The sequence below is a fragment of the Bombina bombina genome, chromosome 7 (assembly GCF_027579735.1).
Source record: "Bombina bombina isolate aBomBom1 chromosome 7, aBomBom1.pri, whole genome shotgun sequence".
Classification (NCBI taxonomy): domain Eukaryota; kingdom Metazoa; phylum Chordata; class Amphibia; order Anura; family Bombinatoridae; genus Bombina; species Bombina bombina.
The window spans coordinates 500880650-501002608 of NC_069505.1; the positions used below are offsets into that span (position 1 = coordinate 500880650).

The following is a 121959-nucleotide window of genomic DNA, read 5'->3' on the forward strand; positions in this document are numbered from 1 at the left end:
CTGTGGCCTACACTCTTGACCTTCCTCCTGCAATGCGCATCTCCAATGTTTTTCATGTCTCCCTCTTGAAACCATTGGTTTGTAATCGGTTTACCACTGTGTTGCCTCGTCCCCGTCCTATCTTTGTTGACAACCATGAGGAGTATGAGGTCAGCAGCATTATTGACTCTCGTATGTCCAGGGGCCGCGTACAGTATTTGGTTCACTGGAGGGGCTACAGTCCAGAGGAGTGTTCATGGGTACCCTCCTCTGATGTTCATGCTCCCGCTCTCCTCCGTGCCTTCCATGCCCGTTTTCCCAATAAGCCTTTTGTCCTCCCGCGTGGGAGGGGTCGTTGAGGGGAGGGGACTGTCAGGTTTTTTTCCCTCTTTTGCTTGCCATGTGCTGCTTGCAGCAATTTTACTCACCTCTCTTGCTGACTCTGATGCATACTGTGTGATGCTGCTCATTTCCTGCACTTCCTTTTATGGCCAGACTGGTGTTCATCATCAGTGTGAGACAGGATGCAGTCTCAGAATTGTGATGTCATTATTATTTAAAGGGCCTCTGTTCAGTATGCTTTGCCCTTGCGTTGTCTCACATGACATGTTTGTGAGAGCTCCTGTGTATTACCTGGCTGTCTGACGTCCCTCCTGGTTCCTGATTCCTGGCTTGTTCCTGAATCTGCTGTTCTTCTTGTTCCGGATTCAGGCTCGTCTGACTACTCGATTTGGCTCCTGACTCGGTTCGTCTGACTATTCGCTTTGGCTCCTGACTCGGCTCGTCTGACTATTCGCTTTGGCTCCTGACTCGGCTCGTCTGACTACCAGCTCTGGTTTTGATTCCTGGCTTTTTTTGCTTTGTGGACTTTTTATAAATTTTTTGCTATTAATAAAGGTGTGATTATTTTTGCACTTCTCATCTCAGTCTGATTCCTGGCACTCTGACACAGTAAAACATATGTTGACAATTATTCTGCATACTAAAATCGCGGATATAGAAGGAACTTTTCGATATATGTATTAAGCCACTTGTTTTCTACAAATATTACAAACAGAATTAGAACTATTTACAAGACTATTTACAAGATTATTATCAGAGATCACTACTCTGCCATTTTTTAGATCAGCTCTCATAAATAAGGGGCAGTCTTTTCAAACTACCAGTATATGACATTTTTCAAAAGTATCACCGGTGAAACAACTCTAATTGTTTAAGAAGTGGCAAAATTACTAGTTTCCTAAAGAGGCCCGTGCAATCTGTTGGAAATGCAAGTTTGAAAACCACATCCATAAGTGTTACTTGCACAAATCAATTCGTGAAGAGGTACAGATTGGATTGATATGAATATCTCAAAATTTGGCGGCTCCCGCAAGCCTAAAACACTCAAGCCATGAAGCAGTGTCTGCAGCTTCATAAATGGGGCCCAATATATTCTCCCATGTAGCCTTTTCGTATAACTCCTCCTTTAGCTGAAGAAAACATCAACCTATACAAAACCCAAATGGCAAATATAGCTTCTTTATTTAACAATAGCTAAAAAAGCAACAAGGGAGTACACGCTAACTTTCATATACTTCAACCAGGGTGCCAGCATAAAACAGTGTAGCAGGAATATGAGGCAGGCACTCACTGTATTTTTAAAATTCACACACATTATTATTATTATTATCATCAGTGCAGAGTGATATTTTGAGGATACCACCCCTTCCTTAGATGTCCCAATCTGCTCGGGACTGGAAAAGGTTTGGATTTCATAATAGTTTGGATTTTGGAATATTAGCATCTTCAATTTAAAAAGGGTCTGGAACCAAGTTTAAATAACAATATTGTATGTCATCCTCCCTCCAATCTATTATGAATGCTTCTGCTAGTCTCATACACCTATCACCGATCTACATCAGCTGCTCCGATCTGCAAGTCTCTACACTGGATCCCCGTACACTGCAGAATACAATTTAAAGTATTAACCCTAACTTACAAAGCACTCAACAATCTAACTCCCAACTATATTTCCTCTCTTATCATAAAATATTCTCCATCCCGTCCTCTTCGATCAACCTCTGACCTACGTCTCTCCACTCCTGTTATCTCTACGCCCCACTCCCGTCTCCAAGACTTTGCACGTGCTGCCCCTGTCTTCTGGAACTCTCTACCCCGCTCCATACGACTGTCTCCAACCTTGTATAGCTTCAGACGCTCCTTGAAAACCCACCTATTCAGAGAGGCTTACTATCTCTCCTCCATCCCGCATCCGAACCAAGCTAATACATGTACATGAACTGCCTGACTCACTGCTGCAACTACAACTGATGTAACAAGCTACCCCAACCTTATGTCTCTGCACCCTAAACCTGTAGACTGTGAGCTCTCCGGAGCAGGGCCCTCTTCCTCCTGTACTAGATTTGTTTTGTTTTGTTATGTTTTGTATTTTATCACAAATCCTTGTCATTGTATCCCCCTATAACTGTACCCAGCACTATGGAATTTGGCAGCGCTATGCAAATAAATGATAATAATAATATGGGCAATATTTACAAGTCATAATACAGCTTCTACATGCAACCTGAAGGCACTTTTATATCATATTTAATACTTTTGTACATGTAGTATCATCAGAAACATAGTACAGTACTGTAATGAGAAAGGTAATATTGTTTTAAACAAATATATACCATTATTTGCATTTTAGAACATTGTTATTGTTATATTCTTATGTAATATATACTGCTAATGTGTTTTGCTTTTCTCCGTTTTTGATCAGCTGATGGTTGGTGTCACTATGGTGTAGGATATTTATTGAGGTAAGCCAAGCCAATGTTTTTATGTCTGAAGAAGAGGTTCGCCCTAAAATGTCATGATTAAAACGTTAATTGGTTAACTACCGAAGAGTGCCTGTCTGTACTTTACAGTTCCCACTTGCATTTTATCTTGTGAGCATGAGTGCTGAATCCTCCTTTAATAATATATATAATTATATATATATAAAATAAATGTGTGCGTGTGTTTTTTTTTATACATATTTTATACATTTTATTTTATACATGTATCTTAATAAAGATAACTATGGATGGTCATTAAAACTTTGCTAAAAAATTCTAATGGTGGTCTAAGACTTTTGCACAGTACTATATATATAGGGGGGTAGTTATCAACGTGTCTATTTTACCTGTCTTCGCCGGCCCAATACGCCCGCCTAAGCTCACCTCACATCGCCGCCGCAGACCTGCAAAAATTCGCCTAAGTTATCAAAAAAGCTGTCAAAAAGCCGCGCACCAAGTACGGGGCGATGAGCAGCGGACTGTGAGACTTATCACTCATCCGATCTCTCTGCTCTTCGGCTTTTTTACAGCTTTCTTGCTAGCCTGTCACTAAGCACTCACACTAAACAACACTGTTCTACCCCCTATACCGGCGCCCCCGGAGCCACCCCGCAACTAAATAAAGTTACTAACCCCTAAACCGCCACTCCTAGACCCCGCCGCAACTCTTATAAATGTATTAACCCATAAACCGCCGCTCCTAGACCCCGCCGCAACTCTTATAAATGTATTAACCCCTAAACCGCCACTCCTAGACCCTGCCGCAACTCTTATAAATGTATTAACCCCTAAACCGCCGCTCCTAGACCCCGCCACAACTCTTATAAATGTATTAACCCCCAAACCGCCGCTCCCGGACACCGCTGCCACCTACATTATACCTAGTAACCCCTATCCTGCCCCCCCATACCGTCGCCCTCTATAATAAAGTTATTAACCCCTATCCTGCTGATCCCGCACCTCGCCGCAACTAAATAAATAGTTTAACCCCTAAACCGCCGCTCCCTGACCCCGCCGCAACCTATAATAAATTTATTAACCCCTATCCTGCCCCCCACTACACCGCCGCCACTGTAATAAAATTATTAACCCCTAAACCTAAGTCTAACAGTAACCCTAACACCCCCCTAACTTAAATATTAATTAAATAAATCTAAATAATATTTCTATTATGAACTAAATTAATCCTATTTAAAACTAAATACTTACCTTTAAAATAAACCCTAATATATCTACAATATAAATAATAATTATATTGTAGCTATCTTAGGATTTATTTTTATTTTACAGGCAAATTTCAATTTATTTTAACTAGGTACAATAGCTATTAAATAGTTATTAACTATTTAATAGCTTACCTAGCTAAAATAAAGAGAAATTAACCTGTAAAATAAAAACTAACCTAAGTTACAATTACACCTAACACTACACTATACTTTAATAAATTATTCCTATTTAAAACTAAATACTTACCTGTAAAATAAACCCTAAGTTAACTACAATATAATTAATAATTACATTGTAGCTATCTTAGGATTTATATTTATTTTACAGGTAACTTTGTATTTATTTTAGCTAGTTAGAATAGTTATTAAATAGTTATTAACTATTTAATAACTACCTAGCTAAAAGAAATACAAAATTACCTGTAAAATAAATCCTAACCTAAGTTACAATTAAACCTAACACTACACTATCATTAAATTAATTAAATAAATTAACTACAAATAACTACAATTAAATACAATTACATAAACTAACTAAAGTACAAAAAATAAAAAAAGCTAAGTTACAAAAAAAAAAAAAAAAAGTTACAAACATGTTAAAAATATTACAACAATTTTAAGCTACTTACACCTAATCTAAGCCCCCTAATAAAATAACAAACCCCCCCAAAATAAAAAATGCCCTACCCTATTCTAAATTAAAAATGTTCAAAGCTCTTTTACCTTACCAGCCCTTAAAAGGGCCTTTTGTGGGGCATGCCCCAAAGAATTCAGCTCTTTTGCCTGTAAAAGAAAAATACAACCCCCCCAACATTAAAACCCACCACCCACATACCCCTAATCTAACCCAAACCCCCCTTAAAATAACTAACACTAATCCCCTGAAGATCATCCTACCTTTAGTCGTCTTCACTCAGCCGAGCAGCGATGGAACCGAAGAGGAGACCCGGAGCGGCAGACGTTATCCTCCAAGCGGCGCTGAAGAAATCTTCCATCCGATGAAGTGATCCTCCAAGCGGCGCTGAAGAAGTCTTCGATCCGGGCGATGTCATCTTCCAAGAGGCGCTGAAGAAGTCTTCTATCCGGGCGATGTCATCTTCCAAGCGGGGTCTTCAATCTTCATCCCGCCGACGCGGAACATCCTTCTTTATCGACGGACTACCGACGAATGAACACTCCTTTAAGGGACGTCATCCAAGATGGCGTCCCTTCAATTAAGATTGGCTGATAGGATTCTATCAGCCAATCGGAATTAAGGTAGGAAAAATCTGATTGGCTGTCAGCCAATCAGATTCAAGTTCAATCCGATTGGCTGATCCAATCAGCCAATCAGATTGAGCTTGCATTCTATTGTCTGATAGGATTGGATCAGCCAATGGGATTGAACTTGAATCTGATTGGCTGATCCAATCAGCCAATCAGATTTTTCCTACCTTAATTCCGATTGGCTGATAGAATCCTATCAGCCAATCGGAATTGAAGGGACGCCATCTTGGATGACGTCCCTTAAAGGAGCCTTCATTCGTCGGTAGTCCGTCGGGTAAAGAAGGATGTTCCGCGTCAGTGGGATGAAGATTGAAGACCCCGCTTGGAAGATGACATCGCCCGGATAGAAGACTTCTTCAGCGCCTCTTGGAAGATGACATCGCCCGGATGGAAGACTTCTTCAGCGCCGACTGGAGGATCACTTCATCGGATGGAAGATTTCTTCAGCGCCCCTTGGAGGATAACTTTTGCCGCTCCGGGTCTCCTCTTCGGTTCCATTGCTGCTCGGCTGAGTGAAGACAACTCAAGGTAGGATGATCTTCAGGGGATTAGTGTTAGGTTATTTTAAGGGTGGTTTGGGTTAGATTAGGGGTATGTGGGTGGTGGGTTTTAATGTTGGGGGGGTTGTATTTTTCTTTTACAGGCAAAAGAGCTGAATTCTTTGGGGCATGCCCCACAAAAGGCCCTTTTAAGGGCTGGTAAGGTAAAAGACCTTTGAACTTTTTTAATTTAGAATAGGGTAGGGCATTTTTTTATTTTGGGGGGGGGTTTGTTATTTTATTAGGGGGCTTAGATTAGGTGTAATTAGCTTAAAATTGTTGTAATTTTTTTTAAATGTTTGTAACCTATTTTTTTTATTTTTTGTAACTTAGCTTTTTTTTTTTGTACTTTAGTTAGTTTATGTAATTGTATTTAATTGTAGTTATTTGTAGTTAATTTATTTAATTAATTTAATGATAGTGTAGTGTTAGGTTTAACTTAGGTTAGGATTTATTTTACAGGCAATTTTGTATTTCTTTTAGCTAGGTAGTTATTAAATAGTTAATAACTATTTAATAACTATTCTAACTAGCTAAAATAAATACAAAGTTACCTGTAAAATAAATATAATTCCTAAAATAGCTACAATGTAATTATTAATTACATTGTAGCTATCTTAGGGTTTATTTTACAGGTAAGTATTTAGTTTTAAATAGGAATAATTTATTAAAGTATAGTGTAGTGTTAGGTGTAATTGTAACTTAGGTTAGTTTTTATTTTACAGGTAAATTTCTCTTTATTTTAGCTAGGTAAGCTATTAAATAGTTAATAACTATTTAATAGCTATTGTACCTAGTTAAAATAAATTGAAAGATGCCTGTAAAATAAAAATAAATCCTAAGATAGCTACAATATAATTATTATTTATATTGTAGCTATATTAGGGTTTATTCTAAAGGTAAGTATTTAGTTTTAAATAGGATTAATTTAGTTCATAATAGAAATATTATTTAGATTTATTTAATTAATATTTAAGTTAGGAGGGTGTTAGGGTTAGTGTTAGACTTAGGTTTAGGGGTTAATAATTTTATTACAGTGGCGGCGGTGTAGTGGGGGGCAGGATAGGGGTTAATAAATTTATTATAGGTGGCGACGGTGTGGGGGGGGCAGATTAGGGGTTATTAAGTTTAATATAGGTTGCGGCAGGGTCCGGGAGCGGCGGTTTAGGGGTTAAACTATTTATTTAGTTGCGGCGAGGTGCGGGATCGGCAGGATAGGGGTTAATAACTTTATTATAGAGGGCGGCGGTATAGGGGGGGCAGGATAGGGGTTACTAGGTATAATGTAGGTGGCGGTGGGCTCCGGGAGCGGCGGTTTAGGGGTTAATATGTATAGAGTAGCTTGCGGTGGGCTCCGGGAGCGGCGGTTTAGGAGTTAATATGTATAGTGTAGCTTGCGGTGGGCTCCGGGAGCGGCGGTTTAGGGGTTAATATGTATAGAGTAGCTTGCGGTGGGCTCCCGGAGTGGCGGTTTAGGGGGTAAACACTTTATTTAGTTGCGGCGGTGTAGGGGGGACAGATTAGTGGTGTTTAGACTTGGGGTACATGTTAGGGTGTTAGGTGCAGACATCTCCCATAGGAATCAATGGGATGTCTGGCAGCAGCGAACTTGTACTTTCGCTATGGTCAGACTCCCATTGATTACTATGGGATCCGCCGCCTCCAGGGTGGCGGTTTGAAAACCAGGTACGCTGGGCCGGAAAAGTGCCGAGTGTACCTGCTAGTTTGTTGATAACTAGCAAAAGTAGTCAGATTGTGCCGTACTTGTGTGCGGAACATCTGGAGTGACGTAAGAATCGATCTGTGTCGGACTGAGTCCGGCGGATCGAAGTTTACGTCACAAAATTCTACTTTTGCCGGTGTCTAGCCTTTGATAACTAAGGCGAATCTGCCTCGGCACAAATACGCTGCGGAATTCCAGCGTATTTGAGGTTGACGGCTTGATAACTAGGCCCCATATTCTTTGTAATGTCTATCTATAGGCTTTCCACCAATGCCTGGACTAAACTCCGAGTCGCTAAATACAAATGCAGCTGTCTGTGAATATTAGTTAGTTTTGCATTGGCGCGGGATGTATAGCCACACCTTTACTATGCATTTGTTTTTGGAGAAAATACATTCTTTATTTTGCTTTTAGCCCATTGTCTAGTAAGTTAAGAAAAAAGGCCTTAATGCCAGACTGAATCAAAACTCATTTCTAAAATCTACAAAGTGTGCAAAGACCTTGTTATTTGTATGATACTCACGGTGAGTAGTCAGATTTTTTTCCTTTGTCTCTCTCGCTTTCACTCTGTCTCTCTCAGAATTTCTCTCTTCATCTTTCTCTATCATACCCTCTCTGTCAATCTCTCAGACCGTCTCTCTGCTGCACACATTCATTCTCTCAAAATATTGTTCAGATTTATTTCTATCTCTTTGTCTCTCCTGCTAATTTTCACACTCCCTCCCTTTTTCACACTCTATGGGGCCGATTTATTAACGTCCGAATGCATCTTTATGCATGTTTCTTAAGACCGCTGCTTCTTAACTCGTCCTCTGCCTCTGAGGCGGCGGACATAGTCCGCCCGATCGTATACGAGCTAACGGCCGATTGGCCATGACTCTGCAGGGGGTGGCATTGCACAAGCAGTTCACCAGAACTGCTTGTGAAATGATTAATGCTGACAGTGTAGGCTACAGCAAATCATGTTTGTCCGCAGAATAATAAATCGGCCCCTATAACTCTCTTTCTGACTTTTCCCCTCTCTCTCTTTCTCTCTCTCTATATATATATTTCTCCAGCATTTGATATGATGTATGAAGTGTCCTCTACTGTAGTATAGTATATTTACATTCCGGCTAGTATTGATTGTGTGCCAAGTATTACTGGCACACAATCAAAAATGTTCTTTTACTTAACTCAGTTGAAACTACAATTTTATAAAAACTAATCCCAGTTTACTTCTAGAATTAACTTTCTCTCTTTCACTTGCTTATAATTAATGAACTGTGCACATACAAAGCTTTTCACTTTAAAACACAAACAAACAAAAAACAACAAAGGAAGTAAACTTATGTATATATACACACACAGACATCTGTTTTGTAAGTAGATACTTTTATTGTATTAAATCTGTTCTCTCTCTTATTTCATTATATATCTAGAGACTGTGTCAGCTTCCTGGATACAACAATATCCATCACAAATGGCAAACTGCCCTCAGCTGTATACAGGAAACCAACAGATAGATGCAGCTACCTCCACAGCTCCAGCTCCCACCCCAATCAAATTAAAAAAAATCCATAATCTATAGTCAGGCCACCAGATATCACAGAATTTGCTCAGACACCAAGGACTGTGACAAACACCTCATCACACTGTCCCAATCATTCAGAGAAAATGGTTACAAAACAAGGGTTATAAACAAACAAATTAGCTCTGCCCTTAATAACCCACGTGAATATAACCCTGCTGTAGAAGGAATACGAAAAATCATAAAAGATTTACAGCCACTACTCTTAGAGGATCCCACACATGAAAAAAATCTTTACAAAACCCCCTATCCTGGCACTCAGACACCCACCCAACCTAAAACAGAAACTGGTCCACAGAAAGCTACCCCTTTATAAAAAGAACACCCAGAATGGAACCAAGCGCTGCAACAAAGCTCTCTGCAAACACATCTGTGTCAACACATTTGTGAAAGCAGCACAGCTAATCACAAGAGCAAATCCTATAACATTAAAGTGGCATATTCATGTATATCTGCAAATGTGGCATACATGATACATTGCACTGCATGTTATATTGGAGAAACTAGCCAAAAACTGCACCTTCGGATGAACTTACACAGACACTCAATCAAAAACCACTGTGAAACAAAATACTGTACCCCTGTTGGTAACCTTTTCACCCAACCTGATCACTCCATCCAAAACCTAAAAATCAAGATTCTCAGAGGCAACTTCAAAAACGCCATGTAAAGAAAAACCTTTTAAATGAAAATGATAATGCACTTCAACTTGCTAAATTCTGGACTAAATGTGGACTCTGGTTTCTTAACCCATTATCAAATCTTTTTGTAATGTACTTTCATATACTGTAGTCAATTACATTGAATATTCCACACTCTCTAAGCAAAGATACACAGGTAAGCCTATGTCAACACTTTTGTCATTTTCATTATTCCCCTTTCTTTCCTTTCTACTGTTTTGACTATCTGCTATTTCCCTGTATACCTAATTTCCCATCTTTATTCATATTGATTCTATGTTGATATATAACTTTATGTCAGTATATGCTTTGTGTAAAACCATATATTTCCCCTGCCTGTTATCTTTTACTGACACTATCTGCCTGTCTCCTAAACCCACATCATCATGATTTTTATGACACCCCCTCCTCCCCCTGCATTCAGACCTATGTAACACTTTGTCTTTTTAGCCTGTGTTTTAAGATATAATCTGTAAATTCCATTAAATTGGTCAGTATTGCTTCAGACTTGAAAAAGAAAGACACTCTTACGAAAGCTTGTCATCTTATAAATGTATAGTTAGTCCAATAAAAAAGTATCATTGATCAATGCAATACTCTTGTTATTTATTTATATATATATATATATATATATATATATATATATATATATATATATATAAATATATAAATATATAATAACAATTAGCCAGTGGCCCAGCACTCCAAACAAGGTGGTGTGTAGTAGACCTGGGTGCAATCCTCAAAATGTAGATATGTAGATCTGTGTCAAGAAGGGCACTCTCAGGATTTGTAGATTCAAATAAAAAGACTTTATTCATACATCAACAAAGAATAGTCGACGTTTCGGCCCCTATCTGAGCCTTCATCAGGACATATTAAATCTTTGAATGGCTGTATAGTCTAACTCCCAGATTAGAAAACAAGTGTGTATCATGCTTGTTTTCTAATCTGGTATATATATATATATATATATATATATATATTCGTTCCTGAGAGTCTCCTTTCTCTTTTCTCTCTCTCCTTTCTCTTTTTTCTATCTCACTCTCCCCACACCCGGGGTGCTCTTCAATGGTTTATACAGGTTAGACTGAGTAAGCACTCACATGGGTTTTAGTGTATCACCAAATGTTTTATTGCAATACAGTTTTGTTTTAGGTTACCCTCATCTTCAGACAATAAAAATTACAAGCACAGCATCCATCCTTTCACATCATTTTTAGAGCCCCATCTCATGGGTCCTCCACTTTGCCAATGGCACTCTGGAATTGCTCGCCACCACTTGACCGCCACAGTGCAGGTTCATCTATCACCATAGCAACTGGACTTACGCAGTGGCTGAATTGTACAACAAAATATCTATTAACTAGTTGAAAACAGCCCAAATATAACTATGATTCAAAGCACAGATACCCTACAAAAATAATCTTATAGAAAACCCTATACACACCACATCTTACAGAATGAAGTGCTAGGCATCACCGTATATCCACCTTGACTTTCACTGCAGTAACAAGTTTGCTCTATCCCCTACCCATGATGGGGGATAAGTAAAGTTCCTCACCACCTCCTATTTTGATATGCCTCTTTCTATTGCTGATTGAATGGCTGCCCCATGATTTGCCATCCAATTTTTTTTTTCTTCTTGTTTTTCTATACTATATTTTTTCTTGCTTTCCCTCATCCATGTAAGGGGAGCATAGTCAGTCACCAATCTGAATTTCCTTACTAAGAGATAATATTTTAGATGGTCAACCACCCATTTTATTTCCAGACACTTCTCCGTCACTATTGCATATCTCCTTTCATGAGGATCAAGTTTCCTACTCAAATACAAGACAGGGTCCTCTTCCCCCTTTCTCTCTTGAGAAAGGACCGCTCCAAGATCTGAAGCATCAGTCTGTAAAGTAAACTCTTTGGAAGAGTCAGGGGTTATCTGAACTGGCTTCTCTAATTGCAAACATCAAATAAAGCAAAAGAAAACAGTTTTTACCATCTTTGTCAATTACTTTCTGTAACATAGCTTTTAAGGTTGTATTAAATCGTTTAACTAAACCATCCGTATACATAAAAATGAATTATTTAGCAATGGATTTTGTGGAGGTCGTTTGCATGGGTATTGCCTCTCGGTAATGGGTAGCATAGTCAAGTATTACCAAAATGTACTGATGCCCCCTAGCTAGACTGACCATATTGACGCTTTAAAAAGGGACACATATAAAAAATACATATGTCAGGGTTCTTATAATGGAATATTATTCAAAACATTTCTTTAAACAGCCCTGAAATATGTATTTTTCATATGTGTCCCTTTTTAAAGCGGCAATATGGTCAGCCTACCCCTAGCTGACTTTACAAGTGGCCTCACAATATCCATTGCAATACATTCAAATGTAACCTCTATAATACGTAAAGGTACTAAAGGCACTGCAGTAAGCAGTAAATGGAGCAGTAAGTTGACATTCAGGGCATGAAGAACAGTAATTTGTAAGTGCTGCAAAAATACCAGACCAGTAAAACCTTCTGAGGATTCTCTTTTCCACCTCTTAGAGGTCCCCAAGAATATGGCTATGGGAAAGTTTTAACACAGTGTCCCGATAAAATTGCGGTACCAATAATTACTTTGTAACCTTTGCTATAAAAAATGAGAGACCAGCGATCCTCTGAAAGTAAGCACTCCTTTATTAAGAAAAGTGAAAAAACACCAGTAGTTAAAACTTCCCCAAAAAAGCAGGAATGTCAGACAAGGCACCTTTAGGGGTCAATAATTTTATTTATGTGGCGGCGATATCGGGAGCGGCAGATTAGGGGTTAATAACATGACATAGGTGGCGGCGATGTCGGGAGTGGCAGATTAGGGCTGTTTAGACTCAGGGTTTATGTTAGGGTGTTAGGTTTAAACGTTAGTTTTTTTCCCCCATAGACATCAATGGGGCTGTGCTACAGAGCTTTTCTTTCCGCGATCGCAGGTGTTAGATTTTTTCTTACCTACTCTCCACATTGATGTCTATGGGGAAAGCGTGCACGAGCACGTCAAAACAGTGCTTGTTTTTTGTGCAGTATGGAGCTTAAAATTACCATATCGCACGCACAAGCCGGGTTTTTCAAAAGTTGTAATGGCTGCGCTATAGGGAGTTAAATAACGCAACTTTTGTTTAACGTTCGTTAATTTCCCTATAGTGCGCATAACTCGTAATCTAGCTGTATGTGTTTAATCTTAATAGTTTCAAACCAACTATTTATCCTAAAGAGTTGCGATTTATCTTACCTTATATTTTACTATATGTGACATATTGTTTCACAAACGATCACTTATATAATTGTAAAAATATTGGATACAAAGTTTACATAGGATTTGGCTATTAATGCAAAGGGCGATCAGTCCCCGCAATAAGTATCTGATTTTTATACAGACTAATTTAGTCATCTACTTTTTTTTCCTTATTTCATTGTAGATCCTATCTGCTATTATTGATGCTAGATGTTTTCCAAGAAATGCCGTTTGGCTAACTTTTTATTTTTATTTTTATTATTTTCGTATTTTCATATATTTACATGGTTTTGACACTACGCCACTTGACAAAATGATTTAATGTCACAAACTAAGTCACACTAAATTGCTTGGGACACTTTACCATTTGTTATTTATCATATTTGCAGAAAGAATATTCACATATCAAGTTTTATGGGTCATGTGAATATTCTTTCTGCAAATATGATTTAGAACTGTAAATAAGGCTTGATATAATGAAGTTGATACAAGAGATACCCTATGTGTATATATTGTATTGTGTATCAGTGTATTATCAATCAGTGCTTGTTACAATACAAGTTAATATAATGAGACTATGCCATTACTACTTACTGCTATATTCCTATAATCTCCCATATCTACAACCTTGTGTGTGTGTGTGTGTATATATATATATATATATACACACATATATATGTATATATCAGTATTTAGCTATGAGGTAATGCAAGATGTTTGCATATGCAGTTTTTTGTTTTTTTGATTGTTTTGTTTTTCTGGTATTTGGTGGTATGGTCATTAGGCCTTTTTTATGTGTCACCATGGTGATTGTGATTTTTGGCGCAATTTTGATGTTTATGATGGGTGGGGCTAGTGCTATATATTGCACATTTTGTTAACTTGTACTTTTATCTGGTCTGAGGAAGGGGTCTGTGAACCCCGAAACGTTACCATAATAAAGATATAAAGGTTTTTTAAACCAAATCCAGCGAGTGCAGTCCCTTATTGGATATAGACTATATATATATATATATATATATATATATATATATATATATATATATATATATATATATATATATATATATGTGTGTGTGTGTGTGTGTGTGTGTGTTATGTCAGAAATATTTTGCAAACATATTTACATGTCCCTAAATTCCTTTTTTATTCTAAACATTGTTGTCTTTCATATCTCTGTGTTTATTTATACCACTATATGTATATAGTGTAAATATATTAATATTCTGAGCAAGAATAATTGTGATTATAACATGTAATCAGGGTATCATATTTATGTATTTAAAATCAATGAATATTTTAAGAGCTGGGCCAGTTTTCTCTCTGCACCTATGTAATCTCTACTGATTGAAGTCTAGTTTTAAACACCACACCTACACAGGTGTTATAAAATGGGCTGGCATATTACATGACATTTCTTAATGAAAATGAAATTCAAGAGAAGGAATAAGAACACTGAAAATAGCATGACAGTAAAGAGGTAATTTTAATTTCTGCTGTATCAGATTCATGAAAGTTTAGTGTTAGGTAGACTATCCCTTTGAGCTATCAGTTTAAGATCATATTGAATCAAACATCATTAGATGTTTTAAATCATTGTCTAAAATATTACACTGTGTGTCCTAATGTCATCATCAATGTTTAACTTTAAAACTAATTTCACATATACATACTATCAAAGTATAATACACATTGTAACAAATGGCACTTACAAGTTCTGATGAGTGATCAATGACACAAGTATCGAGCAATTTGATTTGTTTGGAAGTTAGCTATATTATGTCATGTATTTATTTCATTTTTATCCCGATATCTACTAGTGCACCAAATCTGAAGCAATAATATTGTCCCCTTGCTTTGTAATGAGTGACAAAGATGTAACATAACCCATGATCCATAAGTACTTTTATTATGTAATATGCTTCATTCTCTTGTAGCATCAAACATAACCTTTCTGTGTTTTCAGACTCCCTTTGATTTCTATTGCATTCGCAGCCTCAAGGGTGGCGGTTTGAATGATAGATACACTGCGGCAGAATAAACACAAGCGTACCTGTTGAATGTTTAATAAATTGGGAAGAGGTTAAAATAGTCGAATGTGAATTCGAAACATCTAGAATGACGCAAGCATCAATCTGTGTCGGATTGATCTCGCGGGAGCGTATATTACATTGAACATTGCAAAATTTGACGATGTTGACAATTTGTTAACTACGGCGGATCAGATTTGCGTCAAATGTGATGCGGAATTCAAGCATATCAGTTGACGCTTTGATAAATTGGCACCATATAGTTCTTAAACTATATATTTTGCGGGTTAAGCTGTGTTTTGGGGTGTCATCCATTAGAAGTGCACAGAAAAATAAATGTTTTGGACTAATCATTTATCATGAAAAAAATGTCCACAATTAGGTCTTGGGGTCATTCAGTTTGGCCGAAGTCTCACAATATTATTTGTTAATGAAATTTTTTTCAGACCAGGTGAACAGCAGTTTATACGTAAAGGGACAGTCTACTCCAGAATTATTATTGTTTAAAAAGATAGAGAATTCCATCATTACCCATTACCCAGTTTTGCATAAGAAACACTATGGCCTAGATTTAGAGTTGGGCGGTAGCCGTGAAAACCAGCGTTAGAGGCTCCTAACGTTGGTTTTGGGCTACCGCCGGTATTTGGAGTCAGTCAGGAAAGGGTCTAACGCTCACTTTCCAGCCGCGACTTTTCCATACCGCAGATCCCCATACGTCAATTGCGTATCCTATCTTTTCAATGGGATCTTTCTAACTCCGGTATTTAGAGTCGTGGCTGAAGTGAGCGTTAGAAATCTAACGACAAAACTCCAGCCGCAGAAAAAGTCAGTAGTTAAGAGCTTTCTGGGCTAACGCCGGTTTATAAAGCTCTTAACTACTGTGCTCTAAAGTAAACTAACACCCAAAAACTACCTATGTACCCCTAAACCGAGGTCCCCCCCACATCGCCGCCACTCGATTAAATTTTTTTAACCCCTAATCTGCCGACCGCCACCTACGTTATACTTATGTACCCCTAATCTGCTGCCCCTAACACCGCCGACCCCTATATTATATTTATTAACCCCTAACCTGCCCCCCACAACGTCGCCGCCAGCTACCTACAATAATTAACCCCTAATCTGCCGACCGCAAAGCGCCACCACCTACATTATAGCTATGTACCCCTAATCTGCTGCCCCTAACACCGCCGAAACCTATATTATATTTATTAACCCCTAATCTGCCCCCCCTCAACATCGCCTCCACCTGCCTACACTTATTAACCCCTAATCTGCCGAGCGGATCTCACCGCTACTATAATAAAGTTATTAACCCCTAATCCGCCTCACTCCCGCCTCAATAACCCTATAATAAATAGTATTAACCCCTAATCTGCCCTCCCTAACATCGCCGACACCTAACTTCAATTATTAACCCCTAATCTGCCGACCGAATCTCGCCGCTATTCTAATAAATGGATTAACCCCTAAAGCTAAGTCTAACCCTAACACTAACACCCCCCTAAATTAAATATAATTTAAATCTAACGAAATAAATTAACTCTTATTAAATAAATTATTCCTATTTAAAGCTAAATACTTACCTGTAAAATAAACCCTAATATAGCTACAATATAAATTATAATTATATTATAGCTATTTTAGGATTTATATTTATTTTACAGGCAACTTTGTATTTATTTTAACCAGGTACTATAGCTATTAAATAGTTAAGAACTATTTAATAGCTAAAATAGTTAAAATAATTACAAAATTACCTGTAAAATAAATCCTAACCTAAGTTACAATTAAACCTAACACTACACTATCAATAAATAAATTAAATAAACTACCTACAATTATCTACAATTAAACCTAACACTACACTATCAATAAATAAATTAAATAAACTACCTACAATTATCTACAATTAAACCTAACACTACACTATCAATAAATAAATTAAATACAATTCCTACAAATAAATACAATTAAATAAACTAACTAAAGTACAAAAAATAAAAAAGAACTAAGTTACAAAAAATAAAAAAATATTTACAAACATTAGAAAAAAATTACAACAATTTTAAACTAATTACACCTACTCTAAGCCCCCTAATAAAATAACAAAGACCCCCAAAATAAAAAAAATGCCCTACCCTATTCTAAATTACAAAAGTTCAAAGCTCTTTTACCTTACCAGCCCTGAACAGGGCCCTTTGCGGGGCATGCCCCAAAGAATTCAGCTCTTTTGCCTGTAAAAAAAACATACAATACCCCCCCCAACATTACAACCCACCACCCACATACCCCTAATCTAACCCAAACCCCCCTTAAATAAACCTAACACTAAGCCCCTGAAGATCTTCCTACCTTATCTTCACCATACCAGGTTCACCGATCGATCCAGAAGAGCTCCTCCGATGTCTTGATCCAAGCCCAAGCGGGGGGCTGAAGATGTCCATGATCCCGCTGAAGTCTTCATCCAAGCGGGAGCTGAAGAGGTCCATGATCCGGCTGAAGTCTTCTATCAACGGCATCTTCAATGTTCTTTCTTCCGGATCCATGTTCATCCCGCCGACGCGGAATATCCATCTTCACCGACGACTTCCCGACGAATGACGGTTCCTTTAAGGGACGTCATCCAAGATGGCGTCCCTCGAATTCCGATTGGCTGATAGGATTCTATCAGCCAATCGGAATTAAGGTAGGAAAATTCTGATTGGCTGATGGAATCAGCCAATCAGAATCAAGTTCAATCCGATTGGCTGATCCGATCAGCCAATCAGATTGAGCTTGCATTCTATTGGCTGATCGGAACAGCCAATAGAATGCGAGCTCAATCTGATTGGCTGATTGAATCAGCCAATCGGATTTAACTTGATTCTGATTGGCTGATTCCATCAGCCAATCAGAATTTTCCTACCTTAATTCCGATTGGCTGATAGAATCCTATCAGCCAATCGGAATTCGAGGGACGCCATCTTGGATGACGTCCCTTAAAGGAACCGTCATTCGTCGGGAAGTCGTCGGTGAAGATGGATGTTCCGCGTCGGCGGGATGAACATGGATCCGGAAGAAAGAAGATTGAAGATGCCGTTGATAGAAGACTTCAGCTGGATCATGGACCTCTTCAGCTCCCGCTTGGATGAAGACTTCAGCGGGATCATGGACATCTTCAGCCCCCCGCTTGGGCTTGGATCAAGACATCGGAGGAGCTCTTCTGGATCGATCGGTGAACCTGGTATGGTGAAGATAAGGTAGGAAGATCTTCAGGGGCTTAGTGTTAGGTTTATTTAAGGGGGGTTTGGGTTAGATTAGGGGTATGTGGGTGGTGGGTTGTAATGTTGGGGGGGGGTATTGTATGTGTTTTTTTTACAGGCAAAAGAGCTGAATTCTTTGGGCCATGCCCCGCAAAGGGCCCTGTTCAGGGCTGGTAAGGTAAAAGAGCTTTGAACTTTTGTAATTTAGAATAGGGTAGGGCATTTTTTTTTTATTTTGGGGGTCTTTGTTATTTTATTAGGGGGCTTAGAGTAGGTGTAATTAGTTTAAAATTGTTGTAATTTTTTTCTAATGTTTGTAAATATTTTTTTATTTTTTGTAACTTAGTTCTTTTTTATTTTTTGTACTTTAGTTAGTTTATTTAATTGTATTTATTTGTAGGAATTGTATTTAATTTATTTATTGATAGTGTAGTGTTAGGTTTAATTGTAGATAATTGTAGGTAGTTTATTTAATTTATTTATTGATAGTGTAGTGTTAGGTTTAATTTTTACTTAGGTTAGGATTTATTTTACAGGTAATTTTGTAATTATTTTAACTATTTTAGATATTAAATAGTTCTTAACTATTTAATAGCTATTGTACCTGGTTAAAATAAATACAAAGTTGCCTGTAAAATAAATATAAATCCTAAAATAGCTATAATATAATTATAATTTATATTGTAGCTATATTAGGGTTTATTTTACAGGTAAGTATTTAGCTTTAAATAGGAATAAGTTATTTAATAATAGTTAATTTATTTCGTTAGATAAAAATTATATTTAACTTAGGGGGGTGTTAGGGTTAGGGTTAGAATTAGCTTTAGGGGTTAATACATTTATTAGAATAGCGGTGAGCTCCAGTCGGCAGATTAGGGGTTAATGTTTGAAGTTAAGTGTCGGCTATGTTAGGGAGGGCAGATTAGGGGTTAATACTATTTATTATAGGGTTATTGAGGCGGGAGTGAGGCGGATTAGGGGTTAATAACTTTATTATAATAGCGGCGCGGTCCGGTCGACAGATTAGGGGTTAATAAGTGTAGGCAGGTGGAGGCGACGTTGTGGGGGGCAGATTAGGGGTTAATTAATATAATATATTGGTCGGCGGTGTTAGGGGCAGCAGATTAGGGGTACATAGTGATAATGTAAGTAGCGGCGGTTTACGGAGCGGCAGATTAGGGGTTAAAAAAATATGCAGGTGTCAGCGATAGCGGGGGCGGCAGAATAGGGGTTAATAAGTGTAAGGTTAGGGGTGTTTAGACTCGGGGTACATGTTAGGGTGTTAGGTGCAGACGTAGGAAGTGTTTCCCCATAGAAAACAATGGGGCTGCGTTAGGAGCTGAACGCGGCTTTTTTGCAGGTGTTAGGTTTTTTTTCAGCTCAAACAGCCCCATTGTTTTCTATGGGGATATCGTGCACGAGCACGTTTTTGAAGCTGGCCGCTTCCGTAAGCACCGCTGGTATCTAGAGTTGCAGTGGCGTTAAATTATGCTCTACGCTCCCTTTTTGGAGCCTAACGCACTGAAAACCCAGCCATTCTGTGAACTCTAAATACCAGCGGTATTTAAAAGGTGCGTGGGAAAAAAAGCACGCGTAGCGAACGCACCCCTTTGGCCGCAGAACTCTAAATCTAGGCGTTGGTCATTAATACACTTATTACCTCTGTGATTAACTTGTATCTAAGCCTCTGCTGACTGCCCCCTTATCTCAGTGCTTTTAACAGACTTGCATTTTAGTCAGTCAGTGCTGACTCTGTGTCACGGCACGGCTGGACACTTACCCGCTCCAGGCTTCCGAAGGCATCCTAGTGGTGGTGCAATAAAGGTCTCTGCCTCCCAGGCCTCCTATCACCGGCCTGTGACCATCTTCTCCTCTCCTTCTCACCACCAAGTTTTGCAGCGAACGTGCTGTCATGGTAAAATGGCGGCCGCCACACAAACTCGGTGTCTGAGCATTGGAAGGGAAGAGGGGTCCGGGTCCGATGGAGGAGAGCAGGCCAGAGACTCTGAGAAAAACCGAGATGGCGCAGAGTCCCTGACTTTCTCTTATTGACCCTGCTTGCTCCACCTACTGGGGGCAGGTGACCGATCACGTGACTTAGTTTCCCTATAAATTCTCAGCAGGCCCCCCAGTCAGTGCTTGGTTATTTTCCTTGCTTCCTGGTCCTTACCTTGTATTTTGTCTGTGCTAACTCTAATTCCGTTATACAGATATCCTGGTTCCTGACTGATTGTCCTTTTCTTCACCTGCCTGCTGCCTGCCCTGACTTCGGATTGTTTTTGACTTTGTCTCTGTCATTCTATTATTAAAGGCCTATTATTAAAGGATCCTGTTTCCACTCCCAGGATTTCCTGATGGTTGTGATTGTAAGGAAGTGCTGTTCTGCTGCAACTGGGTTCCAATTCAACACAAAAACCTACGGTGGGTTGTTACACTCCGCAGAAGTGAGCACAATGTTATTTATATGACACACATGAACTAGCACTGTCTAAATTTAGTATGCTACAAATGTGGAGATTGCACGATGTGCGATAGCATGATCACAGGATCTATGTTCCATCATCCTTATACTGACAAACGATATAAGATTCATCACGAGTGAGTATGTGACTTATACATTGTTCCCTGGTATACGTTGGTAAGACCTCTACAACATTCAGAGAGAGGATGGCCAACCATTGGTGTGACATAAGAGTATCTATTAAAAATCACTCCTTGGATCATCTAGTTGCCAGGCACTTTTTACAGGCAGGGCACACTGCTGCCAGTCTAAGGACCATGATGATCGATTATGTACCTCCACTGAACAGAGGAGGGGACAGACACAAAAAATGACTACAGACTGAGACACAATGGATATATCGTTTAGACACCTTGGCCCCTAAAGGATTGAACACACTGCTGGACTTTAGTGTCTTTATGTAAGACAAATGCCTCTATGACTGGACGGTCTAAGTCTTATTTTTCTACAGGATCTGGCACTGCACTGGTGTCTGTCTGATTAAAATTCACCAGCGTTATCTACCATATTCCATAAAGCAGGAAGCTGGTGATATGATTAATTGTTTAGTAACTATGTTTTTGGAGTGTTTTTTATATGTACAGATGGGGTTGTTCTATGTATTAGAATAGCCTAATTGTATACCGTTATCGTCTAGGGCCAATGAGATTAAGTCACAGAGCGACACTATTTACAAGTGACGTAGGATAAACGCAGTGCGCAATGATAGGCTATGCTAATTAGCCATGTTAGCTTTTGTTGATTTGAGGGCGTGTATGGTGTATGAGCAGATGTAATAGCATTGGCACAGCCGACCAGAAGTGTTAGGCACGTTTGATTTAAATAGAAGCGGAGAATGTGTTACATACATACCAGTCTTTACATTGTGGTGTCCCATTGACAAAGGTACCTGATCGGTACCGATACGTTTGGGGATGATATATTTTTAATACTTATTTTTAATACTTATTTTACTTATATTAATCTGGTGAGTGCAGCATCTATTCTTGGATAGATGGAAACACTGTATATATATATATATATATATATATATATATATATATTTATATATAAACACTCTTACACTAGGCTGTTAGAAGCTTCAGGCATTGCAATAGAAACTATGTATTGTTGAACTTGTGATATTTTTTATGATTAGCACATGAGATCAAATTCTGGGAGCCAGACCAAAAATATTCCCTCACTTAACTATTGATGTTCTTGAAGTTTTCATTCAGTATGTTGTGCTAGTCACTTCCAGAGATGCCATTAAAATACAGTAAAAAAAATAAATATATATATATATATATAAAATTCACCTTTCTCAATAAATAATGAAATACACGTAAAAATGTTTTTATAATAAAGTTGATCTAGATTTGGAAACAACTTTAACATTTATATAATAAGGTTTCTTCAGTGGTTGATTCTTAAACAATATATTTTGCCGGCTAAGCTGTGTTTTGGGGTGCTATCCATTTAAAAATAAAAATAAATATTTTGGACTAATAATTTATCATGAAATTTTTTTTTTACAATTAGTTCTTGGGGTCAAAGTTTCAAAAAATATTTCCTAATGAAAATTTGTTAACCTCTAATTTCTTATGGGGAAGGTTTTCAGACCAGGGGAACAGCAGTTTGGAAAGTTCTGTTTCTAGAGCCTTGATTCCCTTATTCCTGTAATTTGTGTTCAGTTCTGACTTCCTATATGTATTCAAAGAATTTAAAGGGACATTGTAGACTAGATATTTCTTTGCATAAATATATTTAGTAGATGATCCATTTATATAGCCCATCTGGGAGTGTTTTTGTAACAATGTATAGTGTTGCTTATTTTTTAATAACATTGTGCTGATTTTCAGACTCCTAACCAAGCCCCATAGTGTCAGATGAATACACACATCTACAGATTCCTGCTGCCTCCTGTTTATGTTATTTGTCTTTTCATATGCAGGTAAAGGGGGAGGGGATGTCTGCTCTTCTTTTTTCCCCAGCCCCTTTAACTGAGTGTACCAGCCTAACCTTATCAACAATGCTAAATTTGGAGCTTCTAAGTTTTTAAAAGGTTTTATTCTGAATTTTCAGATCAGTATCTGTGCATATACTTCTTTATAGTAGTGTCTATTACATGCAGTTATATGAAAATTGCTGTACACTGTCCCATTAATTATAAATGATCCCTGTGAGCTAGCCTGTAGCTTTAATTTCTCTGAGCAGAAGTGTAATTTGAGTTGTATTGAAAGCTTTCTCTTATTATGAACTTTAATTAACATGTTGTCTCATTTGCAACTGACTGCAAAAATTAGAGTGAACTATTTGCTTGGAACAAGCAAGTTGGCTTTAATCCATTACATTTCAGTATTAAAACACAACTTTACTCAAGGATCTGTAAGTGTATGAACTGGCTGCTGTCTTACAATCATGGATACTTCATGGCTATGGACGCTGTTTTTGGCAGTATTACTCTCCTATATATACTCATTATGGAAAAGAACCTACAAGAAAAGCAATCTCCCCCCAGGTCCAACCCCTCTCCCCATCATTGGAAACTTACTGCATGTAAAGAGGGGGGAACTTGTAAAGTCTTTGATGAAAGTAAGTTTAATAACTTTTTTTTTCCTTCTAATCACAGGGTATAAGATGACATGATGAGATATGAATACAACATTTTGAGTGGGGAAATTATATTTTTCGGTAACTTTTATTATTGTTATATTGCATTAACAGTTTAAGCAATGTAGATGGATCCCATCAAAAGATATAGAAGTGTACCCAATTTATATATATATATATATATATATATATATATATATAGACATGTTTATTAAGACCAGGCGCGGAACTATCAGTGATGCAGCAGTCGCGGTCGTGACCGGGCCCCGGGAGGCCCCAGCATCAACACTTATTTTTTTTAAACTTTTTTTTTTTTTAAACTTTTTTTTTTTTTTAAACTTTTTTTTATTATTTTTTATTTTTACATTTCTTGTCAGCTCACCCGACCCCCCCCCCGCAGCCCCCCTCCTTCATCTCCTGTCTACTGCTGCTCCTTCAGCCTGGCTCCTGACACTTTTAAATCAGAGCATTGCCGCGGGTTACCATGGCAATGCTCTGATTCATTTCCTGCGTAGCGGGAAAGAAGGAGAGACATGCATTATGCAGTGCAGTGCTGCAGGCAGCTGAGAACACCAAGCAGTCACCACATTGCCCAGCGTTGCTGGTAAGTACTGTGAGAGTGAGTGACACTGTACTACAGTCTACATATGGCATGAGTTCTCGGGATGGAGCCCGTCAGTCCTCATCAGTGGAGCAGCCAGCAGAATCCCCTAGACCCCTACAGAATCCCCTACAGACCCCGGAAACAACAAAAAGTTAGTACTGCATCTTCTTCATCTCTCTCTGCACATTTTTATCCCTCAAACACAATAAATGTGTGTATAACAACACATGCACAGAGCAATACTCAATATTTTATATGCACACTTATATATTGTGCGCGATGTACCAACAACGCGTTCACACAGTGATATGTGCACAATGCCTGCAATCAGCTATACAACATAATGCCTGCACACACTAATAATACAGTCACAATGCCTGCAATCATCATACAACATAATGCATGCAATCAGCTATACAATATATATAATGCCTGCACACACTAATACACAATGGATTATATGAGTCATGCATTGGGTTGCATGATACAAGTCACTGACAGCTCTCTGACCACAAAAACTATTTAAAATGCTGATATGAAACATATTTAGATTATATATGCTTAATGTGCATGTGCACAGTCAACATCTCACTGAAAAAAAATGCTCCTACACAAATTTGAAATGCACTAAAGTGCTTCTATTTTATCTGGAACATCCTTGTAATATGGATGAATAAAGTATAGAACTTTTAGTCATTTAAAGAGTGGAGTGATATGGGCTAAATTTTGAATGGGACTTTAATGTTTGCAGTTATTTATAATAATGTCTACACAACTTGACACTGTGTCATGTCATGTCGGCTCTCATCTGGCTGGGAGAAAATCTGCTTGGCACGGGTTATATGGGGTAAGCTGGGGGTGACATATAATAAAAACAAATGGGGAGAATAAGACACTGTGTGAGCAGGTGACTGGGGTAGTGACAGCAGTATACTGTATATGCCCCTATATACAGTATATATCGGAGTGGACTAGTACATTTTCTCCACAACTAGTAAGATATATATATATATATATATATATACGTGTATATATTATATATAAATTAGTGCCCAAGCACTAAAAATAAAGTGTACAAACTACATCATGTACTTGCAACTCATGTGTAGTAGATATATATATGTATTTGTGTGTGTGTGTATTTATTCTAAAAAATGTAAAAAAAAAAAATTTACACTATGACCAAAAAAATATTATAACTAAAAAAAGCCTAAAACCTGGGAGGGCAGCAGAATTTTGAGTGCCTAGGGCAGCACAAAACCTAAATATGCCACTGAGGATTCTCACCACTACAGCCCCTATCCCCACACCACAGCCCCTATCCCCTCACTAAAGCCCCTATCCCCTCACTAAAGCCCCTATCCCCTCACTACAGCCCTTATCCCCTCACTACAGCCCCTATCCCCACAGTACAGCCCCCTCACTACAGCCCCTATCCCATCACTACAGCCCCTATTTTCCTACAGCCCCTATACCCCACTACAGTCCCTACCCCCCCCTCTACAGCTATCACTATCAGGCTATCCGTGCAGGTGTGTTTGTCCTTTTCTCATTTTAAGTGTAAGTTGACATGATTAACAGAATTTTTTTACAGTGTTACATGTTGCAAAAAAAAAAAAAGATTTGATTCTTGCACCGGGGCCCTGCGGTTTCTAGTTACGCCTCTGATTAAGACCATAGGTCAATAATATTTTATAACTCAAGATTCATTGTGTTCTCTAGTTTAAATATTGTTCTGATCTAAAACATATGACGAAATCCCTATCCAACATAGTAGAAATGACTAAAAAATAAGACCTTTGTAATCTGGTAGACAAGGCATTACATATCTGCATTGATGTGAGCCAAATAGGTATACTATAGCAATTTTATATAGGGGCATAGCTCCGAATGGAGCTTGATGCCCTGTGTTTCTGGCGAGCCTGCAGGCTCGCCAGAAACAGCAGTTATTACCAGCGGTCACAAAGACCACTGCTCCATAACCTGTGCTCCTGCTCTGAGCAGGCGGACAGACATCGCCAGAAATCAACCCGATCGAGTACGATCGGGTTGATTGACACCTCCCTGCTGGCGGCCCATTGGCCGCGAGTCTGCAGGGGGCAGCGTTGCACCAGCAGCTCTTGTGAGCTGCTGGTGCAATGCTGAATACGGAGAGCGTTTTGCTCTCCGTATTCAGCGAGGTCTGGCGGACCTGATCCGCACTGTCGGATCAGGTCCGCCAGACTTTGATAACTAGAGGCCATTGTCTTCTATCTATCTGACTATCTATCTATATATTTCTGTCTGTCCGTCCACCTGTCCGTCCTGTCTACTGAGGTAACAGTATAGTCAGGTGATCACTGTGGTAACAGTATAGTCAGTTGATCACTGAGGTAACATTATAGTCAGGTGATCACTGTGGTAACAGTATAGTCAGGTGATAACTGAGGTAACAGTATAGTCAGGCGATCACCGTGGTAACAGTGTAGTCAGGCGATCACCGTGGTAACAGTATAGTCAGGCGATCACCGTGGTAACAGTATAGTCAGGCGATCACCGTGGTAACAGTATAGTCAGGCAATCACTGTGGTAACAGTATAGTCAGGCAATCACTGTGGTAACAGTATAGTCAGGCGATCACTGTGGTAACAGTAAAGTCAGGCAATCACTGTGGTAACAGTATAGTCAGGCAATCACTGTGGTAACAGTATAGTCAGACAATCACTGTGGTAACAGTATAGTCAGGCAATCACTGTGGTAACAGTATAGTCAGGTGATCACTGACATAACATTATAGTCAGGTGATCACTGACATAACAGTATAGTCAGGCGATCACTGTGGTAACAGTATAGTCAGTCGATCACTGTGGTAACAGTATAGTCAGGCGATCACTGAGGTAACAGTATAGTCAGGCAATCACTGTGGTAACAGTATAGTCAGGCGATCACTGAGGTAACAGTATAGTCAGGCGATCACTGAGGTAACAGTATAGTCAGGTGATCACTGAGGTAACAGTAAACACCTTGCAAGAAAAAAGTGCTTCTATTTCTGTACTGCACAATGGGACCTCTCTAATCTACATTATAGCAACTCAAAAGCCTGTATGGCTCCCTATTTTACATGTGGCTACCTATGGTGACCATTTTGTAAGGTGATTACAGTAATAGAAGTGGTTACTGGGCCATTTTCAATATTATTTACTAAATTTGTTTACAGTTTTTGCTTAAGGGTCAAATCGCCATGAATTCATTCCCACCTTACCCAATAAAGACACAGACACATATTTGGAGGTATAAGACCGTGAAGCAAGGTCGCGTTTATTAAACAAAACCAGGCAAACTCTAAACTTATTAACTTGAGAAGCTTAAGGCTTATCTACGGGTGGCGGCATCTGAGGCTAAACTATATTCTAAGCCTAACCATAATTTAGTATATATATATATACAACCAGCGTAGTGAGGTCACCGGCCCGGATTGGTTGTTGCAATGCTCCTGCCGAGCATTGCCCTTCAGAGGCTGGCATCATCCACAAGGGGTTTCTAGGTCAGCAGGCCCGCGGGAGAGGCGTTACAAGCTGCGACTTGCAACATCATGCCCCTCCCATTAGCTCGACCACACCCTCGCGGAAACCATAAAAATTATTCGGCCGGGACCCCGCCACGCCAGCCGATGATTTCTACTCTTATGCTAGCAAATTGCTCCATACCCATAAAGGTCATCATTTAGACGTAAGACGCACAACAAACGCCCATTATGTGAAGCCAAAAATTACCACTTTGGACTTAAGATCAGCTAGCCTGAGTAGGCATGCCCCTGCCAAAGTCCTAACAAAACCACCCTAATGGCAGCTGTTCCCTCAGTGCTGCCCCCCTTTCCTGCAACAAAATATCAAACATGTTAACAACAAGGGAGGGATGGGCGGGGAAAAAACCTTTCTCCAGCAGTTGCAGACAAGAAAGAGGAAGTGTTCCAGCATCCATGCACTTTTATAACAGGTAAGAGTCCCCACCCCACATATTGCAACAATTGTTGCAAACTCACACACTGCACAGCTTCACATTCCAGTCAGGCAGCATAACCCTTAAGACGTTACATGCACAAATATGCCTTCCACTACCATAAGGGTCAAATCGCCATGACTTCATTCCCACCTTACCCAATAAAGACACAGACACATATTTGGAGGTATAAGACCGTGAAGCAAGGTCGCGTTTATTAAACAAAACCAGGCAAACTCTAAACTTATTAACTTGAGAAGCTTAAGGCTTATCTACGGGTGGCGGCATCTGAGGCTAAACTATATTCTAAGCCTAACCATAATTTAGTATATATATATACAACCAGCATAGTGAGGTCACCGGCCCAGATTGGTTGTTGCAATGCTCCTGCCGAGCATTGCCCTTCAGAGGCTGGCATCATCCACAAGGGGTTTCTAGGTCAGCAGGCTCGCGGGGAGAGGCGTTACAAGCTGCGACTTGCAACATCATGCCCCTCCCATTAGCTCGACCACACCCTCGCGGAAACCATAAAAATTATTCGGCCGGGACCCCTCCACAAGAGATACCACACCTGCCTCCCATAATGGAGCTCTTGCCGCCACACCTAGGGATAGCTAACTGACATGCCGCCTCAACGCGCCAGCTAGATTAGTCAAAAATAGCTCTAAGCCTTCCTCAGTTAAATGAACCCCGTCCGGCCTGTACAGCCGCTTGCAGTCCCCCAGGATGCTATCGTACCTGATTACAAAACCACCTTCCTCCGCGATCAACCTCCCCACATCTCTGTTCAGCTTCTTCCGAATACGGTAGGCTGAACGGTGCACTCTCACATGCCGCCACTGCAAGCGTGCAATCACATTTGACCAAGCCACTCGCACTCCCGGGAAACGCACTTTCAACCAACGTACATCTGATTGAATGATGTTCACCAACTCCAGCACAGGCAAACTCCCCACATCATTTCCTCCCAGATGCAGCACTATCAATGAAGGCCGCCCCCAACGAAGGAAGGCCTCCTCTAGGCGACCCGGCAAATCACTCCACAACATTCCCCTTTTTCCCAGCCATCTAATTGAAACCGCATCTGGACGAAATCCCAGCTGCTGGCCACCCGGGCGCTTCAAAGCGTGAATGGCTGCCCAGTGAACGTTCGAGTGGCCGACTATCCACGCTCTACATGGAGGGGCTCTTACACCTAAAATCAACAAAAATCCACATTACTAAGTCCCCGTCCACTTGTTCATAACCCCCCTTTCCCAACTATCTACACCTTACTCTGAAGGGGTCTAATGTATGACCTATACCGTTTGGAACTCCACCTTCCCAATTTCTTAATTTCTCGCTCCGACGCCCCAGCCGCAGCTGCGCTGGTGGCCGCTCCAATGCGAAAGGAGTGGGGAGCAATGAGCCCAGGGTCCAAGCCGACCCTCTTAGCCGCTTCCTCCAACACCCTCCGAAACTGGAATCTGGACAAGTTAGACCCATCCACATGACTAAAAAACTGCCCTGAACTCCCAGGCCTTTTAACCGAAAACTCAGAAGCGAGCCGGACGGGGCAACACTCCACAGAGTCCTGCTGCTGTATGGATAACCATACACCTTTCCTTTCTTGATCCGTCTTAGATCTGGGGATAAATAACAATAGCGCTTGCATGTCAAACCTGACATGCTGCGCTTGGATACCACAACCTACCGCCGACCTGGTTGGACTAACTATCTCACCTACTCTCAAAGCCCCAAAGAAAGCAACCGAAAACGCCGCCCTAAACAAAGCAACCTCATACTCGTCTGCGCACACTTCGGGCAGCGCTGCCAATAACGCCCCCAGCCGCTGAATTGTAATGGGCTCTCGCCGATCTGCTGACTTAGCCTCTATCCTACCCCAACCTTTCATTACCTGCCTAACCAGGAAAGCATTCGTCCCATCCTGGATACCCCTCCATTTAGCAAAAAAGGATAAAGCAGCTAGCCTTCCTTGCATGGATCCTTTCCTACAGCCACCTTCCTTCAAACACACCATCCACTCAAGCAACAAAGCTGGCGATCCGGATTCCACCGGGACGCCCTTACCCTTGAGGAAGACTTCCCATTCTGCCCAGTACTTGCCGTAGGCCTTCCAGGTAGCAGGTGCCAGCGACGCCTGAACCATTGAAGTCAGCACGTCCCCCCTTCCGCCACCTGCCAAAGAAAGGAAGGACAAGGAGTACCAACCTTTGCTGCCCTTGGTGCCAACTTTCTGAATGCCTCCCATTGGCCTCGCGACAACGCGTCTGCCAATACGTTATCGACCCCAGGCACATGCCGCGCCGTAAAGTCAATGTTGTGCTGCAAGCACCGCAGCACCACCCAACGAAGGTAACGCACCACAATAGGGGAAGAGGCTGAAAGATTGTTGATAGAGCAAACATGACGCTCAGATTATCGCACCAGAATATTACATTCTGGTTTGCTAATTGCCGCCCCCATAATTCAATGGCTACGACAATAGGGAACAACTCCAGGAGTGTAAGGTTCCTGGTCCATCCCCTCTCAATCCAGGCCCCAGGCCACTCCCCGGCACTCCAGGCGCCGTTGAAGTAAGCCCCATAACCCTTTGCTACTGCCGCATCCGTGAACAGATGCAGAGCCTGGCTAGATGTCCTTACTTGCCTCCATAACAAGACCCCATTGAAATCCTCCAGGAACAACTCCCAGATTCTCAAGTCCTCCTTCATATCTGGAGACACCGCACACGACTTGCGGCTCCCACTATCCCCTTTTAGAGGGCCCTCCAACCTCCTGTTGAATACTCTGCCCATCGGGATAACTTTGCACGCGAAATTGAGCAAACCCAGTAAAGACTGCAACTCTTTTATCGAGAGCCGGTCAGCCGCCGCGGCCGAAGAAACCGCGGCCAGCATTCGAACCACCTTATCCTTTGGCAACCTGCACTGCCTTTCTAAAGTATCGATCTCGATACCCAGAAACGTCAGGCAAGTGCATGGCCCCTGGGTCTTGTCCTCCGCCAATGGGACCCCAAAATACGCAAATAGGGCTCTCATCACCGACATGAGCCGCGCGCACTCAGGCGACCCAGCCCTGCCGATTAGCAGAAAATCGTCCAAGTAATGGGCTACAAGCCCACCCCGCGCTTCTGAAAACACAGCCCAGTGCAAGAATGTGCTGAACATCTCGAAAAAGGCGCATGAGACCGAGCAACCCATTGGGAGACAATGATCCACATAGTAAGCACCTTCGAACCAGCACCCCATCAACCGAAAGGATGCTGGATGAATAGGCAACAAGCGGAAGGCCGACTCGATATCGAGCTTTGTAAAGAGTGCCCCGACACCAGCCTGTTGCACCAAAACCATTGCTTGGTCAAACGACTGATAAAAAACTGAGCTAACCTCCGGGTTGATTGCGTCATTGACCGAATTACCTTTCGGGTATGATAAATGCTGAATCAACCGGAATTTCCCCGCTTCCTTCTTTGGCACAACCCCCAGTGGGGAAACCACCAAACCCTCAATGGGTGGCTCCCGAAAGGGGCCCACCATGCGACCTAAGCTCAGTTCTTTGCCCAGTTTATCCCTCACTACGTCAGGGTAGTCATACGCTGACTTGAGGTTCCGCTTCTGATGCGCCCCAATCACCGGACCTACCACTGGAATGAGGAAACCCTTGCGCAGCCCGGCCAGGAGGAGCTCCCCCGCCCTCCTGTCCAGGTATGCCCTGAGCCATGGCTCAAGGGCGGCCACCCTCAACGGCATTGGTGCCTTTCGCCCCAGCAGCCCCTCTTCCGGCTCCGCGGCCCCCCATCTCTTTTCGTCTAGCACATTCGGTCCCTGGGTGACCAGCTCCGCAGTATATGCAGGAGTGTCGAAAGGAGCAGTTCGCTCCTCGGTAACACTTCCCGTCGTTAAACTTCCAACACTCCCGCCCTTTTCTCTTGACTCCTCCCATCTGCTTACTCCCCTCGGCCCTTGCACCTGAAGGGGGGGAGGGGGAGCGCTCCGAACCCAAACGCTGCCATAAATGCACATCCGTGGTGCCAAAGGTCAGCAAAGGGTTCCCCACCATCTTACGCCTATAATCCGCGTCATAAGACCGCCACACCCCCTCCTTATACGTCTTATGGACGAACTCAATAGTTTCCATATATTTTAACACGTCAACCCGCAGCTCAGGCTTCGCCTCCACCAGGCAGGAAGCCAAAACCCTAAAGCATGTGCCCCACTCGTCCATTGTCTCCGGTCTCTTGACCTTTTTTGGACCTGAGCCGTCCTCGCTCTGCTCCTTGGCCTTATGGGCCTCCAGCGACAAATCGAAAATGTGTACATATTTTCCATCTCTAATTTTTTTGATCGTCTTAGCTTTAAGGTGAGAATGCAATGAGTGCACATTGCAGGGGTAAGCATCCCCTTGCAGCGCCACTTTCCTGTCTGCCACCGCCAAGCTCACAGCCCCTGACCCTACCTGCTGACCAACACCCACTGAGTCCCCCATCTGCACTCCCCCACCCGGAGCTAGCCTCGATTCCTGCCTCTGTTGCCCAGCTACCAACCTACGAAGATACTTCAATACCCGTTTTTGAGGTTTAGACACTGGCCCTAAGGAGTCGTCGCTCTCAGAGCCAGTGTCACTAGATGACCCACCCACACCCTCCCCCAGCACCCCACACAATGCAATCTCACCTGCTCCTGCCGCCGCCGGGGGAAGAGCCTCCTGGCTTGGTCCGGTCCTCTGAGTCACCTCTCGCCTAGCCTCCTGGCAAACTGCCACCACAGCATCCCCGCTCACCTGAGGAAACAAAACAGAATCGGGAGCACCAGGGATCAAGGAACGGGCACCACCCCCTCCCACTACAGAACTACCTGGCTGACCACCCACCGGGACCCCAACTCCCAACTGCCCCGTTCCACCAGCCCCTGCGTTTCTAACCACTGCCCCATGTCCACCCACCCTCCCTCTACCCACAACTCCAACATGACCAGGATCCAACCCCCCAGCACTGACCGGCACTGTATGCTGCTGCCCCCCCACCCCAGAGGAACCCGCGTGCGCCCCTTGAGCCAAAATTGAGGCCAACCTAAAAATTTCCCCCATCACATCCTGTTGTCCTCTCCCTAGAGGCTCATGCCCAACTTGCAGCCCGCCAACCACCTGATTACTGCCCCCAGTAGGGCCAAACTCTGGTCCACCACTTTCACTCAAACCCGGCACTGCCATAGCTGCCCGGCCCTCCCCGCCCCAGTGCCCCGCACCAACAGGTCACCTAGTACCAAAAACTCCAAGGCCCACAGAAGTCCCAGCCTGCGGCTCGGATCCACCATTGCCAGCACCCATATGCCTACCATGCGCCCCCACAAGTGTCTCCAACTGCCAAGAGCCTGTCCCCCCATGACCGCTCACCGCCGCAGCCTGTCCGGTGCTGCCCCTCCCGGATCCCCGGGCTCCCGACTCACCTCTCGCGCCTCCATCCATCGCCTGCACTCCGCCGCGCCCGAAACCGGAAATGACGTCACACGCGAGACGCCCGGAAGTGGCGTCACCGGCGCGACTACCGGAAGTGACGTCACTCGCGCCTACCACCGACCGAAGGCCTCCACCGAGGGAAGAAGCACCGCCCGCCGCTCCAGCCTGGACCACGCCGCCGACCGCCGGAGCACCCGCCGGAACACCCGCCGGACCATCGTAGATGATGCCGGACTTCTCCACACCCGCCGCAACGCCCGAAACCGCTCCCGCCGAAAGGGCCTGGATTAAGGCCACGACCGCCGCCCGTGCCGCCTCCGGGACAGATAAGTTCGGTAAGTACCCGTCCCAAGGAGGGGCCGCAAACCCACCGGAACCACCACTGACAGAGGGGGCACCATGCAGGTCGCGATCCCCGCCGCCTAAAGCCACCGAGGTAGGGGAGAGACCCACTAGGCCACCAGGCGCGACCACGTGGTGTAGGCCCGAAGGCCCCCCGCTCAAAGTTAGGCCCTCCTGCTCACCCCGCATATCAAGGCCCTCACTTTCCCGGGCCACTAGCGTCCCTGCAAGCCCAAAAACTGGCCCGCCTAATTGCCCACGGCCCTGCGCCACGCGCCCCCGATCCGGGCCTACCCGCCCGATAACGCTAGAGGCCCCAAACTAGGCCCCCCGCCAGAATCCCGGGAAGGGGTGAGGCCTACCCCTTGAGAAGGGCTTGGGCCTACTACCTCACTACCTAAACTGCCACCTCTCCCCCTCACAGATACTCGCCGTGCCACTGGCGAAGACTCCCTCATCCGCTTTGGAGGAACCGACTGACGCCTAGGCCGCACCATCTTGCAAGCAAAAAACAGAAAAAACCTTTCTCCAGCAGTTGCAGACAAGAAAGAGGAAGTGTTCCAGCATCCATGCACTTTTATAACAGGTAAGAGTCCCCACCCCACATATTGCAACAATTGTTGCAAACTCACACACTGCACAGCTTCACATTCCAGTCAGGCAGCATAACCCTTAAGACGTTACATGCACAAATATGCCTTCCACTACCAATCTCACATGCCATGAATTATAAAGATAATAATAGTATACTGTATTGGGAATCTGCTGGGCCTGCTGAAAATAACAATAAATATTTGTGTGAAATTTGACTTCAATAGGGTTTAAATGTAGGTAGCAAAAAAGCTAAAATTTGGCTCAGCACTGGGGAAAAAAAGTCTTTCCTATGGAGAAGCTTTTCAGACCAGGTGAACAACGGTTTAGACTTAAAGGGACAATCAACACATTCCCAAGTTTTTCATAACCAGCACATTTATATTAATATACTTTTTACCTCTGTAATTACCTTGTATCTAAGCCTCTGCAGACGGCCCCCTTATCTCAGTTCTTTTGACAGACTTGCATTTTAGCCAATCAGTGCTGTTTCCGGCATAATTCAATGGGAGTTAGCACAATTTTGCCTATATGACACACATGAACTAGCGTTGTCTAACGGTAAAAAAAAAAACCTGTCAAAATGCACTGAGGCTGCCTTCAAGGACTTAGAAATTAGCATATGAGCCTACCTAGGTTTTGCTTTCAACAAAGAATATCAAGAGAACAAAGCAAATTTGATGATAAAAGTAAATTGGAAAGTTGTTTAAAATTGCATTCCATATCATGAACGTTTAATTTTCACTAGACCTTCCCTTTAAAGAACTTTTGAGTGCTATGTTCTATGAGATCTGTTTATTTAAAGATTGGAAATTTTGATAGTGAAATTGGTGGGTTTAGTAACACACAAGCCAAAAGCTGATTCAGTAGGTCCTCAAATACTGACTGAAACTCCAGAGTATTTCTGTTACATTATACAGCTGGGTAAACACTTGTTGCTATATATTGATATCAAACATTTGTGGCTTGAGAATTAATGCAGTTACAAAATAGTGAAAACTAAAAAACTTTAAACATAAGCTTTAGCACTGACCTTACAAACATTAATAAGGTAAATATTGAAACAGTAAAGCATGGAACAGCCATGTTGCTATCAATAGCTCTAGGGCATCTATCATACTTGAGTCATACAAAAGTTAATCAGCTGAAGCACTGTGGCAGTTTCAAAGTACAAACACACACGTATTACATTCTTTGGAAGTTGCTAGAACATGAAAGTAGAAGTATTCTACAACCCTTGTTTTTATGAAAGATATTTCTAGTTGCAACTTCTAAAAGCAGTGGAACAAATGTATTTAGCTGTGGTACAACTGCATCAAAGAAGGATCACAAAAAATTATAAGTTAAAGGGACAGTCTACACCAGAATGGTTGTTGTTTTAAAAGATAGCTAATCCCTTTATTACCCATTCCCCAGTTTTGCATAACCAACACAGTTATATTAATATACTTTTAACCTCTGTGATTACCTTGTATCTAAGCCTCTGCAAACTGCCCCTTTATTTCAGTTCTTTTGAAAGACTTGCAGTTTAGCCAATCAGTGCCTGCTCCCAGATAACTTCACGTGCACGAGCACAGTGTTATCTATATGAAACACAGGAACTAACACCCTCTAGTGGTGAAAAACTGTTAAAATGCATTCTGAAAAGAGGTGGCCTTCAAGGTCTAATAAATTAGCATATGAACCTTCTAGGTTAAGCTTTCAACTAAGAATACCAAGAGAACAAAGCAAAATTGGTGATAAAAGTAAATTGGAAAATTGTTTAAAATGACATGCTCTATCTGAATCATGAAAGTTTATTTTGGCCTAAACTGTCCCTTTAACCTTAACTGACACATCAACAAAATTAAATCAGAAAAGGTATTTCAGCACTCAGACTTAGAATTGCACGTTACCCAAGGACCACTGCCCTGGTCCTAAAAACATATATGAAAAATAGCAGGCGGGTAACAGCAAATACAATATAAATTTATTGTGTGAGACAAAAAGAAGGTAACGTTTCGGGACCTTATCCCTTAATCATACCATGCCTACTACAAACAATTGAGTGATTTATATACAGGTGTACCACAAGGTGGCGCTAAAGAACATTTAACCCATTACTTACATAGCTATGCTACAATTTAACCATTTCATTAACAACATCATTAGTTAACATTATTAGTTAATCACTCTAGACATGTACATCAGCAGGAAGAATGTATAATAGTGCTTATCCACCAAACTTTATCCATGATAAACCTCATACCCATAATTAGTTTATCTACAGAAATATAAATTCATTATAAAAATATTTTATAAAAATACAGAAAGATCCCAGTCCTTGTTTAATCCTTTTGGTTCAAGGCATTCAAGTTCATATATCCAGTAGGACTCTCTTTTCTTAAGCAGACTCACCCTGTCCCCACCTCTACGAGGAATATTGATGCTATCAATGATTTGAAATTTTAATTGACTGATAGAATGGCCTGCCTTTAAAAAGTGGGCAGCTAAAGGGGCTTTAGTATTGCCAGTGCGAATATTACTCTTGTGCTCGATAATTCTATCTTTAGCAGACCTGGTTGACTCTCCTATATAAACCCAACCACACGGACACTTGATCATATATATTATAAAGGTGGTTAAACAGGTAAAAAAAACTTTTTATGTCATATTTCTTCCCAGTGTGGGGGTGATAGAACACAGCTCCTTTGGTCATATTGCTACAGCAAGAGCACCCCAAACAGGGGTAGCAACCTTTATTCTTAGTGGTAATATAGCCTAGCCCAGATTTAATGCCTGAACCTATATCAGCTCTCACCAACTTACTCTGAATATTAGTACCCCTTTTAAAGGCCAACATAGGGGGTCTTTAAAATTCAACCACAGATGGATTGCACTCAGATAGAATGCTCCAATGTTTTTTTAATAATACGCTGTATTTCTTTGCTTTGGGCATTGTATTCTGATACAAAAATCAATCTGTTTTCTCATTCTTTTCCTTATCTTTGAATTTTAATAAATTTGACCTAGGGATCGATTTCTTTAGCAATTAAACTTATAGGGTACCCCCTCTCTATAAATTTATCTCCCATTTCTGTCAGTCTCTTAACTAATATCCTCTCATCTGATATAATTTTCCGCACTCGTAGCATTTGGCTATGAGGAAGAGATCTGAGAAGGGATGGAGGGTGAGCACTTTCAAACCGCAACAGACTGTTCCGATCTGTTTTTTTCTGAAATAAATCAGTTTTGAAACCATTGCCCATTTTAATTAACCTCACATCCAGGAAGTCTATCTGTTCTTCACTCCAGGTTAGTTTAAACTTGATATAATTTGTAGATAAATTTAAATCTTGAACAAAGGTTTCCAAGGTTCCAACGTCGCCCAACCAAACGCCTCTTTATAGAGAGAGGGTACTCTATAAGTTTAATTGCCAAAGAAATCGAAACAGTGAAATCAATCCCTAGGTCAAATTTATTGAAATTCAAAGATAAGGAAAAGAATGAGAAAACAGACAGATTGATTTTTGTATCAGAATACAATGCCCAAAGCAAAGAAATACAGCGTATTATTAAAAAAACATTGGAGCATTCTATCTGAGTGCAATCCATCTGTGGTTGAATTTTAAAGACCCCCTATGTCGGCCTTTAAAAGGGGTACTAATATTCAGAGTAAGTTGGTGAGAGCTGATATAGGTTCAGGCATTAAATCTGGGCTAGGCTATATTACCACTAAGAATAAAGGTTGCTACCCCTGTTTGGGGTGCTCTTGCTGTAGCAATATGACCAAAGGAGCTGTGTTCTATCATCCCCACACTGGGAAGAAATATGACATAAAAAGTTTTTTTACCTGTTTAACCACCTTTATAATATATATGATCAAGTGTCCGTGTGGTTGGGTTTATATAGGAGAGTCGACCAGGTCTGCTAAAGATAGAATTATCGAGCACAAGAGTAATATTCGCACTGGCAATACTAAAGCCCCTTTAGCTGCCCACTTTTTAAAGGCAGGCCATTCTATCAGTCAATTAAAATTTCAAATCATTGATAGCATCAATATTCCTCGTAGAGGTGGGGACAGGGTGAGTCTGCTTAAGCAAAGAGAGTCCTACTGGATATATGAACTTGAATGCCTTGAACCAAAAGGATTAAACAAGGACTGGGATCTTTCTGTATTTTTATAAAATATTTTTATAATGAATTTATATTTCTGTAGATAAACTAATTATGGGTATGAGGTTTATCATGGATAAAGTTTGGTGGATTAAGCACTATTATAAATTCTTCTTGCTGATGTACATGTCTAGAGTGATTAACTAATAATGTTAACTAATGATGTTGTTAATGAAATGGTTAAATTGTAGCATAGCATATGTAAGTAATGGGTTAAATGATCTTTAGCGCCACCTTGTGGTACACCTGTATATAAATCACTCAATTGTTTGTAGTAGGCATGGTATGATTAAGGGATAAGGTCCCGAAACGTTACCTTCTTTTTGTCTCACACAATAAATTTATATTGTATTTGTTGTTATCCGCCTGCTATTTTTCACATCAACAAAATTAACCTTAACTATGACCAACCCCACTGCAACTAACCCTAGCCACATAATCAGGATGCAGTGACTTACAAACCACATCATCCCCCATAGCTATTGATACTCAATGTGCCCCACCCTAACATCACTTCTGCTACCGTATAAATAATGCCTATATAACCCCCCTATCGGTAATTTCCTATTAATACACCCAGAATGCAGGCAATAACCAAACCTACTCTACTGGACATCATGATATATTTAATTGAGAGGAACATGATCTATTATAGATCTATTATTTCCTTGTTGATTTCATTAAGAGGGGTGAAATTGCTCATCTGAAATTTGGGGTTTCCATCTTTTGCATCAGTGAGTCACAAGCCAATCTAATTTGCTGATGATAACCATACAAATGGCAATCACCTACAAAATGAAGGCACAAGTAAAGTGTTTTAACAGGGTTAGGAGCCCTATAACCCTCCACAAAACACACAGGGGCATGAAACCTCATTTTTTTTTAAAGAGGTGAACCCCCTCCTCATAATTATAGAAATCACCTACCTTATGTATTTAAAGTTTGGGAGAAGTGGCTCCAAATGAGCCCCTATGCCTTAAACACAGTATACACACACATATAAAATACCTTAAATGAGGGGATCATTTTTTTTACTTATGATGGTTCTCATGCCAAGGTACAAGATGATTGCCATGGGAATGTAATTAACATTTCTACTTCATTTATTTTAGAATTGTCAAGGATACCAGACAGCTAAGGCTACCACCCACCCCCTACAACCTCACCCCTGTTGTTTCTCAGTGGTTGTGGGCTCCTCAGAGCAACCACAATATCTGGAAGTTTTTGTTTGCTTGTATTGTGAAGTGCTGCCGCTCCACCAGGATCACCACGAAACCGCCACCCCTATGTACTGGGATTATATGGGACTGTGGCTCCTATGGAGGTGCCGGGCTGTCTGGAGGGGCGGGAATGGCGGGAAAATAGTGGGATTGTCCAGGGTCTTATCAAGATTAGCTGTGTGTATAAAAGGAGTGTGTGTTTTCAATAAAATCAGTTCTTGTTTCACCTGAATGCTAGTCTGTCTAGTTATTTGGGTGAGCTCCAGCTAAAATAACTTTCCTGAGCTACATAGCAGCCTGTTCCAGGCAGAGGAAGGACCCTCTGGCAGAGCTACCTAGTTTGGGTAGCTGGAGTCTGCCACAGGGTGGGACCCTGAGTACTGGTGCTGTCGGCATCAGGGGTGGCTACAGACTGTGGTCACTTGCCAGCTACATAGCTGCAGTCGGCAGGGAGGAAGCAGGACCTGTTTGGCGGAGCTACCCAGTCGGAGTAGCCGGGGTATCCGTCACAAGAATGTTGTATATAAAAAGTACTGTAGCAACCTTATATAATTACTAAAGTGCAGTAACTACTTCTTAATGGGAAACAGGAGATGCTCCTCTTTTAAGTGATGATTCAAACACTTGAATATATATCAGGTAACCACTACAGAAACAGTGGTTACTTGATAAAATAATATTTGTGGAATGGGGTAACCCCTCTATTGGCACCTAGAATATATAGAGGGACATAAGACCCCTTATTTAAAACCAACAATAGTTCTCCCTCAAATGAGTGGTCCTCCTTTAGCACTAATGGGAACAATAGCACAGCTTCTTAGTGTAATAATAATATTAGAGATACCTGGCTAAGAGTTTAGTCATCTTTATGTTTTATTTATTGCCTAGTCTTAAATATTCAATCAACCTTAAATGTTTCTGATTTATTTATACAGCTGTGGAAAACGTATGGCTCTGTGTATACTCTTTACTTTGGGTCAAAACCTGTAGTTATACTTTGTGGCCACCAAACCGTGAAAGAAGCTCTTGTTGATCAAGCTGACGACTTCAGTGGACGGGGAAAGATGCCTACTGTGGACAGAATTCTTCAAGGTTATGGTAAGCTCTTTTTTATTTATCCCCAACACAATTGTTACATTTTTTAGAGTACAGATTTACTCACTGCTTCTCTAATAGTTATTTTCTTGTAATCTGAAATGGTTTTGTGTTTTTTTGTATGAAAAATAATATATTTTTTAAATTTACTAATCTATTAATTTATTTTAAAAGAAAAAAAATATGTACCCCTTTAAAGAAATGTGTGGCGTGACAATTGTGTGTGAAAGATGTAAGAGTTTGGTACCAGCCCATTTATATATATACATATAAATATATATATATATATATATATATATATATATATATATATATATATATATATATATATATAGAGAGAGAGACCTTTGGTCTACATAAAGATGAAATATTACTACATAACCTATGTGTTTCAAAATAAATAATCTTCTATGCATCCAGGAGTTATAATGGCTAATGGAGAGCGCTGGAAACAGCTACGTCGCTTTACTATTACAACCTTAAGGAATTTCGGTATGGGGAAGCGGAGCATTGAAGAAAGAATACAGGAGGAGGCCCAGAGTCTGGTAGAGGCTATTCGAAAATGTGAACGTAAGAATCTTATTTTTATTTTTTTTGCACCTATGTGAAATTGACATGCTTTTCAGAAGATCAAAACGCAGAGTAAACTAACTGATAGCTTGGGGGCTATCTGGTGATCCAGAAGTGGTTCCAAGCAACTGCCTTGTCATACATACAGAGACTATAAAGAAGGTTTTCTGTTAAGTATTAAAATTGTAATTCTCTGGAACGGTACCTGATTCATAGGGAATCCACTAAAGCCGCTGAGTGCATTAGTCATAAAAATGTGAAACTTTATTCGAAAATCATTAAAAATATTTACTGAAAAAGTTTGGAGCATAGATACAAACTGTTTGACATTATCTGATGCGTTTCACGCCAAGAGGAAGCGCCAATATTGTGTGAAACGCATCAGTTAACATCACACTCCTTTTGTACGCATGCTAAAAAAAAATGTCCTTTGTGCAAATACATATATACACATATCAATACATAGGATCACACAAAAAGTCCTGTGAGAAGCGCTCACCGTCAGCCCAGTACAGAATAGGGAAACTGACACAATGGAGCGCGGGCGGGGACACACCCCTTTGCTGCTGTGATGCGATAGGCTGCAACTTCGGGCGGAACTGCCAGGCACGCCCACAAACAAATGTAGAATTTTCACACATAGAATAAAAAAGCGCTCTCATCGCAGGAACCACAGATCACCCTCTGAAGGGGTAGAAAAGGATAATGGACTCCCGGCAAGTTAGGTAAAAAATCCTCAAAACTTTATTAGGTAAAAATGGATGCCTGAACATGCATCCAAACATAAGAGCCAGCAGAAACAACATTCAGGTGTAGACCTGATCTCCACGCTAATAAAGTTTTGAGGATTTTTTACCTAACTTGCCGGGAGTCCATTATCATTTTTTACCCCTTCAGAGGGTGATCTGTGGTTCCTGCGATGAGAGCGCTTTTCATCTATGTGTGAAAATTCATATCAATACATATGTACACATATATAGACATATATATATATACAAACATACATATCCATATTTAGACATGTATATGTATATATCTTAATGTTAAAGCCCTTTGCATGCTTTTTTTTTTTTCTAACACCTGAGATCTCTTTTCTTTGAGTCCTTATAACTTTTTTGTACATATACATATTTAGACATGTATATGAATGTATCTGTATGTATGTATTTTTTTTCTAACACCTGAGACCTCATGTCTGTGAGCCCTTATAACTTTTTATGCAGTAGTGTTTTTTTTTTAATAATTTTTATTAGAAGGTGTTATTATGAGTGTAATTGTATTTTTTACGTGTTTTGTGACACTTTTTGGTTTTTGCGAAACAGTTAATCAGAGCTTTGAAGTAATCATTATAGAGTTAATCGCAATTGCACTCACGCATTCTCATTTACTTTAAAAATACGATTGCAATTTAACTTTATTCCTCTCCTTGGGGTCAATTTACTAATGTGCGAGCGGGCATGATACAATGTAGCGTATCATGTCTGCTGCACATCGATAAATGCAGGTAGCATACGCTGTCAACATTTATCATTGCACCAGCAGTTCTTGTGAGCTGCTGGTGCAATACCGCCCCCTGCAGATTCGCGGCTAATCGGCCGCTAGCAGGGGGTGTCAATCCGCCCGATCGTATTCCAATTGGTTGATTTCTGTCCGCCGCTTCATAGCAGGTGGACAGGTTATTATGGAGCAGCGGTCTTTAGACCACTGCTTCATAACTTCCGTTTCTAGCAAGTCTGGAAACACGGGGCACCAAGTTCCGTACGGAGCTTGATAAATGACCCCTTTGTATGCAAATCGTAAATAATTAAAGATAAGTATTAAAAAAGGATGAGAACAAATAAAATAATACTCTTTAACATACAGTATATACCTTTGCAAACATATCCAGTTATTCAAGATGTTAATAATAAAAGGATTACAGTATTTATACAGTGAAATAAATACAGACCCCAGTAAAAATTATTTGAGAATCCTTAAAGGGACAATGCACACTAGATTTTTATTTGCATAAATGTTATGTAGATGATCCATTTGTATAGCCCATCTAGGAGTGTTTTGTAACAATGTATAGTTTTTGTTTATATTTTAATAATGATACTGATTTTTAGACTCCTAACCAAGCCCCAAAGTATCAGATGCATACATGCGTTTACATTAACAGTAGCAAGCAGGAGTCTGTAATCTTTCTTTTCATTTGTAAGGAAGGGGCGAGGGTCTGCTCTTACTGCTTTTCCAGCCCCTTTCACTGGGTGTCCCAGACTAACCTCATCAACAGTGCTAAACTGGGAGCTTCTAAGTAAATTTTTAAAAGGTTTTATACTGGATTATTAGATCAGTATCTGTGCATATTCTTTTACATGCAGTTATATGAACATTGGTGTACACTGTCCCTTTAAAGGGACACTTAACCAATTTTTTTTTTTTTCATGAATCAGATAGAGCATGCAGTTTTAGGCACCTTTCTAATTTACTCCTATTATCAAATTGTCTTTGTTCTCTTGCTATCTTTATTTGAAAATGCAGGAATGTAAGGTAAGTAGCCGGCCCATTTTAGGTTCAGCTTTTGAATTTACTCCTATTTGTCTTCGTTCTCTTGCTATCTTTATTTAAAAAGCAGGAATGTGATGCATAGGAGTCGGCCCATTTTTGGTTGAGAACCTGGATTATGCTTGCTTATTGGTGGGTAAATGTCAGCCTCCAATAAGCAAGCGCTATCCATGGTGCTGAACCTAAAATGGTCTGGCTGCTAAGATTTACATTCCTGATTTTAAAATAAAGATAGCAACAGAACGAAGAAAAATTGATAATAGGAGTACATTAGAAAGTTGCTTAACCCTTTGAGTGCTAAGCACTTTCCCACCTGGGTGCTAATATTTTCTAAGGTTTTTTTAATTTATTTAATTTTTGAAAAAACTTTTTTTTAACTTTTTTTATTGTTTTTACAGACCCCCAAGACTTACACTGTTGGAAAGGCGATTCCCTTTCCAACAGTGGGTCTTAGGGGTCTGTAGCTGCTTAGATGCCTGAGATATAGGCTTCTAAGCAGCATGCCCCCTCCTCCTATACTTAACATTGTTAAGTATAAATAAAGTTGCACTGTGACGTCATCACGTTATTGCGCGTGACGTCACCGTGCATCACGTGAAGCCCCGGCGATGCCTGTCACTCTACAGGCAACGATCGCCGGGGTAGGAGCTGTTAGGAGCCCCCAGATCTCCCTCAAGGTGGGAGAGTGCTCATGACGGCTCTGAGCCGTCATTACTAGCACCAGAGTGAGAAACTCTGTGACGGCTCAGAGCCATCATTAGCACTCAAAGGGTTAAAATGTCATGCTCTATCTGAATCATGAAAGAAACAAATTGGGTTCAGTGTCAAACACAGTTAAGTCAACAATCAAGTGATGTGATTAAATAATATGCATGAATAGGCTTACCATAATTTTTAGAGGTGAAACTGGGACCATCTGGTGCAGTGCCAGTGGGGGTGTGGTCAGGAGCGTGGTCAAGGGTGTGTGGTCAGGAGCGTGGTCAATGGGGCGTGGCAATTACCGGTCCTGTTAAAGTAGTAGCTTTTATGTGTGTAATGTTTCGTGGATACTCTACCCTTCCTCAGTCAAACAAGTGAATCACACAGTTTAAATAGAACATAACACCACCCCCTAGTGAAAAAGGCACCAGTACGTTGTCATGGCAAATAAATCATTAATCTAAATCTCAGATTCTAAATAATGCCAAACATCAAGCATAATTATCACTTTCATAATTATCAATTTCACAATTTAATATCTGCAGTGTAATATGTGTTTTATTTCTCTAATTAAGGAACAGAGCCAAATACTGATAAGGCATAAATACTACATTGAATAAAAGTAAAAAAGAAACACGTACCTGCTAAAGCTGTTTAAGTGGCTACGCTATACCATAATGCAGGAAGATTATAGCCAAAATGCTATCCTGCATGAAGTAAAGCAAGATTCAGGCCAAAAATCCTGCCTGTCTGTACTTCCTAGTCATACCCATATGATTCCCCTAAAGGTGTATTACCGGCAATGTCACCAGGGGTCGGGGGGTGTTAAAAATAAACCAAGTATTACTACAAAATTAAAAAAACCCTATGCTGCTCACTCAGCCTGTAGGACTAAATGTAAACTTTGAAGGACACGAACGCAGGGCTGTATGTAACAAAGTACCAGCATCCAGCTATGCTGGAGAGCCAGAGTCCAGTTATTTTGAATAATGTGTCTGGGTTTCAGGTGGTCTGAAACCCGGACACATGATTTGAAACCTGGAGGTAGCAACCCTACTGGGACAGAATGAACAACTGGGTGGGACACTGGGACAGCGCCTCCAAACCGGGACAATCCCAGTAAAAGTGGGACTTCTGGTAAGCCTATGCATGAATCAAATAAAAGTGGCTACATTCTGTATGGTAAACACATTAAGCAAATGCCTGTGTATAATAGAGAATAAAGATTATACAATAAGAAGACTACATGCTTATACTAACATACGTCTCTAGTAATAACAATCTCTCCTGCCTCTCCAGTTCCTATGTTATTCAAAGCAGCTTATTCAAAGGCTTTAGAGACGTGAACTCTCCTGAGCTTACGTCACTGGTTTTCAACAAAGAATACCAAGAGAACAAAGAAAATGTCATAACAGAAGTAAATTAGAAAATTGTTTCAAATTACATAATCTATCTGAATAATGAAATTAAAAAAAAATTAGTTTCATGTCCTTTTAAGCTAGAGAGGCTGGGAAATGTTTAAATCATTTTTGCCCAATTACACCCTTGTTACACAAATGACTCATTGGGCCGAATGCCCTAAAGCTCATTATACCATTGTAATGTTGAAAAGCTATCCGCTTAGCAATAAGTGTCTAGTGTTCTTAAACAGATATGGAACCCAATATATTTTCTTTCATGATTTAGATAGACAATGCAATTGTAAACAAGTTTCCAATTTACTTTTAATATCAAATTGTCTTTGTTTTCATGTTATTCTTTGTTGAAGAGATATCTAGACAGGTAGCATGCACATCTATAGTACTACATAACAGGACATAGTGCTGCCATCTAGTGTTCTTTTTTTTTAAATATTTATTTATTCAGGCCATTAGTGTGGAGAAAAAAGAACAGAACAAATTCAACATATGTGAACATTTCAAATACCACGCAGGGCAAAGTCATGGTGCACAGAATAAGAACAAAAGATAAAAAAAATATTAGATACCCTAATACAAAACTGTGACCATTTATATCGCTTCAAAACATATTTATAAAAATACAATAGATCTAATTGTCCACACGTCAAGCCAATTATATCATCGCTATATACAAAGAACAGAACAAGAAATAGAATAAAAAAGAAAAAGCAGCGGGAAGAGAGAGAAAAAAAAAAAAAAAAAAAAAGGAAAAAGGCCCCTCTACCTAGTTTACTCTAAACCTATTCCCCCCCCCCACGGCTCTCACCAAATCCGAATTTAGCGTTCAAAACCTTAATGAATAAGATAAGATTATTTTATTATATATCTCTATAACTCCTGATCCATTCTGCTGGAAAAACACCTGATAACACTAGATCACAATAACTATCTGAACTTAAAAAGGGGTATAAAATAGATTTTTGAGCTTCTGGCGAATATGTCTTAATTATAGGAAACCATCTAACTAGGAATTTCTTGACTTCTCTTTCACTTGCTTCTTTCAACTGAAAAGATTCGAAAATTATCTGCGTCTGTACCTCTTTAATAAATACTGAAAAACTCGGCATTTTTTTAGCTTTCCAGTTCTTTAAGATAAGTTGTCTAACAAGAAGAATAATCTTTTCCTCTGTGCGTATACCTCAGGACAACTGTGATCAAGAAAATATATACTGTCAGCATCTAACTGTAAGTTAGTTTCATATAAATTATTAAACCAAAAAACAACCTTTTTCCAGAACTGATCAATTTTTGGACAGGATACGAACATATGTGAAATGTCTGCATTTACATAAATACACCGCGGACAAAAGAAATTTTGCCTACGAAAAATTTTAGATAATTTCAGTGGTGTGAAGTAGTAATTATTAATTAACTTGATATGACTTTCTTTCCAACTCATTGGAATTCTAGCCTTGTTAACAATTTTACAACTATCTTTTATTTTACCTTGATCCAGCTCTGTTGTTGCTAATCCCCATTTTAAATTCAAATTTTCCAGGAGAGAATCACTTTGTTTGGCCAGCATAATACTATATAGTAGTGAGATTGAGGGTGCCTTGACTTTAGATATAATAATGCAAGATTTTAACACAGACCATGCGATCATCCCACTGCCATTCCACTTCTTGGTTTTTATAAAATGATGAATTTGAAGATACGCATATAAGCTAGTCATAGATAAGTCAAATTCCCTCTTTAAATTATCGAACGTTATTAATTGCCTCTCTTCTTTAAGCAATTGATAGACTGCAACAAGCCCTTTAGAAGCCCAACTTTTAAATACCTTCTGATTAGTACCCGGGGAGAACTCTGGGTTACCCAGTATTGGTAAATACTCTGAAAAAGAATAAACTACTCCGGTTAATGTACACAACCCCTGCCACGCAAGAATTATGTTCCTGAATGAGATTAACGTCTTAATATTACTAGGAATATTTTGAATTTGAATATGCAATAATGCTTTAAGAGACCAAGGGGAAACCATAATGCTTTCAATTTCCGATGACGAAAACCAATTTGTTTCAGCCAACCAATCAAGGGCAATTTTACCCAGTGCAGCTAAATTATAAAATTTTATATTAGGTAGTGCTAAACCGGCGCATTCGCGTGTTTGCATTAATTTTTCAATTGCAATTCGCGATTTTTTCTTACCATGCCAGATAAAATGAGAGAAATTTGAATATATTTTCTGTAAATCAGATTTCGTCAATATTAGAGGGAGATTCTGAAAAGGGAAGAGAATACGCGGGAAGATAATTGTCTTGATAAGGCTAACCTTGGCAGATATTGATAAGGGGAATACTTCCCACGCCTTCAAATCTAATTGGATTTTCTGTAATACAGGACAAAAATTCAGTTCATACCATTTTCTTGGGTTTTTATGTAAAAAAATCCCTAAGTATCTTAATACTTCAACTTCCTTGAATACAGTATTAGTTACCCTACTACTAGTTTTATAGATCCACATTATTTCGCTTTTACTATAATTCACTTTATACCCAGAAAATGAACCGAAAAACTCCAAAGAATCTAGTACTGTCGGAATAGATTTATGTGTATTATATAGACACAATAACAGATCATCCGCGTACAGAAATGTCTTAATAGAGTTTTTACCAATAGTAATCCCTTCTAAAACTTCCCTTAGCCATATGGCGAGGGGTTCCAAGGCCAGGTTAAAGAGCAAGGGAGATAATGGGCAACCTTGCCTTGTACCCTTCTGAAGCCTAATTCCAGGGGTTAAGTTATCATTAATCAAAATAAAAGAGATAGGAGATTGATATAAGTTACGGACAAACTGTACAAATTGGTTCTTAAACCCAAACTTTTCAAGAGTATGAAATAAGTACACCCATTCTATGGAGTCAAATGCTTTGACCGCGTCCAATGTCAGTAATGCAATATCCTGTTTAAAGTATTTATTAATTTCCTTATTTAAATTCCAAATATAATCTATTAATGTAGTTACTTTCCTCATATTTTTCGCAGAATTTCTTGAAACCATGAAACCAGTCTGATCCTGATGAATAACTTTATCCAGACATGCCATGAGTCTCACTGCCAAAATAGATGTCAATATTTTGTAATCTACGTTAAGTACCGATATTGGTCTGTATGAGGCCGGGTCTTCTAGGTCTTTATCTTTTTTGGGAATTAAAGAAATATACGCTGCTGAAAAGTAACTTGAAATTGGACAGTTATGCATAAAATAGTTATTATATAACTTTTCTAGAACCGGTTTTACTTCTTCTACCAGTATTTTATAGTATTCCGCAGGAAGAAAATCTGGACCAGCTGCTTTATTCAACTTGACTTTATAGATTGCCTCCTCTATCTCCTTTAGTGAGATGGGAGCATTCAACTTATCAAGCAGTTCATCTGCCACTTGCGGGAGTTTTATTTGGGACCAGAATTTCTCTTGATTCTGATTATGATTACTGGTAGATGAATATATATTCTGATAATATGTAAAAAAAAATCTTTCTAATATCAGATAAATCAGTATATCTCTTATCCTGATCTTTAATTACCAAAATGTAATTCTTTTTTTTCCGATATCGTACTATATTTGCAAGATGTTTTGCGGAGCATCCATAGTACCCTTTGTAACGTAGGTTTAGTTTAGTCTCTTCCTGTAACGATTTTTGTTTAAAGAATATCTCCCTTTCCGACCTAGCCCGGGAATACCTTTCCCAATGTGTACTAGAGGGGTCCCTTATGTACTCCTTATAACTATTTTTAACTTGATTAGCTAATTGCACTTCTCTTTTACACTCCTTCCTTTTCATTTTACACATATAAGCCTTTATTTCGCCCCTCAAAAAAGCCTTAGAAGCTTCCCAAAAAATTTCAATGTTCTGAAGATACGAGATATTATTTGTGCAGTAGTCTTTCCACTTCTGTTTTAACCACAGAGTAAATTTTATATTTTTATACATATATCGCGGAAAGACAAAGTTAAGATTACCCCTTGATAGCTTTATATCTGAATGAAATGACAGTGAGACAATCGCATGGTCCGAGACAATAATCTCACCAATATCAGCCTCCATTTTATGCAAAGATAGAGATTCAGTAACTAAAATAAAATCAATCCTAGAAAATGTCTTAAATGTTTTAGATTCACATGTGAATATACGCTTGTCGGGGTTATAAAGTCTCCATATATCATTTAGTTTTAACTGGTGACAGAATTTTCCCATATACTTAGCTTGTTTATTGCACATTGCCAAATTTTTTTTTGAGAGTCTGTCAATCACTGGGCAAAGTGAGAGATTAAAGTCTCCTCCTATTATCATTTTATCTGCTGCAAATGGCAGGAGTTTAGCCTTCAATTTTTCCCAAAATAATTTTGAAAAAGTATTTGGGGCATAGATGTTACATAAAACCAGTTTAATACCATTAATTAATATTTGAACAATCATAAATCTTGCCTCTAAATCTAATTCACTCTGAATTATTTGATATGTTAAATTTTTGCTTAACAATAAAGCTACTCCTGATTTCCTTACAATGCATGGAGTTGCAATCACTTCCCCAACCCATCTAGCACGTAACTTAGGGATCTCTGAACTTCTTAAATGAGTTTCTTGTAGAAATACAATATTTGGGTTCTGCGATCCTAGTTTTTTTATTATAAGTTTCCGTTTAACGGGGTTAATAATGCCACCCACATTCCATGAAAGAATCTTTAAATTCCCAATAAAGTTAGTCATTTAAACCAAATAAAATTTTAATCGTATCCTTAGACTATATATATATAAAAAGGAGGTAATTCGTTCCTCGTCTAGACCCTAAGTCCAAAAAAATCACACATTGCATGCCTAAATTCAGGTCTGGCTTATAGATAAAAACCGGGGAGAAGAGCAGGTAGGGGCAAGAAAAAGAGCAGAGAAAGAAAGAAAGAGAGAGAAGAAAAAAAAAAAAAAAGAGAACAGGGGTAGATACTAAAAATATATATCCACAATAACGAGAGCACTCCCATTTCATTATAGCTCCATCTAGAATAACAGGATATTTCCTCACTAGTTTTACTTATCCCTCTTTAGAATTAATATATTCTTTAACTTTATCAGCTTCAGAGAAAACTTTCTTGACACCATTATCATCTACTATGATCTTAGCAGGATAAATCAGTCGTGCATTCATTCCTTTTTTAATCATTACTGTACACAGGGGAGCCATAACTTTTCTTTTTTGTACTGTCTCATAGGAGAAATCTTGAAATAGTAATATCTTCCTATCATGGATACTGAACGATTCAAATTTTCTGTATAATCTCAACATTTCAACTTTATCTTGAAACCTCAACAGTTTAAATATACATACCCTGTCTTTACTTATACCATTCTCAGCATATCTCTTAGCTCCTAATCTATGGGCTCTCTCTATAGATAAGGGTAAAGAATGGGTGGGAAACCCTAAAGCTTGGGGTAAGATTAAAGAAGTGAACTCAATCAAGTTATTATATTCTGCTGTTTCAGGGATTCCTAAAATTCTGATATTATTGCGTCTCGAGCGATCTTCTTGCTCTTCTAGGCGCAATTCAATACTTTGAATCTTAGACTGTTGTTTAGCTAACATAGATTCCTGTTTATTTATTAGATCTTCCATATCAGAAATCCTACTCTCCGCCTCTGCCATTCTAGTGGCGAATTGTTTCACCTCTGTATTGAGGGTATTGAGTTCAGTTGAAATAGTGTTTAACTCCTTTTTAATCATTTCAAATTGAGGTGAAAAGAGGTTACTGAGTTGAAGTACCAGGGATTGGTTATCAGTGCTAATGACTGGGGTTTCAGAAGAGCTAGAGCTCATGTCTAATACCTTGCTCTTTTTATCTTTGGATTTAACAGGCATTTTGGTATAGGGTTGGTTAACCTGCGTGAAGTATTTTTCCATAAGCAAAAAAGTGGAAAATAGTGCTGCCAAAAAAAAAAAAATAGCAACAATAGTGAGCAAGTGAACTGTGATAAAATATTTCTAAATGTGCTTCTGAGTGTAAAACAAAATTGTTTTGTGTTTTTTCTTTTTTTTGTTTCTTTCTTCCTTTTTCCCTTTCTTTTCTTTTTTATCTTTTTCTTTCTTTTTATCTCTTTCTCTTTTTTCTCTTTTCTTTTTTTTTTTTTTTTATATTTGCTTAATTGAGATGTGTATATAGGTTACAGGGACACTTAATTAAGTGACCATATGTGTATTTACAAATAGTGCAATTAGTGATTATTTTAAATCCTGGAACGAGAGGGGAACCTATCCAGAGCTTCCCCTTCACTAAGAGGAGAGAGAAAAAAGCAACCAACTAAAAAAGTGGGAGAAACAACCCTATACAATTATTGCAAATAAAGAGACAAGTGTGCAGCTACCATTACCCAATATATGTCAGTCACTGTACTTATGCAAACAAATATGGTACAATAAACACAAATCCTGATAACCAGTCTTTCTTTTTCTTCCTTTTCCTTCCCCCCCTTCCCTCCCCTTTCCTCTATCCTTTCCCTTTTCTCCCCTTCTTTCTCTTTTTCCTTTCTTTTTCTTTTCCTTTACTACTTCAGTGATATGATATAGATCAGATGGCAGAAAAACAAAACACAGTCCACAGAATGATCCCCGTAAACTGCCAATATTAATTACAGTCTTAATATCTTCCATGAATATGCTCTTAATATTGTTTAGAGTCCCAGTATTTCTTCTAGGATAGAAAAAAAAAGCAAAAAAGCAAAGGAACTTATTAACCAAATATAGCTGAGTTATACTCCCTTCTTCTAGTTATGAGCACAGATGCAAATACTTGCAGGGAACCCCCTTTATCCTTTTATTCTTTTCTTTATGCTCTTATATATAATATATAAGGGAAGGTCCTTTTAAAAGTCCCCTTGTACTCCTTTTTGTTTCTTGGGGCTCAGGTTACAGTCAGCTATGTCCCCGGTGAAATAGTAACAAAAGAAGAAAAAAAAAAAAAAAAAAAAAGGCTTCTAAGCAGCATGCCCCCTCCTCCTATACTTAACATTGTTAAGTATAAATAAAGTTGCACTGTGACGTCATCACGTTATTGCGCGTGACGTCACCGTGCATCACGTGAAGCCCCGGCGATGCCTGTCACTCTACAGGCAACGATCGCCGGGGTAGGAGCTGTTAGGAGCCCCCAGATCTCCCTCAAGGTGGGAGAGTGCTCATGACGGCTCTGAGCCGTCATTACTAGCACCAGAGTGAGAAACTCTGTGACGGCTCAGAGCCATCAGGGTTAAAATGTCATGCTCTATCTGAATCATGAAAGAAACAAATTGGGTTCAGTGTCAAACACAGTTAAGTCAACAATCAAGTGATGTGATTAAATAATATGCATGAATCAAATAAAAGTGGCTACATTCTGTATGGTAAACACATTAAGCAAATGCCTGTGTATAATAGAGAATAAAGATTATACAATAAGAAGACTACATGCTTATACTAACATACGTCTCTAGTAATAACAATCTCTCCTGCCTCTCCAGTTCCTATGTTATTCAAAGCAGCTTATTCAAAGGCTTTAGAGACGTGAACTCTCCTGAGCTTACGTCACTGGTTTTCAACAAAGAATACCAAGAGAACAAAGAAAATGTCATAACAGAAGTAAATTAGAAAATTGTTTCAAATTACATAATCTATCTGAATAATGAAATTAAAAAAAATTAGTTTCATGTCCTTTTAAGCTAGAGAGGCTGGGAAATGTTTAAATCATTTTTGCCCAATTACACCCTTGTTACACAAATGACTCATTGGGCCGAATGCCCTAAAGCTCATTATACCATTGTAATGTTGAAAAGCTATCCGCTTAGCAATAAGTGTCTAGTGTTCTTAAACAGATATGGAACCCAATATATTTTCTTTCATGATTTAGATAGACAATGCAATTGTAAACAAGTTCCAATTTACTTTTAATATCAAATTGTCTTTGTTTTCATGTTATTCTTTGTTGAAGAAATATCTAGACAGGTAGCATGCACATCTATAGTACTACATAACAGGACATAGTGCTGCCATCTAGTGTTCTTGTTAATGTATAACACTGTTGAAAAACTGCTGCCTTATATAGTGCTGCAGACGCGAGCACACTCCTGAAGTTACTTTCCTGCTTTTCAAGAAAGGACAACAAGAAAAGAAAGACAATTTGAAAATAGAAGTAAATTGGAAAGTTGTTTAAAATTGCATGTTCTATCTGAGTCATGAAAGTTTAAAGGGACAGTCTAAACCAGAATTGTTATTGTTTTAAAAGCTAGATAATCCCTTTATTACTCATTCCCCAGTTTTTCATAACCAACACAGTTATAATAATACACTTTTAACCTCTATGATGATCTTGTATCTAAGCCTCTGCAAACTGCCCCTTTATTTCAGTTCTTTTGACAGACTTGCAGTTTAGCCAATCAGTGCCTGCTCCCAGATAACGTCACGTGCACAAGCACAGTGTTATCTATATGAAATACGGGAACTAACACCCTCTAGTGGTGAAAAACTGTTAAAATGCATTCTGAAAAGAGGTGGCCTTCAAGGTCTAAGAAATTAGCATATGAACCTCCTAGGTTAAGCTTTCAACTAAGAATACCAAGAGAACAAAGCAAAATTGGTGATAAAAGTACATTGGAAAATTAAAATTACATGCTCTATCTGAATCATGAAAGTTTATTTTGGCCTAGACTGTCCCTTTAAGTGTTCAAAATCTTGTGTGAAGCTAATTTTGTAAAGAGATGTGTTAGATCTTTTTGTAATGATCTATACCACAGTCTTGGCGTGATTTATAAGGGTTCTTATAATTCCTTATTATTTTGACTATCATGTATAGCAATTACGCAATACATGACAGTATGCTACAAAATACAGCACTCTTGTGAAAGTTTGCGATATGGAAATGTATTTTGTGATATAAATATATAGGTTAACAATATCTGAATTTGTATTTTGTCATCTGTTAATATGTGTTTGTAATTCTATCTAAAAATGATGGGCTGGATTACAAGTGGAGCGCTAAATTATCGCGCAACCGCAAACTGGGCGCGTGATAAATAACCAGACATTACAAGTGGCTCAGAAAATTAACCAGAGATCAGATCTCTGGTTAATTTTCTAAAAGTGCCCCAAATGCCCTCAAAATAGAGGGCATTATAGTTAAAAGCTATTTTTTTTTTAAAAAAAAAAAAACAACTGCACTAGGCAGTTTTGGGGCTTTAAAGTTGATGGGAGTGGGGTGTTAGAAAAAAAACGCACTGAAAATTGATTATTTTTTTTAAATATAAATTAAAAATTGCTGCAATTGCTGTGCTACTTACCCCTTTGGTCTCAGAATGAGGCTCCCATTGGAGTTTATGGAAGCTCGCTCTCGTGAGCGCAATGCTTACCAACAGTGCGAATGCGAGCTTGCGTTCGCATTGCTGACAACTTGTAACACGTGCGCTGGTATTACTTACACATGTGCTGGTATTACTTGGTGGAGCAATATTTAGCGCTACACTTGTAATCTGGCCCAATGTTTATTGTGTATTGATTTTACACAAAACAAAATATAATGCAATAAGTGTATATATCGTTAGCAAATGTTTATTATGCAGAACTTTATTTTACATTATTGAAAATCATTATTACTTTATTAGGACATCATCATTTCTCATTGCTTTTGCAAACAAAAAAGACGTTTAATGGACATTATTTTTATTACAATAAGAAAACTATGCAGGGATATTTGATTGACCTTCATTAAATTGGCTGCACACTCTAGTGACCTATTTACAGGGAGTGCAGAATTATTAGGCAAATGAGTATTTTGACCACATCATCCTCTTTATGCATGTTGTCTTACTCCAAGCTGTATAGGCTCGAAAGCCTACTACCAATTAAGCATATTAGGTGATGTGCATCTCTGTAATGAGAAGGGGTGTGGTCTAATGACATCAACACCCTATATCAGGTGTGCATAATTATTAGGCAACTTCCTTTCCTTTGGCAAAATGGGTCAAAAGAAGGACTTGACAGGCTCAGAAAAGTCAAAAATAGTGAGATATCTTACAGAGGGATGCAGCACTCTTAAAATTGCAAAGCTTCTGAAGCGTGATCATCGAACAATCAAGCGTTTCATTCAAAATAGTCAACAGGGTCGCAAGAAGCGTGTGGAAAAACCAAGGCGCAAAATAACTGCCCATGAACTGAGAAAAGTCAAGCATGCAGCTGCCAAGATGCCACTTGCCACCAGTTTGGCCATATTTCAGAGCTGCAACATCACTGGAGTGCCCAAAAGCACAAGGTGTGCAATACTCAGAGACATGGCCAAGGTAAGAAAGGCTGAAAGACGACCACCACTGAACAAGACACACAAGCTGAAACGTCAAGACTGGGCCAAGAAATATCTCAAGACTGATTTTTCTAAGGTTTTATGGACTGATGAAATGAGAGTGAGTCTTGATGGGCCAGATGGATGGGCCCGTGGCTGGATTGGTAAAGGGCAGAGAGCTCCAGTCCGACTCAGACGCCAGCAAAGTGGAGGTAGAGTACTGGTTTGGGCTGGTATCATCAAAGATGAGCTTGTGGGGCCTTTTCGGGTTGAAGATGGAGTCAAGCTCAACTCCCAGTCCTACTGCCAGTTTCTCGAAGACACCTTCTTCAAGCAGTGGTACAGGAAGAAGTCTGCATCCTTCAAGAAAAACATGATTTTCATGCAGGACATTGCTCCATCACACGCGTCCAAGTACTCCACAGCGTGGCTGGCAAGAAAGGGTATAAAAGAAGAAAATATAATGACATGGCCTCCTTGTTCACCTGATCTGAACCCCATTGAGAACCTGTGGTCCATCATCAAATGTGAGATTTACAAGGAGGGAAAACAGTACACCTCTCTGAACAGTGTCTGGGAGGCTGTGTTTGCTGCTGCACGCAATGTTGATGGTGAACAGATCAAAACACTGACAGAATCCATGGATGGCAGGCTTTTGAGTGTCCTTGCAAAGAAAGGTGGCTATATTGGTCACTGATTTGTTTTTGTTTTGTTTTTGAATGTCAGAAATGTATATTTGTGAATGTTGAGATGTTATATTGGTTTCACTGGTAAAAATAAATAATTGAAATGGGTATATATTTGTTTTTTGTTAAGTTGCCTAATAATTATGCACAGTAATAGTCACCTGCACACACAGATATCCCCCTAAAATAGCTAAAACTAAAAACAAACTAAAAACTACTTCCAAAAATATTCAGCTTTGATATTAATGAGTTTTTTGGGTTCATTGAGAACATGGTTGTTGTTCGATAATAAAATTAATCCTCAAAAATACAACTTGCCTAATAATTCTGCACTCCCTGTATAACTGTACCTTATTGGCCACAGCAGAGACGGTAACCTAAATTACAACATGGCAGCTCAGATTGTTTCATAGACACTAAAACTTTGCACTTATTTTGTCAATATTTAAAAAGCTAATGAAACTTTATAAAATAAATCTACATTTTATTCTCAGACTAATCTTTTCTCTGAATGCATCATTCTATCTAGCATTTATTTAGTGTTTAATGTCCCTTTAACACATTCTTGTTATGCCACTCTTTCATTGACGAGATTAGCATTTTTAAGAAATATACAGAACGTCATTGACTTTGGAATTTGCATATAGTTTATTTGACATATAGCAAAACATAGGGCTCCATTTATCATTGGGCTGGTGGACGAGGTTCTCTATCATAACCCTCATCTGCCCAGCATTATGGCGAGCGTGAAGCAGTACGCTAACTGCATTTAACATTGTGGCCAATTGCACGCAAGAGGGAGCTGTCAACCATTCCGATCTGATCTGGATGATTGAGCGAGCCTGAAACGCAGAGGCTCCTAATCTGTTATCGCATCTTGATAAGTGGACCCCATAATCTGTTTTTAGATTTCAGAAACACAAATTATCTTGTAAGCAAACATCCTTTGAAAAATATGCCCCCTTCAGACTGCTGATATTTGCATATATTTGCAACGTTTTCAGGCAGGGGTATCAAGCTCAATGTATCTGGGGGGCCACTGGCCAAGTGTTCTCCCATAGAGGCCGCTTGAACTGAGTAAGTGCTCCATAACTGGATATACTAAGAACTGGACGTGACATCTACCCAAGAAGTAGTGCATGCTGGGAGTTGTAGCCCACAATAGACATACACAATTCTATATTTATCTTTTGAGTGCCTATATAGAACTTTAACTAGTTACACCTCTTATAATCCTAAAAAAAAATATGACAGCCCAAATTAATAGTTTATCAATTAAAAAAGGAAGGGCCAGATTAAACTATCTTGAGAGCTGCATATGGCCCTGGGGCCGGTTCTTTGAGACCACTGTTCTAAGGTATTGAGCCCTATACTTTCTTATAGAAGCCACATTACGTATAATTGGTACGGTGAAGAAAAGCCAATTTTATGGAACATTTCCCTTGCTATAAATATCGTGATAATTGCAAGAATAAAATTGGCTATATCTTGCAGGCAATAACGAAGATTTGAATATCGGGCCTTTAATGAGATGTTGTAATACTGTTTTGCATGATGACCACTTATAAACTTAAAGGGATAGTAAACCCACATTTCTTTCATGTAATTAGCAAGAGTCCATGAGCTAGTGACGTATGGGATATACATTCCTACCAGGAGGGGCAAAGTTTCCCAAACCTCAAAATGCCTATAAATACACCCCTCACCACACCCACAAATCAGTTTTACAAACTTTGCCTCCTATGGAGGTGGTGAAGTAAGTTTGTGCTAGATTCTACGTTGATATGCGCTCCGCAGCAGGTTGGAGCCCGGTTTTCCTCTCAGCGTGCAGTGAATGTCAGAGGGATGTGAGGAGATTATTGCCTATTTGAATTCAATGATCTCCTTCTACGGGGTCTATTTCATAGGTTCTCTGTTATCGGTCGTAGAGATTCATCTCTTACCTCCCTTTTCAGATCGACGATATACTCTTATTTATATACCATTAACTCTGCTGATTTTCGTTTCAGTACTGGTTTGGCTTTCTACAACATGTAGATGAGTGTCCTGGGGTAAGTAAGTCTTATTTTCTGTGACACTCTAAGCTATGGTTGGGCACTTTTTTATAAAGTTCTAAATATATGTATTCAAACATTTATTTGCCTTGACTCAGGATGTTCAACATTCCTTATTTCAGACAGTCAGTTTCATATTTGGGATAATGCATATGAATAAATCAATTTTTTTCTTACCTTAAAATTTGACTTTTTCCCTGTGGGCTGTTAGGCTCGCGGGGGCTGAAAATGCTTCATTTTATTGCGTCATTCTTGGCGCGGACTTTTTTGGCGCAAAAAAAAATTTTTTTCTGTTTCCGGCGTCATACGTGTCGCCGGAAGTTGCGTCATTTTTGACGTTCTTTTGCGCCAAAAGTGTTGGCGTACCGGATGTGGCGTCATTTTTGGCGCCAAAAGCATTTAGGCGCCAAATAATGTGGGCGTCATTTTTGGCGCTAAAAAAAATATGGGCGTCACTATTGTCTCCACATTATTTAAGTCTCTTGAAACTGAGTCAGAAGATACTTCTGGAAAATCGCTGCCTGGTGCTGGAGCTACCAAAGCTAAGTGTATCTGCTGTAAACTTATGGTATCTGTTCCTCCAGCTGTTGTTTGTACTGTTTGTCATGACAAACTTGTTAATGCAGATAATATTTCCTTTAGTACTGTTACATTACCTGTTGCTGTTCCGTCAACATCTAATACTCAGAGTGTTCCTGATAACATAAGAGATTTTGTTTCTAAATCCATTAAGAAGGCTATGTCTGTTATTCCTTCTTCTAGTAAACGTAAAAAATCTTTTAAAACTTCTCATTTTTCAGATGAATTTTTAAATGAACATCATCATTCTGATTCTGATAATGGTTCTTCTGGTTCAGAGGATTCTGTCTCAGAGGTTGATGCTGATAAATCTTCATATTTATTTAAAATGGAATTTATTCGTTCTTTGCTTAAAGAAGTCCTAATTGCATTAGAAATTGAGGATTCTGGTCCTCTTGATACTAAATCTAAACGTTTAGATAAGGTTTTTAAATCTCCTGTAGTTATTCCAGAAGTTTTTCCTGTCCCTAGTGCTATTTCTGAAGTAATTTCCAGGGAATGGAATAATTTGGGTAATTCATTTACTCCTTCTAAACGTTTTAAGCAATTATATCCTGTGCCATCTGACTGATTAGAGTTTTGGGACAAAATCCCTAAGGTTGATGGGGCTGTCTCTACTCTTGCTAAGCGTACTACTATTCCTACGGCAGATGGTACTTCCTTTAAGGATCCTTTAGATAGGAAAATTGAATCCTTTCTAAGAAAAGCTTACTTGTGTTCAGGTAATCTTCTTAGACCTGCTATATCTTTAGCGGATGTTGCTGCAGCTTCAACTTTTTGGTTTGAAGCTTTAGCGCAACAAGTAACAGATCACAATTCTCCTAGCATTATTCTTCTTCTTCAACATGCTAATAATTTTATTTGTGATGCCATCTTTGATATCATTAGAGTTGATGTCAGGTATATGTCTCTAGCTATTTTAGCTAGAAGAGCTTTATGGCTTAAAACTTGGAATGCTGATATGTCTTCTAAGTCTACTCTGCTTTCCCTTTCTTTCCAGGGTAATAAATTGTTTGGTTCTCAGTTGGATTCTATTATCTCAACTGTTACTGGAGGGAAAGGAACTTTTTTACCACATGATAAAAAATCTAAAGGTAAATTTAGGTCTAATAACCATTTTCGTTCCTTTCGTCACAACAAGGAACAAAAACCTGATCCTTCATCCTCAGGAGCGGTATCAGTTTGGAAACCATCTCCAGTCTGGAATAAATCCAAGCCTTTTAGAAAATCAAAGCCAGCTCCTAAGTCCACATGAAGGTGCGGCCCTCATTCCAGCTCAGCTGGTAGGGGGCAGATTACGTTTTTTCAAAGAAATTTGGATCAATTCCGTTCACAATCTTTGGATTCAGAGCATTATTTCAGAAGGGTACAGAATTGGCTTCAAGATAAGGCCTCCTGCAAAGAGATTTTTTATTTCCTGTGTCCCAGTAAACCCAGCGAAGGCTCAAGCATTTCTGAAATGTGTTTCAGATCTAGAGTTGGCTTGAGTAATTATGCCAGTTCCAGTTCTGGAACAGGGACTGGGGTTTTATTCAAATCTCTTCATTGTACCAAAGAAGGAGAATTCCTTCAGACCAGTTCTGGATCTAAAAATATTGAATCGTTATGTAAGGATACCAACATTCAAAATGGTAACTGTAAGGACTATCCTGCCTTTTGTTCAGCAAGGGCATTATATGTCTACAATAGATTTACAGGATGCATATCTGCATATTCCGATTCATCCAGATCACTATCAGTTTCTGAGATTCTCTTTCCTAGACAAGCATTACCAGTTTGTGGCTCTGCCGTTTGGCCTAGCTACAGCTCCAAGAATTTTTACGAAGGTTCTCGGTGCCCTTCTGTCTGTAATCAGAGAACAGGGTATTGTGGTATTTCCTTATTTGGACGATATCTTGGTACTTGCTCAGTCTTCACATTTAGCAGAACCTCATACGAATCGACTTGTGTTGTTTCTTCAACATCATGGTTGGAGGATCAATTTACCAAAAAGTTCATTGATTCCTCAGACACAGGTAACCTTTTTACGTTTCCAGATAGATTCAGTGTCCATGACTCTATCTTTGACAAACAAGAGACGTCTAAAATTGATATCAGCTTGTCAAAACCTTCAGTCACAATCATTCCCTTCGGTAGCCTTATGCATGGAAATTCTAGGTCTTATGACTGCTGCATCAGACGCGATCCCCTTTGTTCGTTTTCACATGCGGCCTCTTCAGCTCTGTATGCTGAACCAGTGGTGCAGGGATTACACAAAGATATCTCAATTAATATCTTTAAAACCGATTGTACGACACACTCTGACATGGTGGACAGATCACCATCGTTTAGTTCAGGGGGCTTCTTTTGTTCTTCCGACCTGGACTGTAATTTCAACAGATGCAAGTCTTACAGGTTGGGGAGCTGTGTGGGGGTCTCTGACAGCACAAGGGGTTTGGGAATCTCAGGAGGTGAGATTACCGATCAATATTTTGGAACTCCGTGCAATTTTCAGAGCTCTTCAGTCTTGGCCTCTTCTAAAAAGAGAATCGTTCATTTGTTTTCAGACAGACAATGTCACAACTGTGGCATACATCAATCATCAAGGAGGGACTCACAGTCCTCTGGCTATGAAAGAAGTATCTCGAATTCTGGTATGGGCGGAATCCAGCTCCTGTCTAGTTTCTGCGGTTCATATCCCAGGTATAGACAATTGGGAAGCGGATTATCTCAGTCGCCAAACGTTACATCCGGGCGAATGGTCTCTTCACCCAGAGGTATTTCTTCAGATTGTTCAAATGTGGGGTCTTCCAGAAATAGATCTGATGGCTTCTCATCTAAACAAGAAACTTCCCAGGTATCTGTCCAGATCCAGGGATCCTCAAGCGGAAGCAGTGGATGCGTTGTCACTTCCTTGGAAGTATCATCCTGCCTATATCTTTCCGCCTCTAGTTCTTCTTCCAAGAGTAATCTCCAAGATTCTGAAGGAATGCTCGTTTGTTCTGCTGGTGGCTCCAGCATGGCCTCACAGGTTTTGGTATGCGGATCTTGTCCAGATGGCCTCTTGCCAACCGTGGACTCTTCCGTTAAGACCAGACCTTCTGTCACAAGGCCCTTTTTTCCATCAGGATCTCAAATCCTTAAATTTAAAGGTATGGAGATTGAACGCTTGATTCTTAGTCAAAGAGGTTTCTCTGACTCTATGATTAATACTATGTTACAGGCTCGTAAATCCGTATCTAGGGAGATATATTATAGAGTCTGGAAGACTTATATTTCTTGGTGTCTTTCTCATCATTTTTCCTGGCATTCTTTTAGAATTCCGAGAATTTTACAGTTTCTTCAGGATGGTTTGGATAAAGGTTTGTCTGCAAGTTCCTTGAAAGGACAAATCTCTGCTCTTTCTGTTCTTTTTCACAGAAAGATTGCTAATCTTCCTTATATTCATTGTTTTGTACAAGCTTTGGTTCGTATAAAACCTGTCATTAAGTCAATTTATCCTCCTTGGAGTTTGAATTTGGTTCTGGGGGCTCTTCAAGCTCCTCCGTTTGAACCTATGCATTCTTTGGACATTAAATTACTTTCTTGGAAAGTTTTGTTCCTTTTGGCCATCTCTTTTGTCAGAAGAGTTTCTGAATTATCTGCTCTTTCTTGTGAGTCTCCTTTTCTGATTTTTCATCAGGATAAGGCGGTGTTGCGAACTTCTTTTAAATTTTTACCTAAGGTTGTGAATTCTAACAACATTAGTAGAGAAATTGTGGTTCCTTCATTATGTCCTAATCCTAAGAATTCTAAGGAGAAATCATTGCATTCTTTGGATGTAGTTAGAGCTTTGAAATATTATGTTGAAGCTACTAAGAATTTCCGAAAGACTTCTAGTCTATTTGTTATCTTTTCCGGTTCTAGGAAAGGTCAGAAGGCTTCTGCCATTTCTTTGGCATCTTGGTTGAAATCTTTAATTCATCATGCTTATGTCGAGTCGGGTAAAACTCCGCCTCAAAGGATTACAGCTCATTCTACTAGGTCAGTTTCTACTTCCTGGGCGTTTAGGAATGAAGCTTCGGTTGATCAGATTTGCAAAGCAGCAACTTGGTCTTCTTTGCATACTTTTACTAAATTCTACCATTTTGATGTGTTTTCTTCTTCTGAAGCAGTTTTTGGTAGAAAAGTACTTCAGGCAGCTGTTTCAGTTTGATTCTTCTGCTTATAATTTCAGTTTTTTTCATTATAAGTTTTAAACTTTGTTTTGGGTGTGGATTATTTTCAGCGGAATTGGCTGTCTTTATTTTATCCCTCCCTCTCTAGTGACTCTTGCGTGGAAGATCCACATCTTGGGTAGTCATTATCCCATACGTCACTAGCTCATGGACTCTTGCTAATTACATGAAAGAAAACATAATTTATGTAAGAACTTACCTGATAAATTCATTTCTTTCATATTAGCAAGAGTCCATGAGGCCCACCCTTTTTTTGTGGTGGTTATGATTTTTTTGTATAAAGCACAATTATTCCAATTCCTTATATTTATGCTTCGCACTTTTTTCTTATCACCCCACTTCTTGGCTATTCGTTAAACTGATTTGTGGGTGTGGTGAGGGGTGTATTGATAGGCATTTTGAGGTTTGGGAAACTTTGCCCCTCCTGGTAGGAATGTATATCCCATACGTCACTAGCTCATGGACTCTTGCTAATATGACAGAAATGAATTTATCAGGTAAGTTCTTACATAAATTATGTTTTTCTTTTCTTTCATGATTCAGGTAGAGCATGCAATTTTAAGCAACTTTCTAATTTACTCCTATTATCCATTTTTCTTCATTCTCATGCTATCTTTATTTGAAAAAGAAGGCATTTAAGCTAAGGAGCCATTTTTAGTTCAGTGCGCTGGACAGCATTTATCCACCAATCAGCAAGAACAACCCAGGTTGTGAACCAAAAACGGGCCGGTTTCTAAACTTACATTCTTGCTTTTCAAATAAAGATTGCAAGAGAATGACGAAAAATTGATAATAGGAGTAAATTAGAAAGTTGCTTAAAATTGCCTGCTCTATCTGAATCATGAAAGATAAAATTTGGGTTCAGTGTCCCTTTAAAGGTTACTGTGTGTCCTTTTTTGATATATTAGAAACTCTATTCCTGCATGTAGAATGATTACGGGTTATCACATCGGTCATGTATTCCTGGACACTTATAAGTTACACATGCTGAAGGGAGGAATATGTATAGTGCCTATGAATAGTGCTGTCCAGAAAAACAAAAAATACATGTTCCTCCCTGCACACCCTGCAGCATGTGTAACTTGTAAGGGTCCAGGAAAAATGGCTGAGGTGGCAACACTAAGAATGATGCAAAAATAAAGTCAACCACGTACCCTGTTTAATCAATGATAAATAAATCTCATTGTGTTCCTTCATACTGTTAGACGGTTCCAACAACAAATGAAGCTGTTAATTAGTCATTTAAAGCCTTATATTCCACCAAAAAAAAAAAAAAAAAAATCTTTATCAACAATTATAATATATTTGGGGACACTAAAATCAAAACTAAACTTTTACAATTCAGATAGGGAATGCAATTTTAAACATCTTTCACATTTACTTACATCATCTAATTAAAGTGATTGTAAACTTTAACTATTCAAAGGCCATATATGTCATCTTTGACATTAAAAAGTATATGTGCACCTTTTTTTGTTTTTAATCCATCTGTAAAAAGGGTTAAAGTAGTTCATATAGTAATGCTTATGCCAGCCCACTTGGATGAACACTTTTTTTTTTTTATGTCAATTCCAGTGAACATCCAATCAACACGTGTGTCATATGACAATCTTAAAGTCCAGCCCCTTTAAAACCCTTAGCCTATGTTGAGAGTGAGTGGGACTGCTCTATACAGCCCAGCCAAAACAGGAAATGAAGGGGGTGTAGGAATATCAATTAGGATTATAAACCTTTTATTATAAAATATATAAACACTTTAAAAAAATTAAGTGGTTTTATTTGCAAACTAATATATTTTTCATTGCAACATTCTTATAGTCTGAAATTTACCATCACTTTAAGCACAGTCTTTCTGATGCATCAACTCCTATTTAGCATGTTCAAGAATTCACAGTGTATACGCATATTTGTCTGTGATTGGCTGATGACTGTCACATGATACATACGCCAAACAAATAAAAGAAAACTATAACATATATCAGAAAGAATCTGCCTTGTTTGCATTGCTTAATTTATATTTATGCAAATAGACTCTGTTTAATGGTTCTTTAACAGTCATTTCAGGATAAAGGAGAGACACAGTGAGTATTTTATTTATTCTCTCTACTCTAGAGCGGCCATTTAATCCAACAAACCTTTTGGTTCAAGCTGTGTCCAATGTGATCTGCTCTGTGGTGTTTGGAAAACGGTTTGAGTATGAAGATGTTGAGTTTCTAAAACTTCTGAACCTGCTTAATGAGTCCTTTATACATTTCAGCTCTACGTGGGGACAGGTAAAAGACTTTATTTTCTCCAGGGGTTTTTGCTGTCTTGGGGCTCATACCACCTCAACAGTTGTAAAAAAGCATGTATTAGTCTTAGTTAAAGGGACAGTAAACACCAAAAATTTTATTGTTTAAAAAGATAGATAATCCCTTTATTTACCATTCCCCAGTTTTGCATAACCAACAATGTTATATTAATACACCTTTTACCTCTTTGAATACCTTGTATCTAAGCTTCTGCAGACAGCCTCCTTATCTCAGGTCTTTTGACAGACTTGCATTTCAGGCAATTAGTGCTGACTCTTAAATAACTCCACTGGGGTGAGCACAATGTTATCTATAGGGCACACATGAACAAACAGTACTTGTTATAAGCTATTCGCAGCCAGACTTTGAGATAAGAGGTGGGTTGCAGAGTTTTAGAAATCAGCTTATAAGCCTACTTAGGTTTAGCCTTTAACAAAAAATACTAAGAGAAAAAAAAAGTAAATTGGAAAGTTGTTTAGCCCCTTAGTGACCAGAGCACTTTTCCATTTTCTGTCCGTTTGGGACCAAGGCTATTTTTACATTTTTGCGGTGTTTGTGTTTAGCTGAAATTTTCCTCTTACTCATTTACTGTACCCACACATATTATATACCGTTTTTCTCGCCATTAAATGGACTTTCTAAAAATACCATTATTTTCATCATATCTTATCATTTGTGGTAATGAAAGAGAAAAATCAAAGTACTTCTGCGCAGCTACAAACAATTAGTATACAAGTTGAATCCAATATAATAGAGGAATCAGTTATTGTCAGTTGAGATGAGTCTTTGTGGACAAAATATATATATGAATGGTATATATTTTGAATTAATATGCAGTAAATCCCAGGCAAAAAGAAGTGTATAGTTGTCTTCTTACCGGAAAGGTACCTCAATCATATGAGGTAATGTGTAGTCATATGATATAGGTGGTGGTCTGTGGTCCGCCGCTGTCTGTGTTTGTTCTTTCCGTGCAGCCTTGTGTATGGTAGTCCTGGTTAAGGAGCTTCCTGAGTCTGGTGCTTCGATAGATCTTGGCGATATGGTAGAAGTCTTGTCCCGGGGTCTTTCCCAGTTGTCTCACAGGTAGAGGTGGAGGAAAGAAAACAAAGCAGACATAGCGTAATCCAGTAAAAGTAAAGCAATTTATTTACATTAAAATCATAAGAATTGCACTCACATGTGATAACCTCAATCTTATATGAGGTAAGTATAGGCACATAAACCGTAAGGGTGTTGAATGAGTAGTAAATGCTGTCACCACTGAAGATAAAATAATGAGGTGATAATGTCTCTAATGTGGCTATAAAAACAGATTTCAAAACCTATATAAAACCCCTTGGAAGAACACTCTAAACCGTCTGCAGCAGGTCAGAGTATGGTTTCCAGCGGGGAAAAAAGTCTGCCGTGTGAATAGCAAAGAACAGTGTTCTAATCACTATGATTGGTCCTGGAGTCAGGAGCTGTAGGAGACGCCGGTACACACTGTAAGTACAAGTGGGGAAACAGTACTGCCACACCTGGAGAGCCTTACGCGTTTCGAAGTGTCAGGTACTTCTTCGTCAGAGGCAATGTGGAGTACTGTGTAGCCGGCTGCTATTTACAAGCGGTCCAGGTAGGCGTGTACCCCCACGTGTCTGTGTGACGTCATACGTTGTGCGTCTACGCTAGCCAATGGTGAGTAGTGTATCTCCGTTGTTAGGGGCAACTAGTAAGCTAAAACGTTACTTGTCAGCACCGGTCATTGATAGATATATGGAATCTTATGCCAAAAAACAGCTGTGGGAAGTAGTCCCAGTTCCGGGATAAATGCTACGAATATTTACATAGATATATCAAAATCGGCATTGGATTTACCCCTGGGAAAAATCTCTACATCAGTAAACAATAAACGATACTAGTTATATCGGAGTGTGAAGTGACAAAAAAGATCTGTTGGGTAAGTTATCATCGTGGGTTCAACAAAAAGAAATAAAAATAATAATAATAATAAAGACAGATGCCAAAATGTTGTGTCTCTCTGCTCTACTGTTAACGATTACTTTAATGCAGTGAATTATTGAGTTAGTGAGAGGAGCAATCTAAAAAAGGGGCACCAGAGGTACTTTAAAAAATACATAAGAGAATCCGAGGCGCCCACTAGACAATGAAAATGATATGTGCAACTGCCTAGAATGGGGCAAATAGACTGTTTGGCGGAAGGGAGCCAGCGTCATGTTATTTGAAACTTGTAGGAGTTAGGACAGGGAGTGGTAAATAACTGTTATATACCCTAATGCGCTAGGAAGTTTACTAATATTCCCTATTTGGACTAATGCTAGGAATATATACATAAGTGATGTACATAGATCATATACACCGTTATCACAGAACGGTTACATAAAGGATATTTACATAAAGGAGGGGGAGTGGGGAAAATTATACATTGACCGTATTAACCCATTCTTATTGGGACCAAAGTAGATTTAAGTGTTGTCGTTATATTCAATTGTATATGTCGGAAAGCCCCTGTTTGTGGATGCTAGCAGGTGGCCTGACAGGGTAATATCCTATGTGTCATGTATGATACTTCCTGAAGTGGTGGTTCTGGGTGTTTGTGCAGAAAGTATCTATCATTACTATGTAGCATATAAATCCTGTACAATGACTAGTAAGGGAATATATAAATCATGTTGTTATCTCCCTTGATTTATCCCTTTATTTTAAAAATATTTAACTGTGATATTTGAATAAGGAAGGAGAACTAATTTTCGAAAAAGCCTTTTATAATCATAAAAAGGCTACCAAATCAATATCTTCATTCAGGCCCATGGGTGCCATTGTTCCCATGAAATGGATCCAGTAAGACTCACGTTGTCTGAGTCTCTGGAACCTGTCCCCTCCTCTTGGTGGGATTATTACATTTTCCAAAATTGTGCCTTTTAGAAGTTTGGGATCCTGATGATGGGCCCATTTAAAGTGTCTAGAGAGACTATGATCTTTGTATCCATCTTCAATGTTATTTAAATGTTCGAGCAGTCTGGTTTTGTATGCCCTCTTAGTGCGCCCTATGTATTGCAAACCACAGGGACATTCCAACAGATATACAACATAAGTGGTTTTACAGTTGGTAAGTTTGTTCACAGTGCAATATTTGTCCGTAAAGGTTTTGGATTGTATCGTTTTTGTTGGTTTTTTGGAATCATACGCATGTTCGCAGGCTTTACAATTAAGCCTGTTACATTTGAAAAAGCCTTTGCTTTTGTCCCTTAACCAATTTTCTCTTGTGTTATTTTTGATTTGGCTTGGTGCCAATAATTGCTTGAAGTTTTGGTTTTTTCTAAAGATGATTTTGGGGGTCACCCCTATTGCATTTTTCAAAAGGGGGTCCTGTTGTAGGATAGGCCAATATTTCTTGAGAATCTTTTTAATCTCTGGTGCTGCTTCATTGTAGGTGGTAATCATCGCAGTTTTAGAGGTGTTCTGTGTAGTTTTTTCTTTTTCTTTCCCCTTGAGGAGTGTATTTCTGTCTAAATTTTTGACCTTTTTTTGTGAGTTCTCGACTAGATGTCTTGGGTATTTTTTCTGTAGGAATTTTTGTTTTAGAATATTTGCTTCTTTGTTATAATCGCTGATTTTGGTACAGTTTCTCCTAACCCGTTGGAACTGTCCATACGGTATATTATTAATCCATGGTCTGTAATGGGCACTATCAGCTCTTAAATACCCATTACAGTCGGTGCTTTTTGTAAAAAGTTTGGTCATGATAGTTTCCCCTTCATTGAAGAGTGTTAGATCCAGAAATTCAATATTTGTGGAGGATATTGTTGAAGTGAATTGGAGGTTGAAGGAGTTATTGTTGATGTAGTGAATAAACTCTTGACAAAGATTATCATTGCCATTCCAAATCACTATAATATCGTCTATGTAACGTCCCCACCAAATTATGTTTTTACTGTAGGGGTTGTTGGTATGGATATACATGGATTCCCATTCCCCCATGTACAGATTTGCGTAACTGGGGGCCATAATGGTCCCCATAGCCGTCCCACTGATTTGGAGGAAGTAGTTTCCGTCAAACAAAAAATAATTTTTCTCCAACAAACAAAAAGTAGTTCTGGTACAGAACTACCCTCATACATCAGAGACTCAACAGACCTGATCACCAAAGTCAGTCAATTAGATTGGAAAGACACCTATAAATGGATGGCACTAGACGTGTCCTCTCTATATACATGTATCCCACATGAATTGGGAATACAAACTCTATCTAAAGTAATCAAAAAGACACAACTTTCAGAAAATCATCAAACGTTTCTCCTGGACTGTATCAGGTTCGTTTTGGAGAAAAATTATTTTTTGTTTGACGGAAACTACTTCCTCCAAATCAGTGGGACGGCTATGGGGACCATTATGGCCCCCAGTTACGCAAATCTGTACATGGGGGAATGGGAATCCATGTATATCCATACCAACAACCCCTACAGTAAAAACATAATTTGGTGGGGACGTTACATAGACGATATTATAGTGATTTGGAATGGCAATGATAATCTTTGTCAAGAGTTTATTCACTACATCAACAATAACTCCTTCAACCTCCAATTCACTTCAACAATATCCTCCACAAATATTGAATTTCTGGATCTAACACTCTTCAATGAAGGGGAAACTATCATGACCAAACTTTTTACAAAAAGCACCGACTGTAATGGGTATTTAAGAGCTGATAGTGCCCATTACAGACCATGGATTAATAATATACCGTATGGACAGTTCCAACGGGTTAGGAGAAACTGTACCAAAATCAGCGATTATAACAAAGAAGCAAATATTCTAAAACAAAAATTCCTACAGAAAAAATACCCAAGACATCTAGTCGAGAACTCACAAAAAAAGGTCAAAAATTTAGACAGAAATACACTCCTCAAGGGGAAAGAAAAAGAAAAAACTACACAGAACACCTCTAAAACTGCGATGATTACCACCTACAATGAAGCAGCACCAGAGATTAAAAAGATTCTCAAGAAATATTGGCCTATCCTACAACAGGACCCCCTTTTGAAAAATGCAATAGGGGTGACCCCCAAAATCATCTTTAGAAAAAACCAAAACTTCAAGCAATTATTGGCACCAAGCCAAATCAAAAATAACACAAGAGAAAATTGGTTAAGGGACAAAAGCAAAGGCTTTTTCAAATGTAACAGGCTTAATTGTAAAGCCTGCGAACATGCGTATGATTCCAAAAAACCAACAAAAACGATACAATCCAAAACCTTTACGGACAAATATTGCACTGTGAACAAACTTACCAACTGTAAAACCACTTATGTTGTATATCTGTTGGAATGTCCCTGTGGTTTGCAATACATAGGGCGCACTAAGAGGGCATACAAAACCAGACTGCTCGAACATTTAAATAACATTGAAGATGGATACAAAGATCATAGTCTCTCTAGACACTTTAAATGGGCCCATCATCAGGATCCCAAACTTCTAAAAGGCACAATTTTGGAAAATGTAATAATCCCACCAAGAGGAGGGGACAGGTTCCAGAGACTCAGACAACGTGAGTCTTACTGGATCCATTTCATGGGAACAATGGCACCCATGGGCCTGAATGAAGATATTGATTTGGTAGCCTTTTTATGATTATAAAAGGCTTTTTCGAAAATTAGTTCTCCTTCCTTATTCAAATATCACAGTTAAATATTTTTAAAATAAAGGGATAAATCAAGGGAGATAACAACATGATTTATATATTCCCTTACTAGTCATTGTACAGGATTTATATGCTACATAGTAATGATAGATACTTTCTGCACAAACACCCAGAACCACCACTTCAGGAAGTATCATACATGACACATAGGATATTACCCTGTCAGGCCACCTGCTAGCATCCACAAACAGGGGCTTTCCGACATATACAATTGAATATAACGACAACACTTAAATCTACTTTGGTCCCAATAAGAATGGGTTAATACGGTCAATGTATAATTTTCCCCACTCCCCCTCCTTTATGTAAATATCCTTTATGTAACCGTTCTGTGATAACGGTGTATATGATCTATGTACATCACTTATGTATATATTCCTAGCATTAGTCCAAATAGGGAATATTAGTAAACTTCCTAGCGCATTAGGGTATATAACAGTTATTTACCACTCCCTGTCCTAACTCCTACAAGTTTCAAATAACATGACGCTGGCTCCCTTCCGCCAAACAGTCTATTTGCCCCATTCTAGGCAGTTGCACATATCATTTTCATTGTCTAGTGGGCGCCTCGGATTCTCTTATGTATTTTTTAAAGTACCTCTGGTGCCCCTTTTTTAGATTGCTCCTCTCACTAACTCAATAATTCACTGCATTAAAGTAATCGTTAACAGTAGAGCAGAGAGACACAACATTTTGGCATCTGTCTTTATTATTATTATTATTTTTATTTCTTTTTGTTGAACCCACGATGATAACTTACCCAACAGATCTTTTTTGTCACTTCACACTCCGATATAACTAGTATCGTTTATTGTTTACTGATGTAGAGATTTTTCCCAGGGGTAAATCCAATGCCGATTTTGATATATCTATGTAAATATTCGTAGCATTTATCCCGGAACTGGGACTACTTCCCACAGCTGTTTTTTGGCATAAGATTCCATATATCTATCAATGACCGGTGCTGACAAGTAACGTTTTAGCTTACTAGTTGCCCCTAACAACGGAGATACACTACTCACCATTGGCTAGCGTAGACGCACAACGTATGACGTCACACAGACACGTGGGGGTACACGCCTACCTGGACCGCTTGTAAATAGCAGCCGGCTACACAGTACTCCACATTGCCTCTGACGAAGAAGTACCTGACACTTCGAAACGCGTAAGGCTCTCCAGGTGTGGCAGTACTGTTTCCCCACTTGTACTTACAGTGTGTACCGGCGTCTCCTACAGCTCCTGACTCCAGGACCAATCATAGTGATTAGAACACTGTTCTTTGCTATTCACACGGCAGACTTTTTTCCCCGCTGGAAACCATACTCTGACCTGCTGCAGACGGTTTAGAGTGTTCTTCCAAGGGGTTTTATATAGGTTTTGAAATCTGTTTTTATAGCCACATTAGAGACATTATCACCTCATTATTTTATCTTCAGTGGTGACAGCATTTACTACTCATTCAACACCCTTACGGTTTATGTGCCTATACTTACCTCATATAAGATTGAGGTTATCACATGTGAGTGCAATTCTTATGATTTTAATGTAAATAAATTGCTTTACTTTTACTGGATTACGCTATGTCTGCTTTGTTTTCTTTCCTCCACCTCTACCTGTGAGACAACTGGGAAAGACCCCGGGACAAGACTTCTACCATATCGCCAAGATCTATCGAAGCACCAGACTCAGGAAGCTCCTTAACCAGGACTACCATACACAAGGCTGCACGGAAAGAACAAACACAGACAGCGGCGGACCACAGACCACCACCTATATCATATGACTACACATTACCTCATATGATTGAGGTACCTTCCGGTAAGAAGACAACTATACACTTCTTTTTGCCTGGGATTTACTGCATATTAATTCAAAATATATACCATTCATATATATATTTTGTCCACAAAGACTCATCTCAACTGACAATAACTGATTCCTCTATTATATTGGATTCAACTTGTATACTAATTGTTTGTAGCTGCGCAGAAGTACTTTGATTTTTCTCTTTCATTACCATTCATTACAGTGTCAGGGGTACACTTATTATCTTCACTTCTTGCTGCACTCCCATACACATTATCATTTTATTTGTGGCAATTACCAACACCACTACCAATACTGGTAATTGACTACACTTATTGCACCGTAGGTGCTGGGTTACCTATACCAGTGTTCCTTCTAGAGCGCTGGTGATTTTTTTCTTGCTCTACATATCTTATCATTTACTATAAAAAAATTATAAAATATGAGGAAAAAAGGAAAAAAAAACACACTTTTTCTAACTTTGAACCCCAAAATCTGTTACATATCTACAACCACCAAAAAACACCCATGCTAAATAGTTTCTAAATTTTGTCCTGAGTTTAGAAATACCCAATGTTTACACGTTCTTTGCTTTTTTTTGTAAGTTATAGGGCCATAAATACAGGGAGTGCAGAATTATTAGACAAGTTGTATTTTTGAGGATTCATTTTATTATTGAACAACAACCATGTTCTCAATGAACCCAAAAAACTCATTAATATCAAAGCTGAATATTTTTGGAAGTAGTTTTTAGTTTGTTTTTAGTTTTAGCTATTTTAGGGTGATACCTGTGTGTGCAGGTGACTATTACTGTGCATAATTATTAGGCAACTTAACAAAAAACAAATATATACCCATTTCAATTATTTATTTTTGCCAGTGAAACCAATATAATAACATCTCAATATTCACAAATATACATTTCTGACATTCAAAAACAAAACAAAAACAAATCAGTGACCAATATAGCCACCTTTCTTTGCAAGGACACTCAAAAGCCTGCCATCCATGGATTCTGTCAGTGTTTTGATCTGTTCACCATCAACATTGCGTGCCGCAGCAACCACAGCCTCCCAGACACTGTTCAGAGAGGTGTACTGTTTTCCCTCCTTGTAAATCTCACATTTGATGATGGACCACAGGTTCTCAATGGGGTTCAGATCAGGTGAACAAAGAGGCCATGTAATTAGATTTTCTTCTTTTATACCCTTTCTTGCCAGCCACGCTGTGGAGTACTTGGACGCGTGTGATAGAGCATTGTCCTGCATGAAAATCATGTTTTTCTTGAAGGATGCAGACTTCTTCCTGTACCACTGCTTGAAGAAGGTGTCTTCCAGAAACTGGCAGTAGGACTGGGAGTTGAGCTTGACTCCATCCTCAACCCGAAAAGGCCCCACAAGCTCATCTTTGATGATACCAGCCCAAACCAGTACTCCACCTCCACCTTGCTGGCGTCTGAGTCGGACTGGAGCTCTCTGCCCTTTACCAATCCAGCCACGGGCCCATCCATCTGGCCCATCAAGACTCACTCTCATTTCATCAGTCCATAAAACCTTAGAAAAATCAGTCTTGAGATATTTCTTGGCCCAGTCTTGACGTTTCAGCTTGTGTGTCTTGTTCAGTGGTGGTCGTCTTTCAGCCTATCTTACCTTGGCCATGTCTCTGAGTATTGCACACCTTGTGCTTTTGGGCACTCCAGTGATGTTGCAGCTCTGAAATATGGCCAAACTGGTGGCAAGTGGCATCTTGGCAGCTGCACGCTTGACTTTTCTCAGTTCATGGGCAGTTATTTTGCGCCTTGGTTTTTCCACACGCTTCTTGCGACCCTGTTGACTATTTTGAATGAAACACTTGATTGTTCGATGATCACGCTTCACAAGCTTTGCAATTTTAAGAGTGCTACATCCCTCTGCAAGATATCTCACTATTTTTGACTTTTCTGAGCCTGTCAAGTCCTTCTTTTGACCCATTTTGCCAAAGGAAAGGAAGTTGCCTAATAATTATGCACACCTGATATAGGGTGTTGATGTCATTAGACCACACCCCTTCTCATTACAGAGATGCACATCACCTAATATGCTTAATTGGTAGTAGGCTTTCGAGCCTATACAGTTTGGAGTAAGACAACATGCATAAAGAGGATGATGTGGTCAAAATACTCATTTGCCTAATAATTCTGCACTCCCTGTACAAGTAGCACTTTGCTATTTTCAAACCTTTTTTTAAAAAATTAACGCTAGTTACATTCGAACACTAATATCTTTCAGGAATCCCTGAATATCCATTGACATGTATATATTTTTTTTTAGAAGACATCCCAAAGTATTGATCTAGGCCCATTTTGGTATATTTCATGCCACCATTTCACCGCCAAATGCAATCAAATACAAAAAATCGTTCACTTTTTCACAAATTTTTTCACAAACTTTCAGTTTCTCACTGAAATTATTTACAAACTGCTTGTGCAATTATGGCATAAATGGTTGTAAATGCTTCTCTGGGGTCCCCTTTGTTCAGAAATAGCAGACATATATGGCTTTGGCATTGCTTTTTGGTAATTAGAAGGCCGCTAAATGCCACTGCGCACCACACGTGTATTATGCCCAGCAGTGAAGGGGTTAATTAGGGAGCATGTAAGGAGCTTTTTGGGGTAATTTTAGCTTTAGTGTAGTCTAGTAGACAAACCCAAGTATTGATCTAGGCCCATTTTGGTATATTGCATGCCACCATTTCACCGCCAAATGCGATAAAATTTAAAAAAAACGTTACATTTTTCACAATTTTAGGTTTCTCACTGAAATCATTTACAAACAGCTTGTGCAATTATGGCACAAATGGTTGTAAATGCTTCTCTGGGATCCCCTTTGTTCAGAAATAGCAGACATATATGACTTTGGCGTTGCTTTTTGGTAATTAGAATGCTGCTAAATGGTGCTGCGCATCACACGTGTATTATGGCTAGCAGTGAAGGGGTTAATTAGGTAGCTTGTAGGGAGCTTGCAGGGTTAATTTTAGCTTTAGTGTAGAGATCAGCCTCCCACCTGAAACATCAGACCCCCTGATCCCTCCCAAACATCTCTCTTCCCTCCCCTACCCCACAAATGTCCCCGCCATCTTAAGTACTGACTTAATGTGCGCCATCTTGGGTACTGGCAGCTGTCTGCCAGTACCCAGTTTAGTGAAAAATATGCATTTTTAAAAAAAAAGTTTATTTCATATTTTTTTTACACTTTTCTTTTAACTTTTTTTCCGTAGTGTAGCGGTTCCCACCTGCTCCCGCCCCGTGCACGCGCCCGCCCAACATCCCCGTGCACGCGCGCCCTCCGTGCATGCCCCCGTCGGATCCACTCCCGATCCCGCCCCCCTCCACCTTACACAGCTCACCAATGGCCGCCCACCCGCCTCCCAAGTCGGCTCCCACCCACCAACGATACCGGCCATCGATGTCCGGTGCAGAGAGGGCCACAGAGTGGCTCTCTCTGCATCGGATGGCCAGAAAGTGTTATTGCAGGATGCCTCGATATCGAGGCATCACTGCAATAACCGGAAAGCAGCTGGAAGCGAGCAGGATCGCTTCCAGCTGCTTTCCAGACTGAGGACGTGCAGGGTACGTCCTTGGTCGTTAACTGACATCCTTTAGAGGACGTACCCTGCACGTCCTCGGTCGTTAAGGGGTTAAAATTACATGCCCAATCGGAATCATTAAATTTTAATTTGGACTTTACTGTCCCTTTAAATTGAATTACAAGACCGTTGGCAGCCTAATGGATATCTATGAATCTAGCGCATTGCATACCTCACAGATTTTCTCTTCACCTATAGCCGGAATCAGGAGTTAAGAAGCAGCAGTCATAAGATCGCTGCTCCTTAACTCGTCCGCCACCTTTGAGGTGGCGGACAGCAATCATCCCGATCTGACACGTTCGGAATGATTGAAACCCCCTAAAAGCGTCCGATTGGCAGCGAATGTGCGGGGGGCGTCATTTGCACAAGCATTTTACAAGAAATGCGCAATAATAAATGCCGGAAACCTTTGTATACATAGAACCATTAGAAAGATAATACAGTACAGTAATCAGAAAGGGAATAGATGTTATTTTAAATAAATATAGACTAGCATTTGCATTTTAGACCACAAAAAGCTAATTAATGAAACAGGCAGAGAAGATTGGAACTTACTGGCAGGGAAAAAAAAGTGTTAATAATTTTACTTTAAATAAAATTAATGAAAAAGTCAGGATTTCGGAATAACTTACACTCTCGTTGCTCATATCGAATCTTCATAAATGGAGCTCTATATGTATGTATGTATTTATATCCTTCAAAGTTGCAAGAAAAATGATGCTCCACTGATTTTGACCAATAATATTTGTTTATTTATTCTGCTGGGGCTTAAATCAGTTTTAATGTTTATAGGCTACCATAGGTTTTTGTTTCAACATTCACTAATCTAAGAGACAGTCTCATTAAAACTACTATAGGCCCAAGCAGATTAAATAAACATAATCAAACCGAAAGGAAAAAATGATATAAAGAATACCAAAATTCCAAAAGTATGCACTTGTAGCACTCTGGGCCCAGAACTCAAGGGCAGGTGGTCCCACCAGGGTTTTAAAATATAACTTTTATTATTGAAATTAAAAAACCAAATTGTTGGTTAAAATACACACACAATTAAAATACACTCCAGTACCAAATTCTAGTGGTATTACGTTTATTAGATCACAAAATATTGAGATTAGGCCTATATATGTTCACAGTTATGAGTGATCTAAAAAGTTACAAATAATGTCCGCTAAATACTGTTGCAATATGAATGGAACAAACAGTAATTAGGAGTGTGAGTTGGGTACATATGATCAAAGGTTGAGTGAATGTTGCCCCCTCTATTTAATAATGATTCAAGTTCCTAAATAGGAGTGTATCAGTATACCAGATAGAGATATGTCATTCATATCAGGTATCTAATCAATATTAGTAAAGAACTTGAGATATATCAATTACTGTATATAGTGGACTTGCAGTTCAGCGTTGATTTCCAGGCTTACTTAATCGGCCAGTGTGATTTTGTATTATATTCAAACTAATAATAAACTATCAGTTATAACTTTAAACAAATACTGCCATATAAATCACAACTGCAATATCTGTTAGATTCAATTATATATCAGGCTGATGTCTATATTAGTTTTATATTATTGGTTTATAGTATCACCTTAAATACATTATGCTGACTCTTACATGAACCGGACTGTGTTTAATTATAATTTTCCGTGTTAAATATGGGGACAAGGAAAATAGCCCTCAGTATCTAAGTAATTAGGATTATGTCTGGTAATCGTCTACTACTCCCTCTTCTCAAATGTTCTATTCTCGGTATCACTGGATCTGTCACGCCCCAGGCTGCATTTGTGTTAATATTGTAACTTTGGTAAACTGCGGTAGCTTCCCACAGCTAATAATAGATCACACGAGATGCAAAGTACTTGTTCAGCCCAGCTATTTGTGTTGGGTGTCAGAGTCAGTAATCCTCTATGGACAATCACGGTGAACTTGAGTCCTGTTTATCAGGCATCCACTATGTTTGAGAGGCTATATATGTATACGATATGACTAAGTCTGGCACAACCCAGGCTGTATAAATTATGTATTGTACGTTAAAGAGCCGTTTAGTGGATCAATCTTGACAATAATTACCCGGTCCGCAAGTATAAGTCCACAGTCATTCATTCATCACTGAATTTGTTCAGGCACACACCAATGCATATCTTATCACAGAGTTCAGTTTATAAGTATGTCTAAGTCTGGCACAACCCAGGCTGTGTGTTTTATTACTGTTATAAATTACGTGAGCTGCGGTAACTCCCCACAGCTAATGCTCATTCACACAAGCTGTGCAACACTCGTTCAGCCAAGATTTAAATATTCAAAGTCTGAGTAAAAAATCATCTGTGAGTAAACGCAGAAAGTTTATATTAGGTTGTCTAATATCCACTACATTGACAGGCTATATATAAAGTTTGACTACGTCTGGCACAACCCAGACTATATAATGTATATTATACGTTAAAGAGCCTTGTAGTGGATCAGCACAGTGCTTACTGCCCGGTACACTAATACAAACTGACAGTCACTATTAGTTCCCTGAATTTATCAGGCACACATCACTGCTCCCATATTGTGAACATAACTGTTCAAACGGACATTCTTTCCATTCTATTATATTAATTAAATATCAAGAGGGCAAATAGTATCATTATCATACTAGGGTACAAGTCATTACCCCTAGAAGAACCCAAATCACTCAGTGATAGTACTATTTACAAAGTACAATCTTAGCGGCACATAGATATATGGTACTGGGCAGTTAAAAAGACACAAAGATCGAGTGTGAAGGAGTCAGCACTCTCCCCTGACGCGTTTTGCCCGATAGGGCTTTATCAAAGGCAGTGAGCCGCTGAGTTTTTGGGGATTTAAACCCTGCAAAACTGGAAGTCCCGCCCTCGCTCCACTCTGATTGGATAAAAATCGTCTATGTGTTAGTTGATTGACATTTCTGTAGTCCAATCATAAATTCCAATTTATGTACTTGAAGTCTATATTGAGTTTGTAGGCTAAATATCATATAGTGACCGAATGATAGTCTCTGAGTTATGATGATATTACTAAATAAAATTATAATTATGAAAATTCATTGTATGTCATCATTGTTCAGCACTAAGAATCTGGTTTCCTCAGTTATTCTTTATATGCATATATATTAATACCCTTATATTCTTTGTTTGTCTTTAGAGTCTGTCGTTATCAGCAAGTTTTTTATATTGTTAATAGTTCCAGCTATATGACACTCATAAAGTCTTGTGCAGTATGGGTATTAATATCCACAATGCCTGTCTTACGATACAGATTGTTATTATTGTATTCTGTACAATTGAATCCTATATGAAAATATACTAGAGTGACTGTGGATCTAGTGCTGGAAAAGGGGGGGTGAGTGCCCAAGGGATATATATCGATTCTTCTAATAACTTACATAAGTGTCTGTGAGGATTCACCTTGTGATGTGTGAATAAATTAAATTATATTGGACAATATTTAAGAAAGAAAAGGGGGGGGAGAGAAAATTCAAATATTTTTCTCGAGAATTAATGATACTCATCTTTAAGTGGGAATCTGAGTGCAATCAGGTAGGTTGAATACGTGACATTTTAGTGAATTCAATTTATTCTTGCTGATATTTGTGTAGTGAGAAATTATTGTGTTTAAATCTTTAAAACTTGTGAAAAAAACGCAAACTCAAAATAATAGTGTGGTGAAAGGGTGAATTTTTAAATAGTGGCATGAACACACAGTCTTAATCTATGCCACTCGGATGAAGGAAGGATTCAAATATGTAATATCATACATTATTGTTTAGCTCACCAGCTCTTATGGTGCAGCTACTATTAGAAATGTATCCATTCCCAGAGTTTATTATTAACTGTTATTTTGATATTGTCAATTCATATTCAGGATACTCTCTCTTACATACAAAAATAAGTCCCTGTTATTGCTGTTATAAATTATTAGCTGGATAACTTCCTTCATTTTAAGTAAGGTGTAAAAATACTCAATGTACATATTTTTGATTTTGTTTATATTTTATTAATATAACCATTTACTCAAATCTTGAAGTTCATACTATGAGATCTAGAATTAAGATGGATCGCTATTTGTCATATTCCTAGATAGTTCTTCACCTCTGTATATAATAATAATATTATATCAAGTGTTAGATAGTAACACACATTTTTGCTTTCTTCATTTTTCATTTTTGAAACATTAAACATAAAGGTTATTTTGTTCATTAAGACCCCAAGGTTGAACCGAGTTTAATAGGTATATCCAACGGCTTTCAGATTTTAATAGTGCCGTTTCCAAGTCTTCTCCTCGAAACCCCAAACTCACTTTCTCAATGCCCCAGCAAAGTAGATCTTTCTGGTTAGAATTATGATGTTTTAAGAAGTGTGCAGCTACACTAGTTAAGGTTTTTAGATCTTCTTTGTCTTTGGCAGCATTTTTGATGTTTCTGAGATGTTCAAGAAGTCTAATTCTCAGTTTTCTGGTAGTCATACCCACATAATACAAATTGCACATGCACTGAAGCACATATATAACGCTCTCAGTGTTACAGCTAATATATCTCTTAATTGTATGTTTCTTCCCAAATCTGTCCTCAATTTCAGTTGTATTTTTCATAAAGCTGCAAGTGCTGCGATTACCACATTTGTGGGCTCCTGGATTGAAAGAGGAAATGGTCTTCTTCCTTTGAAAATGACTGTTCGTCACAATATCTTTGATGTTCTTAGTTCTCCTAAATCCAAATGACGGAGTTGTTCCCAATGTTGATTTAAGTAAAGGATCAATCAAGAGAACATTCCAATGCTTTTTAATTATACTTATGATTTGAGGAGTTTGAGAGTTGTGAGTTAGGATCAGTCTGGGAGTTTGAGAACTGGTCTTGTTGTGTCTTTTGTACAGTAAGTTATATCTTGGTGTTAATCGTGCTTTCTGTTTCGCCTTTTTAATCGATCTTTTACTGTATCCTCTCTTTAATAATCTTGTTTCCAGATCCAGTGCCCTTGCTTCAAAAGTTTGAGTTTCTGAACAATTTCTGCGGAGCCTCAGGAATTCCCCTGTTGGTAGGCTTTTCATAGTGACAGGTGCATGTGCACTGCTCCTATGTAGCAGGCTGTTAGTGGCAGTAGGTTTCCTGAATAAATCAGTACTTATGACTCCGTCAGAATTTTTACGAATAGTAATGTCCAGAAAGTTAATCTGGACTAAACTCTCTTCATGTGTTAGTTTGATGTTTAGTTGATTATTGTTCAGATGTGTAAGGAACTGTAATAATTCTGAATGCGTGCCCTCCCAGATAAAGAAAATATCATCTATAAATCTAATCCATAATGGTATTAGATCTATGTATTTTTGATTTTCATCAGTGAATACAAATTCTGTTTCCCACCACCCGAGGAACAAGTTGGCATATGTGGGTGCACATGTAGTGCCCATAGCTGTTCCTCGGGTTTGTAGAAAGAATTGACCGTCAAACGTGGAAAAATTGTAATTCAGAACCATTTCCAGTAGTTTAAGAATAAAGTGGTCATGTTCCATACCTTCTTCAGAATTTTTCTCCAAGAAATATTGAACAGCTTGAATACCTTGTCTGTGGTTTATGGATGTATAGAGAGACTCTACATCTGTTGTTACTAACCATGTTGTTTCATTGAGTATCAGGTGTTCCAGTCTTTGTAAGACTTGCATGGTGTCTTGAACATACGACGGTAACTCTTCTACATAAGATCGTAATCTGTGATCAATATATTCACTAGCTTTCTCTGTTAGGCATCCAATTCCTGATACTATCTCAAACTCCCAGACTGATCCTAACTCACAACTCTCAAACTCCTCAAATCATAAGTATAATTAAAAAGCATTGGAATGTTCTCTTGATTGATCCTTTACTTAAATCAACATTGGGAACAACTCCGTCATTTGGATTTAGGAGAACTAAGAACATCAAAGATATTGTGACGAACAGTCATTTTCAAAGGAAGAAGACCATTTCCTCTTTCAATCCAGGAGCCCACAAATGTGGTAATTGCAGCACTTGCAGCTTTATGAAAAATACCACTGAAATTGAGGACAGATTTGGGAAGAAACATACAAATAAGAGATATATTAGCTGTAACACTGAGAGCGTTATATATGTGCTTCAGTGCACGTGCAATTTGTATTATGTGGGTATGACTACCAGAAAACTGAGAATTAGACTTCTTGAACATCTCAGAAACATCAAAAATGCTGCCAAAGACAAAGAAGATCTAAAAACCTTAACTAGTGTAGCTGCACACTTCTTAAAACATCATAATTCTAACCAGAAAGATTTACTTTGCTGGGGCATTGAGAAAGTGAGTTTGGGGTTTCGAGGAGGAGACTTGGAAACGGCACTATTAAAATCTGAAAGCCGTTGGATCTACCTATTAAACTCAGTTCAACCTTGGGGTCTTAATGAACAAAATAACCTTTATGTGTATTTGTAGATGATAATAAATTAACAAGATTACACCCAAGCAGAGATTTAAAATCAAAAGTATGCACTAATAATGTTTCAAAAATGAAAAATGAAGAAAGCAAAAAAGTGTGTTACTATCTAACACTTGATATAATATTAATATTATATACAGAGGTGAAGAACTATCTAGGAATATGACAAATAGCGATCCATCTTAATTCTAGATCTCATAGTATGAACTTCAAGATTTGAGTAAATGGTTATATTAATAAAATATAAACAAAATCAAAAATATGTACATTGAGTATTTTTACACCTTGCTTAAAATGAAGGAAGTTATCCAGCTAATAATTTATAACAGCAATAACAGGGACTTATTTTTGAATGTAAGAGAGAGTATCCTGAATATGAATTGACAATATCAAAATAACAGTTAATAATAAACTCTGGGAAAGGATACATTGCTAATAGTAGCTGCACCATAAGAGCTGGTGAGCTAAACAATAAGGTATGATATTACATATTTGAATCCTTCCTTCATCCGAGTGGCATAGATTAAGACTGTGTGTTCATGCCACTATTTAAAAATTCACCCTTTCACCACACTATTATTTTGAGTTTGGGGTTTTTTCACAAGTTTTAAAGATTTAAACACAATAATTTCTCACTACACAAATATCAGCAATAATAAATTGAATTCACTAAAATGTCACGTATTCAACCTACCTGATTGCACTCAGATTCCCACTTAAAGATGAGTATCATTAATTCTCGAGAAAAATATTTACATTTTCTCTCCCCCCCCTTTTCTTTCTTAAATATTGTCCAATATAATTTTATTTATTCACACATCACAAGGTGAATCCTCACAGACACTTATGTAAGTTATTAGAAGAATCGATATATATCCCTTGGGCACTCACCCCCCCTTTTCCAGCACTAGATCCACAGTCACTCTAGTATATTTTCATATAGGATTCAATTGTACAGAATACAATAATAACAATCTGTATCGTAAGACAGGCATTGTGGATATTAATACCCATACTGCACAAGACTTTATGAGTGTCATATAGCTGGAACTATTAACAATATAAAAAACTTGCTGATAATGAGAGACTCTAAAGACAAACAAAGAATATAAGGGTATTAATATATATGCATATAAAGAATAACTGAGGAAACCAGATTCTTAGTGCTGAACAATGATGACATACAATGAATTTTCATAATTATAATTTTATTTAGTAATATCATCATAACTTAGAGACTATCATTCGGTCACTATATGATATTTAGCCTACAAACTCAATATAGACTTCAAGTACGTAAATTGGAATTTATGATTGGTCTACAGAAATGTCAATCAACTGACACATAGACGATTTTTATCCAATCAGAGTGGAGCGAGGGCGGGACTTCCGGTTTTGCAGGGTTTAAATCCCCAAAAACTCAGCGGCTCGCTGCCTTTGATAAAGCCCTATCGGGCGAAACGCATCAGGGGAGAGTGCTGACTCCTTCACACTCGATCTTTGTGTCTTTTTAACTGCCCAGTACCATATATCTATGTGCCGCTAAGATTGTACTTTGTAAATAGTACTATCACTGAGTGATTTGGGTTCTTCTAGGGGTAATGACTTGTACCCTAGTATGATAATGATACTATTTGCCCTCTTGATATTTAATTAATATAATAGAATGGAAAGAATGTCCGTTTGAACAGTTATGTTCACAATATGGGAGCATTGATGTGTGCCTGATAAATTCAGGGAACTAATAGTGACTGTCAGTTTGTATTAGTGTACCGGGCAGTAAGCACCGTGCTGATCCACTACAAGGCTCTTTAACGTATAATATACATTATATAGTCTGGGTTGTGCCAGACGTAGTCAAACTTTATATATAGCCTGTCAATGTAGTGGATATTAGACAACCTAATATAAACTTTCTGCGTTTACTCACAGATGATTTTTTACTCAGACTTTGAATATTTAAATCTTGGCTGAACGAGTGTTGCACAGCTTGTGTGAATGAGCATTAGCTGTGGGGAGTTACCGCAGCTCACGTAATTTATAACAGTAATAAATCACACAGCCTGGGTTGTGCCAGACTTAGACATACTTATAAACTGAACTCTGTGATAAGATATGCATTGGTGTGTGCCTGAACAAATTCAGTGATGAATGAATGACTGTGGACTTATACTTGCGGACCGGGTAATTATTGTCAAGATTGATCCACTAAACGGCTCTTTAACGTACAATACATAATTTATACAGCCTGGGTTGTGCCAGACTTAGTCATATCGTATACATATATAGCCTCTCAAACATAGTGGATGCCTGATAAACAGGACTCAAGTTCACCGTGATTGTCCATAGAGGATTACTGACTCTGACACCCAACACAAATAGCTGGGCTGAACAAGTACTTTGCATCTCGTGTGATCTATTATTAGCTGTGGGAAGCTACCGCAGTTTACCGAAGTTACAATATTAACACAAATGCAGCCTGGGGCGTGACAGATCCAGTGATACCGAGAATAGAACATTTGAGAAGAGGGAGTAGTAGACGATTACCAGACATAATCCTAATTACTTAGATACTGAGGACTATTTTCCTTGTCCCCATATTTAACACGGAAAATTATAATTAAACACAGTCCGGTTCATGTAAGAGTCAGCATAATGTATTTAAGGTGATACTATAAACCAATAATATAAAACTAATATAGACATCAGCCTGATCTATAATTGAATCTAACAGATATTGCAGTTGTGAGTTATTGGCAGTATTTGTTTAAAGTTATAACTGATAGTTTATTATTAGTTTGAATATAATACAAAATCACACTGGCCGATTAAGTAAGCCTGGAAATCAACGCTGAACTGCAAGTCCACTATATACAGTAATTGATATATCTCAAGTTCTTTACTAATATTGATTAGATACCTGATATTACTGACATATCTCTATCTGGTATACTGATACACTCCTATTTAGGAACTTGAATCATTATTAAATAGAGGGGGCAACATTCACTCAACCTTTGATCATATGTACCCAACTCACACTCCTAATTACTGTTTGTTCCACTCATATTGCAACAGTATTTAGCGGACATTATTTGTTACTTTTTAGATCACTCATAACTGTGAACATATATAGGCCTAATCTCAATATTTTGTGATCAAATAAACGTAATACCACTAGAATTTGGTACTGGAGTGTATTTTAATTGTGTGTGTATTTTAACCAACAATTTGATTTTTTAATTTCAATAATAAAAGTTATATTTTAAAACCCTGGTGGGACCACCTGCCCTTATTTTAGGGCCCAGAGTGCTACAAGTGCATACTTTTGGAATTTTGGTATTCTTTATATCATTTTTTCCTTTCGGTTTGATTGATTTTGTGCACAAGCACCATTTCCTCTATATACTAACACAGTTACTACATATTAACCAGTTGAATATACAGGTAAATAAAATTAATGAGGAAAAGCCCGAGTAGTGCCACTATTCATTTTTGTGTGTTATAGATTAAATAAACATTATTGGCTCCTCAAAAGCTTGGCTGCTTTGCCTGTCGGAGTTGTTCACATTTTAACAGTCTCATACAAGGTCCCTTTTTTGTGCATCCTAGCACAGGAAAAGAAATATGCAATAAGAGGCTAATACACATGTAATATGGATTTTGTATTGTATCTATTAAAATGTCCATGTGGGAAGTTATATATAGGTGAGACCACCAGTCTGTGACCATATCACGGAGCACAAATTCAACATTAGAACTAAGTATGAGAAATCTCTAGTCGCCCAACATTTACTAGAGATGGGGCATAGAATTAGCCAGCTTAGGTATCACATTATTGAACATATACCTATTAGTAGACGTGGGGGAAATAGAGAACGCAGGTTAAAACAAAGCCTTTTGGATCTCTAAATTAAAAACAATGATACTTCATGGGATGAGTAAAGAGTGGGATCTTTCTGTATTTTTACGAATGAAATATAATGAGATTTGTAGTTTAGAAAGTGACAACTAGGTGGTAGTATTTAAGTAAAAAGGTTGGATGAGAAATTTAGGGTTACCACACTATCAATGATTAATTAATTTTTCTACTGAGGTATGATGTAACTAATTGGTGGGATGAGTCAATGTATTTTAAATATGTGCTGTTTATGTGACTGTGTATTGAGCATGATTAAGGACATATAGTCTACAACATATCTGGATTTTATTTTACCTTCAACAAATTTTTGTACCACTAAGAAGGTTTTGCTGCTACTTTTTGAACGTTCTGTGATATGTGGCCCTGTAGTACAAGGGTTAGCAGCTTTGCACTCCTAATACTGCACTAGGGCTGATTCCAATCAGATTAGTCTTCTACATATGTGTTAACACAGCTTGCAAAGTGCTTTATTGCAACATTTGGTGCTATTTTGTATGCTGTCTAGTTCTGAGCTCAATTTACTATGGATTAGTTTGTGTTTCAGGTTAGGACACTCTAGTAAAAATCACAAAGAAAATAAATACTATACTGAAGTTGGACACCATTTCACCCAGACTACCTACTCCATTGGAAAGCTTACTATCAAAATATTGAAAGAGAACTTTAAATGCACCCAGTAACGTAAAACATAGTACATTAAAATGGTGACATATTTTGACATGATAAGCACAGGACTGAATGTAGATTCCAGCTTTTTGTCACATTACCAAAACTTTATTTATTGTCACCTAACATATGTCATTGGCCTGTGAACATACGTACATGCTAATATCAGTGACTTCCTGTGCATTAAATATGAATATGTTATAAACATACAGTATATCCCAGTATGCAGTTCTCTCTTTTACGATTATCCAGCACTTACCCTACCAGTGTGCTCCCCCACCACCAGCATTTTTCAGCATCAGACTGATCTGCTATTTACAGCCCTCTGCTAATTCTCTCAGTGATCTCTCCCACCTCCTGTCCTGTCCCATAGCTTCCTTCTTTCCAAGATATCACTGAACAAATTCTATCATATTGATCAGTATTGCTTCAGACCTGAGGAAGAGAGTAATCTCAAAAGCTTGTCTTTTACTATGTAATGTTAGTCAAATAAAAAACATGAAATAAAAAAATATATATGTAAAAAAACTGTGTGTATGTATGTATGTATGTATGTATATATATATATATATATATATATATATATATATATATATATATATATATATATATATATATATATATATATATATAAAAACAAGTTTTGAAGAATAAAAATATTATTACTTTTTTTAGCTGCAAGATATGCTGCCCAAAATTATGGATCACATTCCGGGACCTCATCATAAGGTTGATGCCATCCTAAATATGTTTGCTCAGTTTGTTAAGGAGAGAGCAAAGGAAAATAATAAAACTCTGGATCCAACATCACCCCGTGATTACATAGACTGCTTTCTTATCAAAATGAAACAGGTACCCACGGCTTGTAGACATGCTTTTGGAAAATTGTTAGTAATATATACTTAGATGAGCAAAAGATAATGGCCAAAATTCGTCTTCAATATAAAAAAAATTGGATTTGGATTTTAATCAAAGTGATCACAATCATACTGTTTCAAACACAGCCGAGCTTGATAACTCTCTCGATATTCAATCTGCATTTCCCAACAACAGCACAAATTATGACCGATTATGACTGTTGAGAACCGAAAACTGAATCAATGTAAATACAACTGCTCTCCATGCTGCTTAACCACTCTCACCAACTGACCAGGCCACTAGGGTTTTTTGCACGATTCAATTGTCATACAAAATGTCTGTCGCTGTTGTTGACATGGGCAGCTCTATCTGTTGTTTGGGTCTGAGTATGCGCAGATCAGTGGTCGATATCAAAATTACTTATACCATGGCCTAGATTTGGAGTTTGGCGGTAGCCGTGAAAATCAGCGTTAGAGGCTCCTAACGCTGGTTTTAGGCTACCGCCGGTATTTGGAGTCATTGAAAAAAGGGTCTAACGCTCACTTTTCAGCCGCGACTTTTCCATACCGCAGATCCCCTTACGTCAATTGCGTATCCTATCTTTTCAATGGGATCTTTCTAACTCCGGTATTTAGAGTCGTGGCTGAAGTGAGCGTTAGAATTCTAACGACAAAACTCCAGCCGCAGAAAAAAGTCAGTAGTTAAGAGCTTTCTGGGCTAACGCCGGTTCATAAAGCTCTTAACTACTGTGCTCTAAAGTACACTAACACCCATAAACTACCTATGTACCCCTAAACCGAGCCCCCCCCACATCGCCGCCACTCGATTAAATTTTAACCCCTAATCTGCCGACCGCCACCTACGTTATACTTATGTACCCCTAATCTGCTGCCCCTAACACCGCCGACCCCTATATTATATTTATTAACCCCTAACCTGCCCCCCACAACGTCGCAGCCAGCTACCTACAATAATTAACCCCTAATCTGCCGACCGCAAAGAGCCGCCACCTACGTTATCCTTATGTACCCCTAATCTGCTGCCCCTAACACCGCCGACCCCTATATTATATTTATTAACCCCTAATCTGCCCCCTCAACGTCGCCTCCACCTGCCTACACTTATTAACCCCTAATCTGCCGAGCGGACCGCACCGCTACTATAATAAAGTTATTAACCCCTAATCCGCCTCACTAACCCTATAATAAATAGTATTAACCCCTAATCTGCCCTCCCTAACATCGCCGACACCTAACTTCAATTATTAACCCCTAATCTGCCGACTGGAGCTCACCGCTATTGTAATAAATGTATTAACCCCTAAAGCTAAGTCTAACCCTAACACTAATACCCCCCCTAAATTAAATATAATTTTAATCTAACGAAATTAATTAACTCTTATTAAATAAATTATTCCTATTTAAAGCTAAATACATACCTGTAAAATAAATCCTAATATAGCTACAATATAAATTATATTTATATTATAGCTATTTTAGGATTAATATTTATTTTACAGGTAACTTTGTATTTATTTTAACCAGGTACAATAGCTATTAAATAGTTAAGAACTATTTAATAGCTAAAATAGTTAAAATAATTACAAATTTACCTGTAAAATAAATCCTAACTTAAGTTACAATTAAACCTAACACTACACTATCAATAAATAAATTAAATAAAATACCTATAATTATCTACAATTAAACCTAACACTACACTATCAATAAATAAATTAAATACAATTCCTACAAATAAATACAATGAAATAAACTAACTAAAGTACAAAAAATAAAAAAGAACTAAGTTACAAAAAATAAAAAAATATTTACAAACATTAGAAATATATTACAACAATTTTAAACTAATTACACCTACTCTAAGCCCCCTAATAAAATAACAAAGCCCCCCAAAATAAAAAAAATGCCCTACCCTATTCTAAATTACTAAAGTTCAAAGCTCTTTTACCTTACCAGCCCTGAACAGGGCCCTTTGCGGGGCATGCCCCAAGAAGTTCAGCTCTTTTGCCTGTAAAAAAAAACATACAATACCCCCCCCACAACATTACAACCCACCACCCACATACCCCTTATCTAACCCAAACCCCCCTTAAATAAACCTAACACTAAGCCCCTGAAGATCTCCCTACCTTGAGTCGTCTTCACCCAGCCGAGCCAAATTCTTCATCCAAGCGGAGCAAGAAGAGGTCCTCCATCCGGTAGAAGTCTTCATCCAAGCGGGGCAGAAGAGGTCTTCCATCCGATTGAAGTGTTCATCCAAGCGGCATCTTCTATCGTCATCCATCCGGAGCGGAGCGGCAGCATCCTGAAGACCTCCGACGCGGAACATCCATCCTGGCCGACGACTGAACGACGAATGACGGTTCCTTTAAATGACGTCATCCAAGATGGCGTCCCTCGAATTCCGATTGGCTGATAGGATTCTATCAGCCAATCGGAATTAAGGAAGGAATATTCTGATTGGCTGATGGAGTCAGCCAATCAGAATCAAGTTCAATCCGATTGGCTGATCCAATCAGCCAATCAGATTGAGCTCGCATTCTATTGGCTGATTGGCTAACTCCATCAGATAATTATAGGTATTTTATTTAATTTATTTATTGATAGTGTAGTGTTAGGTTTAATTGTAACTTAGGTTAGGATTTATTTTACAGGTAAATTTGTAATTATTTTAACTATTTTAGCTATTAAATAGTTCTTAACTATTTAATAGCTATTGTACCTGGTTAAAATAAATACAAAGTTACCTGTAAAATAAATATTAATCCTAAAATAGCTATAATATCAATATAATTTATATTGTAGCTATATTAGGATTTATTTTACAGGTAAGTATTTAGCTTTAAATAGGAATAATTTATTTAATAAGAGTTAATTAATTTCGTTAGATTAAAATTATATTTAATTTAGGGGGGTGTTAGTGTTAGGGTTAAACTTAGCTTTAGGGGTTAATACATTTATTACAATAGCGGTGAGCTCCAGTCGGCAGATTAGGGGTTAATAATTGAAGTTAGGTGTCGGTGATGTTAGGGAGGGCAGATTAGGGGTTAATACTATTTATTATAGGGTTAGTGAGGCGGATTAGGGGTTAATAACTTTATAATAATAGCGGTGCGGTCTGGTCGGCAGATTAGGGGTTAATAAGTGTAGGCAGGTGGAGGCGACGTTGTGGGGAGCAGATTAGGGGTTAATAAATATAATATAGGGGTCGGTGGTGTTAGGGGCAGCAGATTAGGGGTACATAGGGATAATGTAAGTAGCAGCAGATTAGGGGTTAAAAAAAATATGCAGGGGTCAGCGATAGCGGGGGCGGCAGAATAGGGGTTAATAACTGTAAGGTTAGGGGTGTTTAGACTCGGGGTACATGTTAGAGTGTTAGGTGCAGACGTAGGAAGTGTTTCCCCATAGCAAACAATGGGGCTGCGTTAGGAGCTGAACGCGGCTTTTTTGCAGGTGTTAGGTTTTTTTTTCAGCTCAAACAGCCCCATTGTTTCCTATGGGGGAATCGTGCACGAGCACGTTTTTGAGGCTGGCCGCGTCCGTAAGCAACTCTGGCATCAAGAGTTGAAGCTGCGTTAAATATGCTCTACGCTCCTTTTTTGGAGCCTAACGCAGCCATTCTGTGGACTCTCAATACCAGAGTTATTTTAAAGGTGCGGCCAGAAAAAAGCCAGCGTTAGATACGCGGGTCGTTACTGACAAAACTCTAAATCTAGCCGCATGTGTATTATCTGTCGATCTGTTATTGCCAAGCGTTTATCAAGTTCCGTTGACTGTTAAATTAAATTTGTCCATTTTATTATTAATAATAAATATTAAGTCAATAACTTGTGGCTAGGGGGATTGTCATTGTCAAAACGGTTGTTTCTCATGCTTTGTATGAGTGACATTTACAATACCCGGTCTGAAATTCTTCAAATACTGAAATTATGTTTGCATTGTGATAATTCCAATGTTAAAAAAGACCGACCAGGAGATAAAAAACAGCAGACAAAACACAAATGACTGTATTGGAATCAAACCCAATATTATGTTCTAAGAAACGTCAGATCTGTCTGGCAAACATAATAACAAGGGAGAGGAAAAGTGAGGAGGAGATAAGCAGAGAGAGAGGGATAGATAAATAGAGATATATGGATAGAAATAAAGATTTGGATAGACAGACAGACTTGGATAGATAGACTTGATATCTAGACAGATAGATAGATAGATAGATAGATAGATAGATAGATAGATAGATAGATAGATAGATAGATAGATCTTGAATTATAAAAGTTATTGACCTATGGTCTTAATGAAAATTTCCAAATGAATTGGATATATAGGGGTAGATTTATTAAGCAGCGTATGCTGCTTTCTACGCCCATCGTTTCAGGCTCGTCTGAAACGGAAGTTAAGAAGCATTGGTCGTACGGCTGCTGCTCCTAAGCTTCTCTGCCACCTTTTAGGAGGCAGACTGAAATCATCCCGATCCGATCGGGATGATTGACACCTCCTGCTAGCAGCCGATTGGTCTCCGGTGAGCAGGGGGCGGCATTGCACAAGCATTATTCACTAGAATGCTGTCGGCATTTAGCTAGGTCGAGCAGACATGATTCGCTACAGCGAATCATGTCCGCTCGACCTTTAATAAATCTACCCCATAGACTTACAAGTAACCTTTAAGGTATCTGAATGCTCTCTCAGTCAAGAGAGTGTTCACTGGTGGTGACCTGATTTGGGGGGGTAAAACCAGGGCAGTCATTTCTTGCTAGAGACTTAAGCGATATAGTGAAAAGGAGATATAGCCTAAGACACTCTACCCCAGATTCTATGAACTTAAACTGAGTCTAATTTATGAAATTAATATTTACTTTATTGAACACTCCACATATATTTATACAGAAGTCATCTCATTATCAGAGAGCTTATAAAGACTACCACAATTAGGGTCTTATTGATCTTCCAGGACTCCTTAAAGGTACAGTACACCTTACTGCACCAGGAACTGAAATCACTCTCCTAGCCCAATGCCAGTAAGACAATCAGGCTGGCAGAAGTTTTGTGAATCAGATGGATGGTGTAGCACAGAAACCTGTGTAGATGAAGAGGCTAATAAGGCCATACTGGCAGTCTCTGTGAAAGACGTGGACACCTCACTGACGAGGCCCACAATAGGCCGAAACGTACATCTGGGGCTTTGCTATTTCTCTCGTTCAGAGAGGGATTACCTGGTATTTCGGGGCTGAACTGCACTGTTAAGTCAGGATCAGACTGATATACTACAGGAAAGTTCTTCTCTGTGAAAGGCACATGTTGAGCAAAAAGAGGCTGCTTCTTGGGTGGTAACTAGCCATAGAACAAGCTATTATGCTATTGTTCGTTCCCAGGTTGAGCGCTTCTCTCTTTTTATTTAAGTCTCTGTGAAATAACAGCAAGGTGGGAATAATATTAATTGACTGCATATATTAATCAATAAAAAAAAACATAATTTATGTAAGAACTTACCTGATAAATTCATTTCTTTCATATTAGCAAGAGTCCATGAGCTAGTGACGTATGGGATATACATTCCTACCAGGTGGGGCAAAGTTTCCCAAACCTCAAAATGCCTATAAATACACCCCTCACCACACCCACAAATCAGTTTAACGCATAGCCAAGAAGTGGGGTGATAAGAAAAAAGTGCGAAAGCATAAAAAAATAAGGAATTGGAATAATTGTGCTTTATACAAAAAAATCATAACCACCACAAAAAGGGTGGGCCTCATGGACTCTTGCTAATATGAAAGAAATGAATTTATCAGGTAAGTTCTTACATAAATTATGTTTTCTTTCATGTAATTAGCAAGAGTCCATGAGCTAGTGACGTATGGGATAATGACTACCCAAGATGTGGATCTTCCACGCAAGAGTCACTAGAGAGGGAGGGATAAAATAAAGACAGCCAATTCCGCTGAAAATAATCCACACCCAAAATAAAGTTTAAATTGAAAATATAAGCAGAAGAATCAAACTGAAACAGCTGCCTGAAGTACTTTTCTACCAAAAACTGCTTCAGAAGAAGAAAACACATCAAAATGGTAGAATTTAGTAAAAGTATGCAAAGAAGACCAAGTTGCTGCTTTGCAAATCTGATCAACCGAAGCTTCATTCCTAAACGCCCAGGAAGTAGAAACTGACCTAGTAGAATGAGCTGTAATCCTTTGAGGCGGAGTTTTACCCGACTCGACATAAGCATGATGAATTAAAGATTTTAACCAAGATGACAAAGAAATGGCAGAGGCCTTCTGACCTTTCCTAGAACCAGAAATGATAACAAATAGACTAGAAGTCTTTCGGAAATTCTTAGTAGCTTCAACATAATATTTCAAAGCTCTAACTACATCCAAAGAATGCAATGATTTCTCCTTAGAATTCTTAGGATTAAGACATAATGAAGGAACCACAATTTCTCTACTAATGTTGTTAGAATTCACAACCTTAGGTAAAAATTTAAAAGAAGTTCGCAACACCGCCTTATCCTGATGAAAAATCAGAAAAGGAGACTCACAAGAAAGAGCAGATAATTCAGAAACTCTTCTAGCAGAAGAGATGGCCAAAAGAAACAAAACTTTCCAAGAAAGTAATTTAATGTCCAATGAATGCATAGGTTCAAACGGAGGAGCTTGAAGAGCCCCCAGAACCAAATTCAAACTCCAAGGAGGAGAAATTGACTTAATGACAGGTTTTATACGAATCAAAGCTTGTACAAAACAATGAATATCAGGAAGATTAGCAATCTTTCTGTGAAAAAGAACAGAAAGAGCAGAGATTTGTCCTTTCAAGGAACTTGCAGACAAACCTTTATCCAAACCATCCTGAAGAAACTGTAAAATTCTCGGAATTCTAAAAGAATGCCAGGAAAAATGATGAGAAAGACACCAAGAAATGTAAGTCTTCCAGACTCTATAATATATCTTCCTAGATACAGATTTACGAGCCTGTAACATAGTATTAATCACAGAGTCAGAGAAACCTCTTTGACTAAGAATCAAGCGTTCAATCTCCATACCTTTAAATTTAAGGATTTGAGATCCTGATGGAAAAAAGGACCTTGCGACAGAAGGTCTGGTCTTAACGGAAGAGTCCACGGTTGGCAAGAGGCCATCCGGACAAGATCTGCATACCAAAACCTGTGAGGCCATGCTGGAGCCACCAGCAGAACAAACGAACATTCCTTCAGAATCTTGGAGATTACTCTTGGAAGAAGAACTAGAGGCGGAAAGAGATAGGCAGGATGATACTTCCAAGGAAGTGACAATGCATCCACTGCTTCCGCCTGAGGATCCCTGGATCTGGAAAGATACCTGGGAAGTTTCTTGTTTAGATGAGAAGCCATCAGATCTATTTCTGGAAGTCCCCACATTTGAACAATCTGAAGAAATACCTCTGGGTGAAGAGACCATTCGCCCGGATGTAACGTTTGGCGACTGAGATAATCCGCTTCCCAATTGTCTATACCTGGGATATGAACCGCAGAAATTAGACAGGAGCTGGATTCCGCCCATACCAGAATTCGAGATACTTCTTTCATAGCCAGAGGACTGTGAGTCCCTCCTTGATGATTGATGTATGCCACAGTTGTGACATTGTCTGTCTGAAAACAAATGAATGATTCTCTCTTTAGAAGAGGCTATGACTGAAGAGCTCTGAAAATTGCACAGAGTTCCAAAATATTGATTGGTAATCTCACCTCCTGAGATTCCCAAACCCCTTGTGCTGTCAGAGACCCCCAAACAGCTCCCCAACCTGTCAGACTTGCATCTGTTGAAATTACAGTCCAGGTCGGAAGAACAAAAGAAGCCCCCTGAACTAAATGATGGTTATCTGTCCACCACGTCAGAGAGTGTCGTACAATCGGTTTTAAAGATATTAATTGAGATATCTTTGTGTAATCCCTGCACCACTGGTTCAGCATACAGAGCTGAAGAGGTTGCATGTGAAAACGAGCAAAGGGGATCGCGTCCGATGCAGCAGTCATAAGACCTAGAATTTCCATGCATAAGGCTACCGAAGGGAATGATTGTGATTGAAGGTTTCGACAAGCTGAGATCAATTTTAGACGTCTCTTGTCTGTCAGAGACAGAGTCATGGACACTGAATCTATCTGGAAACCTAAAAAGATTACCCTTGTCTGAGGAATCAATGAACTTTTCGGTAAATTGATCCTCCAACCATGATCTTGAAGAAACAACACAAGTTGATTCGTATGAGATTCTGCTAAATGTGAAGACTGAGCAAGTACCAAGATATCGTCCAAATAAGGAAATACCACAATACCCTGTTCTCTGATTACAGACAGAAGGGCACCGAAAACCTTTGTAAAAATTATTGGAGCTGTTGCTAGGCCAAACGGCAGAGCCACAAATTGGTAATGCTTGTCTAGGAAAGAGAATCTCAGAAACTGATAGTGATCTGGATGAATCGGAATATGCAGATATGCATCCTGTAAATCTATTGTGATAGATATAATGCCCTTATAATGCCCTTGCTGAACAAAAGGCAGGATAGTCCTTATAGTTACCATTTTGAATGTTGGTATCCTTACATAACGATTCAATACTTTTAGATACAGAACTGGTCTGAAGGAATTCTCCTTCTTTGGTACAATGAAGAGATTTGAATAAAACCCCAGTCCCTGTTCCAGAATTGGAACTGGCATAATTACTCCAGCCAACTCTAGATCTGAAACACATTTCAGAAATGCTTGAGCTTTCGCTGGATTTACTGGGACACGGGAAAGAAAAAATCTCTTTGCAGGAGGCATTATCTTGAAGCCAATTCTGTACCCTTCTGAAACAATGTTCTGAATCCAAAGATTGTGAATTGAATTGATCCAAATTTCTTTGAAAAAACATAATCTGCCCCCTACCAGCTGGGCTGGAATGAGGGCCGTACCTTCATGTGGACTTGGGAGCTGGCTTTGGTTTTCTAAAAGGCTTGGATTTATTCCAGACTGGAGATGGTTTCCAAACTGATACCACTCCTGTGGGTGAAAGATCAGGTTTTTGTTCCTTATTGTGATGAACGGAACGAAAACGATTATTAGATCTAAATTTACCTTTAGATTTTTTATCCTGTGGTAAAAAAGTTCCTTTCCCTCCAGTAACAGTTGAGATAATAGAATCCAACTGAGAACCAAATAATTTATTACCCTGGAAAGAAAGGGAAAGCAAAGTTGACTTAGAAGACATATCAGTATTCCAAGTTTTAAGTCATAAAGCTCTTCTAGCTAAAACAGTTAGAGACATATACCTGACATCGACTCTAATGATATCAAAGATGGCATCACAAATAAAGTTATTAGCACGTTGAAGAAGATTAACAATGCTATGAGAATTATGATCTGTTACTTGTTGCGCTAAAGCTTCTAACCAAAAAGTTGAAGCTGCAGCAACATCCGCTAAAGATATAGCTGGTCTAAGAAGATTACCTGAACATAAGTAAGCTTTTCTTACAAAGGATTCAATCTTCCTATCTAAAGGATCCTTAAAGGAAGTACTATCTTCCGTAGGAATAGTAGTACGTTTAGCAAGAGTAGAGATATCCCCATCAACTTTAGGGATTTTGTCCCAAAACTCTAATCTGTCAGATGGCACAGGATATAATTGCTTAAAACGTTTAGAAGGAGTAAATGAATTACCCAAATTATTCCATTCCCTGGAGATTACTTCAGAAATAGCATCAGGGACAGGAAAAACTTCTGGAATAACTACAGGAGATTTAAAAACCTTATTTAAATGTTTGGATTTAGTATTAAGAGGACCAGAATCCTCTATTTCTAATGCAATTAAGACTTCTTTAAGTAAAGAACGAATAAATTCCATTTTAAACAAATATGAAGATTTATCAGCATCAACCTCTGAGACAGAATCCTCTGAACCAGAGGAACCATTATCAGAATCAGAATGATGATGTACATTTAAAAATTCATCTGAAAAATGAGAAGTTTTAAAAGACCTTTTACGTTTACTAGAAGGAGGAATAACAGACATGGCCTTCTTAATGGATTTAGAAACAAAATCTCTTATGTTAACAGGAACACTCTGAGTATTAGATGTTGACGGAACAGCAACAGGTAATGTAACATTACTAAAGGAAATATTATCTGCATTAACAAGTTTGTCATGACATTCATTACAAACAACAGCTGGAGGAACAGATACCACAAGTTTACAGCAGATACACTTAACTTTGGTCGATCCAGCATCAGGCAGAGTTTTTCCAGAAGTATCTTCTGACTCAGTGTCAACCTGGGACATCTTGCAATATGTAATAGAAAAAACAACATATAAAGCAAAATTGATCAAATTCCTTAAATGACAGTTTCAGGAATGGGAAAAAATGCCAGTGAACAAGCTTCTAGCAACCAGAAGCAATAAATAATGAGACTTAAATAATGTGGAGACAATAGTGACGCCCATATTTTTTAGCGCCAAAAAAGACGCCCACATTATTTGGCGTCTAAATGCTTTTGGCGCCAAAAATGACACCACATCCGGAACGCCGACACTTTTGGCGCAAAAAACGTCAAAAAATGACGCAACTTCCGGCGACACGTACGATGCCGGAAACAGAAAAAAAAATTTTGCGCCAAAAAAGTCAGCGCCAAGAATGACGCAATAAAATGAAGCATTTGCAGCCCCCGCGAGCCTAACAGCCCACAGGGAAAAAGTCAAATTTAAGGTAAGAAAAAAATTGATTTATTCATATGCATTATCCCAAATATGAAACTGACTGTCTAAAATAAGAAACGTTGAACATTCTGAGTCAAGGCAAATAAATGTTTGAATACATATATTTAGAACTTTATATAAAAGTGCCCAACCATAGCTTAGAGTGTCACAGAAAATAAGACTTACTTACCCCAGGTTACTCATCTACAGGTAGTAGAAAGCCAAACCAGTACTGAAACGAGAATCAGTAGAGGTAATGGTATATATAAGAGTATATCGTCGATCTGAAAAGGGAGGTAAGAGATGAATCTCTACGACCGATAACAGAGAACCTATGAAATAGACCCCGTAGAAGGAGATCATTGAATTCAAATAGGCAATACTCTCCTCACATCCCTCTGACATTCACTGCACGCTGAGAGGAAAACCGGGCTCCAACCTGCTGCGGAGCGCATATCAACGTAGAATCTAGCACAAACTTACTTCACCACCTCCATAGGAGGCAAAGTTTGTAAAACTGATTTGTGGGTGTGGTGAGGGGTGTATTTATAGGCATTTTGAGGTTTGGGAAACTTTGCCCCTCCTGGTAGGAATGTATATCCCATACGTCACTAGCTCATGGACTCTTGCTAATTACATGAAAGAAAATTAGCATTCTGACATGCCAAACCAAGTTCGTGTAAGTATCAAAAAGCTAATTGGCATTTTAAATGTATTTTCAACACACTGGACTCAATTTAAGAAGGTCTAGGTTTATCGTCTAGACCATGCATCCTCAAACTAGGACCTCCAGAGGTTTTGAAACTACATTTCCCATGATGCTCAGCAAGCATATCACCCCCTCTGAGGAAGCGTTCTGTGAAACGCGCGTCAGGGGTCCAGCAGGAGAAGCTAGTTCTCTCCTGTCTGTCGCTTTTTAACTGCTTGCCTAGTTAATAACAGAATCTTTATCTACCTATATATTTGTTGATTCCTGGTGCCTACTATTTACCTTAAAAAATATAACTACTTAAAAGTAAATTAGCCCTCGGATTGTAAGGGCTTAGCTTATCCTTTATTATTATGCTGTGGGCATCAGGTTGAATACATATAGAACTGCTTATTATATCAATCCAATTTAACTGGGTTTAAGTGTTTTTAACTCTTTCAGGCTACTTCTGTGTGAATGTTTGTTCCTAGTTGCTACAATAAAGTATTAAAGTATGAATGTTATGGAACATTTTAAACAAATAGAGTAATCTCACAGCTATATGAACATTTGGAGTTAAAGAAATATATATTTTTTTGTGGCATTCTTTTCTAAATAATCCTAAGTGTATCTCTTTGTACAATTAGTATTTCTAGTTGTTAAGCATATCAGCCAAGTTTGAGGTTTTGAAACTACATTTCCATGATGCTCAGCCAGCATATCAGCTGGCTGAGCATCATGGGAAATGTAGTTACAAAACCTCTGGAGTGCCAAGTTTGAGGTTGTCTGGTCTAAATGGACAATGTTCAAAGCAAGGGAACCTGTCTCCATGTGTGCACTACTAGTGAAACAGTATCCACAGTCAACAGTTAATAAATCAACAATAACTGTACAATCCCATCTCCTGCAATCAATCTCACATGAATCTGCAGCCATAAGGGCTGGCTCTGAGGCCCACTAACTTGACCATCTATGTACTTATATCTAAATGCTTTTATTTATAGGATAATCAAAACCCAGCTTCTGAATTTGGCATGAAGAACCTTGTAATGTCTACCTCAGGCCTATTCTTTGCTGGAACAGAGACGGTCAGCAGCACCTTAAGACATGGGTTACTCATTCTTCTCAAGTATCCAGAAATTGAAGGTATTTTTTTTTTTTTTAATGAAATTAATATCATATCCTAAATTCAATATTGACTGGTCTGATAAGTTTCACTCTGTTTGGTAAAGTACAGTGGAATTTTTTCTACCCCTGCTAATAACAGTACAAAGTGGAAGTGGACTCGGGAAGTTAATAAAAGGACAATAAATAGCATTATTCAAATCATAAAAAAAATGTTTTTGCAAATGATTAATGAAGTAACATTTTAAGTAGGGTGACCATATTGCCGCTTTACAAAGGGACACATCTGAAAAATACATATGTCAGGGCTGTTTAAGTAAAGGTTTTGTATAAGAAACCTGACATATGTTTTTTCATATGTGTCCCTTTGTAAAGCGGCAATATTGTCACCCTATTTTTAAGTGATTTTTTTTTTTTTTTTAACTTAACACAGGTATATAACATGCAGTACTCCATTGTAGATATTCATATGTAGAAAAACATTCATTTCCCACACTTATTTAAAAAACATTTATAATATTTTCAAGATTTTTCAAATATAAAATTTTATGAAATCATGGGAATGATATTGGCAAAGTCTAAATTAAAATCAGGATGACACTTTTTTCTTCAAAATTAGTTATTGCAGATGAAAAATTATAGCTTTTAAAGTTGTGGGAGAGGAGCGGACATAAAATAATCTCTCTAGGACAGACATCTTTAAACTTGGCCCTCCAGAAGTTTTGGAACTACATTTCCAATGATGCTCAGCCAGCATATATTAGCAGGTTGAGCATCATGGGAAATGTAGTTCCAAAGCCTCTGGAGGGCCAAGTTTGATGATGTCTGCTCTAGAACAACACGCATGCCCTACTGAATCTTAAAGAGATATGCAACAAAACTGTAGCCACCAATCAGCAAATGCTACCCAGGGTGCTGAACCAAAAATGGTCCGACTACTAAGCTTTACATTCCTGTCTTTTCAAATAAAGATACCAAGAGAATGAAGAAAAAATGATAATATGAGTAAATTAGAAAGTTGCTTAAAATGTCATTGAATCATTAAAGGAAATGTGGGTTTCATATTCCTTTAAAGACTTTCTGTAGTCTTGCTATAGAATAACATATCAGCCAAGTCTAAACATTTTTTTTAAACAAAGTAACTGCTGCCAAAACACTTGCCTTATTTGTAGAAACAAATTAGGGTTTGAATTTGCCAACAACTAATCACTATCATTATCTTAGTATGAAGTATATTGTTTTGCAGCTGTTATATGCTGAAGCCAGTAAGGGACAAATATGTTGCAGGGTTAGCCTGCAGTGTGCATTTCTATTTCTGAGGAATAAAAAAAATCGCAGAGCTAAAATACATTAATAAAGTACAGTGCTAACTTGTTTTAATACTCATAAATACACATTTTATTAAGATGTATGTCTCTTGGGGGCGGAGCTAGCCGGCGTCCAAGATGGTCGCTAGCATGTAGAGCTCCGAAGTAGGGTCGTCCCATAAACAACCCTAGCACCACAGAACTTGCAAGCTAGAAGCCAATAACAAGTGCACTTGTTGTCTAATTGCTCAGGGAGCATATGAAGTGAGGCGGAGAAGATCCAGTGTTGTAACTAACACCGTGCACTACCGCGGCCTCCCGCGGCCTTCCAACGGCTACCCACATGGCCCGCATTGAGCCTTAACATCATCCGCTGCGGAGGTGCAGCGCAAACAGATACTCCCACATCGGTCATCGGTGGAACAATTTTACTCCGCAAGATCAGCGCTCCCCATCTGACCAGCCATGCGGACAACATGAGAGGGGTGAGAGTGTAACGCTGACATGATAATCTCCACCACCAAATAACGCACATATCGCGGCCTCATCACAGTAACCACATAGTTGGAACTACTCTCATAACCGGGTAAATCACACTATACAGCCTATCCAACCTCCATTACCCGACCAATATCCCTGCATCCTATATAGCCCACTGTGCTGCATGTTACAAAGATGGTGCCATTAGACACATCAGTATAGGACTCACAGCCTCACTATACTCAGCGTAGGGGAGAAATTACCTACTTACAGGCGCTTCCTCTATAAGCATTAACCCTCTCAATACACTCATTCCTAACTACAGCAATTGAATCAGTGTATCGTAGCAGAAGGGTCCCCCCTTCTCACTATGTCAGCCAGGAGGGCACCTAGAGCTGAAAAACCCAGCAAGAGCAGCACAGTCCCCACAGTGCACTGGCAGCTGCAGACCCCACTGAACACTCTGATAAACTGCCTCCTTCAACATCTGCATCAGACATAGACACAACAGAGACTATGCTCACTAAAGCAGACCTTCAATCCCTGCCCTCCAAAGAAGATTTCAACAATTTCATTTCCCAAGTAAGCTCTATGTTAAAGTCCAGCTTATCTGAAGTCAGAAAAGAGATAAGTGAAATTGGCAATAGAATAGCACAATTAGAAGAAGACTCAGAATACACAGATAGGCTGTTGGATGTCCAGTCACAGCAGACATCCCATCATTCCACCCTAATAACACAATTACAGAACCAAGTTGAGGACCTGGACAATAGGGGGAGACGCCAGAACATTAGAATACGGGGTGTCACAGAAAACATTAAAACCCCAGAACTCCTCCCCTACCTACAGACTCTGTTTAACACACTTATGGACAACAAAGAAGAAATTGAGTATCCGCTTGATCGGTACCACAGAGCTCTGAGGCCAACCCCAAAAGATGCAGCCCCTCCAAGGGACATAATTGTAAAATTCACAAGTTTCAGGGACAAAGAAGATATCCTCACTGCGGTGAGGAAGAAATCACCTATATCACACAAGGGATGTGCACTTCAATTTTTTGCTGATCTAAGCCAGCTCACACTAGCCAAGCGACGGGAGACCAGATACCTCACTTTACACCTCAGAGACCTTGGCATCCCCTACAGATGGGGCTTTCCTTTTTGCCTCAAAGTGATCAAGGACAATACAACTGCAACCTACAGATCAACAGAGGATTTGGAAGACTTCTGCTCATCATTAAAGATCTCACAACCCAGCCTCCCATCGCTACAGGATGCTCCTAAAGATCAGCGCCCACCAAGACCACACAGGCAAGAATGGACACCTGTCCACCATGGGAAAAAGACCAAGCCCTCCAAAGGGATACCTGTGAATCAAGGAGCAGTCACCTGATTACGAGGACTACCTTGTGCTAAGTAACCTATGTTTGTTAATTGCCATGTTACATATTGCCACAGTATGGTGTGGCCCCCCTAGATATTACGCCACATTCTAGGCACCTATCTGTTGCTTTGTTATTGTTTTTTGTTCTTCCTCCCCCTGAGGAGCTTTACAGTTACCCCACAGTTTCTGCACAGTACTAACATTTAAATGTGTTTTTGTTTAATATGCCGTATGCGCCATGTGTACAATAAACCATGTATGTGAGTGATGCACCATATGCGCCATGAGCACAACAAAAGGCTAATCATCCAACAGAGAGTTTGTTCCATGTAGCAATGGCCATACCTCGTAATTCCAGTTCCATACTCTGAGGCCGACCTCCTACCGCAAGTCGTAGCAGCTACTTATTCCCCCCCATTCCCCCTTTTTTTGTTCTTCCTTTTTCCCCACCTGGAAGCGTAGCATGAGGTACGCTTATGTTTTTAGATTAAGTTTTACGTATGTTGTTCTGTTTTTGTTAACGTTTGCCTTTTACCATTTCAGATATGCCTTCCCCGAACTTCCCCTGCCGCAATATACCTCTCCTCCTCCTTTTTCCTGGTCTGGTCGGACCCGCATGACTCATCCTGTAATCCAGTTCCAGGATCTGGATCCACTTGACATAAGGTACACCTCCCCTGCAAGCACACACAACAGAGCCACTATGGTTCCCAGTTCCCCCACCTCCCCTACCCCACTGATAGTTTAGAATGACCTCCAAAGTGTCACAGTACTCCCTCCCCACTGGAACGCACACCGTCAAGTTAATAACCCTCAATGCTAGGGGGATGAACTCACCCACTAAGAGGTCGGTTGCTCTCTCTTGTTTTAAAAAAGCTAGGGCAGATGTGGTCTTCATACAGGAGACGCACTTCCCGAAAGATAACTCACCTAAGTTCTCAAATAGAGATTTCCCCACTACATATTTTGTGTCCCACGCCAGCAAGCGCAGTGGGGTAGGGATCATGTTCCACAGATCACTGCCGTTTCAATTGTCACAGATAGAGGCAGACCCAGGGGGCAGATGGCTAATCCTCACTGGCCTCCTATATAATCGTCCTATAACTCTGGCCAACATCTACACCCCGAATTCCAAACAGGCACAGTTTTTTAGAAAAGTCGCAAATAAGATACTCCAGGTCCAGAAAGGCTCTCTAGTTATAGCAGGGGACCTGAATGTAGCCCTTGACCCTAGTATCGACTGTTCCCTAAGTCGAGGCAGCGTGCCCCTTAAAACCATTCAAGATATAACCACGACCACCCACAAACTTACCCTGATAGATGCATGGCGGGCGAAACACCCAGGGCAGCGCGACTACACGTTTTTCTCTAATCCTCACAGGTGCTACTCGCGTATAGACTACATTTTCACCGACCAAACCACCTACAGCCTAGTGAGGGATGCTGACATAGAACCTATTAGCTGGACAGACCATGCTATGGTTACAACCACATTAAACTGGCTAGATAGGCCCCTCTCCCCTTACATGTGGAGGCTCGATGAATCACTGCTAAAAAATCCCACGTTCTCTACTCGGTTGGCAGAAAAACTAAAAGAATATTTTGAATTAAATAACACACGAGGTGTAGCTCCGCACACTCTATGGGAAGCCCACAAATGTGTAATCAGGGGTGAAATAATTAAACATAAAGCACAGCTGACGAAACAATACCGAGAATCATACAGGTCCACGACACAGAACATTCGCGACATAGAGCTTCAACATAAAAAGTTTCCACAAGACAAGGACTTATCAGATAGATTGAGACAGGCGAGGAATGAACTTAACAGACTAATTTATAAAGAGGCTCAAACGAAGGCATTCTTCCTCAAGAAAATGTATCTAGCCAACTCCAATAAGATAGGCCCCTCCCTAGCAAAATCCCTTAAGGAACAAAAACTTAGTTCTTACATACACAGTCTAACCGACTCAGCTGGTCACCAAGCCCTTAGCAGCCACCAAATTGTGGACCAAATTAGGTCATTCTATAACAATCTATACAATCTGCCGAGCCCCCCACTCGCTGCAACCCCACAGGCGCGAGAACAGTACATTGAGGAAGCAGCCCTGCCGGTACTCCCTTCAGAGTTATCAGAAACCCTGGAGGCCCCAATAACTACCTCGGAGGTACTTTTAGCAATAAAATCCCTCCCACTACGCAAGAGCCCAGGGCCCGATGGGTTCACCAACATCTACTATAAACAGTTTAGACAGCTATTGGCCCCACACCTAACCTCCATGTTTGCAACAATAGATAATCAGGTACAATGGCCCAAACACACCTTAGAAGCCCATATCATTGTTTTGCCAAAGGCGGATAGGGACCCTCAAAAAGTGGAGAATTATAGACCTATTTCGCTACTAAATTCTGATATTAAACTTTACGCAAAAATATTAGCAACACGACTGAATACAATCCTCCCCCAAATTATCCACGTAGACCAAACGGGGTTCATTCCCAGAAGCGAGGCGCGAGACAATACCATCCGGGTACTCCATCTAATAGAACAGTCCACCCGGTCTAACGCACCGGCAATTGTAATTTCAACCGATGCTGAAAAAGCCTTTGACCGGCTGGACTGGGAGTTCCTCCATTCTTGCCTGTCCGCCTTTGGCATAGGAAGGGTAATGATCCAAAGAATTCTCAGCCTATATTCTCAACCCTCAGCAAGGGTTAAGGCTAATGGCATTCTTTCCGACAGCTTTGAGATAAGAAACGGGACGAGTAGGGATGCCCCTTATCCCCACTCCTTTTCGCCATCTCAATGGAAGTCCTGGCCTCTCAGATCAGAAACAACCCCAACATTACAGGGATTGAGCTAGGCCCCAATACATATAAAGTAACACTCTACGCGGACAATGTCCTGCTTCTACTCACCCACCCGAGCGCCTCACTCCCTTACCTATTAGAAGAGTTTGATAGATTTAGTGCCCACTCCAACTTTCTCATTAATGCTAGGAAGTCTGAGATCCTAAATATAAATATCGGAAAACAGCAGTTCACAACTTTGGCGAACTGTTGCTCTTACAAGCTAAACTGCGATAAAATTAAATACCTTGGTGTTTATCTTACCCTGAATAGTAGCAAACTGTTCAAACATAATTATATACCTATCATGCACAGACTCAAGAAAGAGCTAGACAACTGGAAAAACAAGCCACTTTCATGGTGGGGCCGCATACAGGCAGTCAAGATGACCGCTCTTCCGCGGCTACTCTACATAATGCAGGCGGTGCCGATACACTTACCAAACACATACCTCCACCAAATACAGTCAATGCTAAATTCATTTATCTGGGGAAGTATTAAACCACGGATTAGCAAAAAAGTCATTATGTCCCCACTAGGAGCGGGAGGACTGGGGGTACCCTCAATCCAACAATATTACAGGGCAATAGTGATGCAGAGAGTTCTTGAATGGCATGACAGTACAAATAGCAAAGCATGGGCATCTATAGACTCTTTCCTTCTAACCTCAACTAGCCTAGGTCCCCTTACCTGGATCAGCCCCTCAGCCCGACCACCCCTCGCAAAGACATCTCAACTTTATGCCCACCTTTTCAAGACCTGGGACACAATACGAGCCAAAGAAAGGGGTATCTCTTCTCCTGTTTCCCCGATGACACCAATATCACATAACGCTGAGTTCTTTGGAGGTCTATTGGCGGAGAGACATTGCCCAGGCGGCATGTCAAACACAACCCCATTTGCCAACCTGGTCTCTAACCACACACTGAAAACACGCTCACAAATGACAGATATCGCTGGGGGGAGTTTCTCCTCCTGGCTCAAATATGCCCAACTGTCACATCTTCTGAAAATCTCACCCCATAGGGACAGTTTAACTAGAGAACTAACTCCATTTGAAAGGCTGTGCCTGTCGGGCCCCCCGCCCCGTAGCTCCCTCTCCATAGCAAAGAAAATGTTAGATAATACCCCTAATGCATCGCCCCCAGCATACAAGCTTCACTGGCAAGCAGAGTTAGGGAGGGAAATATCAGAAGAGCAATGGCAGGCCATCCTTTATAGCACTTCCAAGTCCTCGTCCCTAGCCAGAATCCTGGAACTGAATCATAAGGTCCTATTTCATTGGTACCTCACACCCGAAAGAATTAAACAAATATACCCGAGAGCAGGCGCTACTTGCTGGAGGGGGTGCAGGGCGGTGGGAACAATGGCCCACATATGGTGGTACTGTCCAGTGATCTCCCTTTTTTGGAGGAGAGTAGAGAAATTCCTTAAGGAGCTCATAGGTCCGACATTTAGTTTAACACCCCTCACTGCCCTCCTGAACCACAAACATGATAAGGTTTGCAGGATCAGATGGAGGCTCCTACAAATTACCATTAACAGTGCGAAAGCACTTATCGCCCGGAAATGGAAATCCACAATTGCCCCCACAACCCAGGAGTGGCTCCACCATATCTCTGAACACTTGGAGGGGGAGGAGTATTCCTTCTTCAGGAATGGCAATCTGACCTTCTTTCATGAAGTCCGGTTCTATTGGGAGTCCTTCTCCCACACCCTGAGAGAGACGACACACCCTATCCCATCCGGAATCCCTTAGGGAACAATGCCTCCGACCAGACCTCCCCTCCCCCCCTCTTCCCTCTTTTCCTTCTCCCCTTCCTCATTCTCCCCCCATTACATATTGCTTTTATGTTATACAGGCAGGAAGGGCTATATTAACATAGTAACATAGTAACATAGTAGATAAGGTTGAAAAAAGACTGAAGTCCATCGAGTTCAACCTATACAAATCTAAAATACTTACAAAAAGCTCCAGTTAAGCTTAAATAACCCCATTAAAATGTGACCCATTTAATACTAGAAATCATATCCATGAATTTTGTTTATATACAGAAATTTATCCAGACTATTTTTAAATGTATCTATGGTATTGGCATTCACTACCTCCTTTGGTAATGAGTTCCACAATTTTATTGCTCTTACAGTGAAAAAACGTTTCCGTTGCAGGAGATTAAATCTCCTTTCCTCCAACCTTAAATTATGACCTCTTGTCAGAACCAATTTTCTTGGAATAAAAAGAGCTTCTGCCATCTCTGTATATGGGCCTTGAATATATTTATATAAAGTAATCATGTCACCTCTCAAGCGCCTTTTTTCTAAAGAGAACAGACCCAGTTTGGCTAGCCTCTCCTCATAGGTTAATTTCTCCAATCCCCTTATTAGCTTTGTGGCCCTTCTCTATTAAAGGACAAAATGGTAATAGTTACTTGTTTACAACTGTTTATAACTGTTTTTTTTACTGTTCATAGTCATGTATGTTGCAATTGAAATGTACGGACTCTTTCATCTACCAATTGCGTTATTGATAGAATATGCTGGGAACTTGCCACAGCTTGTGGGACCGTTTTGGGATCCCCTCACTTAATATGCCCCAATACAAGGACCACTTGAACATTAAACCCCATGGACCTTTTATAGAGCGTGGGATGCTGGCAACTACTTACCAACTGCATAATTGTTCCTAGAATCTGTGTCTTATTGTATCGCAATTATATTTCAATAAAATTGTTTATAAAAAAAAAAAAAAAAATGTATGTCTCTTAAATATCTATATTAGTATTTAAAGGGAAATGAAACCCAAAATTTGTATTTTGTGATTCAGATAGGGTATTCAATGTATTTCTATTATAAAAGTTGCTTCATTCTTATGGTATTCTTTGTTGAAGAGATACATAGGTAGGTATCAATCTAGGTAGGTGTCTGGCGTATTACATGGCTGGAGATAGTGATGACATCTGGTGATCTTGCATATTGATATTCTTGCAAAACTGCTGCCATATAGTCCTCTAGACAACACGCTATGAGCTTATGTCCATGCTTTTCAACCAAAGGTACCAAGAGAACAAAGAATTTGATCATATAAGTAAATTAGAAAGTTGCTTACAATTGCATGCTCTATCTGAACCCTGAGCGCCATAAATTAAGCACTGAGCTAATATTGATGAATAGCATTATTCTGTTTAGTCAAAACAGAAGCCATTTTTTTTTCTCAACAGCGAAAATTCATGAGGAAATAGACCGTGTGATTGGCCAGAACCGCAACCCAACCATCGATGACCGAAACAAGATGCCATATACAGATGCTGTAATACATGAGATTCAAAGATTTAGTGATGTTATTCCTATGAGTGTCCCTCACTGCGTCACAAGGGACACCACGTTCCATGGCTACACCATACCCGCGGTTTGTGTTTTATGTTTTATGTAAAGTTTTAGTGTCTATAAAACAATGGGAGCTGCCATGTTGTAACTTAGGTTACCTTCTCTGCTGTGGCCAATTAGGGACAGTTATAAATAGGTCACTAGAGTGTGCAGCCAATGGCTGTGTGGTATATAACAGTGTTTTGCACTTCCATTTCTAACAGAAACTGAAAAATGCACAATTTTAGAATGGAATTACAGGAAAATGGGACAAAATAAATAATTCAAGAATAGTGCAGAGTTTTTTTAATATTTATAATTTATCATTTTAAAATATCATCTCAAAGGGCAAGATTACAAATTGTGCGTTCTGTCTTTCCTGCGCGATATAGACTTTTACAAGTCTTAAAAAAATCACGATTGTGTGCGTATTCGCCTTTTCCGCCATTCCGTACTCGAAGAGCTGTAGTTATTTGTTTTGCAAAACAAAACAGTTACAGTTTCACAAACCTACATTACAAAGTAATGGGATCAAAGATAGGAGCTCTTATGTGCATTAAACAATATCTCAGAGGGATTTTAAACGAGATATTCGCATATAGATCTTAATATATCTAGACATATATATATATATACTAGTCCTAAAGCCTGTGTACACAGGCCATTTTTTGCAGTACAGCGGTCCCACCCTTTCTCTCTCTCTATCCCCCCTCTCTTTTACTCTCTCTTTCTCCCCTCTCTTTCCCCCCTCTCTTTCTCCCCTCTCTTTCTCCCCTGTCTTTTGCTCTCTCTTTTGCTCTCTCTTTCTCCCCTCTCTTTTGCTCGCTCTCTCTCCCCCCTCTCTTTTGCTCTCTCCCCCCTCTTTTGCTCTCTCTCCCCCCTCTCTTTTGCTCTCTCTCCCCCTCTCTTTTGCTCTCTCTCCCCCCTCTCTTTTGCTCTCTCCCCCTATTTGCTCTCTCTCTACTCTCTCTACTCTCTTTTGCTCTCTCTCTCTCTCTCTCTCTCTCTCTCCCCTCTCTTTTGCTCTCTCTCTCTCCCCTCTCTTTTGCTCTCTCTCTCTCTCCCCTCTCTTTTGCTCTCTCTCCCCTCTCTTTTGCTCTCTCCCTCCCCCCTTTCTTTTGCGCTCTCTCTCCCCCCTCTCTTTTGCGCTCTCTCTCCCCCTCTCTTTTGGGCTCTCTCCCCCCTCTCTTTTGCGGTCTCTCCCCCCTCTCTTTTGCGGTCTCTCCCCCCTCTCTTTTGCGCTCTCTCCCCCCTCTCTTTTGCGCTCTCTCCCCCCTCTCTTTTGTGCTCTCTCCCCCCTCTCTTTTGCACTCTCTCCCCCTCTCTTTTGCGCTCTCTCCCCCCTCTCTTTTGCGCCCTCTTCCCCATCTCTTTTGCGCCCTCTTCCCCATCTCTTTTGCGCTCCCGCCCCCCTCTCTTTTGCGCTCCCGCCCCCTCTCTTTTGCGCTCCCGCCCCCTCTCTTTTGCACTCCCTCCCCCCTCTCTTTTGTGCTCCCTCCCCCCTCTCTTTTGCGCTCCCTCCCCCCTCTCTTTTGCGCTCCCCCCCCTCTTTTGCGCTCCCTCCCCCCTCTCTTTTGCGCTCCCCCCCTCTTTTGCGCTCCCCCCTCTCTTTTGTGCTCCCCCCTCTCTTTTGCGCTCCCTCCCCCCTCTCTTTTGCGCTCCCTCCCCCTCTCTTTTGCGCTCCCTCCCCCCTCTCTTTTGCGCTCCCTCCCCCCTCTCTTTTGCGCTCCCTCCCCCCTCTCTTTTGCGCTCCCTCCCCCTCTCTTTTGCGCTCCCCCCCCCCCTCTCTTTTGCGCTCCCTCCCCCTCTCTTTTGCTCTCCCTCCCCCCTCTCTTTTGCGCTCCCTCCCCCCTCTCTTTTGCGCTCCCTCCCCCCTCTCTTTTGCGCTCCCTCCCCCCTCTCTTTTGCGCTCCATCCCCCCTCTCTTTTGCGCTCCCGCCCCCCTCTCTTTTGCGCTCCCGCCCCCCTCTCTTTTGCGCTCCCGCCCCCTCTCTTTTGCGCTCCCGCCCCCTCTCTTTTGCGCTCCCGCCCCCTCTCTTTTGCGCTCCCGCCCCCCTCTCTTTTGCGCTCCCTCCCCCCTCTCTTTTGCGCTCCCTCCCCCCTCTCTTTTGCGCTCCCTCCCCCTCTCTTTTGCGCTCCCTCCCCCCTCTCTTTTGCGCTCCCTCCCCCCTCTCTTTTGCGCTCCCTCCCCCCTCTCTTTTGCGCTCCCTCCCCCTCTCTTTTGCTCTCCCTCCCCCTCTCTTTTGCTCTCCCTCCCCCTCTCTTTTGCGCTCTCTCCCCCCTCTCTTTTGGGCTCTCTCCCCCCTCTCTTTTGCGGTCTCTCCCCCCTCTCTTTTGCGCTCTCTCCTCCCTCTCTTTTGCGGTCTCTCCCCCCTCTCTTTTGCGCTCTCTCCCCCCTCTCTTTTGCGCTCTCTCCCCCCTCTCTTTTGCGCTATCTCCCTCCTCTCTTTTGCGCTCTCTCCCCCTCTCTTTTGCGCTCTCTCCCCCTCTCTTTTGCGCCCTCTTCCCATCTCTTTTGCGCCCTCTTCCCCATCTCTTTTGCGCTCCCGCCCCCCTCTCTTTTGCGCTCCCGCCCCCCTCTCTTTTGCGCTCCCGCCCCCTCTCTTTTGCGCTCCCGCCCCCTCTCTTTTGCTCTCCCGCCCCCTCTCTTTTGCGCTCCCGCCCCCCCTCTCTTTTGCACTCCCTCCCCCCTCTCTTTTGCGCTCCCTCCCCCCTCTCTTTTGCGCTCCCCCCCTCTTTCGCGCTCCCCCTCTCTTTTGCGCTCCCCCCCTCTCTTTTGTGCTCCCCCCTCTCTTTTGTGCTCCCCCCTCTCTTTTGGGCTCCCTCCCCCCTCTCTTTTGCGCTCCCTCCCCCTCTCTTTTGCGCTCCCTCCCCCTCTCTTTTGCGCTCCCTCCCCCCTCTCTTTTGCGCTCCCTCCCCCCTCTCTTTTGCGCTCCCTCCCCCCTCTCTTTTGCGCTCCCTCCCCCCTCTCTTTTGCGCTCCCTCCCCCTCTCTTTTGTTCTCCCTCCCCCCTCTCTTTTGCGCTCCCTCCCCCTCTCTTTTGCGCTCCCGCCCCCCTCTCTTTTGCGCTCCCGCCCCCCTCTCTTTTGCGCTCCCGCCCCCTCTCTTTTGCGCTCCCGCCCCCTCTCTTTTGCGCTCCTGCCCCCTCTCTTTTGCGCTCCTGCCCCCTCTCTTTTGCGCTCCCGCCCCCCTCTCTTTTGCACTCCCTCCCCCCTCTCTTTTGCGCTCCCTCCCCCCTCTCTTTTGCGCTCCCTCCCCCCTCTCTTTTGCGCTCCCTCCCCCTCTCTTTTGCGCTCCCTCCCCCCTCTCTTTTGTGCTCCCTCCCCCCTCTCTTTTGTGCTCCCTCCCCCCTCTCTTTTGCGCTCCCTCCCCCTCTCTTTTGCTCTCCCTCCCCCCTCTCTTTTGCGCTCCCTCCCCCCTCTCTTTTGCGCTCCCTCCCCCTTCTCTTTTGCGCTCTCTCCCCCTTCTCTTTTGCGCTTTCTCCCCCTTCTCTTTTGCGCTCTCTTCCCCCCTCTCTTTTGCTGTCTCTCTCCCTCTCTTTATCCCCCCTCTTCTGCTCTCTCTATCCCCCCTCTTTAGAGCTCTCTGTCTCGGCATCTGGCCCCGCCAGCATCAAGCCCGGGCCCGCCCACATCACGCCCGCGTCACGCCCGCGTCACGCCCCCGCCCGCATCATGCCTGGGCCCCACCCACGTCGCACCCATCTGATCACGCCCCCGTTGCACCCGCCAGCCACACCCAATCCACCACACAATGACGCCAGATGCCAGGTCAGTTGGAAGGTCAGGTGTGTTTGTCATCGCGCTCAGTCTCTACTGCGCATGACAGCTTCGGACAAACACTCTTGGCCTTTTATTATATAGGATATTCATATACATATCTCGCTATAAATTAATATATCAATCCAACAATCATCACAAATATAGAGAAATATTTATTAATAAATTGAAAATATTCTGTTTCAAAAATAAGTTTGCAATATGATATATTCGCATTTTCATGTACACTTTTCGAGGAGAATACGTCACGGGCTTTGCGCAAGAGATTAGGTTTTAGTGTGTTTTTTCTTCTTTTTGTCTTCTCAATTGACTTCTATGGGAATACGTGAACGAGCACGCAATTTGGCTGTTTGGATTATGCTGCATAAAGCGCGCAAAAAGTAAGTTAAACTTGTAATATCTGAGGAATGCCAAATGCGAAAAAGCTATAACGCGGGCGGGGTGTTCGCAACTGATTTGCTGCGTGACTTGTCATCTTGCCCAAAGTGTTTAATGTTCATATAAAGGGACATTCCAAAGCACAAAATGTAAAATGGATGACTGAAAACAAGTTAAAGGGTAGAGACTTTACTGTACAGTGTACTTTAAAGTGAGTTTTTCAAATCCATGGCTATTCCATTCTATTAGAAATCCCATGTTATTAGACTTCAGACAGTACATTGCATTGAGAGCATTTGCATTGCATTTTCAGTGTGTAAAAAAACTGAGGGTTTTTCAGATTTATAGATTTGTCCTTCTTAATAACGCATTTGACCTTTTTCCCCTCACAATACATCTCTTCAATTTGCATGAATTTTCATGAAAGCTGTTGAACATCCCAGCAGTCTACATTTTAATAAATAATATTTGGGCTTTATTGAATAATAAATATTACTTATCACATTTATAAAAATGTCCAAAATAAATTTACTCAAAATGATATGGTGCAATTCAGCAAGGTCTTGCGGACCTGCAGGCCCATTTATCAAAGGGCTTGCGGACCTGATCCGACACTGCGGATCAGGTCCGCAAGACCTCGCTAAATGCGGAGAGCAATACGCTCTCCGCATTTAACATTGCACCAGCAGCTCACAAGAGCTGCTGGTGCAACGCCGCCCCCTGCTGACTCGCGGCCAATCGGCCGCCAGCAGGGAGCTGTCAATCAACCCGATCGTATTCGATCGGGTTGATGTCCGGCGATTCCTGTCCGCCTGTTCAGAGCAGGCGGACAGGGTTATGGAGCAGCGGTCTTTAGACCGCTGCTTCATAAGTTGTGTTTCTGGCGAGTCTGAAGACTCGCCAGAAACACGGCCCTTCAAGCTCCGTACGGAGCTTGATAAATGGGCCTGTAGATCCGTACTGTCGGATCAGGTCCGCAAGACCTTTAATAAATAGGCCCCTTAGACTTAATGAAATGAAAACCCCAAAATTCAAGATGGTTAGTAGGAAGTTTAAAGTGAATGTCAAGTTTGATGAATCAGTGCCCGGTTTTTAAAAAACCCTATTAAAAACAGGGGCAGTTTCATTCATCAAACTTTACATTTCACTCGTTTTGTTCAAATACTTACTTTTTAATCTTGAAAGCCGCTTCCCCCGCCCGTCGCAAGCCTCTTCATATTTAAAAAAATGACGAATCCGGCTTCCTCTAATCACGGCATTGCCTCAGGCAATGATTCCCCGGGGGGGGGGGGGGAAGCTGTGATTGGAGGATGCCATATTCGTCATTGCTAACGTATGAAGTGACGACGAGCGGCAGGAGGGGGAATTGATGGAGCGGCATACATGTATGATTAAGGGGGAGACCCCAAAATGTCACTTATTCGTTTTAAATTGTTATCAATAAAGTAAATACTTTTACAATAGTGCTCTGGACCATCTATGTGTTTTAATCTGGATATGAAGGAGAGACACAATTATTGCATTATAATGCTTAAAGGAATAGTCTGGTCAAAATTAAACTTTCATGATTCAAATAGACTAGAGCGTGCAATTTTAAGCAGCGTTCTAATTTATCAATTTTTCTTCATTCTGTTAGTAACTTTATTTGAAAAAGCAGAATTGTAAGCATAGGAGCCGGACCATTTTTTTGGTTCAGAACCTGGGTAGCGCTTTCTGATTGATGTCTAAATGTAGCTACCAATCAGCAAGCACTACCCAGGTGATGAACCAAAAAAAGCTCCTAAGCTTTACATTCAAATAAAGATACCAAGAGAATGAGGACAAATTGATAATAGGAGTAAATTAGAAAGTTGCTTAGAATTACCGCACTATCTGAATGATGAAAGCTTAATTTTGATCATCGAGCCCATAGACTAATGGTAACCTACCTCCATTTTCTTAGAAGTGTTAGTGCAATAATACATCACACAAAAAAACTACAATTCCTAAAGTATTAGATGTTTATCTTAGATATCAAGTTCCATAGACTAAACTAGATATCAGCGTTTTTTTATCACTTTAAGGGACATTTCCATTTTTATAGAAGTTTTATTGAATAATGCTATCTGGTAATGGTGCTTGGCAAGAATTTAGCCAAAATAACACATTTAAAGGGGCATTACAGTCAAAATTAAACTTTCATGATTCAGATACAACATGCAATTTTAAACAATTTTCTATTTTATTTCTATTATCGAACTTTCTTCATTCTTTTGGTATCTTTTTTTGAAGAGTAGGCTTAGTAGCAGTGATGGACTACTGAGAGCTATCCGAACACATCTGTGGAACCAATGACAAAAGCATAAATGTGCATCTACCAACAACCAGTTAGCTCCCATTAATGCACTGCAGCTTCTGATCTTACACGCAAATATTTTTTTAACAAAATATACCAATAGAACAAAGCAAATTTGATAACAGAAGGAAATTTGAAAGTTTAAAATTGCATGAACGTTTCATTTTGAGTTAACTGTCCCTTTAAAAGTAAGTAAACCCATTATTTCTCTTTGCTGATTAAGATAGAGCATGCAATTTTAAGCAACTTTCTCATTTATTCCTATTATCAATTTTTCTTCGTTCTCTTGCTATCTTTATTTGAAAAAGAAGGCATCTAAGCTAAGGAGTCAGCCGCTTTTTGGTTTAGTACACTGGACAGCACTTGTTTATTGGTGGCTGCATTTAGCCACCAATCAGCAAGCACAACCCAGGTTGTGAACCAAAAATGGGCCGGCATCTAAACTTACATTTTTGCTTTTCAAATAAAGATAGCAAGAGAATGGAGAAAAATTGATAATAGGAGTAAATTGGAAAGTTGCTTAAAATTGCCTGCTCTATCTGAATTATAAAAGAAACCATTTGGGTTCAGTGTCCCTTTAAGTAGAGACATGTTTATTCACACCTTTTTATTATTTTAGCTTATATATTCACAGGACAAATTGTAAATATTAGGCTATAAATGAATATCTAACTACATATCACAATATTTGCTAACCTGTTTCTTGCTCTGTGCATGCAGGGAACTGATGTCTTACCATTGTTGTGTACTGTTCTCCGGGATCCAACCCAATTTGCTACGCCTGAAAAATTTAACCCTGGACACTTTCTGGACAGTAACGGATGCTTTAAGAAAAGTGATGCATTTGTGCCATTTTCTACAGGTAGAGTAATACGGGTTTGAAGGAAATTTGTTAAGAATGTTAGTTATAGTCTTCTTGAAAATGTGTATTGTTTGAAAAGATTGTTTTTAGTATCTTCCATTCATTCTTTAATCTTTCTCTCTCTTTCTATATATTGTTTAAATCAAAGAGACAGTAAACAGCAAAAATGTTATTGTTTAAAAAGTTAGATAATCCCTTTATTACCCATTCCCCAGTTATATTAATACACGTTTTACCTCTGTGATTATCTTGTATCTAAGCCTCTGCAGACTGCCCCCTTATCTTAGTTCTTTTGACAGACTTGCATTGTAGCCAATCTGTGAGCACACTGTTATAAATATTGCCCACATGAACTAGCTCTGTCTAGCTGTGAAAATCTAATAAAATGCACTAAGATAAAAGGTGGCTTTCAAGGGCTTAGAGGTTAGCATATGAGTCTAGCTCATACCTAGGTTTAGCCTTCATAAAGAATACCGAGAGAACAAAGCAAATTTTATGATAAAAGAAAATTGTTTGAAATTGCATAACCTATCTGAATCGTTACTGTCACTTTAAGGTTGTTAAAGACCGCTGCTCCATAACCTGTCTGCCTGCTCTGAGGCCGCGGACAGAAATCAACCCGATTGAATACTATCGGTTGATTGACACCCCCTGCTAGAGGCCGATTGGCCGTGAATCTGCAGGGCGGCTGGTGCAATGATAAATGTTGTCTGCATTTATCGATGTGCAGCGGACATGATACGCTACATCGTTTCATGTTCACTCGCTCTATGATAAATCTACCCCATGTCTATAATTAATGGGATATGAAACTGAATTTTTTTCCTTTCATGATTCAGATAGAGCATGCAATTTTAAGCAACTTTCTAATTTCCTCCTTTTATCAATTTTTCTTCCTTGGTATCTTTATTTGAAAAGCAAGAACATAAGCTTAGAGATCGGACCATTTTGAAATGTTCAGCACCTGGGTAGCGCTTGCTGATTGGTGGCTAAATGTAGCCACCAATCAGCAAGCATTGCACAGCATGCTGAACCAAGAATTGTAAGAAAGCCACATTGAAACATTAGTAAAATAACAAGGGCGGTATTTAACATTTCTCTAACTAACAGTAAAGTTCTGATTTCATATTTTATTATATAACCAAAGTTAAAAATAAGGTGTTGCAGCTCAGAATAAACTAATATCCGATTAGCGTAGAACTTGACCTATTTACAACTGTGCAGGTAGAGTATGTGCTGAAGTATAGAGAACATATTGTACAAAATACTAGTTGGATGCCTCAAGATTCATACATGGGACCTGTTGTGCTTAAACTATTTATCAGCAGTAGTAGTAAGATCAGTAGGAAATAAGCTGTTATACCAATAAAAAAGGTGTCATAATTTGAAGAAAGAGCATAAAAGACTCAAAAGTAGTTTGCTAAAGTATTATTATGTGGTAAAATTATCGAGCTCAGGAACAGCAAAGAACCTAGGTTCTAGCTACTGATTGGTTGCTGTATATATATACTGATTGTTATTGGCTCACCCAAGTGTTTAGTTAGAAAACCAGTAGTGCAATGCTGCTTCTTCAACAAATAATACCAATAGAATGAAACAAATTTGATAATAAAAGTAAACTGGAAAGTTGTTTAAAATTGTATGTTCTACCTAAATCATGAAAGAAAAATTTTGTGTTTCATGCCCCTTTAAATTTCACCGTGTAATTAAACATTGCAAGTGGCGATTGCAGGAGGATAGGTTCACTACCTGGGAGCATGTCCGCCTGCAGGGATGATAAATTCACCCATATATAATGATTTGTAGATACATGAAATTTGCTTACCAGAAGATTTGATAACATTTATATTCAAGAAAAGAATTGGATTACAATTTCTGTAACTGGTGCTAACGACTGTTAGAACATAATCTCCAAAAGTTAATTTATGTGATCCCAATCATTTTTCTTATGAACATTATCTTTCGTCGCTTTTTTCCAGGAAAACGCATCTGCGCTGGGGAAGGTCTAGCTAAAATGGAACTTTTCTTGTTCTTGACTTACATCCTCCAGAATTTTAAGCTGTCCTCAAAAACCCAATTCACAGACGATTATATCAAGCCTCAAATGACTGGATTTTCCAATGTTCCAAAACCATACGAGTTATCATTTATACCTCGAATTTAAAAACACCTAATAAAACTACAAGATAAATATATGTGATAATTACTAGGGATGGGCGAATGTGTTTACATTCAAATTCGAATGTTAGAACGAATGTTATTGTAGAAATTCGATTTACATAATAGAATGTTGATAAGAACAAATATTCTTAAAAATTCGATTTTTAAATGTTATTTAGAGTTTAAGAATGTCACATTCGAATTCGAATGTCACATTCGAATATTACATTTAGAAAACACAATTGTAGACCAGAAACACTATTTCGAATTTGAATATCACATTCAAATCGAATATCACATTCGAATTTGAATATTACATTTATAAAACACAGTATTAGACTAGAAATACTATTTTGAATTTGAATGTCACATTTGAATCGAATATCACATTTATTAAACACAGTTGTAAACTAGAAATTACTATTTTGAATTGAAATGTCACATTTGAATTCAAATATTACATTTAAAACACAGTATTAGACTAGAAATACTATTTAGAATTTTAATGTCACATTCGAATTTGAATATTACATTTTGAAATTGAATGAATACATAGCTAAACATTCTATTATTCTAACGAATATTTTCAATTTTTTTAAAAAAAAAACGAAAGTTCGGAAATTGAATGTTATATAAACATTCGAAATTCGTTTCAAACGAACGTATAAAAATAATTACACGTGATGGTACATACATTTTATGGAGAGAGCCCAGATCCATTCACAATTCAGTATCAAAAACTAGGTATAGGTGCAGACCCTCAAAAAACAATAAATATATTTAAAAAGAGAGCGATAACAGAATTAACACTAATATTCTGAAAAAGAGAGCTTATTTAGCACTCTTTTAAATAAATAGCTTTATTAGTACAAAAGATACAAAACAATAGATTACGAGTGGAGCGCTAACAGTTACAAGCGAGCGATAAGGGGGTTGTCGTGGGCGCGCTCATCGGTTTACCACTGGTATCACAAGTTGAAAGTAAATGCAATTGTTTGAGAACAATCCCAATTTATGCTAGAATGATTACCACAACCTTGGAGCTCTGGTTAACTGTTTTGTGAAACAAAAACGTGTCACAAAACACATTAAAAAAACATTATAAAATAGTTACACTCATAATAACACTATCTAATAAAAATTAGTAAAAAGAATATTGCAGAAAATGTTATAAGTTCTCACAGATATGAGGTCTCAGGTGCTGGAAATAA

The 121959-nt window shown here is 39.5% G+C and overlaps 1 protein-coding gene across 1 annotated transcript; it reads left to right on the forward strand.

Moving 5' to 3' along the window:
- Nucleotides 1–23258: 23258 nt before the first annotated feature.
- On the forward strand, nucleotides 23259–120779 carry LOC128666885 (cytochrome P450 2G1-like). Its single transcript, XM_053721691.1, has 9 exons — nucleotides 23259–23446; nucleotides 40747–40909; nucleotides 41327–41476; nucleotides 66104–66264; nucleotides 89139–89315; nucleotides 101731–101872; nucleotides 111090–111277; nucleotides 118447–118588; nucleotides 120568–120779. Exons 1-9 carry the CDS (start codon nucleotides 23273–23275, stop codon nucleotides 120750–120752), a joined length of 1482 nt encoding a protein of 493 aa, XP_053577666.1. The 5' UTR covers nucleotides 23259–23272; the 3' UTR covers nucleotides 120753–120779.
- Nucleotides 120780–121959: the final 1180 nt, after the last annotated feature.

Bases quoted from the DNA above. Each gene is read 5' to 3' on its own strand.
- LOC128666885 (XM_053721691.1), top strand. From the start codon at position 23,273: ATGGATACTTCATGGCTATGGACGCTGTTTTTGGCAGTATTACTCTCC. The intron at 23,447-40,746 runs GTAAGTTTAATA...TTATTTATACAG, and splicing joins TTGTAAAGTCTTTGATGAAA to CTGTGGAAAACGTATGGCTC. The intron at 41,477-66,103 runs GTAAGAATCTTA...TCTCTACTCTAG, and splicing joins GGCTATTCGAAAATGTGAAC to AGCGGCCATTTAATCCAACA.